At 43.5% G+C, this 144179-nt stretch overlaps 11 protein-coding genes and 1 pseudogene across 11 annotated transcripts; 6 read left to right on the top strand and 6 right to left on the bottom strand.

Annotated features, from left to right (window-relative positions):
• Nucleotides 1-4351: 4351 nt before the first annotated feature.
• Nucleotides 4352-5287, bottom strand: LOC142851007 (olfactory receptor 13A1-like). Its single transcript, XM_075974898.1, has one exon. It carries the CDS (start codon nucleotides 5285-5287, stop codon nucleotides 4352-4354), a length of 936 nt encoding a protein of 311 aa, XP_075831013.1.
• An 11112-nt stretch (nucleotides 5288-16399) lies between these two features.
• LOC142851005 (olfactory receptor 13G1-like) lies at nucleotides 16400-17323 on the bottom strand. Its single transcript, XM_075974897.1, has one exon. The coding sequence runs from the start codon at nucleotides 17321-17323 to the stop codon at nucleotides 16400-16402; it is 924 nt and encodes a 307-aa protein (XP_075831012.1).
• A 14136-nt stretch (nucleotides 17324-31459) lies between these two features.
• On the top strand, nucleotides 31460-32380 carry LOC142851004 (olfactory receptor 13A1-like). The gene has a single exon (XM_075974896.1). It carries the CDS (start codon nucleotides 31460-31462, stop codon nucleotides 32378-32380), a length of 921 nt encoding a protein of 306 aa, XP_075831011.1.
• A 3194-nt stretch (nucleotides 32381-35574) lies between these two features.
• Nucleotides 35575-40330, top strand: LOC142851355 (olfactory receptor 13A1-like). Its single transcript, XM_075975215.1, has 2 exons — nucleotides 35575-35673; nucleotides 39395-40330. Exons 1-2 carry the CDS (start codon nucleotides 35575-35577, stop codon nucleotides 40328-40330), a joined length of 1035 nt encoding a protein of 344 aa, XP_075831330.1.
• A 4073-nt stretch (nucleotides 40331-44403) lies between these two features.
• On the bottom strand, nucleotides 44404-45327 carry LOC142851003 (olfactory receptor 13G1-like). Its single transcript, XM_075974895.1, has one exon. The coding sequence runs from the start codon at nucleotides 45325-45327 to the stop codon at nucleotides 44404-44406; it is 924 nt and encodes a 307-aa protein (XP_075831010.1).
• Nucleotides 45328-60281: 14954 nt separating this feature from the next.
• On the top strand, nucleotides 60282-61199 carry LOC142851002 (olfactory receptor 13G1-like). The gene has a single exon (XM_075974894.1). The coding sequence runs from the start codon at nucleotides 60282-60284 to the stop codon at nucleotides 61197-61199; it is 918 nt and encodes a 305-aa protein (XP_075831009.1).
• A 22956-nt stretch (nucleotides 61200-84155) lies between these two features.
• LOC142851001 (olfactory receptor 13A1-like) lies at nucleotides 84156-85106 on the top strand. Its single transcript, XM_075974893.1, has one exon. It carries the CDS (start codon nucleotides 84171-84173, stop codon nucleotides 85104-85106), a length of 936 nt encoding a protein of 311 aa, XP_075831008.1. The 5' UTR covers nucleotides 84156-84170.
• Nucleotides 85107-92377: 7271 nt separating this feature from the next.
• LOC142851000 (olfactory receptor 13G1-like) lies at nucleotides 92378-93295 on the bottom strand. The gene has a single exon (XM_075974892.1). It carries the CDS (start codon nucleotides 93293-93295, stop codon nucleotides 92378-92380), a length of 918 nt encoding a protein of 305 aa, XP_075831007.1.
• Nucleotides 93296-100746: 7451 nt separating this feature from the next.
• On the top strand, nucleotides 100747-101912 carry LOC142849881 (nucleophosmin pseudogene; annotated as a pseudogene).
• Nucleotides 101913-104193: 2281 nt separating this feature from the next.
• On the bottom strand, nucleotides 104194-105117 carry LOC142851354 (olfactory receptor 13A1-like). The gene has a single exon (XM_075975214.1). The coding sequence runs from the start codon at nucleotides 105115-105117 to the stop codon at nucleotides 104194-104196; it is 924 nt and encodes a 307-aa protein (XP_075831329.1).
• A 10187-nt stretch (nucleotides 105118-115304) lies between these two features.
• Nucleotides 115305-130104, bottom strand: Scart1 (scavenger receptor family member expressed on T cells 1). The gene is made up of 13 exons (XM_075974891.1): nucleotides 130044-130104; nucleotides 129393-129719; nucleotides 128474-128785; nucleotides 123094-123408; nucleotides 120142-120447; nucleotides 119683-120000; nucleotides 119265-119579; nucleotides 118873-119187; nucleotides 118535-118600; nucleotides 118143-118457; nucleotides 117866-117889; nucleotides 116061-116201; nucleotides 115305-115563 (listed from the first exon to the last, which is right to left on the bottom strand). Exons 1-13 carry the CDS (start codon nucleotides 130102-130104, stop codon nucleotides 115382-115384), a joined length of 2997 nt encoding a protein of 998 aa, XP_075831006.1. The 3' UTR covers nucleotides 115305-115381.
• Nucleotides 130105-139086: 8982 nt separating this feature from the next.
• LOC142851353 (olfactory receptor 13A1-like) lies at nucleotides 139087-141883 on the top strand. Its single transcript, XM_075975213.1, has 2 exons — nucleotides 139087-139123; nucleotides 140940-141883. Exons 1-2 carry the CDS (start codon nucleotides 139087-139089, stop codon nucleotides 141881-141883), a joined length of 981 nt encoding a protein of 326 aa, XP_075831328.1.
• Nucleotides 141884-144179: the final 2296 nt, after the last annotated feature.

Genomic DNA, 144179 nt, shown 5'->3' with positions numbered 1-144179 from the left:
GGTTGGTAGCTGGAGGGCCAGGAAGAGCCTTAGTGGGGGCTCAGCATTGATCATGAGGTGGAGACCAGAGGCCTTGAATTAGACTCTTTGCGATACACGCTTGGAACAGAGATATATGAAGAAAAGGCATACAGTGTGATTGCACAGTCTTATTGGAGTGTCCATGATGAGGCCTTTAAATTTTATCCCTATTTCTAATGACAGAGTAATGGCGTGCTCCAAGGCTAGTCGTAGGAGACCAACATTCCTGCATCTCTGAAGTTAGCTCATGTTCCTTCTAATACCCCTAAGGCTTTCTCAAGATTGGATCATACTTTATTCTAATAGACAAGACTGAGCTTGAGTTGAATAGCGATTGGTGGCTGATGTGAGGCCAGTCTGGAGGCCAACACTCTAGGGAACTTCAGCATTAATTTTCATAGGAGAGGGTCAGCCTCTCTCATTCCTCAGTACTCTTCCCTGCCATTTTCTTTTCTTCTGAAAAGAGCAAGTCACAGTGTGGCTGGGTGTGAACTCCTTAGGTTCATAGGGGCTTTTTTCTTACTGAATGTGTTAGTGACACCAAGTTTTCCCAACAGGGCTCTACCAGCACAACAAGAAAAAATGATTCAGTACCGTGTCCAAGGTTTCCTTCCCAAGTGGTGTTCCAAGAGTAGGGCCTGGGGGTGTGTTTCCAGTGCCCCTGACCTTGGTCAGGAATGGGATCCCAGCTTGGTAAAGTTGAGTGAGCATTCATTTGGCTCTTCTTTCTGTGTCTACCCTGCTTACCCTCGGACCTGTTGCAGACTTCTCGCCTTTAGCCATGGTTTGATCTCTCTCCTCAGTGGTAAAAAGGGCACCCAGTGGCTGCGTACAATCATCCCGTGTGGCTTGATGAGTAAAGAAAACAGTTCCAGGAGATTGATGAGGGCCTGAAGTGTCTCTGAGAATGGAATAATCTGGGTCTTCCAGTTATGTAAGTCACTGGTTGGAAAAGGAAGATGAACTAGAAAAGGATCTCTGGGCCTTAACTCCCTCCCAGCTCCTTGTTCTGCTGGGAGAGATAAACCATTGGCGATGCCTTTCTTAGGAGAACAGCTTGTATCTGGCTTACATTGTTTAGAGAAATTCCAGCACACTTTGATTCTGTGAAGGTGAGGTAGACAGGTCAAGATAGATTCTTGGGACAGCAGTTACATGGTCAACTTCAGACACAGTTGGGTTCTGGATTGACTGGAGGCAGGGCATATCTACATCTTCCTCCACAGGGGCCAGAACAGAGAGTGCAGACATTTTATTTGGGTTTTTGACTCATTGTTTTGGCAACTAAACAGAGACACTTGTTTAAAGCACAACATTTCAGCCAAGGAGAGAGCTCTAGGAGGAGGGAGAGCCTATTATCAATCTTAGGGAACTGGTCAGAGTGGCCAGGGTTCCCTGAAAGCACTTGACAGACTCTCTTGGCAGTTTGAGTGTTGATTGACCCTGCATCTGGTCATTCTAGTTCACATAGAGTACAATTTCGGTCACATCTCAACTCTGTCGTCCACTCCCTGGAACTCCTGGGAGATTTGCAGCATGAAATTCAAAGGAGACTTGGCTGTACTCAGTGTGATCTCCATTTTAAGAACAAATATTACAAGCACACCAGAAAACACAAATCTATCAGACAAAAACACATGACTTAAAAAGACAGACTGTCCACACAGACTGAAGAGACCAGACAAACACAGGATGTCACAACAAGGGTACAGGAGGATGTCTCTGTTCTATCACTGAAGACTGGGTCTCTGATCACTACCGATCTCTCATCATTCTGTAAATATTCTGACTCCTTGATCAACTTACTGATTAATTCTACTTCAAGTGCCTATTTGCCGGAAATGTTGGTTTTCATTTTGTTATCAATTTGCAAAGGTGTGGAGGTCACAGTCCTGTTTTCCCTGGGTGCCCAGTTCCACAAACATGCTCCCCCTGACATAAGGTTGCTCTCCCTCAGCCTCTGAGTGCCAGTACTTGCCCTCTTCCAGGGCTTGTCCCAGACTAGTGACTCTAATTCATGCAGGTTGAGCTTCTCTGGGCCTCCAAGTCTGTCTCACACTTGCCTCTGTATTCTCCATCCCTGAGTCTGCCATCTTCAGGATCTCTCTGTCGTCTCCAAATATTATAGAGTTCAAGACCACTGGTAAAAAATCCACAGACTCAGTTCAGATTATGATCAGTTTATTAAAACTAACAGACTTGAGACAGTCTCAATCAGAGGCATGTGATGAGGAACTGAGTGAGGAAGGGCTTTAAAAGGTGAAAACGAGAACAAATCTTGGCATATCTGCACAAGCAAACTACAGGAGCCATAGAGCTGTTCTGCTCTGCCAAGATTGAGCAGTCAAGGAAACCTCAAAATAGTTTTTGAATACCGGCATTAGCAAGTTACAGGAGCCAAGTTTTAGCAATTAGGCATATGATAACAAGCAGATGGTTTTACCTGCACAGTTCTTGATGGGGGTCAAGGAGTCAGGGTTACTGGGAACATCATTTAGGAACTTGAGTCAGAGACAAACGGCTCTTAGGTACCAGAATGAAGTTTTTCTAGCCATCACACCACCATGATAAGAATGGCCAAATAGAGTATCTAAGAGATGTATGCATGTATGTGTGTTACTGAACATGTGTGTACTGGGTGTTTGATTGGTTGTCAGTTGTTCTGCAGCTTACACAGCAGTCGTGAGACCAGCAACAGATGGAAAGGTACAGAAGGTGACGTGAAGCAAACAGTGCCAGAGACACCAACAGGTGAGACAGGCGAAGACCAGTGATGCCCCAGAGTTACTCTTTATTGACACCATGGCTGGATTAAAATGACCTAGGAAATCACTGAGGGACACTTCCGTCCACGCAGCTGAGAGTGTTTCCAGGAAAGAATTATTGAAGCAGGGGATCCACTCTCCATGTGGGCAACATCATCCCAGGGACTGGGGACTAGAAAGCCTGAACTAAAGAGAAAGGAGAAAGTCAGTTGAGCACAGTTGTTCCTCTAATATGTGTTCTGGCCACTATGAAGGGAGGAAACTTCTTCACTACATTTGCCCACTACCATGAGGCCCCCAAAGCAAATAACCAAGTGTCTATTGAATGGTTCCTCTGAAAACATGAGACAGGATAAATGTTTTTGAGAAGGTATTTTGCCCACAAGGATGAAGAACTAATTAATACAACATTTCTGATTTGCATCATAAGCCCTGGTGTGGTGTAGCGTTTAAGAATAGGGAAGTAAGCTGATGAAGAATGTGTTTAGTCTGAAATGGTTACAGCATCATTTTAGCAACAATTTCTGCAGATGCTGCCCACTGAGTAGTTGACCCACAGTATCTTACCAGGGGTCACAGACACACTTCCCCTTCCTCTTTCTGCTTTCTCTTCCTCTATTCTGTTGTCAAAGAATTTAATTTATCTGGGAGCAATTGGTCCTCTCTCTCTCTCTCTCCGTATGTATGTATGTGTGCGTGCTTTTTGATGTGTTTTTGGTACTGTTTTGTTTTATTGGTTTGAATTTGTTTTGGTTATGTTTTGTACTTTGTTTGAGAGTCAGAGACGGAGAGAGATTAGGTGAGTAGGAAAGTGGGTAAGCAGGCTCTGGAAGGAGTTGTGGGGGAGGGAAAAGAATATGATGCAAAATTGTATTCTAGCATTTTTGTCTGTGATCTATATTTGATGATTTGTATTTATCCTGTGATACAAGACTTTTCCATTGCCCTTGGCATGTAGACATTCATCTAGTTTCCCCAAAGCATCATCTTGGGAATAATTAATCTTTCTCATGCATCATTGTCAACAATATCCTTGACTGACATATGTGAGTTCATTTTTGAAACTTAAACTCAATCTCTGCTCCATAGATGACCTCTTTCTCCATCCCAGCTTTGATTTCCACAGCTCACTAGGAAGTTGTGAAATAGAGAACCCAAGTTACTCAACTTTGTTTTCCCAAGACCCTGTGGCTATGCTTGTCCCTCAAATTTCCTTATGAAGTTTAGATTCTTAGTCGTAGTTCTGAACAAAGCCCTGGGATGTTTGCAGGGTGACACTGGAGAAAAAGGCTTTGTTTTATGACTATAACCTTTGTCACCTACAGAAATCTTTGAGTCCAGGAACATAGAATCTCCATTTAGATAAACTTTAATTATTTTTGAAATTGGTTGTTTTTATCAGGACATAAAGCTTAATTTTTTTCATTGCCTCTAAAATTTGTAATTCTTGCATCAGAGAATGGTTTTCTAAAACAGAAATAGGTACACCCATGCTCCATGAGGCTGATCTCAGGAAAGCATATTTAGGAACAGCCCAGGCAGGAGAACAGCCTGCACATCTCCACTTAATGTGAGAAAGAGGGCAGGAGCCTCCCCAGGGCCAGCTTGACATCCTTGTTCCTCAGCGTATAGATGAGGGGGTTCAGGGTTGGGCTGAGGACCGAGTACAGCACTGAGGTCACTTTGCTTCTTTCTGGGCTGTAGCTGGAAGCAGGACTGATGTAGGCACAGAACACAGATGAGTAGTACACACAGACCACGATGAGGTGGGAGGAGCAGGTAGAAAAGGCCTTCCTCTTGCCCTCAGCAGAGCGCATGCGCAGGATGCTGGCGATGATGCAGCCATAGGAGAGCAAGGTAAGAATGAAGTTGATGCCTCCATAAAAGGCATCTGCCATAAGAGTCATGATGTTATTCACATATGTGGAGCTGCAGGAGAGGAGGAGGAGTGGAGGGATCTCACAGAAGAAGTGAGTGATGACGTTGGGGCCGCAGAATGACAGCCGTGCCGTCAGACCAGTGTTTATAGATGAATTCAGAGCACAGATGGACCACACAGCCATGGCCAGGACCCCACACAGCTGTGGGCTCATCCTAGAGCTGTAGTGCAGGGGGTGGCAGATGGCCACATAGCGGTCATAGGCCATGACCGTGAGCAGCAGCAGCTCGGAGGATGCAGACCAGGCAAGGAAGAAGAGTTGAGTCATGCACCCCTTGAAGGAGATGATGTTTTCCTTAGATACTAGTCCAAGTAGTGCCTTGGGCATCACAGAGGAGGTGCACATAATATCCATGGTGGCCAGGTTGCACAGGAAAAAGTACATGGGACTGTGGAGTCCAGTGCTGGAAGTGACCAAAGCAATGATTACAATGTTTCCTAGTAGAGCCATTGTGTAGAGGGTCAGGAAGCAGCCAATTAGGAGCAGTCTTAGACTAGGGTGCTCAGAGAACCCTTCCAGCACAAACTCTGTCACCATTGTCTGGTTGGGACTCAACATCATGATGGAGAATATCTGTCCACTGCTGTGTCTGCTGTGTTCTGAAGAAGTACCAGTTTACCACTTCAAAGTAGGCTTTCCAGACTTGGTTAATTCAAAATTCTTGCTGTCAGAAAGGGGAGGAGTGAATGTATTTCCTTCATCGAAGCCTCTTACCTTTTATTGTCTGTACCGCACCATTTGAAACCAAAGATATTTTATTTACGTTGCATTTTCCACCTAGAAATTTTCCCTGTGTACATTTGGGTCAAGAGGGAATCTGTTCCTGCTTCATCTTGAGCATGTGGGTGGAGTGAAGCATGCTCACTCAGGACCTGCCTGTGCTCTACTTCTCTGTACATGAGCACTGTGCTGTGTTAAGAGTGCTGGAAACACAGCTGTACCCCTCTCTGCTACAACAGGTATATTCAATCTGATGCAACTTTTAAATGGACGCACACTCTTGTACCTTAGTATCCAAGCTACTGGCCCCTCACTCCCTTTTCCTCTCTGATATTAGGAATGGGGGCTCTCTTACTCATCTCTAGGTGATAATTTTAATTCCTCATGGCCAAATAACATGTATGTTTGAATTTTACTTACTGTGATTTCCCCTGTGTTTGAAAATGTCCTGATTCTCAACCACTGAAAGTATATCACCCCGAGATCATTTCTCAATATCTGAACCTAGAAACCCCAAAATACTTCTGAAGTTTTCTGTCTCAAAAAAAAAACCCACAGGGACATCAACACCAACACACCCACAGCTGAGGTCATTGCATGGTCTACAGACATTCCTGTATGTTTACAGTGGCCTTATATTGAAAGTTTATCATCATCTTTCCAGTGGTTTAAGATACTTCATTTTATAGTGCAGCTCCATCTCTCTGACTCTTGGTTTTACCTTTAGTCTATGCCCTCGATAGGTCCTCAGTAGATCCCTATTCCATGAGCCTAGAATGGTGTTCTGTATCTTCTTACCTCCCTTACCCAACTGACCCTGAAGCCTGGAGGTATAGTTTTCAAAACATTGTAATTATTTTTTGTGCTACTTCTCTAGAAATATTCTTTGCTTTGCACCCCCTGCAGTGCCCAAGATCAAAGAACGTTATCCTTCCTGACTGAGCAATTCACGGTATATCAGTCTGTGAAGTGTGTAGTGCTTACTAAATCCAGTTCCTCTCATGCTCACATCCCCACTTAGTCTCTGCCAGTCTTTAACACTTTACTTTTTAAAGTCACATTTTATCTCATACATCTTTTCTATAATGTGTCTTCCAACCATTTTTACTTCCATCTAAGGAGGAAATGTTGAAGTTTAAAAATGACATCAGTCTCCATATCACATCAGAGATATCAAAATATTGTATTTACCCTCTGCAACCATGTAGTCAGTGTTATGTCTGACCATGTTTCCGTTGACTTTCAAATTCATTGCACCGGTGAATACCAGTGCATAGTTTGGTATTGTAATTGGTTCAGCAGAAACACAATTCCAAAAACAGTTTCTCAAACGGTCTTGTCAGTTTCTGCATCTGGGTACCTAGTTCAACCATATTTTAAATTTTGAAATACTCTTCTGAGAGTACTAACAATCTATTGATTATATTAAATCCCAACCCCAGGGTTTGCCTCTCTCAGAGTACAGGGAGAGGTAGTTGATAAGACTGACTCAAAACTGAGCTAGAGGAAAAGATTTAAAAATAACTGAACCCTGTAAGAAACATTTGCTGTTAGATTGAGTTCCCCAATTTCCTATATCACATCAAAATCTTATTACATGGACAATAACTCATTTCTAAATGGCACACATGAGAAGAAATGACAGATTAATGTAAATAATAAGACGATTTGGGGACCCAGACCTATGTCCATACATCTATAGACTCACGATTTATTTCCACAAGGGGGTTGATCAAACTGGAAGTTACACATAAAACAAGATCCTTATTTCTCATCCTGTATAAAACTAAACTCCAAGTAGGTGAAGAACCTCAGCATAAGACTCACCATTAAAATGACAAAGGCGAAAGTATGGAATATCCTTGAACTCATTGTCACAAGAAAGATCTCTCTGAGTAGGACGGTGGTAGCACAGGCATTATATCAATGATTGACAAATGGGGGGCATGAGGCCATAAAGCCCTGCACAGCAATGAACACCATCACAGCAAAAGTTTCTTTAGGTGACTGCCGGTCATGCCATTTCTAATCTGTAGCAGACAGGGAAAGACTACAGGGCTTTTCTGGTGTTTTTAACTCTATGGAGGGTGAAAGTCCACTGTATCTCAACAGTGGACTCTTGACAACAGGGCATCAAAATCTCTTTGTGACATTTTCTCACCATGCTCTGTGAATATCATGGTCAAGCAAGGCAGCATTCAAGCCCTACCTAATCATCAATATAGATCTTAGATTCAAAATTAGTGTTTGTAAAAGTCAGGTTTTTGATGTAAGAAAGAAAATGGACATTATAAACTCTCTATTGTCATTAGAAGATAAATATTATGTTGTTTGTACAATGGAGCATGAAGCCAAATCTTTCTACCATAACCTGTTCTCTGACCCAGCCCTCCTTTCTCAAACTCAGGACTCATTGAGAACATGAGTTCATGTCCCTCTGTACTGACTGACATCCAAACTCTGAGACAATTGTCACTTTTATAGTGAGAAATTTGTTTGGAGTTCCATTGCTAGCTGGTAGATTCACATAGTGGAAGATTAGCTGTCACTCACCTCCCATGTCAGAGTGAATTCAGGGGACAGATGGCTCCCACAAAAGTGCACCCTGTTCTGTGCACAGACTCTCTTTTTTCCGCAAGCACCAAGTCTTTAGTGGCCCTCTGAAGCTCTGTCTTCTGTTGTGTAGAGGTCATTGGCCTTCAGATATATCTATGTTTTTGTGAGACCAGGGATAAATGTTTGTCCTGGTGCCTCCTGGGATAGAAACTGAAGGAGAAAGCTCTTAGGATCAATTAAGGGGACTCCTGGCTTCATGACTCAAGTTCCCTGCAGACTGGTGTGGAGGAGAGGGGTCAGGGAAGTCATATCCTATGGGCAGGAGCAGTTCCCATCAATGCCCTCCCTCCACCAATACTCTGCATCCATGTCCTAGAGTGTCATTGGGATTTTCATGTACTGTATAGAAGGTCTCATCCTGATATAATTCAACTCCTCTGTATTCTGCTAAGTGTACTTTCTTTGAATCAGACACACATGCAATAATTTTATTCGAAATATGTGTTATTGTCTAAGCCACACTTCCTCTTCCTATATTTAACCTTTTCAATTATATTGTTAAGAATTGATGTTCCCCTTAGTACTTCCATTTTGTTTGCTATATTTTTAAGCATTTAAGATATTTATTCATCTTTGCTACATATATACTGGTATCATTATAAACTTAACAGGTTGCACTTAGGAATATATTTATATTCATATACTCATATGCATACAATAACAGTAACAAAATGGGGTCACACTTTTGGAAGAGACTATGTAGGATTATAGAGAAGGGTTTGGGAGGAGGAATGGGAGGGGTGTAATCCAAATCAAATTATAACGCTAAAAATTTTAAAAATAAAATTTTACTCAAAGTCTTAAGTGATTCAAGATTCTCCATAAATGAATACCTAAATAAAGCCATTATTATTAAAAGTTTAAATTGTAAAAAAATTTATATAATAAATCCTAATCACTGTTTTCCTTCCCTCAACTACTTTCAGATACTCCTCACGTCTCCACTGACCCAATACCAATGCCTTTTCTTTCTCTTTTGAAAATCAGCAAGCAAGCAAACAAATAAATCCAAACAAGGCATAATAATAATAAAAAACAAAAGAAACACACAAATATGCACATACACACTCTCAAGATGAACAAAAACACAAATCAGACCATAATATATAAGCAAAAGGTGACCAAGACAAGAACTGCCCCCTCCCATTATTATGAGACAAAACATCCCCCCAAATACAATTGAATTCATTTTCTGTTGATGGCCATGGGACCTGCTATTGAATATGGTTGATATACCCAGTAATATGCCAGTGTATAGAACTAACTAACTCATTTGTAAGCAGTTGTCAATTGGAAATACTTTCTTGGTTTGGCATCAGCATCTCTGTCCACTTTCTGTTCTTAGTGCTGGGACTCTGTCTAGCTTGAGCCTATGCGGTACCCATGCATGCTGGGACTCTGTCTGGCTTGAGCCTATGCGGTACCCATGCATGCTGGGACTCTGTCTGGCTTGAGCCTATGCAGTACCCATGCATGCTGGGACTCTGTCTGGCTTGAGCCTATGCAGTACCCATGCATGCTGGGACTCTGGCTTGAGCCTATACGGTACCCATGCATGCTGGGACTCTGTCTAGCTTGAGCCTATGTGGTACCCATGCATGCTGGGACTCTGTCTGGCTTGAGCCTATGCAGTACCCATGCATGCTGGGACTCTGGTTTGAGCCTATGCAGTACCCATGCATGCTGGGACTCTGTCTAGCTTGAGGCTATGCGGTACCCATGCATGCTGCCATAGTTTCTGTGAGTTCATGTCTACATCCGTCCTCTCCTGTCTGGAAGATACTGTTTCCTTGGAGCCATTCATCTCCACTGGCTTTTAAAATCTTTATGCCTTCTCTTCCTTATAGATCCATGAGTCCTGCAGGAAGAAGTTTGATGAAGGTATACCATCCAGGACTGAGTGTTCAAAATATCTTAATCTCAGCACAGTGTCAGAGTGTGGCTGTAGCTGGACCTGGTGAGCGCCATGCCTGTTAGACACAGGGACATCTCAGGTAGACTTGCATGTCAGCAGCAGAGTATCTCATTTTCTTGAGGACTCAATAGAGTTTTAGTGTTCCTGGAGTAGGTGGTGAGTGCCAAGCACCAAGGCTACTTTTTAGAATACTCAACCTGGTCTACATGGGCAATACAAGTCAGCATGAAAGGATAAAACTGGCCATCTAAAGCATGGTTAGAAGCCTGAAATACCTGAGGATGTAATGTTAGAGCATGCGTGAGTGATAATTGAAAGTTTATACCATAGGCTTCAATGACTATTTGGATAACACAGGTAAGATGAAATGGGATAATTTCTTGATTCATGAAACAGGAATGTCCCAAGAGCCTATTATAGGAAGAGTGTTAAATCATGGGAAATGCTATCATCATTGCTTTGGCCAACTCCAGAGTGAGTCTTTATAGACCAATATAATGTTTTTCTGTGCGGTTTGGCTACCATAGACACTGTCTGCATCTCCTCTGTGCTGCACATGGTTTAATTGGTCTAATTTCCTAGAAAAAATACCACCTATTTTCATGGATCACCTCTAATTCCTGGTGTGGGTTATATTTTCTGAACTGTTGTTCATGGTCATAGCCTATGATCACTACTTGGCCATTTGCTTTCCTCTACGCTATAGCTCCTGTATGAACCAGCACATATGTGGGCACCTAAGATGGTATATGGTCCATCTGTGCCCTAAATTCTTCCATTAATGCTGCTCTGATGACATGGCTAGCATCCTGTGGATGTAAGGACCCCCACTTATATGAGACCTCCCAGTTCCTACTGCTCTCCTGCAATGCCTCAAGTATGAAAACTATCATGGCTCTTTCCTGCCTTCTTGCTTCCAATGGCTATTATCACCAGCAACCAACACATGTGCTAAGCTGAGGGAAAGCAGAAGTCCTTGTCTACCTTCTCATTCCATCTGCCTTAGTTAATGTTTCTATTTCTGTGAAGAGACACGATCACCATGGCAACTCTTATATGGAAAACATTTCATTGGGCTTGGCTTACAGTTTAGAGGTTATCATCAGGGTATGGAGCATGGCAGACATGATGCTGGCTACATCTTGATCAGATGGCAACTGGAAGTTGACTGAAACATTGGGCAGTATTCTGAGCCCACCCAATAGTGACACACTTCCTCCAACCCACCCTAACAAAGCCATACCTTCTCATAGTACCACTCCTAATGAAAGTGTGGGGGCCAATTAGATGCAAACTACCATACCACTTTACTGTGCTCTCTATTACTCATACAAGTTCTGGGTCTGCTTCCAACTACTATCTAGATAGAAGTTAATTGCGTGCAGTGATGTATGAGATCCTGAGCTGATGTGAGACACCCCTCTGTATGATGTGAATATGTTTTGTTACCATTGGTTAATAAAGAAACTTCTTTGGGCCTATAGAAGAACACAATATATCCAGGCAGGAAATCTAATATAGAAAGAGTAGGTGGAGTCAGGGAGATGCCATGTAGCAGCTGAAGGAGACAGACAACTACAAAAGGTTCTGGTAAACCCTGAGCCTTGTTGTAAAATATAAAAGAATAAAAGTGGGTAAATTCAAGAGGTAAGAGCTAGCTAGAAATATGCTAGAGTCATTGGTCAAGCAGTGTTTTAATTGATACAGTTTCTGTGTGATTATTCTGGGTCTGGGTGGCTGGGAACAAACAAGCAGCTTCAGCCCACACGGAACTACAGACTGGACCCCTAAACCTATACACTGAAGAACAAGAATGTCAAGGATGCTCTGAAGAGACTCTTATACCCTCTTTAAATCAGCAGAGGAAGTTCAAATGGCCAAAAGACACTTAAGGTCATGCTCAACCTCCTTAGCGATCAGGGAAATGCAAATCAAAACAACTTTGAGATATCATCTTACACCTGTCAGAATGGCTAAAATAACAAACTCCAATGATAGCCTTTGCTGGAGAGGCTGTGGAGGAAGGGGTACCCTCATCCATTGCTGGTGGGAATGCAATCTTGTGCAACCACTTTGGAAATCAGTGTTTCGGTTTCTCAGGAAATTTGGGATCAACCTACCCCTGGACCCAGCAATACCACTCCTGGGAATATACCCAAGAGATGCCCTATCATATGACAAGAGCATTTGTTCAACCATGTTCATAGCAGTATTATTTGTAATAGCCAGAACCTGGAAACAACCTAGATGCCCCTCAATGGAAAAATGGATGAAGAAAGTGTGGAATATATACACATTAGAGTACTACGCTGCGGTAAAAAACAATGACTTCTTGAATTTTGCATACAAATGGATGGAAATAGAAAACACTATTCTGAGTGAGGTAACCCAGACCCAAAAAGATGAAAATGGGATGTACTCACTCATAATTGGTTTCTAGCCATAAATAAGGGTCACGGAGTCTACAATTGGTGATCCTAAAGAAGCTAAGTAAGAAGGTGAACCAAAGGAAAAACATATAGTTATCCTCTTAGCTATGGGAAGTAGACAAAATTGGTGGGGAGAAAATTGGGATCTTGGGGGTGGGGTGGGATGAGGGTAAGGGGAGATGGGGAGAGAAAAGGGAGAAGGGGAGGATGGGGGGAACTAGGGGGAAAAGGAGGATTGAGATAAAGGAAGGTTGGATAGGGGAGCACGGAAGCACAATTCTTAGTTAAGGGAGCCACCTTAGGGTTGGCAAGAGACTTGAACCTAGAGTGGCTCCCAGGTGCCCAAGGCGATGTCCCCAGTTAGTTCCTTGGGCAGCTGAGGCTAGGGAACCTGAAATGACCCTAGCCTATAGCAATACTGACAAATATCTTGCATATCATTATAGAACCTTCATCTGGTGATGGATGGAGATAGAGACAGAGACCCACACTGGAGCACTGGACTGAGCTCCCAAGGTCCCAATAAGGAGCAGAAGGAGGGAGAACATGAGCAAAGAAGTTGGGACCACGAGGGGTGCACCCACCCACTAAGACAGTGGAGCTGATCTACTGGGAGCTCACCAAGGCCAGCTGGACTGTGACTGAAAAAGCATGGGTTAAAACTGGACTCTCTGAACATGGCGAACAATGAGGGCTGATGAGAAGCCAAGGACAATGGCACGGGGTTTTGATCCTATGTAATGTGCTGGCTTTGTGGGAGCCTAGCCAGTTTGGATGCTCACCTTCCTAGATATGGACAGAGGGGGGAGGACCTAGGACTTACCACAGGGCAGGGAACCCTGACTGCTCTTTGGACTGGAGAGGGAGGAGAAGAGGAGTGGGAGGAGGGGGAGAGGAGTGGGAGGAGGGGGAGAGGAGTGGGAGGAGGGGGAGAGGAGTGGGAGGAGGGGGAGAGGAGTGGGAGGAGGGGGAGAGGAGTGGGAGGAGGGGGAGAGGAGTGGGAGGAGGGGGAGAGGAGTGGGAGGAGGGGGAGAGGAGTGGGAGGAGGGGGAGGGAAATGGGAGGCTGGAAGGAGGTGGAAACTTGTTTTTTTTCTTCCTTTTCTCAATAAAAAATAAATAAATAAAATAAAGACAAAAAAGTGAAAAAAAAAAAGAAAATATGTACATTGCCGTTCTGACAGGGTAAGCCTGTCTCCAACTTGTCTTGCTAAATGTCTTTGTGCTTTGTCTTGTCTTTATGCTTTGGCTATGGCCATTATAGAAAATTGCCTTCATACTAAATATCTGTATATGTGCTTTTTGTTCTGTGTTGGTAGTTTTGATTAGTTGATACTTATCTATGTATGCCAAATAAAAATTAACCCACTCAACGCCACCCCAAGTCCTGACAGGTACTCTTCTTTTATATAGAAAGTCATGTTGTCTTCCCAAAGAGACACAAGACAGCCTTGCTTCTCTGAGTTAAGTTCTTGTTTATTAGCTACTGCATGTATGTGTAAATGACTATAACAATCTGAACATTGGTAAATAAATTATCTGTTCTCAATATCTTCTCCATACTTTATATGTGATCAAGCACTGTTGTTCAGTGGTTCACATGCTACCCCTCAGTCTTCCTTTACTAGGCAAAAGTGTCACGTCACTATGGAATCATTGAGTGCAGAGCCTTGTGGCAGTACAAGGTGTAGTGGAGATGATTCCTTACCTTGTAGCAGCTAAGAACAGAAGATTAAAAACTGGTTTCTACTTTTTCCCTTGTCCCATGCCTCCCTGTCCCAGTGCCTGTTTAGGTACTGCACACATTGAAGATGATGCACAGGTGTGCAGTGAGTCTTTTTTGGAAATAGTTTGCAGATAATCACGGAGGTGTCCCTCAGCAATATTTTTGGAGATCAATCCAGTCAAATTAACAATGACTATATTAACCATCACAACCATAAACCATTGACACGGTCCTGTTTTACCTGCTATTTTCCTCCACACTGCTTGATTCATCTGTTAATCATGTTTTTTAACCATCTGCTCTGTATTAGTCATGTGACTCTCTAGGATATAGACAAATACCACAATGTATGAAAGGCTCAAGATATACATGCTCACACTTCTCACTGTCAAGAAAAGTCCTCTTAAAACATTTTAAATGCCATATTCCATAGGTCTTTGAAGTGTATAAGATTATCTATCTAACTGTAATATATTTCTGTATATTTAGAAAACCTAACCACATGCTAAGAGTTTGATTATTATAAATGACTCATCTATTAATCTATATCTCTTAATTATATGTTACAGTTTTAAGTGAGCTGCACAAACACAATTCCTTAAACAAGAGCAGGAGTATATATACACAGTATAACAAAATCGACCTTAAATTTGTATCAGTATACCAAGACCCATACCAATGTAAAAAGTATTCATTTCTATATAATATCCCTCTCTAAATCAAAACAAACATTTATAAACAATCATTTTGGAATTTGGATGTTGTTTTCTCCAAACTGCTTCCTGCTGTTTCTGCAGGTGGAGTATTTTTAGGGTTCACAGAGACCTTTCAGGGAATTTGTTCCATCAAACCATATTAGCCTGGTAGGAATCCATAGGTTCTCATCGTCAGTGAAAACAAAAGTAGAACCTCTTTTACAACGTAACATACCTTAGACTCAAATTTTGAAGTCAAGATAACTTTAAAATCCATATGTTGGTTTAGCTTAGCAGCCCCTGGGATTAAATGTCTCTCTGCAGTCAAAAAAAATTAAAGAAAATCTAATAGTATACATAATCCAGGGTCTCTGCATATTTTCCATCTTTACGTGGCTTTTCTCTATAAATTTTTAATATTTATTGTCTTTACTCTTTCAATCTATGTACTGTCTCTTTAAAAACTTTGTTTTATTTTTTTTAAACTATTTACTTCTTTTTGTAACTGTTGATACTCTTTGTTTTCTCTCTCTCTCCCAAGCCTATGTATATTTTTAAATACACTGTGACTTATTCAGAGGTTTATTTTTGTCTGAGGAAAGATAGTCAGTTACTAGCTAGATGCAGAGGAAGCAAGATAAGAATGCCTCACTGATGAAAGGAACCAAGATACGTGGTTAAACATAGATAAGAATTATAACAATGATAATTTAAGTGGCAAAAGCTAGTTAATAATGAGCCTGAGCTAAGAGGACAAACAGTTTATAATAAATATAAACCTCTGTGTGTTTCTTTGGGACTGAAAGACCGGGTGGGACTGAAGCTTCCATCTTCAAAGGCTCATAACTTCAAAGTCAGCCCATAACTCAGATGCTCTGTGAGGATTTTCTTCCCTCAAACTGGGGATGAACCAAGCACCAGGGAAAGCTGTGATATAAAAGTAAGAAGGATGAAAACTAGCCGGGCGGTGGTGGCGCACACTTTTAATCCCAGCACTCGGGAGGCAGAGGCAGGGGGATCTCTGTGAGTTCGAGGTCAGCCTGGTCTACAAGAGCTAGTTCCAGGACAGGAACCAAAAACTATGGAGAAACCCTGTCTCCAAAAAAAAATCCAAAAAAAAGAAAGAAAGAAAGAAAGAAAGAAAGATGAAAACTATAAAAATAAAACAGGCAAATGCCAAGAACAAGTGTGGGCAGGGTTCGTTATTCTCTGTCTCTTTAGCCATTCACTCTTGGCCCTACAGAGTATCAAAAATTATCAAGTGGGGTTCATGAAAAGACTCAAGATTTACCTAGATTTGATTCAGTGAATTATAGAAATACTTTAACATTTAATAAATTGAACTTATAAGCCTATTTTTCTACAAAAAAAAAACCCAGAAATGGTTAAAGTTATCTAAAACATTTGAAAGACTAGAAATCAGTATTATCTGGTAGAAAGTATTGTATTTCTTAGCTCAGGTCATAACTTGACCTGTATTCCCCAGAATCAGGAGATGCCTAAATAAAGGCTTACATGAGCTTTCATACTCCTTGACCACATCTTCCAGAGTTCCTTTTGAAGCTCAAAGTAGTCAATGTCGAAACTGAAGTTTTTTAAAGGATGTTTTGAATTCCTTGTTTCTCAGGGTATAAATCAGGGGGTTCAAAGTTGGAGTCACAGTGGTGTACAGAGCAGTAATAGCCTTGTCCAACACACCAGCAGTTCCTAGGGCTGGCCGGACGTAAGTATATAGTACAGTGGAGTAATAAAGGGTGACCACAATCAGGTGGGCAGAGCAGGTAGAAAAGGCACGCTTCTTGCCTTCAGCTGAGCGGATGCGCAGGATGCTGGTGATGATGAAGCCATAGGACGTCATGGTCAAGAGGAAGTTCAAGCCAGACAAAAACATGTCTGCAATGACAGTCATGATGTCGTTGATAAAGGTGGGGCTGCAGGACAGTACTAGCACAGAAGGGATCTCACAGAAGAAGTGTTTGATGAGATTGGGGCCACAGAAGGACAATGGCAACACTAGACAAGTGAGCACCAAGGCATTGAGAGCCCCTGTAAACCACACAAAGGTTGCAAGGGCCACACAGACGCTGTTACTCATGAGGGTTCCATAGTGCAATGGCCGGCAGATTGCAAGATAGCGGTCATAGGCCATAGCAGAGAAGAGCAGAAGCTCAGAGCTCAGGACCCAAGTGAAGATGAACATCTGTATGAGACATCCCCCATAAGATATGGTGTTCTCGGTCACCAGGCTCTGCAGGACCTTGGGTAGGACAGTCACAGTGCAGATCACATCCATCAGGGCAAGGTTAACTAGGAAGAAATACATGGGTGTGTGGAGGCTGGGACTTCTGTGGATGGTTGTGATAATCAGTCCATTGCCAACTATGGCCACCATGAACAAGGTAAAGAAGAAGCAGAAGAGGGCATCCTGGATCCAGGGGTCATCCATGAAGCTTTGTAGGATGAACATAGTCACAACTGACTGGTTCTTAGGAGCCATGGATAACACTGTGTATGCCCAGGATGGGAGTTGTAGCTTGGGGCTCTGACAAAAGAAGAATGAGCTTTATTCCAGTTAACTGAAAACTATTTAAATCTCAGTTAACAATCAATTCTGTGTAATAAGGAACCTATTCTTATAAGAAAGCAATATTTAAATTTCATTCTCATGGATCACACGTTAAAGTAATGAGCAGGTCAAGAACACACCACACATGGGCTCTGCTATGAATATGGGTGGACCCTGAATGCAAGGTCCCTGAACAAATCGTTCTATATATGCTGTATCTCATCCCACAAGGATTAAGAAATGGCCATGGTCACATGAATCACTAAGCCCACAGTGACTGGAGATTGTGGTGTGGGTTCTGGGAAGACATGAGTTATCATCATCAGTGGGGCTGTGAAAGGGTGCAGTGGCAGTGAGAACAGTTTCCTCTGGTGCTGGGTGCTTGTCTGAGAGTGTGGGGGAATAACACACAGAAGATTCACTGAGTGGCTGATTCTCTGGAGACAGAACCAATGTGGCCTTTGTGACAATGTGAGCTCTCATGCAGCGGACAACAATGACCTTAGAACTTCCTGTCTTGGAACTCTATTCCACTAGAATACTAAAGAACACTAATCTAGGGCATAGCATTCAAGACTCATATTCAAGTTGATGCAAAAAAAAAAAATAGGGTCTCCTAAGGATTCTAGGATGTCTCTCAACTTTAGGCCATAGGAACTCAATTGGTCCCAGACGCAGTTCTTGCAAGGCAGCTCAGAGAGCCATCTGAAGGAACCAAACCATCCCTGTAGGACTTCATATTGCCAGTCACTGTCCAGAACACACAGACCCTGGATGATGAGAACGCAGGCATCTGTTGAGAAGACATGGAGTTGTGGCAACCCAGACTGGGTCCTGCTGGACTGTGTGTGTACTGGTCACTTGACACTTCCTACTACCGGACTCTGCCAATTAGGGCATCGTGAAGGGAACATCCCTGAGTGTGAGTTATGAATCACAAGCTAAGGTCAGACGGACAGTGACAGGGGACAGGACATTGCCCTGTGGTCTGCTACATGGAACGCACACAGTATGGCAGGCTGCTCTCGTCCAGCAATCACATCTAGTGTGAAAACACAAGTCAAGTTTCACAGCAGAGCATTCCACACGTTTCCAGAGTAGAGTGCTCTGAAACACAACAGTCCTGGGCGTTCATTCACTGGCATTCCCCACCACTAAGCACCACCCCCGTTTCTCCATCTCACAGTGCTCCAGAGGGGATTGCAAGGAGAGGGGAGTGAGAGACCATGCTGTCTGTGCTGGCGTTGGCCCCATCTTAAACCCAGCACATCACGCTCAATGTGATGATGGCGTAGTCTGGGCAGGGAAGCTTGCCAAACTTCAACCAGGGCCAATCTTTATTCTGTTCTCACAGGGCATCAGATCAGGCTGCACACAAAGAGTGGACCTTCTGTTTCACAAAGAGCTCTAGTAATCACTGGGCAGTGGCTGGCGTGTGTACATGGTGTCACTGAACACTGAGAGGAACAGACCCGGCTGCCACGATTAGCAGATGAAATACAGGAGGCTAAGATTTAGAAGACAAAATACCGGAAGCTAAGATCTACAAGAACACACTTTCTAAAACATGTCTCAAATACTGCCCAGGAAATCCCAATTCTAAGTAGTATTTGTTACTAATATAAAATGCAATGTGATCTGGACTTACTCTTTTATTTATTTGTTTGTTTTTCACCACCAACATATTATTTTTTTTTTATTTTTCACCCCTCTAGTCCATACATCCCCTACTGTATGTGTCTGTGGGTCTGGCAGCAGTTGAAGATGCCTCTGCGTCAGCATTTACACCTCTGAGAGATGAAACACCATGTCAAACATGTGAGAATATGCTCCCTGCCCCACACTGACCTCCTACATCTGCACTATAGTACAAAGGAGGCAGGAGCAGCTTGCTGTCTGTGTTGCCCAGGTAGCCTGAGATGATAAGAAAACAGTGAATCCAGAGTCAGTCCTCCTCCTGGGGGAAAGTGAAGTGATTCTGCAGGTCATCCCGACTGGGATGAGGGTGCGGTGTCCATGGGTCACAGGTGCCCCAGAGAGGCTAAAGAGATTGATGCAGGAACTCCTGCTGGAGTCTACCCACAAACATCCCAATCACCCCCCATCCTCTCTCTACTTCCCATTTGAGGTATTGAGACTTACTTACTCCAAAATTTCAACTCGCATGTTCCTACTGTGTCTCTGTGTAGTTGTGAGCAACACACATGAAATCTACATGGAAAGAAAATATCTCTGTTTTCAAAAGTCTGGCAAAGCACATGAGTATGAAACCTACCTGTATGTTCACAGGCATGGGGCTGGGTATCCAGCCAAGTGTGTGGAAAGAAAACTGCAAAGAGGAGAGAGAGAGAGAGAGAGAGAGAGAGAGAGAGAGAGAGAGAGAGAGAGAGAGCGCAAATGTACTATTAGCCATTATCCAGTCCTTTATCTCACTTCTCTGTGATAGTTGTTTCTGAACCTGTTGATTTTCCTCTGTGGATGTCAGAAACATCCATAGGTACACATTTATGTTCTTCTGACATCAGAGACCCTGTGGCTCCAAGCCCACCCCTGGACTGTATACATACATCTCCTGGTGAACAGCTGACAGGAAAGAAAGGACATAGCTGACTTAAGTGGCCATACACATTAGGAGTTGTTGAAATGAAGGATATTTTTCAGATGAGTCCTAAGACTTTGCCATAGTGTTGGTGACTCCTGCCTATAGAGATGCCCCTGGACCCTACAGAAAATTATCGACTAGGTCACGTACTCACCAGAACATTCGGGCTTCAGGGATGCTTTGGTCCCGAGAAGTACAGTGGTGTCTGTTAGTTTCAGGTAATCCGGGCTTAAATCTAGGTAGCTTTGGCTGTGTGATGCAATCCATGGCAGTCTTGGCCCCATGGGAAGCCTACCCAAAGGCCCTGGCTGAAGTGGCCTTGCAACTATCTGTCAGGTCAACAGTGGAAAGTGTCAGCAGAGAGGAGCTTAGCCCCAAGGGCAGAAGGAAAAGTCACAGGTTCTGTTTGCCATGGCAAGAACTCAGATGCTTTCCCAGTTGGAGCTCACTTCTTCACACCCAAGTCTCAGCTGAAAACATAGCAGAAAAGCTCTCAGGGTTAGATGTTCACTGGTTTAAGTTCACCAGGAAAGAATATCAGATTTCTCTAGCTTCATGGACCACCACTGCCTACATTGAAGTTGTGATGATCAATTTTGTGTGGAAAGGGACAATCTAGACATTGTATCCTGACTTTGACTGACAGAGATTGAGTATCCACGTGAACTAGGCAAGACAGGAATCCAAGATCCAAGAGCGTTCTGTAGCATGCCTCAGCTCCCCTGGAGCTGTGGGGAGTTTTATACTCATCAGACTGCTTATTTGAAAGTCTAGTTCCTCAAAAAAAGTGCCAGCCATGTGTCCTCAAATGAATTCATGTCTCCAATGTATATTCTCACACTTGCTCCCAAGTCAAAGGTTTTGGGATGTCAGTTGTCTTCAGTTTCACTATGTACAGAAACATGATACAGTTAAAAATGGCATGCTTAGTCTGGGAAGGTTTTTATGTATATTTAAAATTCAGAAGTAGTGTAAACATTTTTATTTTAATTTGTAATGTCGATGCTCCTCCATGTTTATCACAAACACACACACACACACACACACACAAAATCACAGATACACATTTTAGGACAGCAATTTAACCTTTTTTTCATTCTTAGTTCCTCCTGTTGGATGTTGCCAAAGAATTATTATAGTCTATAATGTTTGCTATCAGTAATAGCATTTCAAAACAAGTCTAGACTTAAGCTGACAAAGAACTACACCTTTTATCTAGTGTCTTTTCATCCCTTTATGTCCTCCACAGACACCTATAAAATCCTCTATCTGGGACCCACAGAACCACAACAGGCTAGGAATAGGTCAGTACATCTCACTCTTCTTCCTAACCCCCAATCCAAACTCTCCAGTCACATTCCAGCACTATAGCAGCCTGGGTGAAGGGGCCTCTCCTCCCACTCCACACCCAACCTTAGGGGACTTCACCAAGCCTTGGATTGAACCCAGTTGTTCTACTTGTAAACCCTCTCTTCTGCCTTCCTCTGCACCCAGCCCATCTCCATTCCTCCCTGTCAAATTCTTTCAGAAATGCTTTCAACTGGACCCCCAGTAGTCACACCTGGTAGGGATGATGGTAGGTGAGCCACACTATCCTTCCTGCCCTCCATTATGATCTTTCCATTCTTGTAGGGCATTTTATTTGTATTTTAATAAATAATGTTTGCCTGAAGACCAGAGAGTAAAAGAGCAGCTCTGGTCAAGCTGACAGATCAAACAGTGGCAACACACACCTTTAATCCCAGGAGCCACACTAGATGCCATAGAAACAAGGCAGTGGATGTCTTTAATCCCAGTGGTGAATGCCTTTAATCCTAGAACTAGAGAGGAGTTTAAGATGGGAGGAGACAACTCTTAGACTCAGCCATTCTGAGATTACTTGGAGGCAGGATCACCATTTTGGAGTGAATTTGAGGCAAGAGCCAGAGGCTGCTTTCTTTGCTTTTGGATCTTTATGTTGAACCCCAATTTCTCTCTCTGAAATTTTATTAATCATGCTTCACATTCTCACGCACACCCAGTAACAACCTGCTTACAGTGCCTGTACTCTGACTTCAGTTATGTTCACTGGAGACTTGAACTCTTGCTTCAGATACAGGGTCCCCTAATGTCTCTGTCTTTCCAGATAATTTTTTAACACTAGCCTAGTTCAAGAATACCCCCTTTCTACCATATTTCCAACTCCATATGGATGCCAATTATAGGTGTGAACAGGATCCCCTTTAGTTTTGAAACCCAGTTCGGCCTTTTCTCCATGGCCACATCTATCCCACTCTGACATGCAGTCACATAAACAAGAGCTCAGTACTGGGAAACCCACATTCACCAGACTTTTACAAGATCCAGAGGGAACAACAGAAACTGGGGAATAGAACACCCACCCAACAAAGACAAGATCAGATACCAACACCTTTCACTTCAGTCATCCCATTCCAGATGCCTAGACACCAGCACAAAACCACAAATACCTGAAGTCAAGACAAGGATGCTTCCACAAGAACTAGTATCCCAACTACATCAGACCCCAAGATACGTAATATAGTTGAAGTGCAAAAAAGGATTCAAAAATGATTGTGAATATGTTCAAGAACCTTAAACAGTATTTGAGTATATTCTTTATTGGAGTCTGAAAACACAAATGGTAGAATTAATATATTTACAACAATTCATGACATGAAAGAGGGATTTAACAAAGCAAAACAAACAAACAACAGAATCTCTAAAGAAAACCCAAACTAGCCATGAAGTGGTGGTGCATCCCTTAATCCCAGCACTCCATAAGCAGAGGAAGGAGAATCTACATCAGTTCAAGGTCAGTCTCGTCTATAAGAGCTAGTTTGAGGAGAAGCTCCAAAGCTACAGTGAAACCCTGTCTAAAAAACAAAAAAAAAAAAACAGACAAACAAAAACAAGAAAGAAAAAAGAAAAACAAAACCCAAACTGAGATAAAACTGGAAATAAAATGTTTAAGAAGTGAAACATCAAAACCTCAGAAGACAAACTCACCAATATAGTACTAGACTTGGAAGAGAGAATTTCAAAAGTTGAAGATATGATACAAGAATGGATATTAAAGATAAAGAAAATGTGAAATCTGGAAAATTCCTGAAACAAACCATCCAGGAAATCTGAGACACTATGAAAAGACTAAATATATGAACACTTGGGATATAAAGAGAAGAGCCTCAGGCAAAAATCAGAGAAAATATTTTCAACAAAAATTCCCTAACCTAAAGAAGGAGGTGCCTTTCAAAGTATAACAAACACACAGAATATCAAATAGACAGGAAAAAAAAGAAATTCTCCGTGACACATGATAATCAAATGCTAAATGTACAGAACAAAGGAAGAATATTAAAAGCTATAAAGGGAGAGAGTAAGTAACATATAAAGGCATGACCATTAGAATAACACCTAACAAGTAAAGTCATGCCCATTAGAATAACACCTGACTTCTTTTTTTTTGTTTTTTTTGAGACAGAGTTACTCTGTGGAACTTTGGCTGTCCTGGAACTCAGTCTCTAGAACAGGCTGGAGTCTACCTCCCAAGTGCTGGGATTATAGATCTGTGTCACTACTTCCCGGCAGCACCAGACCTCTTAATGGAGACTCTAATAGCCAGAAGGATCTGGACATATGTTCTACAAACTCTAAGAGATCACTTATGCCCATCCAGATTAGTAAAAAGTGGGGATGATGTAGGTGGGTTTACAACAGAGTGGCGCTAATGTGGCCAATTAAATCCAATTAAAAACCTGAGAGGGCTTTAAAAAAAGGGAAAGGGAGTTTAACACAGCTTTTTGCTGTTTGCTAGGACGTGCCGTACAGAGATTTCCTGTTTCAGCAGTAGTGGCAGAAAAAAAAAGCTGCGCCATTTTAAAACGCAGCTTCCTGGGCTGTGCCGCCTGTACAAACTCCAGCTATGGAGCATTTGTGGGCTGGATGTTGGTGTGGCCGCTCGGGATCAGGAAGAAAGTACTGAGACCATGCCAATGGTTCGCCGCTCCCTGCCTGCACCTGGGCAGGCGGCGGGATCAGGTTTACTAGGCGTGCACAAGCGGGAGAGCATGGCGGATTTCTGCCGCCATACAGAGGGATATTTCCAGGCTGCACAGTGCTCTGCCTGGCAGATTTGGATGTAACTTAGACAAAATGCTCATTCTCAAGAGTTAAAGTGCTGAATGTGACTCCTACCTGGAGGCAAAAAAAGCTGTGCAGTTTTAAAACGCTGGCTTTCTAGGCTATGCTCCTAGTGCAACCTCTGTCTCTTGAGGGAGACAGAGAATTGGATGGGGTTTTATGAGTAAAATGCTTGCTTGCTTGATGGCAATGTGGACTTGCTGTGTGCCTGGAACCGTGTGCTGCTCAGGGGCACCAAATGGATCTGAGGCAGGAGGGGCTCTGGCTCTGCTTTGCCATGCTAAACTGTGCTGAACTCAGGCAGAAACTATGATAATTATCATAATAACAGTGCAGTTAAGGTTTAGACTGGGTAGAAAACAGGCGGTACCATACCGTATTACCCTTACATGGTGCAAGTTACGTTTTTAAGAAGTGCTTAGCATTTTAAATAGATCTCCTGGACAGTAAAATAGTTACAGGCAACGCAATAGGACAGATTCAGACATAAAAGACCTCTAAATGGGTCAATGTTGGATGAGTGTTATGTAGGCTTGGGAGAGAGAGGAAAAAGAATATAGAGAATAAAGTTAATGCCTTAAAAAAAGGGTAAAGTCTTTAAAGAGACAGAGTACAGATAGTTATAGATTAAAAGAAATAAAGAAAAATACGCCACATAAAAATGGAAAATTCACAGAAAGTTTGGATTCTGTATTTTCTTTCAATTTTTTGACTGTGAAGGAGCTAAATACAGAGAGACATTTCATTGTGTGGTCTGATAAGCTGATCCAACATGTATGTTCTAAAGGTATCATGACTTTCAAATTTGGGTCTAAGGATATAACGTTTTGGAGAGGGTCTTCTTTTGTTTTCACAGAGGATGAGACCCTGTGGATTGTTTCTATCCCAATATGGTATGATAAACCATGCTCTCCTGAAAGATCACCATGAACACCTTCAGAAAATTACTTCACTCAACTGCCAACTGAAATGAACCTAGCAGACAGGTTATACCATGAAAGACCTAAATAACAGCGCCCCCCCAGTCAGCATGAAGCAGTTTGGAGAGAAATAACTGTGCCCATATTCCCAAATATTGTTTATAATGTTCTTTTACAGTTAGGGGGATATGATATAAATATGAATTATTTGCCTTGGTATAGATTTTGCTTTATTGATAGAGATTTAAGGTCAAATTTGTTATGTGTATATGTATTTCTGATAGTGATTAAGGTATCGTGATTGTACAGTTCATTTAAAAATGTACTGTATATGGGTGCGCCCCTCGCGGTCCTGAGTTCCTTGCTCGTGCTCTCTCTCCTTCTGCTCCTGATTTGGACCTTGAGATTTCAGTCCTGTGCTCCAATGTGGGTCTCTGTCTGTCTCCTTTCATCGCTTGCTGAAGGTTAATATTGAGGAGGATGCCTATATGTTTTTCTTTGGGTTCTCCTTATTTAGCTTCTCTAGGATCACTAATTATAGGCTCAATGTCCTTGGTTTATGGCTAGAAACCAAATATGAGTGAGTACATCCCATGTTCCTCTTTTTGGGTCTGGCTTACCTCACAATGGGGATATTCTATCGGGAACTCACCAAGACCAGCTGGCCTGGGTCTGGAAAAGCCTGGGATAAAACTGGACTCTGAACATAGCGGACAATGAGGACTACTGACAACTCAAGAACAATGGCAATGGGTTTCTGATCCTACTGCACGCACTGGCTTTGTGGGAGCCTAAGCAGTTTGGATGCTCAACTTACTAGACCTGGATGGAGGTGGGGGTTCCTTGGACTTCCCACAGGACAGGGAACCCTGATTGCTTTTCGGGATGGGGGGGGGACTTAGTTGGGGGAGGGGGAGGGAAATGGGAGGCAGTGGCGGGGAAGAGACAGAAATCTTTAATAAATAAATTTAAAAAAAAAGAATTAAAAAAAAACAAAAACAAAATAAAAAATAAAAAAATGTACTGTATAATTAGGAAATATAGGTGTTAATGGATAATCATCAATAATAGTTAGGCTTGTAGTCATGTTAGATTTTCTAGATATATAGAGATATATTTCAGTTAGATAGACATTCTTCATATCTTTCAAAGACTGCAGAATATGGCATTTAATGTTTTAATAACTTAGGACTTTTCATGACAATGAGACAAGTCTGCTCCTGGCAACACCAATCTACTTCAAGAGGAAGATGGGCATTGAAGAGGCTCCTTATGGAGCTGGTTAGCCATTTGGGCAAGAAACTGCTCTTACCTGGACTGTTGCATAAACTGGACACAGAGAACCCACAGACAGAAGACTGCTGAACTTGCCTAAAGGTGAGATGATCTTTCGGGGTTCCTGACTCATGAAAGAGTCTGTGAGACATTCTTCAGGACACAGAAAAAAGTGACTGAACTGTCTTTGAATTTTCCTGCTTCATGGAAATGTCTGCTGGATTCTATGGGTCTGTAGGCTAAGATGGATGCCCCAATGGTACAAAAGAACTTTGGGTGACTGTCCAGACAGCGAGATGTCTCTGTCATTTCTAGAGTTTTGGAATTGCTTACTTCTTTGATGGAGTTGAAAAATGGATAGTCATAGTTTTAGTTTTCCTTAATTATGATAAAAGATAAAATAGATATAAATATTGTAACTGTAATTCTTGCTTGATAACTGTTTTGTTATATGTAATTTTACTATGTTAAAGTGAAAGCCTTTCTTTTTTGTTTAAACAGAAAAAGGGGAAATGATGTAGGTGGGTCTTCCATCTATGTGTTAATTTCATTGGTTAATAAAGAAACTGCCTTGGCTTTTTGATAGGGCAGAACTGAGATAGGTGGAGTAGACTGGACAGAATTCTGGGAGAAAAAAAGCAGAGTCAGGCAGACGCCATGCTTCTTCTTCCCAAGATGGACAGTGGTTAGAATCTTCCCAGCAAGCCACCACTTCATGGTGGTACACAGGTTATTAGAAATGGGTTAGCCAAAATGTGAGAGTTAGCCAATAAGAGGCTAGAGCTAATGGACCAGGCAGTGTTTAAATGAATATAATTTGTGTGTTGTTATTTCGGGTGTAAAGCTAGCCATCCGGGAGCTGGGCAGGACAAAAAGCAGGCCTGCCAAAAGCTCCCATTACATGGAGAAATGCCACACTAGAGACTTAACAGCACATCTGGAAGCTCTAGAAAAAAAGAAGCAAACTCAGCCATGAGGAGCAGATGACAGAAAATAATTAGATTGAGGACTGAAATCAATAAAATAGAAACAAAGAAAACAATACAAAGAATCCATGAAACAAATACCTGGTTCTTTGAGAAAATCAACAAGATAGACAAACCTTTACCCAAAATAATCAAAAGGCAAAGAGAGAACATTCAAATTAACAAAATCAGAAATAAAAAGTGGGACATTACAACAAACACTGAGGAAATCCAGAGAATCATTAGGCTATATTACAAAAACCTGTGCACTGCAAAACAGGAAAATGTAAACGAACCGGACAATTTTCTGGATAGGTACCACATACCAAAATAAAGTCAAGACTAGGTGAACAATTTAAATCTACCTATAACCTGTAAGGAAATAGGAACAGTCATCAAAAGCCTCCCAACCAAAAAAAGTCTAGAAAAGATAGTTTCAGTGAAGAATTCTACCATATAGCTAATACCTATATTCCTCAAAGTGTTCCATATAATAGAAACAGAAGAAACTTTGCCAACCTTTTTTTATTAGGCTACAAAGATTCTGATACTAAAAACACACAAAGACCCAACCAAGAAGGAGAACTATAGACTAATCTTATCTAATGAATATAGATGCAAAAATACTCTATAAAATACTGACAAACCGAATCCAAGAACACATCAAAAGAATTATTCACCATGATCAAGTCAGCTCATTCCAGGGATGCAGGGATGGTTCAACATACAAAAATTTATCAGTAAAATAAAATAAATAAAACTTTATTTATAAAGTTTTATAAAATAAATAAAACATATAAATAAACTTAAAGAAAAGAACACTTATGATCATCTCATTAGATGCTGAAAAGGCATTCGACAAAATCCAACACCCCTTCATGATAAAGATCTTGGAGATATCCATGATAAAAGGGACATATATAAAGATAATAAAAGAAATATACAGCAAGCTGTCAGCCAACATCAAATTAAATGGAGAGAAACTCAAAGTAATTCCACCAAAATCAGGAACAAGACAAGGTTGACCATTCTTTCCATATCTATTCGACATAGTTATTGAAGTTCTGGCTAGAGAAAATTGGAAAGAAAAACATTGAACTTTCGCTATTTGTAGATGATATGATAGTATACATAAGTGACACCAAATATTCCACTAGGAACCTCCTACATTTGCTAAATACCCTCAGTAATGTGGCATTTGACTGATTCTTGTGCCTCTTCTTGGGTCTTTGTGAGCCCCTAAGAGCACAGCTCAGTTGATTCTGTGGGTCATGTTCTCCTGGTGTTCTTGATCCCTCTGGTTCCTACAATTCTTCCTCCCCTCTCTTTCTTGGGGTTCCCTGAGCTACAAAGGGAAGGACCTGATGGAGATCTCCAAGTTGGGCTCTCTCTCTCTCTCTCCCTCTCTCTCCAATGTTCAGCTGTGGATCTCTGCATCTGTTCCCATCAACTGCCAATGGAAGCCTCTCTGATGACATCATATCACATCTTGATGTCCTCTAGGAATTGCTTAAATCTTGAGTACTGCTAAGACTGTTGAATTTGCTGTTATGCTAAGTGGGCGAGGTTTTGTGAGGGATTTAGAATGTGTATATTGACAGAGATCAAAAGCTTTAAAGGATTTGTAACTAAAGGTAGCCAGTGGTCATTTGGTTTGTGAACATTTTAGCTCCTTTGGATTTTTTGTAAAGGAAGATTCTGAATAGGTTACTTTATGCACTGTTCTATGACTGCAAGAGATGATTTGCCCACCTGCTGTGGGACTTCTGGCTCTACAGGGAAGCCAATCTGCTGTAAAGAACTCAGGTGCCTTGTTATCTATACCCAGTGCCACAGAACATGGTGGAACTGAAGTCCTGTTTACCGATGCTGATCTTCATCTCCAGACTTCACACACTCTGTCCTCATAAGAGGGTTTGAACACTGCAATGAAAAGTTTCATACACTCATGACCAACCTCAACTGTGATGTCTCATATTGACCACACTCCCCATACAATGAATGAGAGTGGCCCTTGCTCAGTCTCCCTATATGATGATAAACCAATCAGTGTTGGTTTATTGATAGAACTATGTCACATCAAGATTATATGGTTAGGAGAGGTTCCACAGTCTACTCTCAGGATTTGTATATTAATGTGAAATCCATCTTTCTTTGTGGATCAAATGGACATGACTTTAGCCAAGCTATCTTGAGGGCATCCCCAGGGTGGAACACACAGCAGAGGTCAGTGTCCTAGACCTGTGCATATGGCCTCGGGTGCCTCCTTTCTCTGTGCCTTAGTGTCCTGGTGCCTCAGCTTTGGAACTATGGCCACCGTAGGGACTCCTGTTTACTTCAAAGTGGGTAATTGCTCTCTGAGGGCCACTTCCTAGCAATCTCAGTGTCCACGCCAAGGGGCAGACCCTGCTTTAAGGTCAACAGCAAACAAAAGAGACAGAGGACTCTCATCCTGTGGCCACATTGAATGTTCTCCATGACATGCAGACATCTTGGACTTAGATGGACACTCAGTGACAACTTCTCTTTCCATGTGAGCTGATCCTTCCTCTACTTACATCTTTCCTTAGGCATTTACCTTACCTGCTTTTCCGTGTGTGTGTGTGTGTGTGTGTGTGTGTGTGTGTGTGTGTGTGGTTAGTCTCAAAACTGTTACCAGAGTCACTTTCCTTCACAGTTTCAGTTTGAAACTATGAACTTGGCCTCTGTGGGTCAGCTTTGGGACCTGTCTGAGCCGTTGCTCATTGCTGAACAGAAAGCTTGGCCTTTGACTTGGTTCTGGGGCAGATCAGAATCTCTGAGATAGGCATGGTAGTTTCCCATGAATCTGGTGCAGAGTTCAGGGCTCAAAGCCACCTGTGACCCAGAGCTGCAGGCAGACAGATTGAGATGCAGACAGAGGGGATTTGGGGGCTCAACTGAGAAGCCCTGAGTGCTGTATGAGGCCATGGGGCATCTGAAAGGAATGATGACAGACAAACCTGTTTTGATTTTGCAGGGACAGTTATTGGCCTAGAGATTTTATGGGTTTCTTGGTTCTTCAGTGGGAGGAGGTAGAAGGGAGGTATCAAAATCTTAAGTCCAGTTCTCAAGCTAACCCTGCAGGAGAAAGGCCTTGTTCTGTGCATTTGCAGGGGAGAAGATATGCTTCCTTGTTCAGGACATACCCTGGTGTGAGTCCTTAGTTTCCATGTAGCCAACAACCTACTCCTGCATCTCCAGAAAGGGTCTGGGACCACTCACTCCCATGGAGACACTAGAGAAGACAGAACGTTTTTTTTTTTTACCACTTGCTGATCAGTCCATGTGCTCCTCGGCCTGAGAGGTCCATATATTTGAAGAGTCATTGGTGATTGGAGACAGATGGGTTTATTAGATATAGTGAAGAAAGACTTGAGACGGGGCAAGGGTGAAAACCTAGAAATTTGAGCCCTGGGTTGAAACTGTGTCCATGCCTTTCATGATGTGTTTCCAGCCTAGACACCTTCTCTGGTAGGTACAAGCCTCCACCAGGCCCAGGGAAGGGAAGATGCCTCTCTACCTCACTAGGTATATTATCCACAAAGAAGGCCTAGGGTGGCCAGGGAGAAATAGACAGTTGTGCTGTTCACAGTGATATGATCATTTCCTTCCCAAGAGCCAGGACCGTCTGTGCCGACTGCATGTTATACTGCCACTGCTCCATGCTCCAGTCCCCAATCACGCTTCCCCAGAACTGCTTGGCAGCCTGCATCTGAGAAGCCTGACCAACCCCTTCATGAGGCTGCTCATCTCTAGGTCCAGAAACACCTGTGCTGGAGACCAGATTGGCCCTTGGCATGTTTTAGCAGTCTTGATTATATGTTTATAGGAGTTCCAGGTCTCAGGATATCATAGCACATGATCAATATCAAAGCTAAAAGATGTTACAAAGGGATACTGCCCACCACAGGCAGGGTTTTCTTTTATTCTGGGTCTTTTGTATGCAGAGTGCAGAGCTCAGACTAGTGCGCTAGGTTGAGAGATGATGTCATCATGTTACTTATGTGCTTTCTATACCAACAGCACCCATGACAAGCATTCCGGCTGCACCCTTAGTGAGATGATGGATGCTCTACACCCTGTGTCTCCTTGACCATACCCACCTGTGTCACAGTAACTCCCAGGGGCTCATTCTAAAATCACAATGAACAACTATACGGCTGTGGTAGAGTTTGTCCTGCAGGGATTCTCTAAGAATCATGCATTCCATGCTTTTTTCTTGGTATTTTTTCCCATTTCCTATCTAATGGCTCTTGCAGGAAACACCCTCATTTTCATGGCCATCAGCCTGAACCCAAGTCTTCACACCCCCATGTACTTCTTCCTTGCAAACCTGGCTCTGATGGACATTGTCTGCACATCCACTGTTCTTCCCAAGCTGTTGGAGGGTCTGGTGGGGAAGGGCAGCCACATCTCTTATAAGGGATGCTTGACCCAGATTTTCTTCCTAACCTGGGTTCTGGGGGCTGAGCTGCTGCTGCTCACAGCCATGGCCTATGACCGCTATGTGGCCATCTGTCGCCCACTGCACTACAGCATGCTGATGAGTCGGCCCGTCTGTGTCCTGCTGGCGGGCAGTGTGTGGGTCATCAGTGCAATCAACTCATCCCTGAATACTTACCTGATGGCACGGCTCCATTTCTGTGGCCCCAACCAAATCCGCCACTTCTTTTGTGAAATTCCAGCAGTGCTACTGCTGTCTTGCAGCCCAACCACCCTCAACGACATTATGACTGTCATCGCAGATGTTTATTTTGGTGTGATCAACTTCCTGTTTACCATGGTATCCTACAGCTTCATCATTGCCAGTATCCTACGCATCCGCTCTGCCGAGGGTAAGAGGCGTGCTTTCTCCACGTGCTCTGCCCATCTGGTGGTGGTCATCTTATACTATTCTACTGTCATCTATACCTATGTACAGCCTGGCTCTGGATCCTCCGGAAATAGCAAGGTGGCTGCCTTAATATACACAGCAGTCAGCCCTACCCTGAATCCCCTCATTTACTCTCTGAGGAATAAGGATGTCAAAGTAGCTCTCAGGAAGGTGTTTCCCTCTGTCTGTTGAGGAGGTAGAAAGCAGTGGTATGGCTTGATCCAGCTGTTGGTGTCACTGGAACCTATGACTAAGAATCTGATGTCATGACAAGGAACAGAAGAGCAATTTATGTTACAGATGTACACACAATGTGCTTCTCTTGAAGGAGACACTGGCCATTTCTTTCTGTCTGTGTGAGGGTCCGTGTTTGGGACAGGCTGCATGTCTGTAGCCTGGTGTCACCGATGTCGGCGTTTTTGGAATCCTTTGTTGTTGAAAATCATCCAGACCCCTATATTTGACTTCAGAAGAACTGTGTCTGGTGGGAACAGAAGGTAGGGGGAGGGGGAGGTGGTGAGACAGGGAGGGGGGAGGAGAACTTGAGGAAATGGTATGGTCCAGATGGAGGGAGGAACATGGAAAGAGATGTTTTGATTGAGGGAGCCATTATGGGTCTGGCAAGAGACCTGGCACTGGAGAGATTCCCAGAAGGCCAGAGGATGACCCTGGCTAAGACTCTAAACAATAGAGGAGAGAGTGCCCAAACTGGCCTTGCCTTGTAATCAGACTGATGAATATGTTAAATGCTACAATAGAACCTTCATTTAGCGGCTGCCAGAAACAGAGGCAGAGACCTACAGCAGAGCAAAGGGCTGAGCTCCCAAAGTCCAGTTGAAGAGTGGGAGGCATGAGAATATGAGCAGAGGTCAAGACCGTGATATGGACAGAGTTCCCCAACTCCAGCTGAACAGGATCAGAATCAGCATGGGTCCAAACTAGTCTCCTGTATGTGGGTGACAGTTGTGTGCCTGGGGTTGACACCAGGATTTGTCCCTTCTGTTTGTCCGGGCTTTTGGGGAACATATTCTCTTTGGATGGATGCCTTGCTCAGCCTGGATATAGTGTGGAAGGTCTTGGACCTTCCCCAAAGCAATGTACCTCGCCCTCTGAGAGGAGTGGCTGGTGGGTGTTGTGGGAGGATAAGTGGAGGGAATGAGAGGGTGGGAGGGAGTGGAACCTGGGATTGCTATGTAAAATGAAAAAAAGATAGTTTGTTTTAATTTTAAAAAGAAATAAAATGAAAGAAATTACAAAAAGCATTTAGTAAATTCAAAGGAAAAATATTCATAACCTACACTCTGCATTTTTCAATCTTTATATGTCTTTTTTATTCTAGTATATCTTTAAAGACTTTGTTGTATTTTTTAAAACTAATTGTTTTTTAGTTGTCTATACTGTTTTTCCTCTCTCTCCCATCATATGGACCTTTGTAAAGACACTTTGTCTTTCTTAGAGGTCTATTATGTCTGAATTTGTCCTATTGTGTATCTGAAATACTTATCTGAGAAAATCAACAAGAAAGACAACCCTTATCCAAACTAATCAATAAGTAGAGAGGAGAACATCCAAATTAACAAAATCAGAAATGAAAAGCAGGACAGAACAACATACACCGAGGAAATCCAGAGAATCATTGGGTCATACTACAAAAACCTGTTCTCCACAAAACTGGAAAATGTAAAAGAAATGGACAGTTTTCTGGATAGGTACCACATATCAAAATTAAATCAAGACCAGGTAATCAATTTAAATATACCAATAAACTGCAAGGATATAAAACCTCACCAAAAAAGTGGCATCAGCTGGCAAACGTGTTCAAATACCTAAGCTTATAGAGTAATTTGTCATCCAAATCAATACATCATCTGCCCCTAACTGATCCCCATGGCAGGAATGAACTGCTTCCTCTAGGTCTGAGATTGTAATTGTCACATGAGGGAAGGTTGGTTTTGTTCTGATATAGGCCAGAGGCTCTTGCTGGATACTCAGGCCAGAGAAGGCAGGATGCTGAGGCGAGCACAGTTCACAGGTTGGAAAGCCAGAACAGGAGTGAAGTACTTAGGAACAGAAGATGGTGTGGAGGGGACAAACACTTGCACTGGAGTTTGTGATTTTGTAACATATTTACTCTTGTGATGTGTTTGTTAATGTTTTTCTTAGCTTTCTTAGCAAATACAAACTTTGGATAGTCAGGTACAATCGTATCAGAGGCTCAGGTAAGAAGATCTGATGTTAAATGCAAACCTGAGCTACACAAAAGACTCTGCCTTGGAAAAAAAAAGACAAACACAAAAACAAGTCCACTACAAGAATCACAGAGAGCATCTGGGGCTGAGTTGAGATTGTCTAGACCCAGAGGTAGAAACAGAGACTTCTCTAGAGAAAGATCTTGTGAGAGGAAGTTCAGGATTTTTTTCCAGATGGGCTAGCCTCCCAGCCCAATGCAATGAGACAGGTAGACACGCTAGACAAGATTGGCACACAAGGTCTATCCCTATGAAGGATTCCAAGCTTTAGAAATACCAGTAAAGCTGTAAAACAGGACGAGCTCTAGAAACATCCATGCATGGATGGGGTTGTGTTTCTACTTTTCATGAGTGAGTGTGATCAAGAACTGATGCCTCCCTCTCTGAAGCTATGGAGTGAGTTTAGTACATGTAACTGGATTTATATAGGTGTGTTAAAATATTAACACATTTGTCTTCAGAGATCATAACTAAATGGGGTCCCAGCAGTTCTTTATGGCCAAACTGATGGATAGGAAAGAATCAAATGTAAAGGGAAGAAATTGGTCCCCAGTAACTGAAACCTGGAATTAAATAGCCCCATGTGCAACATCCTCTAGGCAGCTCCAGGACATTAACAAGAGGAACTCCTGTATAGACAAGCAAAAAGAAGAGTCAACAATCGTCCTATGAAGCAAGGTGGGTCCAAGGTTATATTCAGATCAGTTCTCATTTAGTCTATGCAAGAGGGAGCCACCAAGGTATCCTAAGTACAGCTCTTCTTAGATGTAGCCCAGACAGACCCACCTGACTCCATGATGAATGTTCATTTTACAGCGTCCCAGAGGGTTGACCAACAGGGGTTCCTACACATGTATTATGTGTAATGTCAGTCTTTTTAATATACTGGGAGTACTATTGCTAAGGACATGGTGCTCTGTGTGTTCTGCAGGAGCCCATCGAATGCCTTCAGAACTTGCTTGCCTAGAGCTTCAGTGAGCAGCTTCCCCTCAGTTTTCTTCTGAGCCCTCTCTCATGTTTGGGGTGGGATAGGAGATAATTCTGCAACTGCCTCTGAAATAGAAATTTAAACATTGGCCCATTGTGCCTTCTGACCTTCAGGAATCAAAGCCTCCTGTATTCTGTGCCATACCAGAGATGGAGCAGGGTGGCCAGCTACAAGGGGCAGAGAACAGACCAGATACAGGGCTGTCCACCCCACTCAAGCCTGTCCCTATAGCTCGTGCTGGTTTTCTGGTAAGTGACTGAGTGTGATCAGTACAGCACTGATCCACCAAGTGTAATTCCACAGATGGAACAGAGTCCCCACCAGCCGCACCATCAGTTACTAGGTTCACGGTAACACTGGCACACCTCATCACTGGAATAATCGGGTGCCCTGCTCTGTGGATAATTACTGCTCCAGGTCAATGAGGGTCAAATGAGTATCAGTTACTCAATAACCAATTAGCCCCAAATTTGAGGCTTATATGCTACAAACATAGTCACTTGCTTTGAACCATGAGATTTCCCTATGCCAGTGTTGCAGAGGGATAGATTGCTTATTAGTTTTGTATGATTGTATTATCCTTTTATGGAAAATTGACTAGAAAATCAGATGTAGTTGAAGCTCATATCGTATCTTATTTTATTTATTTTTATTTTCTTAATGTTTTTTAATACATCTAAACTGCAGTTTTCCCTCCCTTCACTCTTCTTAATACCTCCCTCACCTCACACCAACATCCACTTCAGAGCAGTTTATAAAAAATCAGGCTTCCAAGAGATATCAGTCCAACATGGCTAACAAGATATATTAAGACTAGACACCAACCCTCATATCAGAGCTGGGCCAGCCAATTCAGTAGAAAATAAAGGGTCTCAGGAGCCCGCAGAAGAGTCAGAGACAGCCCCAGCTCCTGCTGTTAGAAGTCCCACAAAACCGCCAAGTTAACAACTATAACATACATGCAGAGGACCCAGTGCAGGCTCATGCTGTCCCTATGATTGTCTCTTCAGTCTTTGAGAGCCCGAAGAGCCCTGGTCAGTTGATTCTGTGGGTCATGTTCTCCTGGTGTTCTTCATGCCTCTGGTTCCTACAATTCTTTCTTCCTCTCTTCCTTGGGGTTCTCTGAGAAACAAAGGGAAGGACCTGATGGAAATCTGCCCCTTGGGCTCTCTCTCATGTTCAGCTGTGGATCTCTGCATCTCTTCTCATCAACTGCCAATGGAGGCCTCTCTGAAGACATCATATCACATCTTGATGTCCTCTAGGAGTTGCTCAAATCTTGAGTTGTGCCGAGACTTGAATTTGCTGTCATGCTAAGTGGGTGAAGTTTGTGAGGGATTGAGAATGTGTATATTGATAGAGTTCAAGGACTTTGGAGGATTTGGAACTTAAGGTGGAAAATGATCATTTCATTTGTAAGGTGTGTATTATTTTAGCTCCTTTGGATTCTTTTAATGGCTAATTATAAAGGGATTACTTTCTTAACTGTTCTATGACTGCAAGAGATGATTTGCCCACCTGCTGTGGGACTTCTGGCTCTGCAGGGAAGCCAATATGCTGCTAAGAACTCAGGTGCCTTGTTATCTATACCCAGTGCACAGAACATGGTGGAACTTAAGTCCCGCTTACCGATTCTGGTCTTGATAACCACAGACTTCACACACTGTGTCCTCATGAGAGGATTTGAAAACTGAAATGAAAAGATGTGTACACTCATGACCAACCTCAACTGTGATGTCTCATATTGACCACACTCCCCATGCAATGAATGAGAGTGGCCCTTGCTCAATCTCCCTATACAATGAGGGAGCAATCGGTGTTGGTTTATTGATAGAACTATGTCACACCAAGATTGTATGGTTAGGAGGGGTAAGCCCATAGACTGTGCTCAGTGATTGTGTGTTAATGTGAAGTCCATCTTCCTACAGGGATCAAATGGACATGACTCTCAGCCAAGCTGTCTTGAGGGCATCCCCAGGGTAGAAGTCACCATAGGGGTCAGTGTCCTAGGCCTATGCATATGGCCTCAGGTGCCTACTTTCTCTATGCCTAAAAGTTCTGGTGTCTCAGCTTGGGGACTATGGACACCATAGGGATTCCTGTTTACCTCAAAGTGGGTAATTACTCTCTGAGGGCCACTCCCTAGTAAGCTCAGTGTCCACGCCAAGGGGCAGACCCTACTTTAAGGTTAACAGCAAACAAAAGAGAAACAGGACTCTCATTCTGTGGCCACACTGGATGTTCTCCATGACATGCAGACATCTTGGACTTGGATGCACTCAGGGACATCTTCACTCTCCATGTGAGCTGATCCTCCTCACATCTTTCCTATGGACTTCTTTCTGCCTTCCCTGCTTTTTTTTCTTTGTGTGTGTGTGTGTGTGTGTGTGTGTGTGTGTGTGTGTGTGTGTGTGTGCAAGTTTGATTATTCTCAAAAGATATTTGGTTTTGTTCTAACCTATTCCAATATTTTAAAAAATTGTTACCAGAGTCACTTTCCCTCACAGTTTCAGATTGAAACTATGAACTTGGCCTCTGTGGGTCTGCTTTGGGACCCATCTGAGCTGTTGATCAGTGACGATCAGAAAGCTTACATTCCAATTTGGCTCTGAGGCAGCTCTGAATCTCTGATAGAGGCATGGTGGTTTCCTGTGAATCTGGTGCAGAGTTCAGGGCTCAAAGCCACTTGTGTCCCAGAGCTTTTGACAGATAGGTACTGGGCTGAGAGGCCAACAGAGGGGATTTGGGGGCTCAACTGAGAAACCCTGAGTGCTGTATGAGGCCATGGGGCATCTGCAGGGAATGCTGACAGACCAGATTTGCTTTTGCAGGGACAGGTACTAGCCCCGGAGGGTATATGGGTTTCATGATTCTTCAGTGGGAGGAGGTCGGGGAGGTATCAAAAGCTCAGGACTAGTTCTCAGGCTCACCCTACAGGAGAGAGGCCTTGATCTGTGCATTTGCAGGGGAGGAGAAATGCTTCCTTGTAAAGGACATACACTAGAGTAGGTTCTTTGTTGCCATATAGCCAAAAGCCCATTCCTGAATCTCCAGAAAGGGTCTGGGATAACTAACTCCCATGGAGACACTAGAGAGGTCAGAACTTTTTTTTTAACCACATGCTGATCAGTCTATGTTCTCCTCGGCCAGAGATCCATATGTATGAAGAGGCCTGGGTGATTAGATATTCATAGGTGTATGAGATGTATGGAAAACAGACTTGAGACTGAGCAAGGATGCTAGCCTAGAAATTTGGTGCCTGGGTTGAAGCTATGTCCATGCCTTTAATGCTGTTTTTCCAGCCCCAGCACAGCCTGACACCTTCCCTGAAAGGCATAAGACTCCACAAGGTCCTATCTGCCTCACTGGGTTTACTATCCACAATGAGTACTTAGGGTATCCAGGAAGAAATAGACAGTTGTGCTGTTCACAAGAGATATGTGGATTTCATTCCCAAGGGCCAAGACCGTCTGTTCCAACTGCATGTTATACTGCCACTGTTCCTTGCTCCAGTCCCCCAAGCATGCTTCCCCAGAACTGTTTTGCAGCCTGCATCTGAGAAGCCTAGCCAACCCCTTGATAAGTACAAAAAAAAAAAAACCTGTGCTGGGGACCAGATTGGCCCTTGGTATGTTTTAAAAGAATGACACATATGTTTATAGGAGTTCCAGGTCTTAGGATATCATAGGACATAATAAATACCAAAGATAACAGTTGTTATAGAGGGATACTGCTTACCACAGGCAGGGTTTCCTTTTGTTCTGGGTCTTTTGTGTGCAGAGTTCAGACTAGCACACACTATGTTGAAGATGATGTCATCATGTTAATTATGTGCTTTCTACAGCAACAGCATCCATGACAAGCATTCCTAGTCACACCTGAAAGACCCCATGAGAGATGATGGATGCTCTACACCCTGTGTCTTCTTGACCATACCCAGCTGTGTCACAGTAACTCCCAGGGGCTCAGTTTCAAATTGCAATGAACAACTATACGGATGTGGCAGAGTTTATCCTGCAGGGATTTTCTATGGATCCTGGGTTCCAGGCTTTCTTCTTGACCTTTTCCTCCACTTTCTATATCCTGGCTCTTGCAGGAAACACCCTCATTTTCATGGCCATCAGCCTGAACCCAAGTCTTCACACCCCCATGTACTTCTTCCTTGCAAACCTGGCTCTGTTGGACATTGCCTGCATATCCACTGTTCTTCCCAAGATGTTGGAGGGTCTGGTGGGGAAGGGCAACCTCATCTCTTATAAGGGATGCTTGACCCAGATTTTCTTCCTAATCTGGGTTCTGGGGGCTGAGCTGCTGCTACTCTCGGCCATGGCCTATGACCGCTATGTGGCCATCTGTCGCCCACTGCACTACAGCATGCTGATGAGTCGGCCCGTCTGTGTCCTGCTGGCGGGCAGTGTGTGGGTCATCAGTGCAATCAACACATCTGTGCACACTGGCCTGATGGCACGGCTCCATTTCTGTGGCCCCAACCAAATTCGTCACTTTTTATGTGAAATCCCAGCACTGCTACTGCTGTCTTGCAGCCCGACTACCCTCAACAAGATCATGGCTGTCATTGCTGATGTTTATTTTGGTGTGGTCAACTTCCTGTTTACCATGGTATCCTACAGCTTCATCATTGCCAGCATCCTACGCATCCGCTCTGCCGAGGGTAAGAGGCGTGCTTTCTCCACCTGCTCTGCCCATCTGGTAGTGGTCACCTTGTATTACTCCACTATCATCTATGCCTATGTGCAGCCTGGTTCTGGATCCTCCTTGGAAAATAGCAAGGTGGTGACCTTATTGTACACAGCAGTCAGCCCAACTCTGAATCCCCTCATTTACTCTCTGAGGAATAAGGATGTCAAAGTGGCCCTCAGGAAGGTGTTTTCCTGTGTCTGTTGAGGAGATAGAAAACACTGGTGTGGCTTGATCCAGCTGCTGATGAACTAGTTGGAACCTATGACTAAGAATCTGATGTCATGTCAAGGAACAGAAGTAACAGAAGTGCATTTTATGTGACAGACAAACATACAATGTGCCTCTCTTGGTGGCTACCGGGCATTTCTTCCTGTCAGTGAGGGCATCCATGGTTGCGGCAGGCTGCACTTTGAGATGGAGGAAGGACAGAGATGAGAGAGCCATTATGGGGCTGGAAAGAGACCTCACACTGGAGAGATTCCCAGAAGGCCATAAGAATGACCATGAGAGGGTGCCCGAACTGGCCTTGCCCTGTAATCAGACTGATGGATATCTTAAATGCTACAATAGAACCTTCATTTAGTGGCTGGCAGAAGCAGAGGCAGAGACCCAGAGTAGAGCAAAGGGCTGAGCTCCCAAAGTCCAGTTGAAGAGTGGGAGGAGTGAGAACATGAGGAGAGGTCAAGACCATGATGGGGACACGCACTGAAACAGTTTACCTGAGCTAATGGGAGCTCACCAACTCCAGCCGGACAAGGACAAAATCAAAATAGTCCCTCTGAATATGGGTGACAGTTGTATGGCTGAGGCAGCCTGCGGGGGACCACAGGTAGTGGCACAAAGATTTCTCCTTCATGCTTGCACTGACTTTTGGAAACCTATTCTTTTTGGATGGAAGTCTTGCTTGGCCTGGATATAGTGTGAGGCCCTTGGACTTTACCCAAGGTAATGTGCCTTACTCTCTCTGAGGAGTGGATGGGGGTGGTGGAAGGTATTGGTGAAGGGAAAAGAAGGAAGAGAGGGAGTGGTAACTGGGATGGGTATGTAAAATGAAAAAAGACAGCTTGTTTTCTGTTTAAAAAACTAAAACAAAATAAATTACAAAATATTCAATAAATTAAAGGAAAACGCATCAATATACATCATTCAGACACTCTGCATATTTTTCATCTTTGTGTGCCTTTTTATATTATTTTTACTCTATCTTTAAAGACTTTCTTTTATTGTTTAAAGCTATTTCTTTTTATTACTATCTATACTGTTTTTCCTCTCTCTCCCAAGCCTATGTACATTGTTTTTAAAACATGCTGTGTCTTGCTTAGAGGTCTATTATGTCTCAATTTATCCTATTGTGTATCTGATATCTTTTACTGACAAGGAGCATTTTTAAGAAATGCTAAGCTTTGTGGTTGCTGCAAGCCTGGAGGCTGGCTCCACCCCTCAGCCTTTCAATATAGCGGAGGTATGTTTCCTCTGTGAGCCCCATGTTCACCACCCCATCCAAGGATACAGTCGGTCTAAGCAACTTGCCATGTGCGCCCAATGCCTCATCATCACCAGCATCCAGCACATGTGCTCAGCTGGGGAGAAGCAGAAGGCATTACCTACCTACTCATCTCATCTGTCTTGGTTAATGTCTCTTTTGCTGTGAAGAGACACCATCACCATGACAACTCTTATAAGGAAAACATTTCATTGGGGTTGGTATTCAGTTCAGAGGTTAACATCATGGTGGGGAGGATGGCGGATGTGATGCTGGCTACATCTTGATCAGAAGGCAAACGGAAGTTGACTGAAACATTGGGCGGTATCCTGAGCTTAGGAAACCTCAAAAGCCTACCCCTACAGTGACACACTTCCTCCAGCCTTCTCAAACAAAGTCACATCTCCTAAAACTGCCACTCCGTATGTGATTATGGGGTCCAACTACATGCAAACTACCAGGCCACATTGATATGGAATTCCCTTCTATATGCTATGGATATGTTTTATTACAATTGGTTAATAAAGAATCTGCTTTGTCCTATGTAAGGGCAGAATACTGATGGGCAGGAAAACTAAACTAAATGCAGGGAGAAAGAATGCGGAGTCAGGCAGGTGCCATGTAACCACCCTAGAAGCAAGAAGAAACAAACCACAAGTCTCATAATAGAAATGGGTTAATTTAAGATTTAAGAGATATCTAGGAATACTTCTGAGTCATTGGACAAAGAGTATTCTAATTAATATCGATTCTGTGTGATTACTCGGGGCAGGGGCAGTCAGGAAATGAAGAATCAGTCTCCATTTACACCACATCATTATGCTCTCTATTAATCATCCAAGTTCAGTGTCGCCTTCCAACTTGCCCAGAGAGAAATTAATTGCCTGCAGGAATGTACGAGTTCCTGAGCTGCACACTGAGCCCCTTCACCTGTGCACTGAAGAACAAGAATGTCAAGGATGCTTTGAAGAGACTTTTGCACTCCCTTCGATGTTAGTTGGAAATATGTACATTGCCGTTCTGACACTGTAAGCCTGTCTCTCACCTGCCTTACTAAGAGTATCTTCCTGTCTTTGTGCTTTGTGTTCTGTCTTTGTGTTTGACTGTGGATGTTATAGAAAATTGCCTTCAAATTCAGAACCTGGATGTGTGTTTTTGTCCCATGTTGGTAGTTTTGATTAGTTGAAACATGTCTATGTACACCAAATAAATATTGATACACGTCACCCCAAGACCTGACAGTTGCTCTTCTTTTATATAGAAAGTCATGTTGCCTGCCCAAAGGGACACAGAGAGCCTTGCTTTTCTGAGCTAAGTACTTGCTTATCAGCTATACTTCCGGTATGCGTACATCACTATATCAATATGAACGTTGGTAAATAAATGATCTGATCTCAGTGTCTTCTCCCTATTTTACGTATAGTCAAGTGCTCTTCTTCAGCGGTTCACACGCTACCCCTCAGTCTTCCTTTACGAGTCAAAAGTGTCACATCACTTTGGAATCATTGAATGCAAAGCCTTGTAGCAGTGGAAGGTGAGGTGGAGCTGTTTCCTTACCATGTAGCAGCAGGGAACAGAGGAATTTAAACTGGTTTCTTCTCCCCCACCCCTTATCCCATGCTTCCCTGTCCAAGTGCAACTTGTACTATGCACTTTGAAGATGATACACAGCTGTGCAGTGAATTGTCTTTAGAAATAATTGAGAGATAATCATGGAGGAGTCTCTCAGGAAAATTTTTGGAAATCAATCCAGCCAAATTAACAATGAATATATTAAGTTAACCATCACAATCATAAACCACTGGCACGCTTCTGCTTTACCTGCTATTTTTCTCCACACTCCTTACTTTCATCTGTTTATCATGTTTTGTAAACCATCTGTTCTGTATTAGTCACGTGACTCTCTAGGATATAGACAAACCCCACGGTGTGTGAAAGGCTCAAGGTATACATGCTCACACCAACACAAATGCATCTGATAAGCTTTTTATTTCTAAGTTCCTGTCACAGTGGAACAGAGCTCACTGTGTTAACACTACATACAAGAAGCATTGTTGAATAGTAGCAACCTTGATGGATGGTTAGTTTATACAAAACTCATCCAGGCAGGAGAAATGCTGAGGTCCACATCAGAGTTATGATTTAACAAACCTCTGCAATGACGTGATGTCTGACAAGAGAACATCATGTCAGTATCAGGTTCTGGTCTCACATCTTTGGATGCTGAAATCAGGGAAGGTTCCATGGGGATCCTAGGCTCTAAGACTCAGCCTGTAACTCAGGGCATCTATGAGGATTTTCTTCCCTCAACCTGGGGAATGAACCAAGCACCAGGGAAAACTGTGAGGTAAGAGTGAGAAAGATGAACACAGAAAAATTAGGTCAGCAAATGACTAGAACAAGTGTGGGCAGGATTCATTATTCGCTAACTCCTTAGCCATTCACTCTTGGTCTTTTCTGCAGGGGTTCAGATATTATCAAATGGGTTTCACTAAAAGGACTGCACTCGAGATTTAACTAGATTTGATTTAGTAAGTCATAGAAATAGCTTAATATTTAATAGCTTTGAACATATTTGAACACATTTCTAAGTACAAGGTATAAATAGTTAAACTTATCTAAAACATTTGAATGAGTAGAAATCAGTGTTATCAGGTAAAAAGTATGTATTTCTTAGCTCAGGTCATGACTTAGCCTGTGGCCGCCAGAATCAGGAGATGCCTAAATAAAGGCTTAAGTGATTTGTTATACTCCTTGCCCAATTCTTCCAGAGTTCCACTCAAAGATCATGTCATCATTGTGGAAATAAAAGTTTTTTAAAGGATGCTTTGAATTCCTTATTTCTCAGGGTATAAATCAGGGGATTCAGAGATGGGGTCACAGTGGTGTACAGAACAGCAATGACCTTGTCCAGCATACCAGCAGTTCCTAGGGCTGGCCTAACATAAGTATATAGCACAGTGGAATAATAAAGGGTGACCACAATCAGGTGGGCAGAGCAGGTGGAAAAGGCACGCTTCTTGCCTTCAGCTGAGCGGATGCGCAGGATGCTGGCGATGATGAAGCCATAGGATGTCATGGTCAAGAGGAAGTTCAAACCAGTCAAGAACATGTCTGCAATGACAGTCATGATGTCGTTGATAAAGGTGGGGCTGCAGGACAGCATGAGCACAGAAGGGATTTCACAAAAGAAGTGTGTGATGAGATTGGGACCACAGAAGGACAATGGCAACACTAGACAAGTGAGTACCAAGGAATTGAGAGCCCCTGTAAACCACACAAAGGTTGCAAGGGCCACACAGACCCTGCCACTCATGAGGGTTCCATAGTGCAATGGCCGGCAGATTGCAAGATAACGGTCATAGGCCATAGCAGAGAAGAGCAGAAGCTCAGAGCCCAGGACCCAGGAGAAGATGAACATCTGTAGGAGACATCCCCCATAAGATATGGTGTTCTCGGTCACCAGGCTCTGCAGGACCTTGGGTAGGACAGTCACAGTGCATATCACATCCATCAGGGCAAGGTTAACTAGGAAGAAATACATGGGTGTGTGGAGGCTGGGACTTCTGTGGATGGTTGTGATAATCAGGCCATTGCCAACTATGGCCACCATGAACAAGATAAAGAAGAAGCAGAAGAGGGCATCCTGGATCCAGGGGTCATCTACAAAGCTTTGTAGGATGAACATGGTCACAACTGACTGGTTTTCAGGAGCCATGGATAACACTGTGTACACTTAGGATGGGAATCGTAGCTTGAGATTCTGGCAAAAAAAAAAGAATGACCTTTATTCTAATTAACAAAAAATATATTAAATCTCAGTTAATATTCAATGTTGTGTAATGAAGAACCTATTCTGGTAAGAAAACAAAGTTTAAATTTTATTCTCATGGATCACATGATAAAGGAATGATCAGATCAAGGACACACCCCACATGGGCTCTGCTATGAATATGGGTGGACCCTGAGTACAAGTTCCTGAACAAACAATTCCATACATGCTGTACATCATCACACATGGAGGAGAGTTGGCCATGGTCACATGAGCCATCCATGAGGACACAGTGACTGGTGATTGTGGTCTGGATGCTACAAAGACATGGTCACTCATGCTCATCAGTGGGACTGTGGAAAGGCACAGGGGCAGGGAGAACAGTTTCCTCTGGTGCTGGCTGCTTGCCTGAGATTGTGGGGAATAACATACAGAACATTCACTGAGTGACCGATTCTCTGGAGACATAACCAATGTGGTCTTTGTGACAGCGTGACATCTCATGCAGGTGACAACAATGACCCCAGAACTTCCTGTCTTGGAACTCTATTCCACTAGGACACTAATCTAGAACATAACATTCAACACTCATACCCAAGCTAAGGGGGAAAAAGGGGTCTCCTAAGGAATCTAGGGTGTCTCTCAAGACCTTGAGCCATAGGAACTCAGCTGATCGCAGCCCCAGTTCCTGCAAGGCAGCTCAGAGAGCCATCTGAAGGAACCAAGCCATCCCTGTAGGATTTCACATTGCCAGTCACTATTCAGAAAACACACACCCTAAATTATGAGAATGCAGGCATCTGTTGAGAAGACATGGAGTTGTGGCAACCCAGACTGGGTCCTGCTGGACTGTGTGTGTACTGGGCACTTGACACTTCCTACTACCAGACTCTGCCAATTAGGGCATCGTGAAGGGAACATTACTGAATGTGAGTTATGAATCACAAGCTAAGAGTGACAGGTGACAGGACGTTCCTCTGTTGTTGATTGCCTTGGCAGGCTACTTAGTCTAGGGTTAGTAGCCCGCCTGGCAGTTCAGTTATTCCAGGGTCACGGAGAGGCACTACCTGGAAGATAATGGGCTAAGAAAGAGGAAGAAGGCTATGCAAAGTTTGTCAAAGCCTCCGTTTATTAGGGACGAGATACAACCTTTTATAGGGTAAGGAGTTGGGGGATGGGCACAGGGTTCTGGGCTCTTGCCGCGTGGTTCACGTTGGTCACATGGTCCTCGTTGGTCACGTAGGCAGCAGGTTATCTTCAGTCAGGTCACTGTAGGCCTGGAAGTTGACACACCTAGCTCCCTAGATAGTTTGGAATGCGAGGTGGGTTCCGCTAACAGATAGCTCTCATTAACAGCCAATTTGGGTGTGGGGTAGGCTTTGTCAATAGAACCATTCTTAACACAATTATGGGTGTGGGGTTCTCTGCAGACTCCCCAGGGTGATGGTTCCTGTAATGATTTTAGGAGGAAATTGGCTCCTGACACTCTGTAGTCTGCTACATGGAATGCACACAGTATGGCAGGCTGCTCTCGTCCAACAATCACAGTAGAGCATTTCACATGTTCCCAGTGTAGAGTGCTCTATAACACAACAGTCCTGGAAGCTCAGTTACAGGCATTCCCCACACATGATGCCAAGCCCCATTTCTCCATCCCTGCTTTAGAGGGGTTTGCAAGGAGAGTAGTGTTGGTGACACCCAGCTGTGCTTGCCTTAGTTCCATCTTAAACCCAGCAAATCAAGATCAATGTGACAATGGCATGAACTGGACCGGCACGCCTGCAAACTTCCTCCTGGGGACATTCATAATTCTGTTATCATACAACCTCAGATCAGTCTACACACAACCAGTAGACCTTCTATTTCACAAAGAGCTCTAATGGTCATTGGGCGGTGGCTGGGACTTGTACATGGTGTCCCTGAGTACCAAGAGTAATAGACTAAGCTGCCAGATTTAGCAGACAAAATACAGGAAGCTAAGATAAACAAGAGCACACTTTCAGAAACATCTCAAATCCTGCCTAGGAAATCCCAATTCTAAATAGCATTTGTTACTGACATAAAATGCAATTTGATCTGGACTTCATCTATTTATTTTGCCACTGATGTCCCTTAAAGACCATACAACCTTTACCTTATGTGTCTGTGAGGCCAGAATCAATTGAAGATACCTCTTTGTCAGCATTCACACATCTAAGAGTTAATCACTATGTCAAACATGTGAGAATATGCTCCCTGTCCCACACTTACCTTTAATACCTGCACTTTAGTTGCCTGTACAAAGGAGGTAGGAGCAGCTTGGTGTCTGTGTTGTCCGGACAGCCTGAGAAAATAAGAAAAGAGTGAATCCAGGGTCATTCCTCCTCCTGGGGAAAGTGAAGTAGCTCTGCAGGTCATCCCCACAAGGATGCGGGTGAAATGTCACAGGTGACCCAGAGAGGCTAAGGAGCTCGATGCAGGAACTCCTGCTGGATTGTACCCACAAATATTTGAGTCACCCCCAATCATCACTCTACTTCCTAGTTGAAGAACTGAGACTTACTTATTCCAAAACCTCAACTAACGTGGTCCTACCATGTCTTTGTTTAGTTGTGAGAAAGACACATGAAATCTACATGGAGAAAAAATATCCCTGTTTTTCAAAACTCTGGAAAAGTACATGAGTATTAAGCTTACCTGTATGTCCATAGGCATGGGTCTGGATATCCAACAGAGTATGTGTAAAGGAACCTGGAGAGAGAGAGAGAGAGAGAGAGAGAGAGAGAGAGAGAGAGAGAGAGAGAGAGAGAGAGAGAGAGAGAGTACTATTAGCCATTATTCAGTCCTTTATCTCACTTCTCTGTGATAGGTGTTTCTGAACCTGTTGATTTTCCTCTCTAGATTTCAGAAACATCCATAGCAATATATTTATATTCTTCTGACATCAGAGACCCTGTGTCTCCAATCCCAACCCCAAGACTGTATAATTACATCTCCCGATTGAACAGCTGACAGGAAAGAAAGGATAGTGAAACTTAAGTAACAATACACTTTAAGGTTTTTGAAAGGAAGGATATTTTCCAGATATGTCCCTAAGACTTTGCCATAGGGTTGGTGACCCCGGCCCAGAGAGATGCCTCTGTATCCTACAGAAGATTATTGGCTAGGTCATGTCCTCACCACAACATTTGGGCTTCAGGGATGCTTTGGTCCTGAGAAGTACAGAGGTATCTGTTAGCTTCAGATAATCTGGGCTTAAATCTAGGTAGCTTTGGCTGTGTGATGCAATCCCTAGCAGTCTTGGCCCCATGGGAAGCCTACCCCAGGGCCCTGGCTGAGGTGGCTGGCCTTGCAACTATCTGTGATGTCAACATTAGAAAGTGGCAATAAAAAAGATCTTGGCCCCAAGGGCAGAATGAAAAGCCACAGGTTCTGTTTGCCATGGCAGGAACTCAGATGCTTTCCCAGTTGGAGCTCACTTCTTCACACCCAAGTCTCAGCTGAAAACATAGCAGAGAAGCTCTCAGGGTTAGATGTTCACTGGTTTAAGTTCACCAGGAAAGGATCTCAGATTTCTCTAGCTTCATGGGCCATCACTGCCTGTATTGATGTTGTAATGAACAATTTTGTGTGGAAAGGGACAATCTACACATTGTATCCTGACCTTGACTGGCAGAGATTGAGTATCCACGTGAGCTAGGCAAGACAGGAATCCAAGATCCAAGAGCCTTCTGTAGCATGCCTCAGCTCCCCTGGAGCTGTGGGGAATTTTATACTCATCAAACTGCTTCTTTGAAAGTCTAGTTCCTCAAAAAAGTGTCAGCCATGTGTCCTCAAATGAATTCACGTCTCCAATGTATATTCTCACACTTGCTCTCCAAGTCAAAGGTTTTGGGATGTCAGTTGTCTTCAGTTTCACTATGTACAGAAATATAATACAGTTAAAAAATGGCATCCTTAGTCTGGGAATTTTTTTGTATATTTAAAATTCAGAAGTAGTATAAACATTTTTATTTTAGTTTGTAATGTCTATGCTCCTTCATGTTTATCACAAACACACATACACACATACAAAAATCACACACACACACACACACACATACATCTTTTAGGATAGCAATTTGCCCTTTTATTTTGTTCTTAGTTCCTCCTTTTCAGTGTTGCCAAAGCATTATCATAGTCTAAAATCCTTATTGTCAGTAACGGTGTGGGAGGTCCTTCTGTCTGTGTTGCTTTTATTGATTAATGGATAAAAAACTGGCTTGGCACATAGCATCGGAGGGATAGGGCAGAGTCAGAGAGAAGCCATGGACCCGCCACCAGAGACAGATGTGCTGAAACTTTAGCCAGTAAGCCACAGCCACATGACAATACATAGATGAATAGAAATGGGTTAAATTGATATGCAAGAATTAGCCAATAAGAAGCTAAAGCTATTGGGCCAAGCAATGACTTAAATAATACAGTTTCTGTGTGGTTATTTCAGTTCTGGGCAACTGGGACAAACAAACAGCCTCCTGCTACAAATTGGTGCTCCAACATGTGCTGGTTACATCCATGTAAAACCTAAAAGTTTAAAAAGTAATTCTAAATAACCCAATTAAAAATGGGGTACTGAACTGAAGAGAGAATTCTCAACAGAAGAATTTCAAATGGCCAAAAGATACTTAAGGACATGTTCAACTTCCTTAGCTATCAGGAAAATGCAAATCAAAACAACTTTAAGATACCACCTTACACCTGTCAGAATGGCTAAAAATCAAAAACACCAATGATAGCTTATGCTGGAGAGGATGTGGAGTAAGGGGAACACTCATCCATTGCTGGTGGGAAAGCAAACTTGTGCAACCATTTTGGAAATCAGTGTGGCAGTTTCTCAAATAATTGAGAGTCAACCTACTTCAGGATCCAGCAATACCACTCTTGGGAATATACTCCAAAAGCATTTGTTCAACTATGTTCATAGTAACATTATTTGTAATAGCCAGAACCTGGAAACAACCTAGATATCCCTTAATGCAGAATGGATAAAGAAAGTGTGGAATATATACACATTAGAGTACTACTCAGCGGTAAAAAAACAATGATGTCTTGAATTTTGCATGCAAATGGATGGAAATAGAAAACACTATCCTGAGTGAGATAACCCAAATCCAAAAATATGAATATGGTATGTACTCACTCATTAGTGGATTCTAGCCATAAGCAAAGGACATTGAGCCTATAGTTCATGACCTGGAGAAGCTAAGTAATAAGGTGAACCCAAAGAAAAACATATATAGATCCTCCTGGAAATTGAAAGTAGATAAGATTGCAGGGAAAAAATTGGGGCGTGGGAGTGGTAGTGGGTGGGGGAAGGTGAGAGGGGAAGAAAGAGGAGAGAAGAGGAGGGTTGGGGAGAACTTGGGGGAGTGGGATGTTTGAGATGAAGGATGGATATGGGAGAAGAAAAGGAGATACCTTAATTGAGGGAGCCATTTTGGGGTTGGCAAGAGGCTTGGCTCTGGAGGGTTTTCCAGGAGTCTACAGGGATGGCCCCAGCTAGGACCCTGGGTAGTAGAGGAGAGGGTGCCTGAACTGGCCTTGTCCTTTAGTCAGACTGATGACTATCTTGAATATCACCACAGAACCTTTGTCCCATAACAGATGGAGATAGAGACAGAGACCCACATCAGAGCACCAAACTGAGCTCCCAAGGTCCAGTTGAAGAGCAGAAGGAGGGAGAATATGAGCAAGGAAGCCAGAATCACCAGGGGTTGATCCACCCACTGAGAAAGTGTGCCTGAGTTAATGGGAGCTCACCAAATCCAGCTGGATTGGGACTTAATGAGCATGAGATCAAACTGGACCCTCTGAAAGTGGCTGACAATTTGGGCAGATTGAGGAGCCAATGATAATGGCACTGGGATTTGTCTCTATTGCGTGTACTGACATTTAGGGATCCTATTCTATTTGGATGCATATCTTCCTAAGCCTGGATGTAGCGGGGAGGGCCTTGGACTTCCCACAGGGCAGGGTACCTTGCCCTCTCTCAAAGCTTGAGGGGGAGGGAGGGAAGGTGTGTGCGGGAGTGGGAGGGAAATGGGAAGAGGAGAGGAAGTGTAAATTTTGATTGGTGTTATTTATAAAGTAATAAAAAAATTTAATTAAAGAAGAACAATGAAAATAGAACTGGATTTTTAACTTGCATGAAACTCAACTCTACATGAAATAAGGACCTCAATGCTAGGCCAGATACATGAATCTGATAGAATGAAAGTGGAGATAGTCTAGAACTCCTTAGCACAAGAAAAGACTTTCTGGACAGGACACCAATAGAATAGTTAGTACAGCAATTAATAAATTGGTCCACATGAAACCTAAAATCCTCTTTAAGGCAAAGGCACCATCATTTGTGAAAATGGATGCTTTAAAGAAATCCCACACTAACTCAGAATTGAGAAATAGATGGTTATTTATTTAGGGGTAAACTCACAAATCAGAATTCTCTGCTTGAACAGAGAACAGAGATTGAATCTAGCAATCCAAAAGAGCAGCCATGGAATAAGGGGCAGACACGGGCTCTGCATCAGCATATATAATAAAAGAGGCCATGCCGAGGTCCCCAGTTAGTTCCTTGGGCAGCTGAGGATAGGGAACCTGAAATGACACTAGCCTATAGCAATACTGACGAATATCTTGCATATCATCATAGAACCTTCATCTGGTGATGGATGGAGATAGAGACAGAGACCCACACTGGAGCACTGGACTGAGCTCCCAAGGTCCCAATGAGGAGCAGAAGGAGGGAGAACACGAGCAAAGAAGTCAGGACCGCGAGGGGTGCACCCACCCTCTGAGACAGTGGAGCTGATCTACTGGGAGCTCACCAAGGCCAGCTGGACTGTGACTGAAAAAGCATGGGTTAAAACTGGACTCTCTGAACACGGCGAACAACGAGGGCTGATGAGAAGCCAAGGACAATGGCACAGGGTTTTGATCCTACTTAATGTGCTGGCTTTGTGGGAGCCTAGCCAGTTTGGATGTTCACCTTCCTAGATATGGATGGAGGGGGGAGGACCTAGGACTTACCACAGGGCAGAAAACCCTGACTGCTTTTTGGACTGGAGAGGGAGGGGGAGAGGAGTGGGAGGAGGGGGAGAAAGGTGGGAGGAGGGGGAGAAGGGTGGGAGGAGGGGGAGGGAAATGGGAGGCTGGGAGGAGGTGGAAACTTGTTTATTTTTCTTCCTTTTCTCAATAAAAAAAAAGATGGAAAAAAAAAGAGGCCATGCCCCAGTAGGCAGGTCACCACAAGCTGTACGACTTCCTACAGCAATCATTCAGACTAAGTGACAGGCTGCAGAATGGAAATAGATCTTTTCCAATTACACATCCAATAGAAGGATAATATCTAATACCACTGGACATCAAGAAAATAAAAACCTAGTCTAAAAATATGCAAAACTAAACAAAGAGTTCTCAAAAGATGAATCACAAATGGCTCAGAAGCATTTCAAGACATTTTCAACACCCTTAGTCTTCAAAAAATACAAATCTAAACTACTTGAATATTTCATGTTACACCAGTAAGAAGAGGCAAGATAAGTAAAAGAAATGATAGCTCATGCTGGAGAGTATATGAGTCAAGGGGAACAGCTTACCCATTGCTGGTGGGGCTGCAAACTTCATTGTACAACCACTATGAAATCAGTGTGGTGGTTCCTCAGGAATCTGGGAATAGATCTACTTAAGACCCAGTTACACCACTTCCTGGCATATCCTCAAAGGACACTAAATCTTACTACAGAGACACTTGCTAATCTATGTTAATTCCTGTCCTATTCATAATGTCAAAATTGGAAACAGCCTAGATGTCTGTCAACAGTTGAATGAGTACAGAAAACGTGGAATATTTACACAATGGAAAAATACTCACCTGTTAAAAATGAAATCATGATATTCACAGGTCAATGGAAGAAGTTATTAAAAAATCTTCCTAGGTAAGGTAATCCAGACCTCAAAGGACAACATGCTATTCACTTGCATGTGAGTCTTAGATGTTAAGTGTTTGATAAGAAGACTACAATCTATATAACCAGAGAGGTTAGGTATAGAGTAAGGTATTAGCGGGAGGAAAGGAAAGGGAAATAGAATAGAGTGATGAATGGAGGAGAGGGGGAAGACTGGAACGAGAGGATCAAATAGAAAAAGGAATGGAAGTCAGGTAAGGGAGGGAATACAAGGAGGGACAGATATTTTAAAAGACACTTGATGGGTCATATTGAAGCCTGCAACAATAGAAGTTTCTCAAAATATATACATATGAGATAGAAATCTAAAAGGAATCACCAAAAAAGTAGGAGAGACAAAGCACCAACTTGTCCTCTCTTGTCACCAAGTGAAGCCTCCAGTGCCAGGAATGTGTAACACCAATTGTGTTGCTGTCTGTAGGAACCCTGTGGAAACTCCAAAACAAGGCTATTATTTGCCTCCACAAATACAAGGGTATTATTTGCTCTCCACAAACTGATAGTATGCCGAAGACAATACCTACATAAATCTTTGTAAATTAAAAATTCAAACCTGTGCCTTCCTAGTGCCTCACCCCTACTGACTTGTGTTCAGGTACTAGAAGGTACACTGCATGCTACCAGAGGAGAAATGTAAACACCAACCAAGCTACAAATCCTTCCATTTATAATGGTGACCTATGTGAATGATAGGTTGGTACAATAGTGGGACAAACGTTGTGGGAGTAACCGATTACTATCTGAATGGACTTAAGGTTCACTCTGAGAACAAGAAGCCAAGAATCTGCTACTAGATAGATCAAGAATGTAAGGGAAGAAGGTGAACCCAAGGAAAAACATATAGTTATCCTCTTGGTTATGGGAAGAAGACAAAATTGCCGGGGAGAAAATTGGGATCTTGGGGGTGGGGTGGGATGGGGGTAAGGGGAGATGGGGAGAGAAAAAGGAGAAGGGGAGGATGGGGGGAACTTGGGGGAAAAGGATGATTGGGATAAAGGAAGGTTGGATAGGGGAGCACGGAAGCACAATTCTTAGTTAAGGGAGCCACCTTAGGGTTGGCAAGAGACTTGAACCTAGAGTGGCTCCCAGGAGCCCAAGGCAATGTCCCCAGTTAGTTCCTTGGGCAGCTGAGGATAGGGAACCTGAAATGACCCTATCCTAGAGCAATACTGACGAATATCTTGCATATCACCATAGAACCTTCATCTGGTGATGGATGGAGATAGAGACAGAGACCTACACTGGAGCACTGGACTGAGCTCCCAAGGTCCCAATGAGGAGCAGAAGGAGGGAGAACATGAGCAAAGAAGTTGGGACCACGAGGGGTGCACCCACCCGCTGAGACAGTGGGGCTGATCTATTGGGAGCTCACCAAGGCCAGCTGGACTGTGACTGAAAAAGCATGGGATAAAACTGGACTCTCTGAACATGGCGAACAATGAGGGCTGATGAGAAGCCAAGGACAATGGCACGGGGTTTTGATCCTACTTAATGTGCTGGCTTGGTGGGAGCCTAGCCAGTTTGGATGTTCACCTTCCTAGATATGGACGGAGGGGATGAAGACCTTGGACTTTCCACAGGGCAGGGAACCCTGACTGATCTTTGGACTGGAGAGGGAGGGGGAGAGGAATAGGGGGAGGGGGAGAAGGGTGGGAGGAGGGGGAGGGAAATGGGAGGCTGGGAGGAGGCGGAAACTTGTTTTTTTTTCCTTTTCTCAATAAAAAAAGAAAAAAAAGAATGTAAGGGAAATGCAAACACTACTGTTGTGCTAAAATTGACTCCTAATGGTGTTGTTATGCTCATATATTAGTGCATAGCTCAGCCATCAGCAGAGAAGCTTACTCCTGCTGGTGAGGGGAGTTAATAAAGACATCCATAACTGGAAAATATACAAAGAGGGAGAGACCTTGGAATAATTTGTCATAACTGCTATGTTTCCATGAACTCCCTTCCCTCAGGTTCAGGAAGCTATACCACAGAGAGAGCAGAAAGTTTGAAAGAGCAGGTAGAAATGGAACACACCAAGGAAATAAGGCCTTTTAGGCACCAGGGCTGATACATGTACATACTCATAGAGGGTGTAGCAGCATGTATGTACAAGTCTAAACATATTGGGGCCCACACTGAGAGGGGAAGTCCACACAAACCCCCATCATAGCATGGAAGCTATCTTCAAGTGACAACCTGTCATAATAGAAAGACTAGTTTTCTCCAATCAAGACTCACTCAGTTTACAAACCACACTTAAGGATAGAACTATGCCCAGCAGTAGATAGCCAAGACAAAACAAATTCAATGGTATTTTGGAGGCGTTTTTCACATGTTTCTCTTGCTATTCCTTAACCTTAAAATACTTTATATTTTCTAATTTTGTTGTTTTATGGATTTTCTGTGTGTGTGAATATGTGTGTTTCTGAGTTGTCTGTGTGTGTTTCTTGTGCATCTTTCTTTTCTAATGAGAGAGAAAAACAAAGAATATGGATTTGGGTTGAATTGGGAGGTGAGGAAAATCTGAAAGGATGGAAACTATGGAGAATATACTATAAGAAAGAAATCTGTTTTCAGTTATAAGGGGGAACTAAATAATAGTTTATGAGACCAATGACAAATTTTGAAAATGGTGAGTATTTAAAAAGAAAACAGTAAGTGTTACTGGAAATTTTCAGGGTCTGGGTGAAGCCATCATGCTATATAGGGAAAGTTGGGGTCCCTTCTTGAATTACAAGTCTTATTAATACCTTAACTTAAGAACCAACTCCCAAGGAAGTACATGGACAACTTAGAGCTGAAAAAACTAGGGTTCAGCAAGCTGTAAATTTTGCAGCTGCCCAGAAGAAAAGGATGGAAAAGGGAAGGTGGGATGGAACCATTCTGTTTGAAATAAAACAACCAGACAACCATGGACGTCAGCCATGTGACACGGCGAGAAGCTTTGAAAAACAGTTACAAAGCCTAAAGTGTTAGCAAATTCAACTACTACTACTATTACTACTACTACTACAACCAGGTCAATTAACTGCAAACCTGCAACTAACTACCTTGGAGTAAAATAAAGCAGAAAGGGAGGTCACAAACAACAACAACAAAATCCATGAAAGAAGGTAAGACTGAAGGAAGGTTTGTGCTGTGGCAGCAGACAGCCACATGGTGGGCAGCAGAGAGAGAGAGAGAGAGAGAGAGAGAGAGAGAGAGAGAGAGAGAGACTGAAAGTGTTGTCAGGGAGTTTAAGAATCTTCATGCTCTGTCCAGTACCTAAGAGAAGAAGACATAAGGAAAGCAAAAGGCATAGTTCTGACCCTCAGAGTCAGGACTCAGAAAAGCAGCAGACCTAGTCAAGCCTCAGGGCAGCTCCTATGGAATGTGCTAGGGGGACAAAGTCCAAGGACAACAAGTATATTATCTTAAGGTGAACCCACCTTTCTAACAGTGACCCACCCCCACCATCCCAAATCCAGGCTGGTCTCGACCTGTTGAAGTAGATTTACACTCAAGGGAGGCCACAAGGGCATGTCTCTATCTAGAGGTAGATTTCACTTTCACTATTATAGCAGACTTTGTTTGGACTGTGGATTTGAAACCAACTCCCAATCACTTCCTTGGGTGGTGGCGGTACATCCTGGGCACAGAGAGCTAGGGAGAAGAGGGCAGCCTGATTTCTGATTCATCTCCTTCTTACATGGATTAAAGTCAACTCTGAACACTTCATCTCCTGTCTTCTCTCTCATTAACACAACCATGTCATGAAAAGCCAGCGCCCAAATTGTTTCCTCCAAGTAGAATGGTCAGAGATTGTTCAATGAAAGGAGAAGGTTATGGCTTGAATATAAAAATTTCCCCATGGGCCTATGTACTGGGGTCTTGTAACCAGATGATGGGCTTTTGTGAGTGCTTAGATTCTGATAATCCCTCTTTGTCTCAACATACAATGACAAGGCATTGGGGATTGAAGTCCTAGCTTCGATCACAGCTACAGGAGGAGCTGAGAACTTGGAAGCAATGGCTAGAGCTCATGCAGCACCAATGCAGCCTTGCCCACACTGTGCTGGTCATGGCCCATGTTGGTTTGTAGAGTGTGGAGGACCCTGTTGAGGCAAGCTCAGCACTGTTCCCTGTGGTTGCTTTGGAAGCTGCTCAGGGTCATGACCAACAAATTGCAATTGAGCACATAAATGACTGGACACAGGCTGGAATTGTGAGTACTGGGGCACAGAGTTCAACATATTCATGTCTGTAATTGTTGGTAATGTGGAGAATGTGGAGGAGGTAGAAACAGCAAAGGGCTGGGGAAATAATGGACTAATTCACCAGTCAAACTACTATAAGCAGTTCAGTGAGATGTGATTGTGCCCATGAAACCAAAAAGAAGACAATGAAGGCATGAATTCTACTACTGATGGAAAATAAGTTTATGTCAACATCTAGTCCCAACCTGAAAAGGTGCCGTGGCCAAAACCGTAAGTAATGTCCACTCGAGGACGGTAGTTTGCTATGGTCAAAGAAGAACCAAATAGCCATGTTGCAACATAAAATGGTTTGGGTCCCTGAAAAGTCACAGAAGTCACATGACCTTTACGGGGATAGGGCAGTCTCCTAGACACTCAACACTAGTACTGCACAATTTGCTAAGGGCGGGATGACTTCAAGTCCAGGAAGAACTGTGCATGGGTGAAGTTTGTTCTTGTTCGCTGGGTGAAGAGCAGAATTGTGACAGCTGCACCTGCCTGAGGACATTATCCACTCAGAGCAGATAAAGCTGATTGTGACCAGTCACAGTCTGTGTCAGAGGACAGACAATAGAGCTGGGAAGGTGTCTGCCCTTGGGCTCTTCGGTGCTTCTACCTAGAATGAAGAATTCTTTGAGATGGAAGAGATTGTGGTTTGGGAAGAAAATTGGCTCAAGGCACAAACATCTCATCTGCCTGAGTGCTCCCTTTGGCCTCTGCTGTCACTGGTGATGTTGGCAGACAGCAATTCCCTGGGTAGCAGGGCTCAGAACCAGCTCTTGGGTCACGGGTCCTACCAAGTGTGTGCTGTATTGTCTGAGAGGCTTGGTCATCTCCCCAGCCAGTCCTGCTCAAGAAGCCCATGTGGTTCTGACTAATTGGTCCCTCAGGGTCTGATTTCTCCCTGTGAGCACTTGTCTGTTCTCTTATAGAAAATGCAAGGCTTCTGGTCCTCACACAGACATCCTAATGTCCTCTCTTTACTTAGAGTTGCACCATATACTCTTTAAAAGTTTTAAATTTAATCTGATTCTATTTACTAATGAATCTGGATAGTTAATGTCCCCTTTTGTGTGTGCATTTGTGGGTATGTGTGTGAGTTTGTATATGTCTATGTGTGTCTGTCTGTCTGCTGCTAAGAAGCAAGTTTCTGGAGAGGACGTCTGGGAAGATTCATGCTATAGGCTTACCACGTGAGTTTTATACTAATTGTTAGTGTGTTCAAATATTAATTGCAATGTTTTTGTTATATGGGTGGATTATTGAGTTTTCCTGTGTGATCCAGGATTATGAGATCTCACTTTAGCTCCCATTTTCAAGAAACTTCTGTAAGCAGCTGAAAAAAAAATGAACTTGGGCAAATCATAGCATAATTTCTTCTCAGAGCCTGTCTGTTTCTCTCTCATCTCTGTCTCTCTTTTCTGTTCTTTCTTTTCTTGTCTTGGTACCTCTATGCCTTTCCCCCATCTCTGTGTCTTTCTTTGCTTTTATATGTCTCAATCTCTTCCGCACATGTGTGTGTATGTGTGCATGCGTGTGTGTGTGTGTGTTTCTGTCTCTCCTCGTTGCCTCAGTGTCTTTATGCACTTGGACTTATATTGCCATCTTCCCATTTCTATCCTTTCTATCCCCACCTTTTTTTCTTTCTTTCCTGCACCCCTTTCTCAGAACTCGAGTTGAACTACATAGCATCTCCTGAGCCAGAAAGCATGTTCCACAGGTGATGTGGTCTGCTACCTTCTGGTCACCACTGCAGGAACACAGCCTTGTGAAATTAATTTAGCTCTCAGACACTGTCCAAGACACAGGAGAGTTGAGGTCTAAGTTCAAATCACTAAAATGTTTATTATAACTCTGAATGTATAAATGTGCATGAAAATAACAATGTCCTTTAAAAATGAATATAGTCTAGTTGATTATTTCCAAACATAAACTTTGTCTCAGTACACCTGCGATAGTTTATGAGAAGCTGTATAGCCTGCTCTTACCTCATCACTTGGAAGTTGGCCCTTATGCACGCAGGTGTACTCTCTTTATAGCTTCTCTAAATTCAGGGGCAGTTTTAACTCTGAGGCTACATGGGTATAGAGGTGAGACAGGGCTTAGTCATGCTTGGAGCCCTGTTTTAGTGCCATAATTTAAAGCCTTGATTCCCAGCTCCAATGACACACAGATAAATGTTTGCGTTTGTATAGGTGAGGGCACCAGTCACCCTTGAAGATCGCGGTTGATGGTGTTTTGTATGTCCAGGTGAGGGACACTTGCCATCTTCCTCATTCCTTCCCACTCTCACACATTCTCTAAGGCCTTGAATAGAAGGAACCCGCGGATATCCCTGTGGCCAGGACACGGATATTTCCACCCCTGGAGTGTTCCTGGCCATGATCCATGGTCCCTGAAGTCTGGGGAAAGATCTCTACCAATGGAGAAATACCCTGGGTCCCCGAGGTTCATGAGTGGTCACAGAGATCTCCCAGAAGTCCCACACCTAGAACCATGCGTACTACACCGGGTGGCACATTGCTCTGTTCTTACCATAAATAGTCTGCGATTTAGTGGATTTCAACAAACCTGGGGTGGGTCATTATAGAAAAAAAACTGAGACAAGAGCATGTATTTCCTCTTCAGACACGGTCAGAGCTGCCACAGAAAAGCCACTGCTCCTGGATCCTGAGGCCTCCCCAGCTTTATGATGAATGGGACACTGGTCACCGAGTTCCTCATCCTGGGATTCTCAGAGATGCCTCATCTTCAGGTACCACTTTTCCTCAGCTTCCTTTGTCTCTACATGGCTGCAGTCTCAGGAAACCTGCTCATTATGGTGACAATCAGTGCCAGCCCATCCCTACACACCCCCATGTACTTCTTCCTGGTCAACCTGGCTATGGTGGACATCCTCTGCACCTCTACGATCCTACCCAAGCTACTGGACAGCATGGTTGGGCAGAGGACCATCTCTTATGGGGGCTGCATGACCCAGCTCTTCTTCTTCACATGGTCACTAGGGGCAGAGCTTCTGCTCTTCTCAGCGATGGCTTATGACCGCTTTGTGGCCATCTGCTGCCCCTTGCACTATAGTGCCTGGATGGGCCCTAGGGTGTGTGTGTTCCTGGCTGGACTTGTCTGGACCATCAGCCTGACTAACACTAGTGTGAACTCAAGCCTGGTGCTGCGTCTACCCTTCTGCAGCTCCAATGTGATAGAGCACTTCTTCTGTGAGATTCCCCCACTGCTGAAGCTCTCCTGTGCTCCAACACAACTGAACGAAGCCATGGCCTTTGCTGCAGATGTATTTCTGGCTGTAGGGAACTTCTCTGTGATCATCCTCTCCTATGGCTGTATTGTGGCCAGCATCCTGAAGATTCGCTCTGCTGAGGGCAAGCAGCGTGCCTTTTCCACCTGCTCTGCCCACCTCATCGTGGTGAGCATGTACTACTCCACCGTCATCTACACGTACATCCGCCCTTCCTCCAGCTACTCACTGAACAAGGACAAGGTGGTGTCTGTCATCTACACCTCTGTGGCACCCACCTTGAACCCCCTCATCTACACTCTGAGGAACAAGGATGTCAAAGTTGCCCTTAGGAGACTTCTGTCCTGCTGCTGAGTCTTTGCTGGCCCTGCTGCCTTCCTCTCTGCCACATTGGGTGATCTCAGGTTTGGTAGAGGTCCCTTTTCCTTCTCCTGTGGACATACCCTGCCAAGCCATAAGGAACAAACTTCAACTGCTGTACTTGACAGAGGAGAAGACCTGGAACCTCCATGTGGCACCTGCAGGACCATACATTACCCCTGAGCCAGGAGCTCTGGGTAGACAGCGCTTTGTGTACCTGTTCTCTTTTAACCCCAAAGGCTACTCAGCCTTGGTTGTGGCTGGCATGTAAGTAGGGGACCCGAGAATGTAAAGGGGCTTGGAGATTTTAGGACGTTTTCATCATGTAAGTTAATTCTCTAAAACATTATTTCTACTTTTTAGTACCTTTGACAGAGACTTGGTGGGGCAGGCTTTTACCGTGCTGTGGGCATGCTGTGGCAGTGTGTGATGAGATGACACCTGCCTTTGCCTTCCATCCTGTCCGATGTGAACCACCAATGCTAGTCAGCAGCTTCCCTGCCAACGCTGGCTCTCACCTTGAGGGTGTCAGCAGCACACAGTGCTGGCAGCAGGAGGTTTCTTGAACCCAGAGCCTCATCATTTCCATTTCCACTGTGATGTAGCAGGGCTGGTGAATGCTTTGGGGTCTGTTGGTTTGGAGGCTGTAGGTAGAAAGGGAACTAGGAAAGGGAGCATAGTCAGGGCCTGCTGACTTCTTGGAATAAATCCAGAGATCTTTGATGCCTGACCCAAATCCTTACTTCTAGCTTGGGCTGTTACCATGGTCATGGACTAATTCTGGTGACATTTTGACCTCTCTGTTTCCTCCTGGTTGACCTGAAGTTCATGCAAATGGTTAGTTTCTATTTCTCCTTTAAATACCAGTTCAATTCAAAAGATAATTTTTGTATTTTTTTGAAAGTTTATTTAAAAGCTCATATATGTGTATAGTATTTTTTATCATTTCCCCTCATCCTCTCAATCCTTTCTATTCCTTCCTACTTCCTTTCAACTTTATGGCCTCTTTTTCTTTATTATTATCATTATCACACATATATAAATAAATATGTAAGTAAAACCTTTTGAGCACTCATGTTTCTGATATTTATACAAGTGTAGAGCTTACCAATTCATACTAGATAACCAATTATGGGCCTAGTCCATGGGGAAGACTGATTCTTGCTCCAAGCAGTCATTAATCGTCTATAACTCCACAGATCTCCACTATCGTTGTTAGCATGCCTACAAGTCCTGTCATTGTTCAGGTCTTGATTAAGTAATCATATTCTTGAGGTTTGGGAAATACATCTTCCCGATATAGATGACACAATGTTGCAGCAGATATCTTGATCCTGTGGGACATAATTCTTCCACTTTCTCTTCTTTGATGTTCTTCTAGACTTAGGTGTGTGGTTGTGTAATTAATGTATCCATTAGGACTAAGCAGTTATAGACAGTTGTAGATTTCTGAATTGGTCCCTGTCTGCTGCAAAAAGAAACTTTGATGAGAGATGGGAGCCACAGAAATCTGTGGGTATAGGGATAAGTATGAAGGATACAGTTAGAGGTTACACTGGTTTGGGAAAACAGTAATAAGGTCTACTCTAGTGTATCTGACCTGTCCAGCCACAGGCAGTTGTCTAGGTTCATAGTACCAGGCATGAACTGTGCCATACTGAGTGGATCTTACCTCCAATTAGACAGTTACTGCCAACGTAAGTACTTCTGTTTTACCATTAGGGAAAACTTGTCATGCTGCTCAATGCTGTGATTCGTAGGTACCACACTGGGAAAGATACTGATTGATTTTCTTTCTTGGAAGCCTATATCTCAATTCTGGTACTATGAAAGTTCATCCTCAGGGAGGAGGCTTCTGGGTGAAATGTAATTGGACCCCTCTAAATTCTGTGTCTGAAGTGTATGTCTTCAGCAATAAGGACTTACCCTTAAATTCTAGGAAGCCACCCAGGACATCAATAATACCTTATAGTTGTTTTGGGAGATACTTGGACTACTCTGCCAACAACCCAAAAGTAGGTTTCTCATGCATGGTACTGTGGTTTTTGTTACATAGTCATTTGTTTTGGGAGGACATTAACATCCCAAGTGGTGTAACCTCATTTCAACTATATATAAGACATATGGTTCCAAACATCCTAAGTGCTAATTATCCCTCCTTGCTGCCTTTAACTCTGTAATACTATCCATCCCTACTGCCCAGTTTTGTTTATTCTCTCATGAAGACTATGGACTTTTATTAGCAAAACAATGTCTTGTTCTTCTTATTTCTGCTCTTGGCACAAGATAGGCAACCAGCAAGCATCAAGGGACTGCCACAACAAGCAAAGAATATAATGATTATTTTCATCAGTTAGATCATTACACATAAATTTGGAAGAGCCATTCAGATAATTGATAATGCAGATATGTATTTTACCTTTTAAAGTTTATGTACTTTCAGAGCAAGGGGACCAGACACCAATGCAATGGATGGTCCAGGTGCTCCATCATCCAAAACAGCTTTAAGTCTACTAATTGAGATGATACAACATCATAGAATGCTCCAGTCAAGACTTCACAAGTATCCTGATTTTCTCAAGGTTCCCTCAAAGATTACGAGCATACCAATTAATAGGACGTAGTCTTAAAAACTATTTCCACAGTCCCCCAAAAGTGGGTTATGGATATTTATTATCATTTAAGGGGTTTTGGTACAAGTTGTTATTTGTAATGTCAGAAAAAAAAAGTTAAACAAAGGAGATTGGGTTCAAGGATCTCTTTCGGAAAGGAAAGTGGAGGGAAACATAAATAATAGGATAAAAAGAAGTAAACTATTGAATCTACTGTTAAGTCAAAAAAGCAACTACTAGGGCTGGAGAGATGGCTCAGTGGTTAAGAGCATTGCCTGCTCTTCCAAAGGTCCTGAGTTCAATTTCCAGCAACCACATGGTGGCTCACAACCATCTGTAATGAGGTCTAGCGCCCTCTTCTGACCTGCAGACATACACACAGACTATTGTATACATAATAAATAAATAAATATTTAAAAAAAAGCAACTACTAGTCTTAAATATTTTACATTGGTATGAATTTTTGAATATTTATACAAACGTAAAGTTAATTTTGTTATCCTGTATGTATGTTTCTACTCTTGTTTGGGTATGTTGTGCTTATGCATCTCATTTAAAAAGTGTGATGTATAATTAAGAAGCACAGATTAATAATCATCTATAATAGTCAAACTTATAGTCATGTTAAGTATGTATTCAAGGCCATATAATGATATACTTAGATAAATAGTCTTCAAACATTTCAAAGGCCTACAGAATATGGCATGTAATCTGCTTAATAATTTAAGGGTTTCAGTAAAAAACAAGGACTTCTTGAATTTTGCATACAAATGGATGAAAATAGAAAACACTATCCTGAGTGAGGTAAGCCAGACCCAAAAAGAAGAACATGGGATATACTCACTCATATTTGGTTTCTAGCCATAAATAAAGGACATTGAGCCTATAATTCGTGATCCTAGAGAAGCTAAATAAGAAGGTGAATCCAAAGACAAACATATACGCATCCTCCTGAATATTAACCTTCATCAGGTGATGAAAGGAGACAGAGACAGAGACCCACATTGGAGCACCAGACTGAAATCTCAAAGTCCAAATCAGGAGCAGAAGGAGAGAGAGCACTAGCAAGGAACTCAGGACCACGAAGGGTGCACCCACACACTGAGACAATGGGGATGTTCTATCAGGAACCCACTAAGGCCAGCTGGCCTAGGTCTGAAAAAGCATGGGATAAAACGAGACTTGCTGAACATAGCGGACAATGAGGACTACTGAGAAGTCAAGAACAACGGCAATGGGTTTTGATCCTACTGCACATACTGGCTTTGGGGGAGCCTAGGCAGTTTGGATGCTCACCTTACTAGACCTGGATGGAGGTGGGTGGTCCTTGGACTTCCCACACGTCAAGGAACCCTGATTGCTCTTCAAGCTGATGAGGGAGGGGGACTTGATCGGGGGAGGGGGAGAGAAATGGGAGGCAGTGGCAGGGAGGAGGCAGAAACCTTTAATAAATAAATTAATTAATTAAAAAAATAAATAAATAAAATAAAAATAAAAAAGAAAAAGAAAAAATAATAATTTAAGGGTTTTCTCTATAGTGAGACATGTCTGCTCCTGGCAACACCAATCTACTTCACAGAAGATGATGGTCATCAAAGCAAATCTATATGGAGTTTACTTTCTTTGAGGCAAAAGGTAGCTACTGGACAAGAACCTGCCATTGCCTTGACTGCTGACAATATGATGGCTGAATTACAAAAGAACACAAAAGAAAGAGACTGACACACTTTTCCAAGACAAAGTAGGACAGTCCTTCAAAATCCCCTGCTTCACGGGAAAATCTGTCAGATACTCTAGTCCTGTAGGCAAGAGTTGGATGCATCACTTCAGAGGAACTTTGGGTCACTGTCCAGACAGCCTGATGTCCCTATCATTAGTTAAATTTTCATACATCCGTGGTCTTTGATGGAGAGTTATAGTTATATATATATATATATATATATATATATATATATATATATATTTATATATATATATGGTTATAGTTTTCCTTAGTTATTTTAGATGGTAATTCTTACTTAATAACTGTTTTGTTGTATATAGTTTTACTATGTTAAAAAAAACTTAGACAAAAAGGTATAAATGCTATGGAATAATCTTTTACACTATGAATATGCATTACTCTTATTGGTTAATAAAAAGCTGACAGGCCAGTAGCCAGACAGGAAGTATATGTGGGACAGTCAGACACAAAGGAATCCCAGGAGAAGAGAGGATTCAGAGGAAATGCCAGCCAGCCTCCAAAGAAACAGGATATGTAGAAAATGAGATGACAGGCCATGAGCCACATGGCAAAGCATAGACAAAAAAAAATATGGGTTAATTTAAATTTAAGAGTTAGGTAATAACAAACCTGGGATATCAACAGGGCTCTTATTAGTAATCTTAAGTCTCTGTATTAGTTATTTAGGAAGAAGCAGTTGGGACAGGAAAATGCCACCTACATAGAGGTCTGTATGAGTGTGGTCCTTATAATGCCAAGTATGAGGGCACAGCTCAGGGTCCTAACATGCAGGAAGCAAAGTCCCCAAAGACACTGGCTTTAACTCAGCTAGCCAGACACTAATGCAAATCAAGCATGTTCACCTTCCTCTCGGGCCCACGGGTTACTTTGGTTACAAATGCTGTGTTTCCAGCCACCAGATAGGAAGCAAAAGTGTTTAGAAAATGTAACAGCACTGTTGCATTTTCTACAATTATTAATCACAAACTTCTAGCTTAACTAGTGGCACTTAAGGAATATAGTCAGTTCACAAAAACTTCTTAGAATTTTGTATTGATTTAAAGAATTTTGCATGCAAATGGACAGAAATAGAAAACACTATCCTGAGTGAGGTAAGCCAGACCCAAAAAGATGAACATGGGATGTACTCACTCATAATTGGTTTCTAGCCATAAATAAAGGACATTGAGCCTATAATTCGTGATCCTAGAGAAGCTAAATAAGAAGGTGAACCCAAAGAAAAACATATAGGCATCCTCCTGGATATTAACCTTCATCAGGCGATGAAGGGAGACAGAGACCCACATTGGAGCACAGGACTGAAATCCCAAGGTCCAAATCAGGAGCAGAAGGAGAGAGAGCACGAGCAAGGAACTCAGGACCGCCAGGGGTGCACCCACACACTGAGTCAATGGGGATGTTCTAACGGGAACTCAACAAGGCCACCTGGACTGGGTCTGAAAAAGCATGGGATAAAACCGGACTCGGTGAACATAGCGGACAATGAGGACTGCTAAGAAGTCAAGAACAATGGCACTGGGTTTTGATCCTACTGCACGTACTGTACTGGTTTTGTGGGAGCCTAGGCTGATTGGATGCTCACCTAACTAGACCTGGAAGGAGGTGGGGGGTCCTTGGACTTCCCACAGGGCAGGGAACCCTGATTGCTCTTTGGGCTGATGAGAGAGGGAGAGTTGTTTGGGGAAGGGGGCGGGAAATGGGGGGCAGTGGCAGGGAGGAGGCAGAAATCTTTAATTAATTAATTAAAAAAATAGTAGTTAATAAATAAATAAAGTCCCATTCTTAATTAGTCCTCCCAGTGTCTGCTGCAGGGCTTCACAGTCATGCCCCTTCTGAGACAAAAGGTGCCTCCCTTACCTGTTTCTGTGATTATATAAAATGAATGCTTGTAATTGTTAAATATCTGTGGGTACAGAAATTGGAAAGCATGTGGGATGGATGAAAACAGCGAGAAAGAATAGCAAGAGAACAATGAAAGAACAGTGAAGAGGAACAGCAAATTAGAGAGCATAGGAAGAATAAATGAGACCTGATAAAGGACTTATGTGAGCTAGTTTATTTACCCTCAGATATCTTCATCAGCTTTCACCTGCTATAACGATCCTTCTGAAACCTGACCCGTTTAGTGGGCTTAACCCCAACATCAACCTCAATGAAACATAAATGAAATTGTCCTGGAGAGTCAGGTGTGACCAGATCCTGCAGATAGCACAATCACTAGGCTATTAACTATATCTATTTTCAGCTTTCAGGGTGAAAAGCAAATATCCATCTCCCTCACTGAGGAGACTACTCTGTGTGTGTAACATTCCTGGTTTCCCTAGTGCTTCTCTGTGAGCACAAGGACCTCAGGCCATCTACAGCGAGCAAACAGCAAATCAGCAAAAGAGAACAGTGGTGAGGAAGGAGAGGACTTGCCTTCCTGCTTCAGTTCTGTGAACATCACTGAAAGCAGGGCCTTGGTTTGGTTCTGTTTATACTCTGAGAAAGTGTCTACAGCAGTCCTTTGCAGACCAGTGTGTCAACAAATTGTTACGAAGTTAGATTTTTCAGCTCTGTGTCTAGCACGTCATTGTGTCAGTCATTTTTTTATCATCATATCATATGGGAAGATTAGAACGCCTAACATTAGGTTGAAGACTGACTTGCCCTAAGCTTCAAACAGCTGCTGGATATCCCTTTATATTTTGGAACCCATGCTCACCCACAGAAGTGTAATTACCTACCTACCTACCAACTTCAAGGAGAAGGCTTTATATGAGACCCAAATGGGATAGCTTAGCATGTAGTGTTTTGTGAGCCATGGAGCTCTGAAAGATAAGGTCTGTCTCTTCCCATCCTTCCTTCCTTCCTTTCTTCCTTAATGGCTGGGACCCTGGCTTACTCCTGTACAGGTCCTGTGCATGCTACCCTGTCTCTATGAATTCATATGTGTACCAGTCCTGTTAGTCTAGAAGGCACTGTTTTCTTGATCTCTTCCATCCCCACTTGCTCTTATCTCCCCCCCCCCTTCCACATAGTTCCTTGAGTACTAGGGGAAAGTATTTGATGGAGATGTCCCATTTAGGACTGATTGACTCTTCCAAGGTCTCAAACACTGCCTGATTGTGGGTCTCTGTATTAGTTGCCATCTCATGTAGGAGGAAGCTTCTCTCTCTGATGTTGGCTAAACAAGACACTGACCTATAAGTATATCAGAATGTCATTAGGAGTCATTTTATTGCTATGCTGCTTTAGCAGAGCAGTAGTATTTGGTCTTCCCTAAATTCATGGTCTATCTAGTCTCATGTTCTTGTCCCCCTGAGCAATGTCAGGCATAGATTTCTTCTCATGGAATGGGATTAAAGATAATCCAAACAGAAGGCTCAGCCTTCTGGAGTATGCAGAAGGTGCAGCAAAGGCTGACATTTGACTAATGAACGCAGATCAACAAGGGGCAGATAACGCTTTGCCATTGGGAAATGCCTTAGGGGGTCTCTCACAGACCCCAATGTCAAATTTGGTTCCTGTCAGCATAGGAAATAAATTGCCACAGAGCAATTAAAAGGCCTAACGCTTGCTGTTAAAAATCATACTGCACTGGATGAGAGATCAGCTTCAGTAGATAAAAGAAAATTGTCAGGAGAGATCAGAAAACAAGTATTTTGACAAACTTCTATAAATGATCAAAGACCAAAGCTAAAAATATGGATACATTCCCTTATAATTGAAGGTTTGGTTGACATAGATATAGATATAACAATAATTTACCAAAATTGTTTTTTTGATTTTTCGAGACAGGGTTTCTCCGTAGTTTTTGGTTCCTGTCCTGGAACTAGCTCTTGTAGACCAGGCTGGCCTCAAACTCACAGAGATCTGCCTGCTTCTGCCTCCCGAGTGCTGGGATTAAAGGCGTGCGCCACCACCGCCCGGCAATTTCACCAAAATATTGGCATCCAGATTGGCCTTTTCAGGAGGTAAGTATTTAACTTCTAGGGGTTAGAGTTAATCTTAGGTAAAATAAATTATAAGTTGAATCAAATGAATATGGACAGAGGACAGAGAGAAAAATTAGAACCACTCGTGGCTAACATAGCAATGAATTTATGAGGACGTGGTTTGTTACAGAAATGGAAAACACAGGCTCAATCTCATAACAAACCAAAACATAAAGAATGCTTCTGAGAGACATATTAAGGTATTTTTAAGAACAGTCACTGGTTGTTCGGGTTGTGCATAAGCAGGGCACAACTGTTGGTCTTTCAAAGGAACGAATAACCCTACCTTTAAAATTGTTAGCTGATAAACCTATGTGAGTGGAGCTACGGTTCCACTTTTATATCAGAAAAATTACAGGCACTAAAACAACCTCTACAGAAGCAGCTAAACCTTCAACATATTGAAGAATTGATTAGTCCTAGAGTTCGCCTATATTTGTCATTAAAAAGAATTCTGTAAAATGGAGAATAGTAACAGATCTGGGAGCTGTAAATAAGATAATCCAAGCAGTGGGTTCTTTATGACCTGTAATTCCCTTGCCTTCCTTATTACTTAAGGGGTAGTCTATTATAGTGATTTATTTTAAAGACTGTTTCTTAACTATATATACCTTTATAAGAATAAGATAGAGAAAAAAATACCTTCACAGTTCCTACTTGTAATAATTCCCAGCCTGTTAAAAGGTTACATTGGAAAATTCTTCCACAATGGATGTATTTTATATAACGTCTATTGCAAATAACTTGTAAACAGTTTTCTCAAACTATCATTTACCATTATATGAATAATATTTTACCCTTATAATTCAGACTCAGATACATTCAAAAACTGTTTGAAGAGGTAATAAAAAATTGTCTTGTTGGGGATTATATATTGTTCCTGAAAAAAGTACAAAGACGAGATTCTGTTAATTACTTAGGATATAAGATAGGTTTATGAAAGCTTCAAAAGAGATCAATTACAAACTCATAATAATTTTCAGAAATTGCTGAGAGATATTAACTGGTTACGGCCCATAATTGAATTGACAACTCAAGAACGAAGTAATTTATTTCAAACCCTACATGATGAGAAGGACTTAAATAGTCCAAGAGAATTATCAGGTGAGGCTGAGAGAGAATTGGCTTCATAGAGAAGAAATTGCAGAATGCACAAGTGAATCACTTACATCCAGAGCTTAGTTGTTTTCTGGCTATTTTATCTTCTACACATTCTCCTACAGGAATTCCTATGAAGAGAGAAGATACTATCTTAGAATGGATTTTTTATCATAAAAACAGAGTAAAAATTAAAGATCTCTGTAGAAAAGGTTTCTAAATTTATTCTGAAAGGAAAATTGAGACTTCATTGAAAGGAGTAGACCCAGCAGAAATTTTGCCACCTTTTACTGTTCTGAAATTTCCTCATTATGGGCAGACAAAAAACATTGCCAATGAGCTTGCAGCTATGTCCTGGGAGAGATTAGCAACAAATATCCCAAAAGCAAGAGACTTTAGCTTATAAAAAGAACTAACTGGATCCTCTCTCACGTGGTATGAGGAATATCTATTTCTGGAGCCCCTATATTCCTTTTTTTAATTTTTCATTTTCTTTATTGGTTAGCACAATTCATGACAAATTGTACTTCATAAATTCTTCATCTTAATGATTTGCTCTGGCATTTTTTCTGATTCTTCCATCTGTTTTATACATTTGCTCATCAATAGCCCACAGATTATATCTTCATTCTCTCTTCTACTAAATGCCCTTAAACAGAGAAACATCAGTCAGAAAAATGAAAATGTGAGTGCAAAAGATTAATAGGTACCATCCAGAGTCAAGGATTCAGTATAGTGGTATTTGATGATAAATAATGGAAGCATATTATAAACGCAGAAAGAAAGAAAAACTTCACAGTGATGCACATGGTTGATTCCTTCTCTATGAAGCTTTCCAAATATCTTATTTGGAAAACATTGTATCTTACAATAGTCAATATACTTTCTTTTTTCTATTAAACTTTCTCTTTTTTATACTTTGTGTCTTTCACATTATGAACAACAAAATAACTTCCAGAATCTCTGATTTCAAGCTGTGCTACTGAGATACAGTAATAAAAATACTGTATGATATTGGCATAAAAACAGACAGGTTGATCCATGTAATTGAATCAAGGATCCAGGCAAAAATTCACCTACCTACAGACACCTGATTTTTTATAAAGAAGCCAGCCATACACGATGTTTAAAAAAAAAGCATTTTCAACAAATGGTGCTGGTCTAACTGAATGTATGTATGTAGAAGAATGTAAATAGAACCATATTTATCAAACTGCACAAAATTCAAGTGCAAGTGGATCAAAGATCTCAACATAAAAGACACTGAACCTGATAGAAAAGAAAGCTGGGAATGGCTCTGAACACATTGGCACAGGAAACAACTTCCTAAACATACACTGATAACACAGGAACTAAGACTAACAATTAATAAATGGAACCTCATAAAACTGAAAAGCTTCTATCAGGCAAAGGACATTGCCATTTGGACAAAAAGGCAACCTAGAGAATGGGGAAAGATTTTCAGCAACTTCACATCTAATAGAATATGACTATCCAAAATATATAAAGAACTCAAGAAACTAGATATCAACAAACCAAATAATTAATTTTAAAATTGAGTACAGATCTAAACAGAGAATTCTCAATAGAGGAATCTCAGATGGCAAACAAACACTTAGAACAACGTTGCTAGCCATTGGGGAAATACAAATCAAAACTATTTTGAGATTCTACCTGTCAGAATGGCTAATATCAAAAACACAGGTGATGGCTCATGCTGACAAGGATGTGGAGAAAGGGAAACACTCCTCCATTGCTGGTGAGAGTGCAAATTTATACAGTCATTATGGAACTCAATATGGTGGTTCCTCAGAAAACTGGGGATCAATTTGCCTCAAGATCCAGCTATACTATTCCTTGACATGAACCCAAACATGACATTTGTTCAACAATGTTCATAGAGCCTTTATCCATAATATCCAGAAACTGAAAACAACCCAGATGTCCTTCAACTAAAGAATGGATAAAGAAAATGTGATATATTTGCACAATGAAGTTTAACTCTGCTGTTAGAAAAAATGATGTCATGAAACTAGCAGGTAAGTAGATGGAACTTGAAAAAATAATCCTGAATGAGGCAACCCAGATCCAGAAAGACAAGCATGATATATGTACACCTATAAGCAGATATTAGCATAATCACACTATAATCCACAGACACAAAGAGGCTAAATAACAAAGAAGACTCTGGGGCGGGGGGGGGGGGGGTGGAGAATACGTGGATCTCCCTGGAAGGGGAAATAGAATAGATTTTGTGGGTGGACAGAGGGCTGATGGGGATAGGAACAGGAAGGATCAGGCGCAGGAGGGAAGCACAGAGGGACAGAACACTGAGGGAGATGACTAGAATTGGGGGACATTGGATGGGTGATGTGGAAACCTAGTGTAGTGTAAACTATGAGGGTGACCCTAGTGGAGACTCCTAGTAATGGAGGATAAAGATACTGGCCATTTTCTGCAACCAGGCATGGCTTCTAGTGGTGGGACTGGAATACCAACCCAGCCAAAAAAAAACTTTGACCTTCAAACTGTCATGCTGAGAGATGTGTTGGGGCAATAATGGCTCAGAGTTTGTGGGATTGGCCAACCAGTGACTGATATAACTTGAGGCCCATGTGCAAAAGTGTGTCCATGTCCAACACTGCCTTGATGTCCAGGAACCAGAAGGTGGGTGGCTTAGGTTAGAACATAACTGACCAAAAAAATGAAATTATTCCTAATGATATTCTTCAACACTCATAGATGGGTCCCTAGCCCATTCTCCTTCAGAGTGGTTCCTCCTATAGTCTATGGAAGCAGATGCAGAGAGATCAACAGCCAAACATTAGGTGAAGCTCTGAGAACCTGTGGAAGAGAAGGATTGTAGGATCCAGGTCTCCTACAGAATCAACAGAATTATAACCTACAGCCCACAGAATCAACTAAGTAGGGCCAATAGGGGCTCACAGAGACTGAAGGGGCAATCGTGGAGCCTGCATGGCTCTGCACTGGTTCTCTGCATATATGCTATGCTTGTTAGCTCGGTGTTTTTGTGATACTCTTAACAGTGGGAGTGGGGTGTCTCTGACTCTTTTGCCTGCTCTTGGTATCTTTTTCCTGCGACCTGTGCTAGGAGGGTTTGTGCCTAGTCTTATTGTATCTTGGTATGCCTTGTTCAGCTGATATACCCTGGGAGGCCAGCTCTTTTCTGAAGAGAAAATGAGGGGATGGTAGGAGGGAAAACGTCAGTAAGGTTGTATTAAAAAATAAAAAAAGAAAAGAAAAGTAAGAAGGAAAGTATTTTACTTAGTTTTTCTATTATGAAGAATCTGGCATCACAAAGAAAGTATAAGATACTTAGAACACTCTCATTGTGTGTGTCCAGTTCAGATGAAGTACTCTCAGCAGAAGAGGGGGTCAATTTATATCATGGTGAGATCTTCCACACAGGGCATGAGTATTCCAATAATACTCTGGGAAATGCCCGCAGAAGGTTGGCGAATGGAGGATATGGATGGTGAACTGCTCCTGCCCACATTGTGGCTCCCCTGACCATTGTCCTCCACACAAGTCTGCAGGGAGCTTGGGTCATGAAGCTACGAGTTCCATTTAATTGATCCTAAGAGCTTTCTCCTTCAGTTTCTATCCCAGGAGGCATCAGGACAAACATTTGTCTCTGGTCTCAGAAAATCACGGGTATTTCTGAAGGTCAGTGACCTTTACACAAAGGAGGACAGCTTCAGAAGGACACTAAAGACTTGGTTCTTGCAGAAAAGGAGAGTCTGTGCTCAGAACAATGTGCACTTTTGGGGAAACCATCTGTCACTTCAATTCACTCTGACAAAGAAAGGTGAGTGAAGTCTAATCTTCCACCATGTGACTTCTGACTAAGAGTAGAGGCCCAAAGAAAAAGTCTCACTATAAAAGTGGTATTTGTTTCAGTGTCCAGATGTTAGCACAGACGGGCATCAACTCATGTTCTCAGTGAGGCCTGAGGCAGAGTGATAGGTCAGAGAACAGATTATGATAGAAAGCTTTGGTTTCGTGCTCCATTGTGTAAACAGCAGAATGTCTAACTTCTAACAATGCTCAGTTTATTATGCCTGTTTTTTCCTTATGTTCACTCTGACTTCCTCATTCATCACCCATAAGGCTCATATTAAATTTTAAATGAATTGTAGCTATCTGTGGTTGTTGGGAATTTGTTCCACACAACCCACCCCAACCTGGATACCAGATTCTCCTGTGTTCTCTTAGGCACAAATGGGAACACCAGCAATGAAAACTAAGTTCACAAAAGAACCAGAAGGAATTATGGGGAGAGGGCTTGGGTAATTGCAGCTCATCTCTCTGTTGCACATGTGTGGAGGTGAGCAGTTGGGAAACACTGATTAATTTTTCCCTCTGTATAACAGAATCACATCTGAATTAGATAATATTGTCTACTAGGCCTATAGGAATAACAAGCATCAAAATATTGCTTGCTAGACTCAGTGTGTATGAAAAAAGAATGACTATTGACCTATGGTCTTCCAGAAGTGCTTTTCTTTTCTCAGTCATGCATGAAAATTATCCCCAGAAAATCTGTACATTTGGCTGTTGGAGGCAAAATGGTAGTCTTTGGCCCTCAAAGTGATCCCCCACCAACCTCTTCTCTCTGGAGTAGGATTATTATCCTACAAACTCAGTACAGATACTGAGGCTCCTCCATGATACTCTGCAGGGGATGCCTGGTTTGATCCAGATGAGAAGCAGCAGCTTGTACCGCTTGGTGAGGAGGTGAGGAGCACAGGGTGAAGTTTGTACTTTTTCCTGTGAAGAGGACACATGCTCTGCGGGGAGCTGAGACTGTGAATGCCCTGTGTCTAATCCAGCCTTTGCCCATCAGAGACCCATAGTCATGATGATCTTCTAATCTTCTTCACACTCTTTGTTCTTTACGAGCAAAGCTCCCTCCAGTTTACTAGGCAGTCTCGGATGTGGGGAATCCCAGAATCGGGCACCTGTCTGATAGCATTAGACGTTCCTAGGTGCTTCCAGGTTCACAAACAGGAAACCTTCGTGGTGACAGCTGCTTCTTCATCACAGTTACTCCTTTCATCCCAGGCCTACAGGATCGTTCAGGTTTTCACCACATTGTCCATACCTTGGCCCTGACCAACCTTTATTCCCTTTGCTAAAAGGTCGTGTTTATCAGGCGTCAGATGTTCCTTGTAATTGTTCCGTTCTTACATCAAAGTGGTCTCAGTAGACTCAAAAGGAATAAGGCATTTTCCAACATGGTTGATATAGATTTGATGGAGAAAATTCAGCACACATGCTGTGCAATAATTGCTGTTTTCTTGTGTTCAGTTTAGACCGGTTTGCTGCTGTGCACACACCCACTGCTGCACACCCTCACTTTCTATTTCTCTCTGCTATAATGTGAATTCACAAGTGTAGGTGTTGCCATGGGATTACTCCAGTTGCAAAGACAGGGAGTTATGCTCTTCAAAAAGAAAAAAAAGACACACATCTGACTTCTCACATAATAATCTTACTCCACAGAGGTCACACTCTCTCCCCTTTCTCACTGGTATCTCTTCTCTCCACTTTAAGACATGCAGCTCCCATTACCCTTAATATAGTTTCCATTTGCTCTAACACACCTAAAACATTTTGAAGGCTTTGATTAAAGTAAACTGAACAAGTGAAACTAAACTTTATTATAGTTTTCAAGGTACACTTAAGGAAGAGGATTGCATTTTTAAAAAACCATTTGATGTGTTTTATAGGCTGCTTTCTTTCATGTAGCCCAGTTCCATGAAGATGCAAGACATTTCCATGATCCCAAAACTCTTCTCACACTGTCTTGTCAGGGTCACAAAAATTTGAGGTAATATAGATGTGTAATTTCTATAGATAGGGTTATGAGTGCATTTTCCTCTGCATGAACTCACATAAGTTTATTGTGAACAGTTACTGTGCTCATCTTAATCTTGGGGCTCCATCCATAGTGTTGTCTGCTTACATTTGTCTTTTCTGTGATGTGTTTTTATGGTCCAGTTTTATGAATAAAGCTACCATGCACGCTGTCAATCAATACTGTGATTTGTAGCAAGAAGTCATTGCAAGTGTTGATGGGACACAGGATGGTATGTCGATATGTTTACACATATTCTCAGTACGTGTTTACATTTCTGCGACTGTGTCATCTCTGTCTTCTCAAGCTTTGAGCTCCTCCCTTCTTGTTATTTGTAAATACATAAGGCATGACTGCGGCAGGTAGCCACTCCACAATGCAGAGTGCTAGAACTGATGTTTCTGTCTAAATGTGCTTGGTTCCCATTGTCCTGTCTCCCTTAGCACTTCCTCGCCTTTGCCATTTATCAGGTCTATCAATCAATATTCTGCTAAGATAGATAGGTATGAAAGATACATGTGGTATCTGTCTTTCTGTGCCTGATTTAAGCTTATTTATCTCATCTTATTATTCTTCACTTGTATCCACTTTGCTGTACCTGAACAGAGGTCATACTTTTGTGTTTGAATAATGTTACATTGCACACGTGTGTGTGTTACCTTTTATTTGTCCCCCCTCGTGCCCTCATTAATACTTAAGCTTGCTCTGTTTATTTGCTTTTGTGACCACTTCTCCACAAAGGAGTGTCGGTGTCTCTCCGACATGCTGACCTCATTTCCTTGGAATATATTTTGTAATGGAGTTCTGGCCTATATGAAAGTTTCAATTCTAGTTTACTGGGGGACCTTTATACAGTTTCCCTAATGGCTATACTCATTTATATCATCGTAGGAATTCCTTTTTCTCTGACTTTTTGCTAGTATTTTTTGTCTTTGTATTTTGCTAATGGTCATGGTGTTTGGAGAGATATCTTATTGTTGTTTGATTGGCATTTCCGTGATGGCTGATGAATGTGACCATTTATTTTTTTAAAGGTTTGTACTTTTTAGAAATCTAAAATCAGATTATTTGTTCACTTATTAAGTTAGACTGTTTGTCATTTTTTACTTTGAAGTTCTTATTGTGGATAATAATCTCTGGCCAGATGATTACTCTGAAAGTATTTGTTACTTCCCATTTGCTGTGATAACATTTCTCAGTGTGATATTATCTTACTTATTCAGTTTTGGGTTTGGTGTGTGTGCTTTGGGAGACTTATCTGAAAGACTCCCAGATAATTTGAAATGTTCCTTCTCTTTTAGGCATTAGATTTGATCTTTGGTCCATTTTGGATTCATTTTTGTATGGAGCAAGAAGAAGATCTTGTTTCATTCTTTGGCATGTGGACATCCAGTTTTACCAGCACACAGACTGAAGAGCTTGTCCTTTCCTCTATGTTCTTAGTGCCTATGCAAAAACTGCCTGGTAGCAGGTGTCTGTGTTTGTTTCTTAGATATTTGGTCTTTACCACGGTCTGCAGTCTCTTTTATGCTGAGATCATGTTGTCTTGGTTAGGAAAACATGGTGTGTGTCTTGATACCATACGAACAGTTGATCACACATTGTTCTTTTGCTCAAGACCACCATGTTAAGTCCTGACTTCCTGGTCTTTATGAATTTGGGGATTGTTTGTTTTCTAGTGTTATAAAGAATATTATTGCATTGAGTCTGAAAATGATTTTAGATAACACATAAGTTTCAATGATATTAACTCTTGTCGGGTGGTGGTGGCACACACCTTTAATCCCAGCACTCGGGAGATAGAGGCAGGTGAATCTCTATGAGTTCAAGACCAGCCTGGTCTACAAGAGCTAGTTCCAGGGCAGGAACCAAAAAGCTACGGAGAAACCCTGTCTCTAAAATTCAAAAAAAAAAATGATATTAACTCTTCCTACTCATGGTCACGGAGGTCATGCTAGTGTGGGGGAAGACTCAACTACTCGCTGATTTGCAATTCTTTCTTTCTTTTACATACCAAACCTAGTTCCCTCTCCCTCCCCTTTTCCCATTCCCCAAAATTCTCCCTACCCCACTTCTCATCCATTCCTCAGAGAGGGTGAGGCCTCCCATGGGGAGTCAACAAAATCTGTTGCATCACTTGAGGCAGGACTAAGACCCTCTTCCCTGTATCTTGACTAAGCAAGATCTTCCTCCACAGGAATGGGATCCAAAAATTCAGTTCATGTACTAGGGGGGATAAATTCTGGTCCCACTGCCAGTGGCACCACAAACTGCCCAAGCCACACAACTGTCATCCACTTTGAGAGGATTTAGTTCAGTCCTATGCAGGTTCCCTAGCTGTCATTCCAAATTCAAAGAGCTCTTGTTAGCTCAGGTCAGTTGTTTCTGTGGATATCCTCATCATGATCTTGACCCCTTTGCTCATATTATTGCTTCTCCCTCTCTTGGACTGGTCTCTGGAAGCTTGGCCCAGTGCTTAGCTGTCGATCTCTGCATCTGCTTCCATAAGTTTCTGGATGAAGGTTCTAGGATGACAATTCTTATCTTGGATCAGCCTTGTAGATTTCTGGGAATTTCCCTAGTTCTAGGTTTCTTACTAACCCCATAATGGCTCCTTGTATCAAGATATCTCCTTCCTTACTGTCCCTCTCTGTCCTTCCCCTAACTCGACCTTCTCAATCCCTCATGTACTCATCCCCCTATTCCCTTCTCCCATCCCCACTTCCTTTCTCCTTCCTCCACTGCCACTTTACTCAGGAGAACTTGTCTATTTCCCTTTTCCTAGATCCATGTAGTCTTTCTTAGAGTCCTCCTTGTTTCCTGGCTTCTTTAGGGTTGTGGGTTGTAAGCTGGTTATCCTTTGCCTTATGTCTTGTAGCCACTTCTGTGTGAGTACATACTATGTTTGTCTTTCTGGGTCTGGGTTACCTTACTCAGGATATGTTTTTTCTAGTTCCACCCATTTCCTGACAAATTTAAAGATGTCATTGTTTTGTTTGTTTGTTTGTTTGTTTTTTACCACAGAGTAGTACTCAATTGTGTAAATAAATATACCACATTTTCTTTTCCATTCTTCAGTTGAGGGACATCTAGGTTGTTTCAAATTCTAGTTATTACTAACAATGAACATAGTTGAATAAATATCTTTGTGGTTTGGGTGTGCATCCTTTGGGTATATGACCAAGAGTGGTATTGCTAGGTCTTAAGATAGATTGATTCCCAATTTTCTGAGAAACTGCCATACTGATTTCCAAAGTGGTTGTACAAGTTTACACTCCCATCGGCAATACAGGAGTGTTCCCTTTACTCCACATTCTTTCCAACATAATCTGTCATTAGTGCTTTTTGATCTTAGCCATCTGACAGGTGAATCTCAGGTATATCATATGTAAGATGGTATCTCAGAGTTGTTTTTATTTCCCTGATGACTAAGGATATCGAGCAATTCTTTAAGTGCCTTTAAGACATTTGAGATTCCTCTGTTGAGATTTTTCTGTTCAGATCTGTACTCCATTTTTAAATTGGATTATTAGGTATTTTGATATCTAGTTTCTTGAGTTCTTTGCATGTTTTGGAGACCAGCCTTATGACAGATTTAGGATTGGTGAAGATCTTTTCCCATTCAGTAGGCTGCCTTTTTGTCTTATTGACTGTATCCTTTGCTTTACAGAAGCTTCTCAGTTTCAGGAGGTCCCATTTATTTATTGTTGCTCTCAGTGTCTGTGCTACTGGGGTTATATTTAAGAAGTGATCTCCTGTGTCTTGCATTCAAGGTTACTTCCCACTTTCTCTTCTATCAGGTTCAGTGTGGTCAGATTTATATTGAGGTCTTTAATCCATTTGGACTTGAGTTTTGTGCATGCAGATATGCCGGGGACCAGCCTCAACAAAAATATCTCTCACCAGGGTAGGGAAGTAGGGATTTAGAAATATAATAAAGAATATGAAGACTCAAATGAAAATAATAAAAATAAGAAATATATAGGATAGTATCTGGTGAAAATTTTTAAGTGGGTACTAAAAACTTGCCCACCTTTAATTTCCAACTGCTTAAAATATCCCTGACCCCAAAGACAAAAGACTGCATTAGCATGATAAAAGGAAATGAACATACTAACTGAAAGTTGCAGGTTACATTCATTGTTAAACATTCTATTGCTAGAACAAAACAAGTCACATTTACACCAAGACCAAAACATTCTCTAGGCAAACCGCTCCCTGGGTGGAATCTAATGTTATCTCCTTAAGGGAACTGAAACTTAGTTGGATCCTTAGACTCTTGTTTGAATTTGGAACAATCTTCTTCTCTATTCCTGGAGCACAAGGTCTGGCCATCAGCCACACCTGTAGACAATAACCTTGAGAGAGCAGAACTCTCTGACTGGTCTGGGTGGGACCTTTGTTTGAGGTAGAAGCACAATAACCTTGATGGAACTAAAGGAAAGTGTCAACTCTCCGACCTTTGGTCAATGTGGAAATAGGCTCATATTTTCAGACCTCCACAGTGATAGATATAGATCTATTTTCATTCTTCTACATGTTGACATTCAGTTATATCAACACCATTTGTTGATGCTTTCTTTTTTTCCACTGTATAATTTTAGCTTCTTTGTCAAAAATCAGGAATTCATAGTTGTATGGATTAATATCTGGGTCTTCAATTTGATTCCATTGGTCAATCTATCTGTTTTTATGCCAACACCAGGCTGTTTTCAGTACTGTAGCTCTGTAATAGAGCTTGTCAGAGATTGTGATGCCTTCTGAAGTTCCTTTATTGTACAGGATTGTTTTGGCTATCCTGGGTTTTTTGTTTTTTGTTTTCATATGAAGTTGAGTATTGTTCTTTCAAAATCTGTGAAGAATTTTGTTGGGACTTTGATGAGGATTGCATTGAATCTGTGGATTGCTTTTGGTAAGATTGCCATTTTTATTGTGTTGATCCTATCTATTCAAGAGCATGGGAGATCTTTCCATTTCTGTTATCTCTGGATGTTTAGATGCCAAATAATGAAACAAGATCGTTTTCATGCCCCATGCAAAAATCAATACAAAATGGATCAAAGATTAAATCTAATGCCTGAAAGAGAAGAAGAAACATTTCTAATCATCTGGGTGTTTTTCAGATAAGACTCCCAAAGCAAAAACAGCAAAACCAAAAATAGACAAGTAAGATCATATCACACTGAGAAATGTTATCATAGCAAATGGAAATTAACAAATACTTTCAAAGTAGTCGTCTGACCAGAGATTATTATCCAGAGTAAAGACTCTCCCAGCGTCAAGGCTTTATAGCTATTATTTCATTTATTGAGTTTTCTGTGACTTTACCCTTATTTTATTCCCTTAACATTTTAAAATAGCATGATACAGGTGCGTATCATGTCCTCCTCACATATATTATGGCTTCCAATTTAGTATTTTTATCAGATTCCCATGTGTTCTAATGGGTGGGTCTCTGATTCTTGTGCCTTCTCTTAGGCACTTTTCCTTCTGTTCATTGGTCTCGTCCAATTCTGGTACGTTAGTTTTGTTTTATCTTACTTTATTTTATCATTATCCTTGAGAACTCTGTTTGTTGTCTATTGAGATACAAAAAGGGAATGGATCTGGATGGGAGGGGAGGTAGAGAGGAACTGGGAGGGGTAGAGAGGAGGTAAACTGTAATCAGGTTATGTAATGTGAGAAAAATTCTATTTCCAGCAAATGGACAAAAATGTCAATTTGTGGTCCCACTGTTTAGTTTTTAGTACTGGCTGAGTACAGGAGACATATGGCTCTAATCTGTACTGGATTTTGGTGGTGCAGTCTGGTACTGAGCACAAGTTTAAGAGCTGGGCTTGATTCCTTTCTATCTCTCAAATAGGAATCCTTTCACTGATCTTGGGGAGCACTTCCTTCTATTATGTCATATTCAGTCTATAATGTCTTCTATGGTACTAAAATCTATGACATCCCTCCAGTTTCCTTTCTTTTTGTGAAGTAAGTTTGTTTTTTTTTTTGGTACAAATTACAGTTTTTGCAATTTGTACATGTGTGGTAGTTTATCACCAGTGAATCTTAACTTTGCCCAATTCATGAAAAGATATTTGAAGGCTGAATAGGATTTGAACTCCAGGAATAAGACCTTTATGATCAAAAAGGCTTATTGTTTCATATAGTTTGGTGTTTTAGTCTGTCTAAAGTATTTATATAATTGTTCTTAAATTACACTTTCCTGCTACATGTTTTTTTCTCATGTTTTTAGCAAGTTGTACTGGTCTCATAAAATGAGAAGTGGGTTTTCTGCTGTTCAAACCTCAGAGAAACATGGAGTTGAGCAGAACTGTGACCCCCAAGTTTGTTCATCACTGAATAGTTCTCCATTAAATGTTTCCTAAATCTCCCCAGTGTAATCTCTGGCTGTATTCCTAAAATAATAGTTGATTTCTTACAGATAAAGATGGTTTTGATTTACTGTTGTTTTCCTGGGGTGATTGTTTTCAATTAATTTGTACCATTTTTGTGTTTTCAAATAAAATTGACACATTTTTTAAAACCTTCACTTATATCTCATGAAACCCTACTGGATATTTAAACTCTTACCTCCAGACTTGTTTATGATTATTTCTCTTATTCTATTTTTGATTGATTTTTCAGACTACTATAAGTATTGAAAACTTTCTAATGGAGCAGTATTTAGCATTTTCCTTTTTGTTGTTTTTATTGAGCTATATTTTTCTCCTCTCCCCTCCATTCCTCTCTCCTTCCTTTCTACCCTATCCCATGGTCCTCATGATCCTAATTTACTCAAGAGATCTTGACTTCTTCTATTTCCCATGTACATTAAATCCAGTATGTCTCTCTTAGGGTCCTCATTGTTGCCTAGATTCTCTGGGATTGTGACTTGTAGGCTGGTTTTTCTTTGATTTATGTCTAAAAGCCACTTATGAGCAAGTACATATGATATTTGTCTTTCTGGGTCTGGGTTCCCTCACTCAATATAAAGTTTTCTAGATCCATCCATTTGCTCACAAATTTTAAGATGTCATTTTTTTTGCTGTGTAGTACTCCATTGTGCAAATGTACCACATTTTCCTTATCCATTTTTCAGTTGAGGGTCATTTAGGTTGTTTCCAGGTTCTGGCTATGTAAGTGAGAAGTTGGGAGACCAGGTGATAGAGTAAGGTATAAGAACCATCTCAGTGTGTATCCACCCAAAAGATGTCATCATGTGTAGAATACCTGCTGTGGAGATGAGGGGAATAGCTGGGGTCAGGGGTACAGCTGTGTCTCCAAGCACCATCAGAAAAGCACAGTTTTTGGTGCTGATGGAAAAAGTAAAGCATAGAAATGTCCTGAATGAAGGATGCTCTACTTAATCCACATGTTCAAGAAGACAAGGAAAGAAAATATGTCTCTCTTGATCCAAATTAGTAGGGCAAGAGTTTCTAGGCAGAAAATTAAGAGCAATGGAAATATATGTGGTTTCCAAATGGTGTGGTACAGAAGACAAGGAACAAAAACTAATCCATGACAAAAATACATTCACTCCTCCTTTTTCTGACAGCAGAGAATTTTGAGATGATCAAGTTTGAAAATCAGATGTTGAAGTGGTAAATTGTGATATTTTCTCAGAAGCCAACAGACACAGCAGTGGAGTTAATACTCTCCATTATGATGTTGAATCCCAACCAGACAATAGTGACAGAGTTTGTGCTGGAAGGGTTCTCAGAGAACCCTAATCTAAGACTTCTCCTGATAATCTGCTTCCTGATTCTCTACACAATGGCTCTCATAGGCAACATTGTCATCATTGTTTTGGTCACCTCTAGCACTGGGCTCCACAGTCCCATGTACTTTTTTCTGTGCAACCTGGCCACCATGGATATTGTCTGCACCTCCTCTGTGCTTCCCAAGGCACTGCTTGGCCTAGTGTCTGAGGAAAACACCATCTCCTTCAAGGGGTGCATGGCCCAGCTCTTCTTCCTTGTGTGGTCCTTGTCTTCTGAGCTGCTGCTGCTCACGGTCATGGCCTATGACCGCTACGTGGCCATCTGTCATCCCCTGCACTACAGCTCTAGGATGAGCCCACAGCTGTGTGGGGTCCTTGCCATGAGTGTGTGGTCCATCTGTGCTCTGAATTCATCCATCAACACTGGTCTGATGACACGACTGTCATTCTGTGGCCCCAACGTCATCACCCACTTCTTCTGTGAGATCCCCCCACTCCTCCTCCTCTCCTGCAGCTCCACATATGTGAATAGCATCATGACTCTCATGGCAGATGCCTTTTATGGAGGCATCAACTTCTTCCTCACCTTACTCTCTTATGGCTGCATCATTGCCAGCATCCTGCGCATGCGCTCTGCTGAGGGCAAGAGGAAGGCCTTTTCTACCTGCTCCTCCCACCTCATCGTGGTCTGTGTGTACTACTCATCTGTATTCTGTGCCTACATCAGTCCTGCTTCCAGCTACAGCCCAGAGAGAAGCAAAGTGACCTCAGTGCTGTACTCGGTCCTCAGCCCAACCCTGAACCCCCTCATCTATACGCTGAGGAACAAGGATGTCAAGCTGGCCCTGGGGAGGCTCCTGCCCTCTTTCTCACATTAAGTGGACATGTGCAGGCTGTTCTCCTGGCCTGGCATGTTCTTACACATGCTTTCCTCAGAGCAGCTTCATGGAGTAGGGGAGTACTTGTTGCTGTTTTAGAAAACTATTCTCCAATGCAAGGACTAGACAATTCTACTTACTGTAACCCCCAAAACAACAAAATTCTTAGAGACAGTGAAAAAATGCAAGCTTTATTCCCTGACAAGTACAAACATTTTCAAAAGTAATTAAAGTTTATGTAAATGGAGATTCCACATTCCTGGTCTGGAAGATTTAAGTGGGTGACAACGGTGATAGTCACAAAACAAAGCCCTTTCCTCCAGTGCCACCATGCAAACATCACAGGACTTTGTTCAGAACTACAGCTAAGAATCTAAACTTCGTAAGGAAACTTGAGGGACAGAATGGCCATCTTGTCCTGGGAAAACCAATGTTGAATGGCACAGATTTCCATTTCACAGCCTCCTTCTGAACTGTGGTTGTCAAGGCTGTTGACACTGGCATGAAGGGGCAATTGGTGGAGCAGAGATGAAGTTTAAGTTTCAAAAATGGACTCACATTTGTTAGACTGCCTTTATGTCACATTGATGAGACAATTGAACTGATGGGAAAGATGAATTATTTCCAACAGTTTTGGGAGAATTAGATGAATGTCTATGCACAAAGGGTGAAGTTGAGTACTTCTTGCACACCATAAATAAAAATCAACAAAAATGAATCATAGACAAAAATTCAAAGGCTAAACTCTTATTTTCATTCATTATATGTTGATCACAGTCATTCCCTTCTTGTTACCCTTCCAAGAGCCTCCCTACCTCCCTACCCATCCAATATCATAGTCTCTCCTACCCAGTCTGTCTGCCTCTCAAACAAACAAAAAATAAAAATAAACCAATGTCAATAAGATAAAAAAGCAAAACAAAAGTCACAGACATAAAAAATTTTTGTTGACCACTTTCTCTTGGCTAAATCTCTTAAAACTCATTGAGAATAGAAAGGAGGAGGAGGACAGGAGAAGGGAGAGGAAGTACATCTGAGACTACTTCTAAGATATGGTAGAAAGACGACTCGGTGGAGAAAGAGCAGCATCTACAGCAACAGCTGCCAACACAGTTCTGCATCGTTTTCAGATTAAACACATTCTTCCTCTGTGGGCCCATATTTCGATATGGCACAAAAGCCATTAGCCCGGTCCTAGCTGATCACGTAGCTCTGCAGACAAGCTGTCTCTGCCCTTAACAAAGACCAGGATGCCTGCTCCTAGCTTTTTTTGTTAAAATGTGGATTACCTGAGAAGAGATGTTTGACTGAAGCTGATGACTTAAGAGTTCAGATATTTGGTGCTTCCTTCCTTTTGTAATTTGGAAGGATGTCTTATAGAGATGCTAATTCAGGGCCTACCTGACTGCTAGATGCGGATGTGACTTGAGCCAAGGCACCTGGTTGCCTAGGTGATGGCGTAATTGGTTTTCCCCCTCCCTGCTCAATTTGGTGTGGGTATATAAAATGTTTGGAGAATAAACGGCGATCTGGCCTTTTCCATGATGATGGTGTAAGCTGTGTCGGTTCTTTTCCTCACGACTCCGTTCCAGCCGGTTTGAGGAATTAGGGAATTTATGTTGGACCCTCACGGGCCACGACATTCCTCATCCTGCTTCCTTGACCCTTCTTATACATTCTACCATACTAGGACTTGTGATGTAAATCAAATATGTTTATATTAATTAGCTTTTCATCCTTGTGACCAAAATATTTCTTCCAAAACATTTATTCTGTCTCATGGCTTTAGAAGCTTCAGTCCATGGGCGCTTGGCTCTTTGCTTTGCCCTAATGTGAAGCAGGACCTCATGGCAGTGGGATAATGTGGTGGAGAAACTTCCTCACCCTGTGATAGCCCAGGACACATATTAGAGGAACACCTGTGCTCAACTGGCTTTCTCCTTTCTAGAAAGCCCGAGATTTCTAGTATCCAGTCTCTGGGATGGTATTGCCCACATTGAGAGTGGATGCCTTGCTTCAGTGAATCCTTTCTGGAAACACTCTCACCTGCATGGACAGAAGGTCCATAAGTGATCTCCTAAGTAATTCTGGATCCAGTTGTGGTGAGAAAAAAGATTAACATATGTGTCATTGAGCTCAGCCCATTTCACCTGTTGGTTCCTTTCACACTGTTTGCTTCACCATCAAGTCACATTTTGTACTACTCCTTCTGTTATTAGTCACATGACTGCTGTTTAAGCTGTAGAACATCTGGTAATGACCCAAACACTAAGTATTCAAATGGCCACAAGCATATATACATGAATACATCTCATAAATACATTATTTGGTATAGCTAGAAATTTCTTTCTTGCCCTACAGTTCCCAAATAACCACTCAGAGGCTTAATATTAATTACAAATTATTTGAACTATTAGCTCAGGCTTATTATTAACCCATTTCTATTAGTCCATATTTTACCACAAGGCCCGTGGCCTGTTACCATGCCATCATACTTCTCCAGTGGCTGCTGGCATCTCCCAAACCCTGCCTTCCTTTTTTCTCTGTATCTTTGCTTGGATTTTCAGCCTGGCTCTTGGCCAAATCAGCTTCTTTATTAACCAATGATAATAAAACATATTCACAGCATACAGAAGGGTATTCCACATCAATTTGGGAATTCTTATCACAGTGAGACATGCCAACATTACCTACATGGAACACAGTATAACAGTGATCTTCCAAGAAAAGTCAGTTCACACAAAATACACCAGGCACTGGGTCCTAAGTCAGAATTGTGACTAAGGAAAACTATGAAGTGTCACTGTGTCTAGAAAAGGATTACTGTGCCAGTGACTGCCTCTGGTCTGACCTGAGTGTGTATTGAAATTAGGGGAAGCTCGGCAGGCATCAGAGGCTGTCCAGCTCAATGTCATAATCTTTTTTTATTACTTCTATAATGGGTGTCCTTCCCTTAACCTGAGATACAGACTATGCTCTAAGGAATCTTATGAAATAATGATGAGAAAGACATAAAATGTCAAACCAGGGCTATAGAGTCTACAGGAGGTGTGGACTGAGAACAGGGATTCCTCATCCTTATAACGTTGTAGTGGCTGTTGCACAGAAGTTCAAGGAATTTAATTAGGACTCACTAAAGACTTACACTCCATTATTAATTAGTAGTGAGGTTTGGTTCAGTGAGTCACAGAAGTAGCTTAATGTTTAAGAGCAGTGTTCTTACACCTAAATACATTAGAATGTATTAGATGTGGGGAAATATATAAGAGTTGCTTTAAAAATTGAAATGATCAGCAAATCCAGTACAAAATAAAATATTTCCTATATACGGACTTGAATATGCTGTCTGAGGTGACAGCTTAGCCTACATCTCAATAATCAGGAGATGCATACATACATGAAGCCTTTTTCCTGCTGCTTTCAGAGTTCCTCTCTAATCTTGGAGTCCTTGAGGAAGAAAATAAGATTTTTTGAGGATTGTTTTGAATTCCTTTTTTCTCAGGGTATAAATGAGGGGTTTGAGAGATGAGGTCACAGTGGTATATAAAGTATTCATGGCCTGTACAGGAGCCCAGAAGATCCCACAGTGGGCTGGATGTAGGTGTAGAACACTGTGGAGTGGTACAGGGTACCGGCACTGGTGGGTAGAACAAGTGGAGAAGGTACTCTTCTTGCTTTCTGCAGAGAAAAATAAGAGCAAATCAGAGCTAATAAGTAGGATGCTGGTGATGATGAAGCCATAGGACAACTAGCTAACAACAGAAATAAAATCAGCACCTTTACCTGGGAACCCTTTGGAAGAGCCTGTCCACTCTCCTGCCTCCATTTCCTGAAGACTCTGAAGATCCATGAGGGAGACCCAACCCTTGTTTTGGGCACCATTCCTTTGTATCAGACTCTGATACCCAGAGGTGCTCTGCACCTGCAAGTCCACTGGCCACACTGGCTTGAGAACTGGGTAATTGATCTTCCATTCCTCTGCCTTCTATTACAAATTCCCCAGTCTCAGCCCCAGTCCCATAGCAAACCACTTGCACAAGAGTCCCGTCTTCCCTCTCAGACTCAACTCCATGGCAACTGCACCAAATATCACAGCAGATCAAGCTTTACTCCTCCCTGTGGACCCTTTCAGCACTCTCCCTTTTTATAATTTCTTCTATTTTATTTTTTTAAAGAAAACAAACTAGCTTTTTTCATTATACATACCAATCCCAGTTTCCACTCCCTCCCCTCCTCCCATGCCCTTCACCTTCCCCCCACCCTAACCCCATCCACTCCTCAGAGAGGGTAAGGCACGTTGCTTTGGGGGAAGGTCCAAGGCCCTCCCTACTGTATCTAGGCTGAGCAAGGTATCCATCCAAAGAGACTAGGTTCCCAAAATGCCAGAACAAGCAGTAGGAATAAATCCTGGTGCCACTGCCATTGGCCCTGCATTCTTCCCCAGCCATACATCTATCACCCACATTCAGAGGGACTAGTTTGGACCTGTTCTGGCTCCTTCCCAGCTGGTTGGAGTTGGTGAGCTCCCATTGGCTCAGGAAAGCTGTTTCGGTGTGTCCCCATCATGGTCTTGACCACTTTGCTCATATTCTCACTCCTCCCACTCTTCAACTGGACTTTGGGAGTTCAGCCCAGTGCTCTGTTACAGGTCTCTACCTCTGTTTCCATCAGTTGCTGGATGACGGTTCTGTGGTGACATTTCCGATAGTCATCCATCTGACTACAGGACAAGGCCAGTTTGGGCCCCTCTCCATTATTGTTTAGGGTCTTAGCTGTGGTCATCCTTTTGGATTCCTGGGACTTTCTCTAGTGCCAGGTTTCTTGCTAGCCCCATAATGGCTTCCTCGGCTATCCCACTCTCTCAAGTTAACTTCAGCACTCTCTTTTAGTCCATCCTAACCCTTCCTTGCAGCCTCCAATACCTATGAACATGCTCTACCCCGACCCCCAATGGGAGAGGATAAGTGGACAGGGCAGAGGAAGGGTATTAGAGAGGGAGAGACAGGGAGGAGGAATAAGTAGAATTTAGGACATTTGAAGCTATAGATTTGATATATGGTTTAAATGAAGTTATACCACTTAGGGTGTTAATATCTTCCCAAGAGCCGGTGACTATCTAACAAACAACAGTTCCATGCTTTGGAAAATTTTTAAGTTGACAGCATGGGAGTTCAATCATCCCCCAAAACACTGTAGGCTATTGCTGTTGCCCTGGGTGGCCTCCTAGAATTTGAGGGTAGTCCTTATTGCTGAAGACATCATACACTTCAGATGTAGGATTTGGAGGAATCCAATTGTATTTCACCCAGAAGCCTCCTCCCTGAGGATGAACTTTTATAATACCAGAAGGTGATATATAGGCTGCCAAAGAAGGAAGACAATTGGTATCTTTCCCTCTGTGTTACCTATGAACTACGACAACAAGCAGCATGGCAAGATTTCCCTAAAGGTATAACAGCAACATTTATGTCTTGGCAGTAGCCAAAATCTGTCTAATTGGACTCAGAGCCCCTCAGTAGGACAGAATTCTTGCCTAGTACTGTAAACCCATCCAACTACAGTGGTTGGACAGGTCACAGACGTATAGAAGAACCTTCTACTGCCACGTTCCCAAACCAATACAAACTCTACCAGTATACCCACAGATAGGTGCAGCTCTCTCTCTTCATCAAAGCTTCTTAATGTATAGGAATCCAAAACTGATCAGAATGCATGGAGGAACTGACTGTGCGCTGCCCAGCCCTAATGTGTATTGTAGACCTAATGTATGTTAAAAATACAAAACAACCTCCACACCTAAGTCTCAAGGAACATCAGGGAGGAGGGGGTGACAAAACTATGAGCCAGAGGATTGAGATATATACTGCAACATTGTGTCATCTACACAGGACAGGAGCTGTATTGACAAACCCTCAAGAAAGTGGTTATTTAAACAAGACCTGAACAATGACAACCCCAGCTGACATGCTGATGTGGGTAGTGGAGATCTGAAGAGCCCTCTGCAACTAACCACTGCTCAGAGTGAGGGTCAGTCTTCCCCGTGGACTAGCCCCGTAATTAGTTATCCAGGACCAAGTGGTCAGCTCTAAATGCAAATGAATATGACAACTCCAAATGAATTTAGCAGGTTTTATTTGAATATTTATTCCTGCCTGGGTAAAAACAGAATGAATAAATAAAAAGGAAGCCATGAAGCTGAGAGAAAGAGGAGCACAGAAAATAGATTGAAAGGAGAGGAAATGATAAAAACACTATACACACATATGAGCTATAAGACAAACCTCAAAAATATGAAAATTAGCTAATTAATTGAATCTGTATTGAAAGGAGCAATAAAAAGCAGCCATTGGAAGGTACACAGGTCAACCAGAAGAAGACAGAGAGATCAAAAGGCCACCAGAATTAGCCCATGACCTTGATACAGTACAAGCCAGAAGTGAGGGTTGGGTTTGGCATCAAAGGTCTTTGGATTTATTCCAAGAAGTCAGCAGACCATGAAGGACAATAGCTATAGTCACCCTCATAGCTCCCTTTCTACCTACAACCTCCAAACTGACAGGCTCCCAATCATACGCCATACCTGCTACATCACTCCATAGTGGACATGATGAGGCCCTGGGTTCAAGAAACCTCTTGCTGCTAACACTGTGTGCTACTGACACCCTCAGGGTGAGAGCCAGCTTTGGCAGGCCTTATCTCATCACACAGGGCCACAACATGCCCACAGAATACCCACAACATACCCGCAGCATGGCAAGAATCTCCATGAAAATTCTTTCAGATGTATACTTAAAAGTGGAAGGAAATCAAATTTTCAGATATTTTACTAACAGGAAAGACCAATTGTCCTCAAATGACAAAGCCCGTTTTTATTCTCAGGTCCCCTGTCTACATGCAAGCCACAACCAAGGCTATACTCAGCCTTTGTTTTTAACCCTTTGTGGGTTAAAAGAGAAGAGGTGCACACAGCACTGTCTACTCAGAGCTCCTGGCTCACGTGACAGCAGCAGAGAGGGCTAGGAATAAGCCACACCCACTTTTGTTGTTTTGGGGGATTCACTTAACTGTTGAATATCATAGCTTTATGGATGCCCCTCTGATCCTACAGAGTATCAAGCAGAGGTCCTACGGCTTCTCGGTGAAGTGAAGCAGTCAGATAGTTGTCTCTTGTGGGTCAACAAATTGTGCCTCCAAGAAAAGTAATATGGACCACTAACAAACCTGAGATCCCCCAGTGCAGCAGAGAGGAAGGCAGCAGGGCCAGCAAAGACTCAGCAGCAGGACAGAAGTCTCCTAAGGGCAACTTTGACATCCTTGTTCCTCAGAGTGTAGATGAGGGGGTTCAAGGTGGGTGCCACAGAGGTGTAGATGACAGACACCACCTTGTCCTTGTTCAGTGAGTAGCTGGAGGAAGGGCGGATGTACGTGTAGATGACGGTGGAGTAGTACATGCTCACCACGATGAGGTGGGCAGAGCAGGTGGAAAAGGCACGCTGCTTGCCCTCAGCAGAGCGAATCCTCAGGATGCTGGCCACAATACAGCCATAGGAGAGGATGATCACAGAGAAGTTCCCTACAGCCAGAAATACATCTGCAGCAAAGGCCATGGCTTCGTTCAGTTGTGTTGGAGCACAGGAGAGCTTCAGCAGTGGGGGAATCTCACAGAAGAAGTGCTCTATCACGTTGGAGCTGCAGAAGGGTAGACGCAGCATCAGGCTTGTGTGCACGCTGGTGTTAGTGAGGCTGATGGCCCAGACAAGTCCAGCCAGGAACACACACACCCTAGGGCCCATCCAGGCACTATAGTGCAGGGGGCAGCAGATGGCCACAAAGCGGTCATAAGCCATCGCTGAGAAGAGCAGAAGCTCTGCCCCCAGTGACCATGTGAAGAAGAAGAGCTGGGTCATGCAGCCCCCATAAGAGATGGTCCTCTGCCCGACCATGCTGTCCAGTAGCTTGGGTAGGATCGTAGAGGTGCAGAGGATGTCCACCATAGCCAGGTTGACCAGGAAGAAGTACATGGGGGTGTGTAGGGATGGGCTGGCACTGATTGTCACCATAATGAGCAGGTTTCCTGAGACTGCAGCCATGTAGAGACAAAGGAAGCTGAGGAAAAGTGGTACCTGAAGATGAGGCATCTCTGAGAATCCCAGGATGAGGAACTCGGAGACCAGTGTCTCATTCATCATAAAACTGGGGAGGCCTCAGGATCCAGGAGCTGTGGCTTTTCTGTGGCAGCTCTGACAGGGTCTGAAGAGGAAACGCATACTCTAGTCCAAGTCTGTGTTAATCACCTCCCCCATGTGTGTTGAAATCCACCTAAATCTCAGACTGCCTCGGGTAAGAACAGAGCAATGTGCCACCCAGTGCTGCATGTATGTTTCTTGGTGTGGGACTTCTAGGAGACTTCTGTGACCACTCATGAGCCTTGGAGACTCAGGGTATTTCTCCATTGGGAGGGTTCTTTCCCCAGACTTCAGGGACCATGGAGAATGGCCAGGAAGACTCCAGGGGTGGAAGTCTGTGTGTCCTGCTAACAGGGATAGCTGCAGGTCCTTTCTATTCAAGGGCTCAGAGAGTGGATGAGAATGGAAAGGAATGATAAGATGGGAAGTGTCCCTCTCCTGGACATACAAAACACCGTCAACCATGGTCTTCAAGGGTGACTGGTGCCCTCACCTATGTAAATCACATCCATCCATCTGTGTGTCACTGGAACTGAAGATCAAAGGCTTTAAAGTAGGGCGCTGGGCAGTACTGAGCCCTGTCTCACCCTTACACCCATGTAGCCACACATTGGCCTCAAACTTAAAACTACAGCTGAGTTTAGAAAAGCCTTATACAGAGTGTGTCTGGATGCCTAAGGGCCACATTCCAGGGCTGAGGTGACTTCTCATATAAACTATTGCAGGAATACTGGAGCTTGAAGTTGACATTTGCAAATAATCCACTATATTATATTCCTTTTTAAGGATCGTTGTTATTTTCATGTGCCTGTATGCAGCCGGTGTCATAAGAAACTATTTCTTGATTTGGACCTCAACTCTCCTAACTGTCTCAGGTATTGTCTGCAAGGTGGATGACCTTATCTGAATATTACAAGGTTGTGTCCCTGTAGGGGTGACCAGAAGGTCGTGAACCACATCACCTGTGGAGTGTGCTCCCTGGTTCTGGAGATGCTGTAGAGTTCAACTCAACATCTGTGAAGGGAGTAGAAGGAAAAGAAGAAGAAGAGGTGGGAATAGGAACAGAAAGACAGAGAAAGGAAGACGGAGACATAAGTACAGGGACAGAAAAACAGGGAGGCAAAGATAGGGAGAGACAATACACACACACACACACACAGAGAGAGAGAGAGAGAGAGAGACAGAGACAGAGACAGAGACAGAGAGAGAGGCAGAGATGGGGGAGATAGAGGCAGGTTCTGAGAGGGGGATTACACTATGGTTTGACCAAGTAGTCCATTTTTTCATAAGCTTGCAGAAATTTCTCAAAAATAACAGCTTAAATGGTCTCTTGAACCTTGGTCACATAGGAAGAGCAATATACTCCCACTACCAAAACATTGTCATTAACATTCAAACACATGTATAGCTACAAGTACAATCAATACAAAACTCACATGGTAAGTCTATAAATCTTCCCAGGTGTCCTCTCCAGACATTTTTTTTCCTAACACCTCTCTTTCTTTCTCCAACTTTATTAGAACCAAATTAAGTTTAAAATATTTAAAGAGCATATGGTGACATCTCTAAGTTAAGAGAGGGCATTAGAATGTCTATGTGAGGACCAGAGTCCCTGCATCCTCTATAATGGAACAGCTATAAAGCTCACAGGGAGAAATCAGGCCCTGAGGGACCAATTAGGCAGAACCACATGAGCTTCTTGAGCAGGACTGGCTGGGGAGATGACCAAGCCTCTCCTCAGACAATACAGCACACATTTGGTAGGACCCATGGCCCAAGGGCTGGTCTCTGCCCTCTACCCAGGGACTTGCTGTCTGCCAACATCACCAGTGACAGCAGAGGCCAAAGGGAGCACTCAGGCAGATGAGATGTTTGTGCCTTGAGCCAATTTTCTTCCCAAACCACAATCTCTTCCATCTCAAAGAGTTCTTCATTCTAGGTAGAAGCACTGAAGAGCCCAAGGGCAGACACGTTCCCAGCTCTACTGGCTGTCCTCTGACACAGACTGTGACTGGTCACAATCAGCTTTATCTGCTCTGAGTGGATAATGTCCTCAGGCAGGTGCAGCTGTCACAATCCTGCTCTTCACCCAGCGAACAAGAACAAACTTCACCCATGCACAATAACATCTCTTCCTGGACTTGAAGCCATCCCGCCCTTAGCAAATCGTGCAGTACTAGTGTTGATCTATGTCTAGGAGACTGCCCTATCCCCGTAAAGGTCATGTGACTTCTGTGACTTTTCAGGGACCTAAACTATTTTATGTTGTAATATGGTTAGCTGGTTCTTGTATTGTCATGGCAAGCTACTGGCCTCAAGTTGACATCTGGGCTCTGGCCAGGGCACCTCTCCATACTGGGGATGGATCTTGACATAAACTCATCTTGCCTCAGTAATTGAATTCATGCCTTAATTGTTGTCTTCTTCTTGGATTCAAGGGCACATTCATATCTCACTGAGCTGCTTATAGTAATAAGGACTGGTACATTAGTTCATTATTTCCTCCATCACTTCCCTGTTTCTGCCCCCTGTAACATTGAGGTCCTGCTAGTTGGGGTTTCTGTTCCACCCGGTACCCCACAGCCAGCAAGCCCCAAAGAAAATCACACAGAGATCTCTATAAATTATAAAGCTGATTGGCCCATTAGCTCAGGCTACATATTAGCTCTTGTAGCTTATATTAACCCATTGTTCTTATCTATGCTAGTCATATGGTTCAGTACCTTTCTCAGCAGGGTAGCTCACATGTTGCTTCTTCAGAGTCTGGGCAGGAGTGGGAGGAATCAACTTACTCTTTCCCAGAATTCTCCTGTTCTCATTGCATCATTTCTACTTCCTGTCTGGTTTTCCCACCTATTCTTCCTGCCTGGCCAATCAGCATTTATTTAAAACATGATTGACAGAATACAGACAATTCTCCCACACCACTTCCCCCTCTTTAAAAAAAAAAAAGGAAAATACCCATAGTCCATTTTTGGGGAATGTGGGCATAGTATTCCAGGCTTCTTCCAGCTGGTTGGGGGTGCTGATAATCTTATGCGGACCTAAAGAAAATTTAGAGTTATGATCAAGTCCTGACTGAAGTATTCTGTGAGCCTTGATCATCTCAGGTAGCAGTCTTGAACCTGTTCTGGATGAAGAACTCAGACATCTGGGCCATCTATTCCTGCCGGAGATTTGTCAGGTGGTCTTCCTTGATCAAAGCTGATTTTTCTTAACTCTAAATAAACCCAGAGCCTCTTGTTTTCTGTGGAAACAAAAGCAAAATCTCTTCTCCAAAGTAACATACTTTTTTTAAAATTTATTTATTTATTAAGGATTTCTGCCTCCTCCCCGCAACCGCCTCCCATTTCCCTCCCCCTCCCCCGATCAAGTCCCCCTCCCTCACATACTTTTGACTTCAGTTTTGAAGTCAAGATCTTTTCAGAATACCTATCTTGGATTAATTCTGAAACATTTATAAGCAAATATATTTTAGCAGCTGTTGCTCCTTCATCAGCATTCAAACAATTTAAAGAGAGCATAATGGCATACAGGATCAAGATTCTCTGTGTATTTTCCATCTTTATGTGGCTTTATTTTAATCTCTATTTCTTTTATTTTTATTTTTACTTTTTGAGACAGGTTCTCTGTATATCTTTGTCCTGGAATAACTCTGTAGACCAGGCTGTCCTTGAACTCACAGAGATCCGTCTGTCTTTGCCTCCCAGGCAAATCCTACCGGCGTGGGCCACCACAACTGGCTACTCTCTTTCTTTCTTTTTTTTTAACTCTGAGAACTTTAACCTTTAGCCTGTATATATTTTTTACACACTGTAAACCATTTAGAGGTTTTCTTCCTCTTTGAGCCCCCTCCACATTCTCCACATCGCCAACAATTACTGATATAGATACTTTGAGTTCTGTTTCCCAGTACACACTTCCAGCCTGTGCCTGGTCATTTATGCGCTCAGTTACAATTTGTTGGTCACAGCTCTGAAGCAGGTCTCAAAACAAACTCAGGCAACAGTGCTGGCTTGCCTCAGAAGGGCCCTCCCTCACCCTACAAACCAACACACAGGACTGCACTGGTGCTGCAAGAGCTCTATCCATTGCTTCTAAATGCTCAGCTCCTCCTGTAGCTGTGATCTAGGCTAGGACTTCAACCCCAAATACCACGTCATTGTATGTTGAGACAAAGAGGGATTATCAGAATCTAACCACTTCACAAAAGCCCATCATCTGTTTACAAGACTCAGTGCATAAGCCCATGGGGAAATTTTTATATTCAAGCCATAACCTTCTCCTTTCATTGAACAATCTCTGACCATTCTACTTGGAGGAAACTATTTGGGCACTGGCTTTTCAAGACATTGGTTGTGTTAATGAGAGAGAAAACAAAAATTGAAGTGTTCAGAGTTGGCTTTAATCAATGTAAGAAGGAGATAAATCAGAAATCAGACTTCTTGCTTTTTCCCAGCTCTCTGTTCCCAGAATGCACCACCACCACCCAAGGAAGTGACCGGGAGTTAGTTTCAAACCCACAGCTATAGTAAAAATGAAATCCACCTCTAGGTGGAGACACACCCTTGTTGCCTCCCTCCGGTGTTAGACCACTTCAACAAGTCAAAGACCGGCTGTGGGGTGGGGTTCCCCCTAGAAAAGAGAGTTCTCCTTAAGATAGTATATACTTTCTGTCCTAGGACTCTCTCCCCCTAGCACAGGAGCTGCCATGAGACTTGCCTGGGTCTGCTGCCTTTCTGAGTCCTGACTCAGGGACAGAACTGTGCCTTTTGCTTTCCTCTGTCTTTTTCTTTCAGGTGCAGGACAGAGTGTGAAAATGCCTGAAACTCCCTAACACTTTCAGGCTTCTCTCTCTCTCTCTCTCTCTCTCTCTCTCTCTCTCTCTCTCTCTCTCTCTCTCTCTGCTACCCACCTGTGACTGTCTGCTACCACATGACAGTCCTTCCTTCAGGCTGGTTTTCATACATGGATAATTTTCCCCTTCTTTTCGCCATTCTTTTCTTCCAGGGCAGTCACAAGATTTAGAGTGCTTGCCATGGATTTTTTTTATTTTAATTCCCTAACCCTTCGGGCCTTCTTCCTTTCTTCCTAAACAATCCCCCTAGCCATGTGGCTTACTGCCATGTCTATTTAACTGTTTTACTTCCAACAGAATGCCTCCACCCCACCTCCCCTTCTCCATTCTTTTCCTCTGGACAGGTGCAACATTTACAGTTTGTCTGAACCCGAGGTTTTCCTTTTCAGCTCTAATAAGCTGTCCTTGCACTTCCCTGTGAGTTGGTCCTTAAGGTAACGTATTACTAAGACTTGAAACTCAGCAAGGGACCCGACTTTCCTGATAGGACATGATGGCTCCACTCAGACTCTCCACGATTGCACTCCTTTCCTGTCCTTTAAGTAGTTTGTCAGCTAAGAAAATGAACTCATTCCTAACCCCCAGAAGCTTTCAGACACTTCAAACCCCGAAAAATAATAACACCCCAAAACTCACAATATCTTCTGTGGGAACATTTTATTTATCCAGAATATACTTTGCTTCTTGAATAAAACCGCTCACCTAACCCAAATGAGATGGTAAAGGTCATTACTGAGACTCCTACCCACATCACAATTGCTGTAGCTGGAGATACAATGTGAGAGACAGCAAGTATGCCCTCCTGCAGGATAGCTTGACACACCCATGGCCACCCTGAATCAAGGTGGCTTTGGTGGCCCTGGGAGAGCTTGGTTTACAGCAATGGCAATGAAATAAGCAGAACAATAGAGCACGGAGTGAGATCTGTGGTCATGGGGTTGTTGGCATTCTCCACTGGAGAAGAGAGGTCACAAGCACCACTCTTTCCTGTCTACCTGTACAAAAATCTTAGAAATGCTAAGGTATACAGATATTAAACTTGATAAGGGCAGGACTATTAATTAATGCAGCTGTCCATCAAATCATTCATTCACCAAGCTTAACTTGACAGAGTCTTTCTTTGGTCTGTCCACCCTTTGAGTATTCGGAATACATAGATGATGCTTTAACAGGCTGTCCAGGAAAGTCACACCACATCTCCTGTAGCACACATTAAGCCAATCTACCACCACACTGCCCACAATACATTCAAACTTGTCTGGTCTCAGAAGCTAAGGAGAGTTAGGCCTGGTTAGTACTCACTCACGTGGAAGAGCCTACTATACAGAGCAATGACTTATAGACTTGTCTTAAGGTTATTATATTACATGTCACAGAAGAACAAAGATGAAGTAAGGTTTCTTATAAGGAGATCCTTATGAGGGGAGGGGAGAGGCGAACTTGAAGGAATGGGATAGTCGAGAAGGGAGAAGGACAGAGATGGAGAGCAAGGAAAGAGATTATCTTGGTGAGGGAGCCACTATGGGGCTTGCAAGAAACTGAGCACAAGAGAAATTTCCAGGAATCCACAAGGATGACCCCAGCCAAGACCCTAAGCAATAGAGGAGAGGGTGCCTGAATTGGCCTTGCCCTGTAGTCGGGTTGATGTCACCATAGAACCTTCATCCAGTAACTGATGGAAGCAGAGGCAGAGATCCACAGCAGAGCACTGGACTGGTCTCCCAAAGTCCAGTTGAAGAGTGTGAGGAGTGGGGGCTGGAGAGATGGCTCAGAGGTTAAGAGCATTGCCTGCTCTTCCAAAAGTCCTGAGTTCAATTCCCAGCAACCGCGTGGTGGCTTACAACCATCTGTAATGGGGTCTGGTGCCCTCTTCTGGCCTGCAGGCATACACACAGACAGAATATTGTATACATAATAAATAAATAAATAAATAAATAAATAAATAAATAAATAAATAAATATTTTTAAACAGAGTGGGAGGAGTGAGAAAATGAACAAAGAGATTAAGACCGTGATGGGGATATCCACTGGAACAGCTTACCTGAACTAATGGGAACTCACCAACTCTTGCCTGGCAGGGAAGGAACCAGCATAGGACCAAACTAGGCCTTCGGAATGTGGGTGGCAATTGTATGACTGGGGCAGACTGTGAAGCCACTGGTAGTGGCACCAGGATTTATCCCTACTGCTTTTACTGGCTTTTTGGAACCCATTCTCTTTGGAGGGATACCTTGCTCAGCCTAGGTATAGTAAGGATGGTCTTCGTCCTTCCTCAAAGCAATGTGCTAGACTTTATTGACTCCCCATGGGAAGACTTACCCCTCTGAGGAGTGGATGGGGGTAGGGAGAGAAAGTGGTGGGGATAGGAGGAAGGTAGGGAATAGAAACTGGGATTGGTATGTAAAATGAGAAAAGATAGTTTTTTAAAAATAAATAAATAAATAAATGATTAGGCTTCAAATTCTGTGCCTCTTTCTATCAATGTATGTATGATGTGATAAAAGAGTTAGAGATCCCATTCAGTGTTGCTGAGAGTGGGAAGGGTAAAATCTGCATGAAAACTTCATTATAAAACTCAGCAGAGCCCTGGCGTGATTCCGTCCTGCGTGCCTGTTCTGAGGAGCAGCAGGCAGAACCCTCCGTCCGACTTCTCTGCCACTGAAGAACGCGCCTTCACCTCATGGAAGACTCCATGGACATGGACATGAGCCCTCTAAGGCCTCAGAGCTACCTTTTTGGCTGTGAACTAAAAGCCTACAAAGATTATCACTTTAAGGTGGATAATGATGAGAATGAGCACCAGTTATCACTAAGAACGGTTAGTTTAGGTGCTGGGGCAAAAGACGAATTACACATCGTAGAGGCAGAAGCAATGAACTATGAAGGCAGTCCAATTAAAGTAACACTGGCAGCTTTGAAAATGTCTGTACAGCCAACAGTTTCTCTTGGGGGATTTGAAATAACACCCCCTGTGGTCTTAAGACTTAAGTGTGGTTCTGGGCCTGTGCACATTAGTGGACAGCATCTAGTAGCTGTAGAGGAAGATGCAGAGTCAGAAGATGAAGATGAGGAGGATGTAAAGCTGTTGAGTATGTCTGGAAAGCGATCCGCTCCTGGAGGTGGCAACAAGGTTCCACAGAAAAAAGTAAAACTTGATGAGGATGATGATGAAGATGATGAGGATGATGAGGATGATGAAGATGATGACGACAATGGTTTTGATGATGAGGAAGCTGAAGAAAAAGTTCCAGTGAAGAAATCTGTATGAGATACCCCAGCCAAAAATGCACAAAAATCAAACCAAAATGGAAAAGACTTAAAACCATCAACACCAAGATCAAAGGGTCAAGAGTCCTTCAAAAAACAGGAAAAAAACCCTAAAAACACCAAAAGGACCTAGTTCTGTAGAAGACATTAAGGCAAAAATGCAAGCAAGTATAGAAAAAGCGCATTGAACATTCCTGGGCACTGCTGGTAAATTAAGCCCAAAGATGGGGAAAGAGGAAAAGGAGAAACAAATATAGTCCGTACTGCGTACCATCAACAATCCAGACTGAAGTCTTCTATTTAATCTCAATTCCCTTTCCTGATTGGCCATCCATTCACCCTTGCACGCTGGAAGCAATCTCTTGTTTTCCTAAAGCATTTTTCTTTCACTCTTGTGATGCATAGAACTTTACTGCTTTCTACACTTGTGCATATGCCTCATCTCTTACCATGTTTTAATACCTTTGTATCCTTAGCTGTTCAATAAATTTTTTGAATAAACCAAAAAAAAAAAAAACTCAGCAGATCCACACCCTGAAGCCTCTCCCATGCCGGTCACAGTCTCCAGAGAGGACGGAAATCATGGAAGAGGACTTATGCACAGTAATTTATGGAAGCTGCATAATAAAATGTGTTCTAATCACAGAACTTAGTGTGCATCAAAATTAGAAAGGAACAAAGTACTAGTCACCCATGAGAACAGGAATGAATCTTTAAAATACTGCTGCGGGGTTGCAGAGATGGATGGAGATAGAGGCAGAGACCCACACTGGAGCACTGGACTGAGCTCCCAAGGTCCAGATGAAGAGCAGAAGGAGGGAGAACATGAGCAAGGAAGTCAGGACCGTGAGGGGTGCGCCCACCCACTAAGACAGTGGGGCTGATCTAATGGGAGCTCACCAAGGCCAGCTGGACTGGGTCTGATGGAGCATCTGATCAAACCGTACTCTCTGAATGTGGCTGACAATGGGGGTTGACTGAGAAGCCAATGATAATGGCACTGGGTTTTGAATTTACTGCATGTACTGGCTTTTGGGGAGCCTAGTCTGTTTGGATGCACACCTTCCTAGACCTGGATGGAGCGGGGAGGGCCTTGGACTTTCCACAGGGCAGGACACCCTGACTTCTCTTAGGACTGGAGAGGGGGAGGAGGATGGGGAAGAGGAGGGAAATGGGATGAGGGGAGGAGGTGGAAACTTAATAAATAAAAAAATAAAATAAAGAAAAAGAAAAAATACTCTTAGGACTGGAGAGCGAGGGGTAGGGGGAGTAGGGGGAGTGGGAGGGAAATGGGAGGATAGGAGGAGGTGGAAATTTTAAATAAATAAATAAATATAAAAATAAATTTAAAAAAAGAAAAAAGGAAATAAAATTAATAAAACAGAAACAAGCACTGTGCTATGAAAAAAGACACTGGCAAAAGAATGTGGGCTGTGTGATTTCATTTGTACCAAGTTCTACAACACACAAAACTCACCTATAGCTGAAACAACAGAACAGAGACGACCTCAGGCCTTACAGGCTGAGCAGCCCTGGGTGGAGCATCCTAGATTGAAGGTTACCATCTCCAGTCTTCACAGAGACTTAGCCTGCGCAGCTGTATGTGTGTGCCAAACCTCAGTAAATGACACCCAACTCATGCATTTCATGGCCTGAAAATTTTACTGAAAGAGCTATAAGCTAGAAAAACCCATACACAAATGACGGTCTCTACTATGCATACGAATGCATTTAAGGAGGAGTGGAAGTGCAGCGTGCTTTGAAAGGAGTAAAACAGAGGGTCACACGAGTAAAGCAAGGAAGCAGATCTCAAGCAACGGCCCAGCAGGAGAGCAGTGGGGACAAATTCCCAGGTATCCTGCTCAATCCTGTCCCGTTCACTATGCTTGAACTCTTTCAGTAAGGTGCTGTGGGCATTCAAACCCTACACACAGGGTAGAAAGCACATCTCAAGAACAAAGGAGTAGGGCCAACGGCATGGCTCGGCAGGTAAGGGTGCTGGCTGCCAAACCTGATAACCTGAGTTCGAGTCGGAGAGCCCATATGGCAGAAGGAAAGAGTGGGTTCCTATAGCCTGGTCTCTGATCTCTACATGAACAAGCAGCTAACAAACAGTTCAAGGTCTTCAAACACCAGTTCCACCAATGGATTCAGAGGACAGGGGCAGAAGCAGCTGTTCATTTGGATGTTGCTACCAACAGCACCAAATACTACAGGGCTCATCACAGCCTAGAGAAAATGGCCTGGAGGAGAAAGGAGAGTCCAGGACTGCAGAACTGAGAGACTAAAGGTAGAATGAACTCCTAGTCACGCTGAAGACACTTTTGTCCAAACAAACAAAAAAGACTGGTACCCTCTGTAACGATGACAGAACTTCCCAACAGAAGAGGAAGAGATAAGTCAACCCACCCCTTCCTGGGCATCACTGGTATGGGAGGCATACTTGTACCTTCTCCTCTCACTGGTGTGGAGATCATGAAACCATGAGACAGTTCTTCTCAAGTCTAATATCAGGTTCTGGATGATTTTCACCAACACAGGATTCCAAAAGATCCTACATCAGAGACAGCAGGCTATAGACATGCAGCCTTCCCCGAACCTGGATGCCCACTGACAGAAAGAAATGACAAGTAGCTCCTCCAAGAGAGGCACATTGCATGTACATCTGCCACATAAATTACACGTCTGTTCCTTGCCATGGCATCAAATTCTTAGTCATAGGTTCCAACTAGTTCATCAGCAGCTGGATTGAGCTGCACCACTGCTTTCTGCCTCCTCAACAGACACAGGGAAACACCTTCCTGAGGGCCACCTTGACATCCTTATTCCTCAGAGAGTAAATGAGGGGGTTCAGGGTCGGGCTGACTGCTGTGTACAATAAGGCAACCACCTTGCCATTTTCCAAGGAGGATCCAGAGCCAGGCTGCACATAGGTATAGATGACAGTAGAGTAATACAAGGTGACCACCACCAGATGGGCAGAGCAGGTGGAGAAAGCACGCTTCTTGCCCTCTGCAGAGCGGATGCGTAGGATGCTGGCAATGATGAAGCTGTAGGATACCATGGTAAACAGGAAGTTGACCACGCCAAAATAAACGTCTGCGATGACAATCATGATGTTGTTGAGGGTGGTCGGGCTGCAAGACAGCAGTAGCAGTGTTGGGATTTCACATAAAAAGTGACGAATTTGGTTGGGGCCACAGAAATGGAGCCTTGCCATCAGGCCAGTGTGCACGGATGTGCTAACTGCACTGATGACCCACACACTGCCCGCCAGCAGGACACAGACGGGCCAATTCATCAGCATGCTGTAGTGCAGTGGGCGACAGATGGCCACATAGCGGTCATAGGCCATGGCTGTGAGAAGCAGCAGCTCGGCCCCCAGAAACCAGGTTAGGAAGAAAAGCTGGGTCAAGCATCCCTTATAAGAGATGTGGCTGCCCTTCCCCACCAGACCCTCCAACAGCTTGGGAAGAACAGTGGATGTGCAGACAATGTCAAGCAGAGCCAGGTTTGCAAGGAAGAAGTACATGGGGGTGTGAAGACTTGGGTTCAGGCTGATGGCCATGATAATGAGGGTGTTTCCTGCAAGAGCCAGGATATAGAAAATTGAGAAAAAGGCCAAGAAGAAAGCCTGGAACCCAGGATCCCCAGAAAATCCCTGCAGGACAAACTCTACCACTGCTGTGTAGTTGTTCATTGCAATTTGAGACTGAGCCCTTGGGAGTTACTGTGACACAGCTGGGTATGGTCAAGGAGACACAGGGTGTAGAGCATCCATCATCTCTCATGGGGTCTTTCAGGTGTGACTAGGAATGCTTGTCATGGGTGCTGTTGCTGTAGAAAACACATAAGTAACATGATGACATCATCTCTCAACATAGTCCGCTAATCTGAACTCTCCAGTCTGTACACAACAGACCCAGAACAAAAGAAAACCCTACCTATGGTGGGCAATATCCTTCTGTAGTATCTGTTTGCTTTGATATTGATCATGTCCTATGATATCCTGAGACCTGGAATTTCTATAAGCCTATATGCCAGACAGCTAAAGCTTACCAAGGGCCAATCTGGTCTCCAGCACAGGTTTTTTTAGGACCTAGATATGAGCAGCCTCATCAGGGAGTAGACCAGGCTTCTCAGATGTAGGCTGCAAAACAGTTCTGGGGAAGCATGCTTGGGGGTCTGGAGCATGGAGCAGTGACAGCATTCCATGCAATTGGCACAGATGGTCCTGGCCCTTGGAAGATGAAATCTACTTCTCTTGTGAACACCACAACTGTCTATTTCTTCCTGGTCACCCTAAGCACTCCTTGTGAATAGTAAACACAGAGATAGGCATCACCTGCCTTTCCTGGGCCTGGTGAAGACTAGTGTCTGTCAGAGAAGGTGTCAGGCTGTGCCAGGGCTGGAAACACAGCATGAAAGGCATGGACACAGCTTCACCCAGTTCCCAAATTTCTAGGCTATCACCCTTGCCCTGTGTCAAACATGTCTTCCCTACACATCATGCACCCGTCTATCTCTAATCAGGCCTCTTCAAACATATGCATTTCTTAGGCCTAGAAGCAGGTAGACTTATGTGGTAAACAAAGTTCTGCACTCTCTAGTGTCTCCATGGGACTGAGTGGTCACAGACCCTTGCTAGAGATTCAGGAATGGGCTGTTGGCTCCATGGAAACAAATAGCCCATACCAGGGTATGTCCTGAACAAGAAAGCATATCTTCTCCTCTGAAAATGCACAGATCAAGGCCTTTTTCCTGCAGGGTGATCTTGAAACTCCCACTGAAGAACCAAGAAACCCATAAAGCCTCCAGGGCCAATACTTGTCCCTGCAAAAGCAAACGTTGGTCTGTCAGCATCCCTGCAGATGTCCGTTGGCCTCATAAAGTATACAGGGCTTCTCAGTGAGCCCCTAAATCCTCTCTGTCTGCCTGCAGCTCTGGATCACAGGTGGCTTTGAGCCCTGAACTCTGCACCAGATTCACAGGAAACCACCATGCCTCTCTCAGAGATTCAGATCTGCCTCAGAGCCAAGTTACAAGGCAAGCTTTCTGTTCTGCACTGATCAATGGCTCAGATAGTTCCCAAAGCAGACTCACAGAGGCCAAGCTCTTAGTTTCAAACTGAAACTGTGAAGGAAAATGACTCTGGGAACAAATATTTTAAAATATTTATATAGGTCAGGACAAAATCAAGTATCTTTTGAGAATAATCACACACACACACAAAGAAAAAAAGCAGGGACGGTAGATACCCATAGGAAAGATGTGAGAAGAGGAAGGATCAACTCACATGGAAAGAGTGTCCCTGAGTGCCCATCTAAGTCCAAGATGTCTGCATGTCATGGAGAACATGCAGTGTGGCCACAGGGTGAGAGTCCTCTGTCTCTTTTGTTTGCTATTGACCTTAAAGCAGAGTTTGCCCCTTGGGGTGGACACTGAGATTTCTGAGGAATGTCCCTCAGAGAGCAATTACCCACTTTGAGGTAAACAGGAGTCCCTGCTGGGGCCATAGTCCCCAAGCTGAGGCACCAGGACGCTAAGACACAGAGAAAGAAGGCACCTGAGGTCATATGCACAGGTCTAGGACACTGAACTCTATAGTGACTTCTACCCTGGGGATGCCCTCAAGACAGCTTGGCTGAGAGTCATGGCCATTTGATCCATGTAAGAAGACAGATTTCACATTAACATACAATTCCTGAGCATAGTCTATGGGTTTACCTCACCTAACTATATCATCTTGGTGTCACATAGTTCTATCAATAAACCAACACTGATTGGTCCATTATTGTATAGGGAGATTGAGCAAGGACCATTCTCATTGCATTGCTTGGGGAGTGTGGTCAATAAGGGACATCACAGTTGAGGTTGGTCATGAGTGTATGCAACTTTTCATTGCAGTGTTCAAATCCTCTCATGAGGACAGAGTTTGTGAAGTCTGTGGTTATCAAGACCAGAATCAGTAAACAGGACTTCAGTTCCACCATGTTCTGTGCACTGGGTATAGATAACAAGGGCACCTGAGTTCTTAGCTGTAGATTGGCTTCCCTGCAGAGGAAGAAGGCCCACAGAAGGTGGGAGGATCATCTTCTGAAGTTCTAGAACAGTTAAGAAAGCAACCTATTCAGAATCAGCTATTATAAAAAAAAATCCAAAGGAACTAAAATGATCACACTTCACAAACCAAATGATCATTGTCCACCTTAAGTTCCAAATCTTCCCAAGTGTCCTCAAACTCTGTCAATACACACATTCTCAGTCTGTCACAAAACTTCTCCCTCTTAGCATAACAGCAAATGCAACAGTCTCAGCACAACTCAAGATTTGAGCAATTCCTAGAAGACATCAAGATGTGATATGATGTCATCAGAGAGGCTTCCATTGGCAGTTGATGGGAACACATGCAGAGATCCACAGCTGAACATTAGGCAAAGAGATAGCCCAACTTGAAGATCTCCATCAGGTCCTTCCCTTTGTAGGTCAGGGAACACAAAGGAAGAGGGAGAGGAATAATTGTAGGAACCAAGGGGGTCAAGAACACCAGGAGAACATGACCCACAGAATCAACTGAGCAGGGCTCTTAGGGGCTCACAAAGACTGAAGAGACAATAATGGGGACTGCGTGAGTCTGCACTGGTCCTCTGCATGTATGTTATAGTTGTTAACTTGGTGGTTTTGTGGGACTCCTAACAACAGGGGTTGGGGCTGTCTCTGACTCTTCTACCTGCTCTTCAGACCCTTTATCTCCTACTGGATTGGCTGGCCCAGCTCTGATATGAGGGTTGGTGTCTAGTCTTACTGTATCTTGTTAGCTATGTTCAGATGCTGTTTCTGGGAGGCCTGCTCTTTTATAAACAGAAGAGTGGATCTGTGGGAGAGTTGAGGGAGGTATTGAGAGGAATGAAGGGAGGCAAAACTGCAGTTTGGATGTATTAACAAACAATACAAAAATATAAATAAAAATATTTAAGCTGTGATATGAACTTCAACTACATCTGTTTTTTCTAGTCAATTTTCCATAAAGGGATAATACTGTGTTATAAAACTAATAACCAATCAATGGCTTCTGCAACACTGGCATAAGAAAATCTCATGTTTCAAATCAAGTGACCATGTTTGTAGCATATAAGCCTCAATGATGGAGCTAACTGGTTAATGAGGAACTGATGCTCATCCACCACTCACTGACCTGGAGCAGCAATCATCCACAGAGAAGGGGAGCCAGTTATCCCAGTGATGAGGTGTGCCAGTGTGACCATGAACCTAACAACTGATGATGCAGCTGGTGGGAACTCTGTTCTGTCTGTGGCAAAACACTTGGTGGTTAGGCTGGTGTAATGGTTGCACTCAGTCATTAACTAGTAAAAGAAAACCAGCAGGAGCTATAGGGTCAATAACTTGAGTGGCGTGGACAGCCTTGCATCTGGCTTTTCCTCTGCCCCTTGAAGCTGGCCAGCCCACTCCATCTCTGGTATGGCACAGAATACAGGTTTTGATTCCTGAAGATCAGAAGGCACAATGGGCCATTTTTTTAATTTTTATTTATTAATTTTTATTTCAGAGGTAACTGTAGGGCTGTCTCCTACTCCTCCCCAAACAGGAGAGAGGGCTCAGAAGATGACTGAGGGGAAGCTGCTCATAGAAGCTCTAGGCAAGCAAGTTCTCAAGACATTCTATGGGCTCTTGCAGAACACACACAACAATATGTCCTTAGCAATAGTACGCCCAGTACATTAAAAAAAAAAAAAGATTGACAGTACACGTAATACGTGTGTAGGAACCCCTGCTCGTCACTCCTCTGGGATGTGGTAGAATGAACATTCATCATGGAGTCAGGTGGGTCTGTCTGGGATACATCTAAGGAGAACTGTACTTGGAATACCTTGGTGTCTCCCTTCTCACATAAACTAAATGAGAACTGATCTGAAGGCAGTCTTGGACCTCCCTTGCTCAGTAGGACAGGATAGCCAAGTGTTGGCTCTTCCCTTTGCTTATCTATACAGGAGTTCCCCTTGTTGACATCCTGGAGCTTCCTAGGGGATGTTGCACATGGGGCTATTCAATGCCAGGTTTCAGTCACTGGGGACCAATTTGTTCCCTTTACATTTGATTCTTTCCTATCCATCAGTTTGGCCATAAATAACTCCTGGGACCCCATTTAGTTATGATCTCTTAAAACAAATGTGTTAATATTTTAACACACCTATATAAATCCAGTTACATGTACTAAACTCACTCCATAGCTTCAGAGAGGCAGGCATCAGATCTTGACCACACTCACTCATGAAAAGTAGAAACACAACCCCACATCCATGCTTGGCTGTCTCCAAAGACCATCCTATTTTATAGCTTTACTGGAATTTTCAATCCTTGGAATCCTTCACAGGGATACCCCTTGTGTGCCATTCAAATAGCGTGTCTACCTGTTTCATTTCATTGGGCTGGAAAGCTAGCCCACTTAGATAAAATCCTGAACTCCCTTCCACCAGATCCCTCTCCAGAGTAGTCCTTGTTCTTCCCTCTGGGTCTCGTCAACCTCCACTCAGCCCCAGATGCTCTCTGGGATTCTAGTTTTGGGCTTGTTTTTGTGTTTGTCTTGTTTTTTTTTTCAAGACAGAGTCTTATTGTGTAGTTCAGGTTGTCTTTAGCACCAGAACTTCTTAGCTTAGCCTCTGATGTGCTGGGATTATAGGTGGGTTCCACTGTACCAGACTATCCATATGGTGTGGGACAATGGTTTATATTTGTCAATTATATTTTAAATAAACACTGATTTGCCAGTAGTCAGACAGGAAGTATAGGCTGGACAACCAGACAAGAAGTAGAGGGGGGGTCAAGGAGAACAGGAGAATTCTGGGAAGAAGAGAGTCCTAGTCTGGAGTCCTTTCCCAGACACAGAAGAAGGAAGATGTGACTGCCCCGCTGAATAAGGTACTGAGCCACGTGGCTAACTCAGATAAGAATAATGGGCTAATATAAGAGTTAATAAGAAGGCTGAGCTAATGGGCCAATCAGTTTATGATTAATGTAGACCTCTGTGTGATTTCATTGGGACTTAACAATTGTGGAAACCAGGCAGGACAGAAATCTCAGACAACATCCATAAGTTTGTATTTGCTAAGGAAGCTGAGGAAAACAAGAACAAAGACATCAAAAGAGTAAGTGTGTTACGAAATCAGCAACTCCAGTGCAAGCGCTTGCCTGGTCCATGCTATTGTCGGTCTTCCCCCCACAATGTAGGGAACTCATCCTGCCATCCCCGGGACCATCACTGACCCCTAACTGTGAAGGAGCGCTCTCAGAGTCACCAGTCCCTACATTAACAGAAGTAATTCCTACTCAGAGCGATAGTTGGCTGATGGGTAGCAGTCTCATCCTAAATTGAAACATTCCATCTTGCAGGAAACTACTTAAGCCACAAGGTTAAAAAAAATCAAAATAGAGTCAGTAAGTCCCTGCAACTCATCAGATTTACAGGTCCCTCCCATCCAAGAATAAGCAAAGGCTGAAAAGAGTCATGCTGAGACAAGCCCTGCTGCAGAGAAGACTAAGACCAGACTAGCTGCCTGGAAAAAGCAAAAACTAACCCAGGTGCCCTGAAGAGGTTTAGAGCGACTGAGTCACTTGGAAAGGACAATCTCCAGCTGCTGAGGTGTCTGCAGGCTGTGCAGTGTGTTCCAAGTTCCCAAATTTCATAAGCTGACACCCATGTTGGGGTGGGCTTTGCTGTCTTTGAAAAACTTCTGCTCCTCTAACTAACCCTTCTCCCATATTCCTTTCAGTAACCCCAATAAAACCCATTTACTCAATAAGTTGGACTTTGGTGGTATCCATGTTTTTGTCTATCCTTGGCTCCCTGATGAGTGCCTATGTTGTAAAAACAATTCCTCTGAGATTACAACTGATCAAGATCAAGCATTATCAGTCAGCCCAGAAAGGAATGTCTGTTGAGACAGCCTGTCTCCCAGGGAAGTCTGTCTCACAATGGGCAATTTTAGGAAGGAGAGATTGCAGACTCCTGTACAGTCCCCCATAGCTGCTACAACTTCCTCATTCCCAGGCACCCTCACTCACCCCTATTAAAGGTTCCAACCAGCTTTTTTCCCTTGGCAGAATCCTCCATTTCCCAGGGAAGAGAAGATGTCTGTGGTGGCTTTAATGAAAATGTCCCTGAAGGCCTATAAGGAGTGGCATTTTTGGATTTTGTTCTTGTAGGAGGAAGTGTGTCACAGGGGGCAGGCTTTGAGGTTTCAGAAGCTCAAGCCAGGCCCAGTGTCACTCTCTTCCTGCTGTCTGCTGATCCAGATGTAAAACTCTTGGCTACATCTCCAGCACAATGTCTGTCTGCACGCCTCCATGCTTCCCACCATGATGATAGTGGACTAAACCTCTGAACCTATAAGCCAGCCCCAATTAATGTTTCCTTTATAAGAGTTGTCCCATGGGAAGTACACTTGAACTCATTGGCACAGGAGACCACTTCCTAAATATAACCGCAGTAGCACAGACACTAAGAGAAACAATTAATAAATGGGACCTCCTGAAACTGAAAAGCTTCTGTAAAACAAAGGACATGGTTAACGAGACAAAATGACAGCCCACAGAATGAGAAAAGATCTTCATCAACCCCACATCAGACAAAGGACTAATCTCCAAAATATACAACGAACTAAAGAAATTGGTCATTAAAAGAACACATAATCCAATTTTTAAAAAATGGGGTACATACCTAAACAGAGAACTCTCAACAGAGGAATCTAAAATGGCTGAAAGACACTTCAGGAAATGCTCAACATCCTTAGTCATCAGAGAAATGCAAATCAAAACAACTCTGAGATTCTATCTTACACCTGTAAGAATGGGCAAGATCAAAAACACTGTTGACAACTTATGCTGGAGAGGTTGTGGGGTAAAGGGAACACTTCTGCATTGCTGGTGGGAGTGAAAACTGGTACAGCCCCTTTGAATATTAGTAGAGCTATTTCTCAGAAAATTAGGAAACAACCTTCCTCAAGACCCAGTAATACCACTTTTGGGTATATACCCAAAAGATAATCAATCATACCACAAGGACATGTGTTCAACCATGTGCACAGCAGCTTTGTTTGTCATAGTCAGAACCTGGAAACAACCTAAATTTCCCTCGACCAAAGAATGAATGAGGAAAATGTGGCACATTTACACAATGGAGTACTACATAGCAGAATAATGAAATCTTGAAATTTGCAGACAAATGGATGGATCTAGAAAACATCATATTGAGTGAAGTAACCCAGACCCAGAAAGACAATTATCATATGTACTCACTCATAAGTGGTTTTTAAACCACTTTAAAGGAAACCAGCCTAAAAAATCATAATCCCAGAAAACCTAGACAACAATGAAGACTCTAAGAGAGACATACATGGATCCGGTCTACATAGGAAGTAGAAAAAGACAAGATCTCCTGAGTAAATTGGGAGCATGGGAGCATGGGGAATGTTCCGTTTCTGTAGACATTTGCAGTTGCTGTTGTATGGTTCCCACAGAAACCATCACCCTGTGCAACAGGCTCTCCCAGCCAGGATATTATCCTGCAGAACCACACTAGGCTTTATGGTTCATTTCTTAAGGATGTGTAGAGACTCTAGGGAAAAGACGGATGGGGGTTAATTAAGAATGGGGTCTGGGTGGGACTGTGAGTAGGAGGAATCTGAGTAACAGGGATGAGACCAGTTAGGGTGACCTGGGGGAGTTATATGGGGAAGGCACCTCAGACCATTTTTTGTTCTATCTTGTAAAGTTATCTAAATCAATTTAGATAATAAAATTGAAAGTTTTGAATTTAAGTCAGCCGTGGTCATTGTCCAGTGTTTATTAAGGTCAGATTTGGACCAAGGGCTGAACAAATGTGGCCTTTCTGAGTCTCCTACAAGGGGTTCTTTGTGGTTAGCCTGCAAACAGGTTAAAGGTGTGTGATTTTTTTTTTTTGGCAGGGATAATTTGGAAACCACAGTGGATGAGGGGTCAAGGTAAAACCAGAGGTCAAATCCAGTCATTGGAGGCATCCTTTGGGTTTCAGATTAACCAAACAGTCCTGGAGACTAGAATGGGTATCCCCAGACTCATAACTTTTAGAATTTGATGCCTCAGGGACCAGGGAAAGTTCCTGGAACTTTTGACGAAGTGAGTCTCCAGGTGAGATGAGGAGCATTTCTGGGATCCCTAACCAGGTGGCCTTCACAGTAGGTCCCATGAGTTAGCTTGTCCCAGTGTTTGACTGTGTTTCATGTGTGCTCTGGTTGGATGGAGTCGTTCTTCTGCAGGCCAGACTATATCAGAATGAAAGAAAGCAAAGTGAGAGAAGAGAAAGGTGGGGGCAGAGAGTGAAAGCAGAGGCTGCCTGAGAGTGACAGATGGTCTTGCCAGGCCTACTTGGGGCCTGGAGCCAGTGAGCAGAGGAGAACAAGGTAGTCATTCCAAATTTTAAAATTTCTTGTGAGATCATTATTTTTTTATTGAACAAACCTCTTTTAGACAATATATTCTGATCACACTTTCTCCCCTCCCCACTGACCCAACTCCACACCCTCTCTCTCTTTAAAAAATGAACAAGCAAAGCAAAATCAGAAACACCCCACACAAAAAAAATAGCAACCAAAATATATAAGCGAAAGATCAATAAGATAAAAAAAATGCCCAAGAAAAACATTATGAGACAAAAAGTCTCTAACAATACTATTGAGTTCATTTTGTGTTGTCTAACAACTCCTAGGTGTGGGACCTACCATAAAGTATGACTAACACACCAGTGAGAGCCCATGGGAGAAGGCTCCAGAGAATAGTGATTGCAGGCAGCCCTGGTCCGCTTCCCTGTCTCAGCCCTGGGAACCTGACTTGAGCGTGTGTGTGCTGCCACGCTCTCTGAGCTCATTCGCGGGTCAGTCCTGCTGTGTCTGGAAGATGCCGTTTTCTTGGAGTCATTCATCGCCTCTTGCTCTTACAAACTGTGGCTGTAAGTTGACTGTGCTAACTCCATTTTGGTATCTAGGTTAAATTTTGCCTTGCTGAGAAAAGTGTCAGTAAAAATGAACTTAAGGGAAACAGTTCCAGGGAGGAAACAACTCAAGGATCTGGGCTCTTGACAAAGATAGGCCTGAGCTATGTTTTCCAATTGCATATGGCTTTTGCAACTATCTACTTAGATTGTTGTGGTGAAGAAGGAATCCTGGGACTCTCCAGCCAGGATGTGGTTTTCTCGTTTATTTATAGACCCTGAGAAAGGCACTGGACTACACTTGGGCCCCTGATACCCAGGGGCAGTCACCAGCTGACTGGAATAAAGACTTTCAGTTGGCTCTTCACTATGTCTGTGTGGTCTTCTCAATAGGAGCCTCAAAATAAAACTTTCCACCTCCTCCTCAGCAAAGCTTCCTGTGCCCAGAGGGGAGGGGTTTGATGAAGACATCCCATAGGACTGAGTGTTCCAAGGTCTCTCACTCTCTGCACAAGCCAGTGGTGGATCTCTGTGTTAGTTTCCATCTATGGTAAGAGGATATTTCATTCGTGATAGCTGTGCAAGATACTTACCCATGATTATAGTAGAATGTACCACCTGAGGCTCAGAAGACAACAAGTTTTATGGTTGACTGTGAAAATAGTTCTAGGGGGGACAGACAATTAGTTCTAAGTAGAAAGAAGTTTAATGACATCAGTTTGGTAAATGGGGACGGGGAAGGCTACAGTCTCTGAGGAGGATACTACACTTTGGACAGGTTTATGGCCAGATCATCTGTTGACGATAGGGACCATCACAGTTTTCTATTTCAGCTTCAGCATCAGCGTCAGCATTCAGGCAGCAAACAGCTCTATCTATATTTAAAGGGAGAGACACCCATTTGATCCTCAGGCTACAGTAGAACCGCTTTATGAGGAAGGGTGCACTGGAACTCAGGGAACAGAGGTACACACTAGTCCACTCAATGGTACCCAGCCTCCACATCTTCCACAGGGCTGTTCTCGGGCTCCTCTGCATCATCGTAATCCTCATCCTGCACCAGGCTCTGGGATGCTGCCGACTCCTCTGCTCCTTCCTCCATAGGGACTGTTTCAATGTATTCATAGACAGCATCTGAGGACAGCTGCCCCATTGCTCCCGAACCTGCAGAGATCATACCAGAACTTTCCAAAAGAAGCACAGATAAAAGCTCAGCCACCCTCTCTGATTCCTGTGACTCTTGTGCATGATGAGAACCCAGATACAGGGAGACACCCCTGACTGCAGGTGCCCTCAATGAGATCTCTATTGCTCAGGATACACAATGCTCAAAGGTCTGGTGTAGGACGTGTAAGTGTAAGGTCCATAGCTCATCTGTGAAAGATCTCAGTCAGGACAGCACAAGCAATGGTGGGTGAGGCAATGGAGTCCATTGTGTACCTGCAGGATGTCCTCAGCACCGTGGACAAACCCAGAATCCTCCAGATCATAATAATCCAGGAATCTCCCGATATTAACTCAGCATTGGCTATCATGGAGACTTTCCAGCATTCAGGACAATAATTAGAACAGAGAGGGTGTGTGATAGCTGGAATCTCACAACGCTTCCCCTACAATTCTGTTCCACTGCCTTTGGGACACATTACCAGCTTGTTCCTTACCCATGCTGATGGCTCTGCTGTGACACCACCGAGCAGCTAGAGCCAGAAAAACTATGCCCAGGAGGCAGCTGAGGACCAGGCTGGCAATCTCAGGCAGGGTCCAGACCTCAGGAACAGGTGGTAGAGAAGCCGAAGAATTGCCTATGTAGCACAGAGACAGGTAATGAGTAAAAGTGTGTACTATGTACCTGGGCCCCCTGGGACAAGCTGATGCTCGGGCTGGAGGACATCAACCTCCCCATGAGCAACCCAGGACAGCTTGATGTCAGTGTTACATTAGCAGGTAACTGCTCATGTAAAATCATCATGTATAACCACTTCTTAAATAGAACCCCAGTAGCACAGACACTTAGAGAAACAAATAATAAATGGGACCTCTTGAAACTGAGAAGCTTCTGTAAAGCAAAGGACATGGTCAACAGGACATAACGGCTGCCTACAGAATGGGAAAAGAGCTTCACCAACCCCACATCAGACAGAGGGCTGATCTTCAGAATATACCAAGAACTCAGGAGATTAGACATCAAAAGAATAGATAATCCAATGAAAAATGGGGTCCAGACTTAAACAGAGAACTCTCAACAGAATAATCTAAAATGGATGAAAGACACTTAAGGAAATACTCAACATTTTTAGCCATCAGGGAAATGCAAAGCAAAATAACTCTGATATTCCATCTTACACCTGTAAGAATGGTCAAGATCAAAAACACTGATGACAGCTTATGCTGGAGAGGATGTGGGGTAAGGGGAACACTTCTCCATTGCTGGTGGGAGTACAAACCGGTTCAGTCAATTTGAAAATCAGTATGGCAATTTCTCAGAAAATTAGGAAACAACCTACCTTAAGACCCAGCAATACCACTTTTGAGTATATACCCAATGTCCTCAGCTATGTTCATAACAGCATTATTTGTCATAGCCAGAACCTGGAAACAACCTAAATGTCCCTCGACCCAAGTATGAATAAAGAAAATGTGGTACGTTTACACAATGGAGTACTACACCGCAGGAAAAAAAAAATAGTGACATCTTGAATTTTGCAGGCAAATGGATGCATCTAGAAAACATCATATTGAGTGAGGTAACCCAGACCCAGAAAGATAAATGATTACATTTATTATGTACTCACTCATAAGTGGCTTTTAGGCATAAAACAAAGAAAACAGCCTGCAGTTCACAAACCCAGAGAACCTAGACAACATAGAGGACCCAAAGACATACATGGACCTAATCTACACACAAAATAGAAAAAGACAAGATCTCCTGAGTAAATTGGGAGTGTGAGGATCATAGGAGAGGATAGAAGGAGGTAGGGGAGGAAGGGAGGGAGTGGAGAAAAATATATAGCTCAGTAAAGAATAAAAAGAAAAGATCATCTGTGTTAACAGGGCAAGATGCCCCAGGAAAGAGGACCCAAGTGCTCAGTCCTAGGTTGAGGAAAGGAGAAAGTCCATGTGGGGGGTTCTCATTGTCTTTCCCTCTGCTCTGGTATGGACATGCTGTCCAGTAGGATACAGCCTCCTCTGACAAAACCACATAGTCTGTAAGTTAAAGGCTCCTAGAAGGGGCTGCTTATGACCAGGAGTTTGTTCCCCCATGTTTTCCCATCCAGCAGGCACAGGAGAGATGGGCAGTCTCCATCACAGACTGGGAGATCATCCCCACGGATTTATATCTGACACAAAGTGTGCCCATGGCATGTGGTCTCGGCGGTTCTCAAGAAAGGTCAGGAAAGGGTGCCTTTGCAGGCTGTCCAGGTAATGATGGATGAGCAGAGGGAAGGATTAACAAAGAGTCACTTACCTGAAGCCACGGTCCCAGAGATGTCTGCAAAAGAAATGCAGGTTGGGGAATTACCAACCACCTTCAACGACACAGATGGACCCATACTTTGTGGGTGGCAGCCACCAGGTGAGCATGAGCTATATAGGACGGAGGGTGGCAATCTGTCCCTGGAGCACTAATGGTACCCTAAATGTTGGGGTCCTGTGCTCAAGGATTTGTCTGAGCAGAATAAGGGTAGAAAATAGCCAGAAATATCAATCTTTCTCTTCCCACCATTGTGTGCTGCCTCACTCACCTAGGCAGCGTACGCCAGCATCCTCCTTGTGGGAGCAGTCTCCATAGCCCCATGGTTCCGCCTGGCAGGCTCCCAGAGATGTCTCAGTGCCTCGGCATCTCACTTCATCTAGCCATACAGGCCCTGAACCAGGCCCAAAGGCAGCATTGTGCAAGGTAGCTATGGCCGGGCCACAGCCCAGCTGCCGGCACACAACTTCTGCATCTGCCAGGTCCCAGGAGTCATCGCACACTGTGCCCCAAGAATCTGCATGCCAGAATTCTACTCGTCCAGAGCAGCCATCCTCACCCCCAAACACGCGAAGCGCACCTTCCTCTGGAAAGGGGTCAACAATCAGTGCATGATGCTTTCCGGCTGATGAGTTCTTGGGAGACTTGTGGAGGAAGAGTTACCTGGGCAGTTAAGTGTTGATGAGCAATTGGGAACCTGCCCCATATCCTGAGAAACTTCAGTCTTTTCTGTGTGGAAATTAAGAATGTCATAAGTTCAGGAACCTAAAATCTAGGAACTACTTTCTTTCCCTCATGCTGTCTCCCCATAACTAGAGGGAGAAAAAAACTCTCTAGGTCTCAAAGGAGAGCCACAAAGCCTGAGAATTCCACACACTATTCCCCCTCTGAACCGTCTTTACGAGAAACAGGAAGCAACAGGATCCTGAGCTGAGTCTCTACGATCCACACCCCACCCAGAGCCCCAGTGAGCCCCCTTGGAAATGCACAACACAGCTCACCTGTACACACCAGCCAGGCCTCCTCTCCGCTGAGGCAAGAATGCCTGTTCCAGGGCTCCGAGGGGCATTGCCACAAGGATCTGTCATGCTTGTCTCTGCACTGAATGGACTTCAGCCAGACAGTCTCAAGTGTAGACGAGCTCCTTGGCCTGGCCAGCAGCTGCCCTTGGGACCCACAGCCCATTTGTCCACACAGAACCCTCAGGGAGGCAGCATTCAAGGACTGGCACACGCCACCCCAGGTCCCATTGTAGAAAACTTCCAGGCGTCCTGTGCATGCCTGGCTGTGTCCTTTCAGCCTTATATCAGTGAATTCTGCAGACAGAGGGCTCAGTCAGCCAGGCAGAATTGGGGAGGACTGGGGTGCGTCAAGCTGGACCTGTAGCACCCACCTGAACAGACCACGCCTGCGTCCTCCTTGTGCCCACAGTCCTGTTGGCCCCAGCCTCCTGACGGGCACTCCCAGAGAGCAGCCTCCTCACCCAGGCAGCCCAGTTCGTCCATCCAGATGCGCCCAGTACCTGCTCCAAAATGGGCAGCCCCGGGGGCACTGAGGGCATAGCCACAGCCCAGCTGCCTGCAGACGACGTGGGCATCGCGCAGGTCCCAAGCATCATCGCATACAGTGCCCCATGTGCCCTGATAGAACACTTCAACACGCCCAGCACAGCGGCCCTTACCCTCTGCCAACCGTATGCGCAAGCTCCCTGCAGAGAGGAGAGACCCAGTCAGGGCACACTGGACTACATGAGCAAACCAGGAACCCAGGGTGGGGGAGGGAGGGAGATGACACCCCACACTCACACTCACCTGAGCATACCACGCCCGCATCCTGCAAAGTCCCCGCAGTCACCAGCTGAGACACGGACACATTGCACCGGGTCAGGTGGGTCTCAGAGCCCAAGCACCGCACCAGGCTCAGCCCCACAGGGACTGTCTTGTGGCCTGGTGCTGGAGCGTCATAGGCTCGCTGTGCCTCACCGCATCCCAGCTGTCGGCACACCACAGCAGCATCACGCAGGTCCCAGGCGCTGTCCAGCACACGCCCCCACACACCATCCAGGAAGATTTCCACTCGTCCATCGCAATGGCTCTGTCCATCCCTCAGCCGCAGGGCATCCTGGAGACCTGACAGAGAGAAACTCTGAAGGGCAGAGGACCAGTGCATCGAAGAGTCTCGCCTATCCTCATCCTCCCAACCCTTTCCCGCCTCTCTCCATCAGTCCTGCTTACCTTCTCCTTCACAGTCTCATGACTGCCTGAACTCACCTGAGCAGATAACGGAGGCTGGGTTTTCCACGGTGCATGCCTGGGCCCCTAGCGTGCTTGCTGGGCAGCTCAGCAAGTGGGGCTCTGTCCCTGAACAGCGAAACACATCTGTCCAGATAGGTTCCCTCACATTTCCAAAGTGGCCTCCGTGGGGTATGGCCACTGCACGGCCACAGTTGAGCTGTTGGCAGAGCACCATGGCGTCTGCTAAATCCCAGTGGGCAGCACAGAGGGGCAACCAGTTCTCCTTTACCCGAAGCTCCACACGGCCCTCACAGCGGCCGCTGCCATTGACCAGCCGGAACTCTAAGGGAGAGTTGGAATCAGTGAAATTCCACATCCCAGAGCTGCGGACACCCATGTTCAGTGTGCACAGGACACGTGCAAACTGGGCACACACAGACTAAGCAGGAGAGTATCTTTGCAGAGTGCTGCTATTCAAGGTAGGCTAAGTAGCTCCTGAGCCCCGGCCCTACACAACTCCATCCCCTCCTCCTCAAACCCCCACATCCCCAATACCTCTACCCTTCCTATCTCAGGGATCATGCTAGGGAAACTAGAAGCATCAAATTTCTTGAAATTGAATATGGGACATCTCTAGTGTGATGATGCCTTCAACGTTGGCTACACACAGCAAGTATGAACACTAGGCAATTAAGTGGCCTGGATACAGTGTAACACAACAGAGAACTAACCTACAGAATAAGAGAAGAATAGTTTTTTCTGATCACTAAAGGAAATCTCTCTGTGTTGCCTCAATAACCACTTTACCTATGAAAAGACGTTCAGAAGCAACATACCACACAATCCTAAGCACGCGGTCTTTAATCTGCTCCATGAAACCATGAAAAGAACTGTAAAATGTGAGGACTATGGGCAATGTCTCTGTAAACTGAATCTCAACAACCTGTAGGAATGATGAAATGGACCAAAAAGAAAAATGTGTGGCCCAAGGATATTTCTGCAGGATTTAAGGGTGGACATGAGCAGAACAGAAGAAGCAAGGAACATAATGATAGACCCACTGATATTATCCCAAATGAACAGTGCCCTGGAGATCTATGGGGTACCCCTAAGCAGATAAGCATGTCTACAAAGAATGTACTGAAAAGAAAAGGATAGAACCAATCTCAGTTTTTTTTTTAAAAAAAAAATCCTGAATTTCATTCAGTATCTAAAGCTACACATGCAATAAGAGGCTTCCTAGGAAAACCAAGAATAGAATGGCCACACAGGTCAATAATTCCACTTCCAGTCATCTAGCCAAAGACACTCAAAAGAGCATGTGGAAGAGACAAAGGCACTTATGTGTTTATTTCAGCACTATCCACAGTGGGACATGGAGTTGACCTAGGTATCCCTTAAAGAGTGACTTGGGGGGGGGGGGCTGGAGAGATGGCTCAGAGGTTAAGAGCATTGCCTGCTCTTCCAAAGGTCCTGAGTTCAATTCCCGGCAACCACACGGTGGCTCACAGCCATCTGTAATGAGGTCTGGTGCCCTCTTCCGACCTGCACACAGACAGAATATTGTATACATAATAAATAAATAAATATAAAAGAAAGAGTGACTCGGTAAGGAAAGCATAGTGTGTGATAATGTGAATAGCTTTGGGCCCCATAGACACATGCCTTTGAATGCTTGCCCATAGGAAGTGGCACTATTCAGAGGTGTGGCCTTGTTGATGTAGCTATGACCTTGTTGGAGGAAGTGTGTCACTGTGGGGGTAGGTTTTGAGGTCTCCTATGCTCAAGCTACTCCCAACGACACAGTTGACTTCCTGTTGCCTGGGGATCAAGATATAGAACTCTCAGCTCCTTCTCCAGCACCATGTCTGCCTGCATGCTGCCATGTCCCACCATAATAATGGACTAAACTTTGAAGCTGTAAGCCACCCCCAGTTAAATATTTTCCTCTATAGGAGTTACCATAGCCATGCCGTCATAGCAATAGAAACTCTAAGACAGTGTTATGAACAAGATGATAGGTATCTCCGCCACTGAAAAGACTGAACTCTGCCATTTGGAGGAATATACACAGGAAAGAAGACATTAAGCAAAATAAATCAGTCACCAGGTGACACAAAACACAAGTTCTCATCTTCATGAGGAAGATGCTGATAGAACAACAGGACAGAATCACATATGGTTACCAGAGCCAAGAAGGGAGGGTTGGGGAGTTGAGGGAGAACGGTTAAATGTGTCATGGAACAACCAGACTTATAATGCTCTCTAATGTGGCTGACCACAACTTGTGGAATATTTCAAAATAGTTAGAGGATAAGGTGTTGAATGTTCTCAACAAAAAAAGTCACGTCTGAGATGACAGATATGCCAGTTACCCAGACCTGACCAGTGCACATTATAACATGAATTTCCATGTCAGACTGCACCCCTTAAATACAGACACTAAGTACATGTTAATTAAACACAGGAAATATTTTACACATAGTACACACAGAATACACATCTTAAAAGATAAATTGCACAAGACCTACATTGAGGATAGCAGACCTCCTTGGACTTGTAAAGCTTTAGATGTGACACCAAAGAACAAGACAGGCAGAAAACTGGTTGGAATGAAGCAAAGCTGAGTTGTGTATACAAACGGGCCTCATCACCAGGGAAACAACACACATGGCTGGGCTGAGAGCCATGTATTACTAAGGCCTGCCACAGAGAATATGCGGAACCATCAGTACTACCCCCAAACTACCCCCTGTTCTGAGATCTGTGACAGAGCTGTGCAGTCATTTCCCCAAAGGTGAAAAAGGAAAGCAGACACATGAGAGGAGAGAAACGTGGAAAAGAGACCATGGAAATTCTAGGACAGGAGAGAACACAAGCCCTGAGCACCCGCCCACAGCTATCCATCCACGGTCATCAAGTCCATCACTCAGACTACTGATCCTGCTAACACAACCCAACACCCTTCTAGGTTGTGAACAGACTCACTTTCCCCTGAGCAGGTTAATGCAGCATCTCGATCATGGCCACACTGGTGTCCAGGCTCCCTCTGGCAATGGAACAGCAGTGATTCATTGCCCACACAGCGAAAGGCCTCTGTCCACACTGGCCCTGATCCATGGCCAAATTGGGAACTCTCGAGTATGGATACAGCAGTGCCACACCCCAGCTCCTGACAAACCACCTGGGCCATGGGCAGGTCCAGGTCATCATAGCAGACAGAGCCCCAGGTAAGTCCTCGAAGAACCTCCAGGCGTCCTTCACAGGGGTGTGTGCCACCCAGCAGCCGAGCCTCCACGTGACCTGAAGACAAACACTAAATGAAGCAAATGAGGTCAAGGCAGGGTTCCTGCAGGTCACTGGAGTGAAGTGATGCCTGCCACCCAGTCCCCCAGTGAGGAATGGTAGAGGAGGACAGGGACAGTGGCCCACAAGGCAACTTCTGAGGGTCTACACAAGGATGTTGAAACTGCCCCTCATACCTCACTTGGAAACTGGAACCCACACAGATTTTGACCATAAATATTCTCTTAGTATTTTTGCTTCTAGAGAGACATGGGCCCCATGTCATCACAAGCAAGACAAATAAATGGGCTCTACCCCAATAGCTCCTCAAACCCAGAGTGCAGACTAGACATGAGCTATGGGCAGAACACACGGTGCAACGACACTATCCAAGGACATCCCTGGACCACCCTGAATCATCTCAGTAGTAATGGTGACAAACTCTTCAATGGAGAGAATTCTATTGACTCTGTGCTTGGAGACAGATAGATAAATCTCCTTTGTTCATCTCGTGATATCCAACATCTAGACTAAAATGCTCAGGGTGAAGCATCCCTACCTCTGCACACTACCTGTTACATTGGTTGGAAGATACCAGTGTCTCTGCCTCCTATTTAGAGTCATATCACTCTAATTTAGAGTGGTAGTGCCCTGGGGCCTGAGACCATAAGCACCCTGAGTGTCTGCCCTACATCAGGGCATTCATCCATCACTCATAGCAGGAACTCATCCACTGTGCCAGGGCCCAGAGAGCACCATCAGTCTGATGCCTCCAGCAGTCAGAGCAAAACAGCTCCAGATATGAGAAGGTCAAGGATCCTCCACCTAACAAGGTCACAGAGGCTGCAGCTATTAAGTCCAGAACCACGCAGGACAGCAAGAACCTTTCTCTACCTCAAACAGAAACTCTGTCTGAACACCTGAGCACTTCTAAGATCAGTATAGCATTAACAGACAGACTTAGCAATTTCATCTCCAAACCTGAATACTTGTCCTATGTATAGCCATCAGGGATGCATAACTCCCTATGGAAACATCCCTGCCTACCAGGTAGCCACACAAGAAAGTCCATACAATGAGGTTGGTATAAAAACTAATGACCAAATGAGTAAGTAGATATGACGCCACCATTTCCAACATGGCACATATGTCTACTTAATGGTGAGGCATTATGAACAATTGAATGTCAGGAGGAAACACAATACACCCTGATGAACTTTGCCCTGTGAGTTTGCGTCTGGTTTTCTGCAAAGAAATCTCTCAATAAATCCACACCATTTGGTTTCACACATTTGATTCTAACAGGTGGAGTATGCAATGATCTCCATTTCCTTCTTTTGAACTGATTCATTTGTGTACAAGGAATAGATAATGAACTTCAATGGTGCTGACAGGTCTCAGCAAATAAAAAGGTGTATCCAGAACTTTCTGCATAAGTTGCAGCAGAAACTAATAAAAATTTAAGTCAAAAAAATTTAAGGTTTCTTAGTAAAACTATTAAGAAGACCAGGATAGAGCTGCAAGATAGTGTCTTCTATAAATGACATAGAAGCTGTACCCAAGAGATCACAAAAATAAGACTACCGAAAGAATACCTAAAAATGACAACACCAACTGACATGCCAACATGGATGGGGAAATTCTCTTGGGCTTCACCCATAGAACAAGAACTACAGGCACTTGTTGGTTGATGGGAGAGAGAGAATCAGTTCTCAACAGAAACTAGACTCCTGCTAGGCCAGCCAGTCCCAAGAATCAGCCCTGAACACATGAGCAACACTAATGATCTCAACGGGGTGTGGTTATAAACTGATATGCATATATTTAACAATTATAATTAGGAAATAGGAAATCAGGAGTTTGAGAAGGAGTGGAAGGGACATGATGAATAGAAAGGAAGGGAAAGAATTATATAAATACAGAACTCATACATAAAATTCTCAAAAAAAATTACAAAGAATACTAGGGTGTGTGCCAATAAAATAATTAGCCTTAGTGTCAGGCAGGCAATTCCCACCTCTCTTCTTGTTCTCCGTTACCATCTCTTCATTCTCACTGTGCTCGCTAGTTTTACATCAACTTGACACAAGCTAGAGTCCTCAAAGAGAAAGGTTTCAGCTGAGGAAATGCCCCCATAAGATTTGGCTGTGGCAAGCCTGGTGAGCATTTTCTTAATTATTGATTGATGTGGGAGGGCCCAGGTCATTGTGGGTGGGGCCATCCCTGGGCTGATAGCCCTGGTTTCTATAATAAAGCAGGCTGAGCCAGCCACTGGGAGCAAGCCAGTAAGCAACACCTCTCCACAGCCTCTGTATCAATTCCTGCTTCCAGGTTCCTGACCCTGCTTGAATAGGAACTGCTATTGATAATAAACTGTTATATGGAACTGTGAGTGAAAGAACGCCTTCTCTTCCCAAGTTACTTTTGATCGTGATGTTTTATCACAGCGATAGCAACCCTAAGACACTTTGGCATCTGGCTCTCAGGTTCCCATCCTCGCAACTGAACTCCGTTCAGTAGAAACTCCAACTCTTGGTAGAGTCCCTAGGTCCTCTAATTCTACAGTCACTGTCTTTCCAGATACATCCATTGTCCTACTGCAGCCCACCTGCAGGATCCACTCCTCTAACCACACTACCAACCCCCTGGGGTCCTCACAGCTTGTGTGGGCAGGATCCCCCTCGCTCTTCCCAAATCATCTCTAGTCCTCTCAGCACCACCTGACCTGAAGAAGCACTCTCTACCAAGGGACCTGCAGTCACTACACTTTCCTAAGATCCAGAAGGAACAGCAAAAACCAATGAATGGAGCACACACCAATGAAGACAAAATCAGAAAACAAACCCTAGAATCAACTCATTCATCAACTCCAGATGCCTATACCCCAGCACAGAAATTCAAACATGAACAAGAAACTTCATGCTTCCAAGGAGGCCAGTTACTGCATTAAAGTAAGCCAACAAAAATACAATATAGCTGAAGCATATGACAGGAACTTCAAGTAGCAACTGCAAATATGTCCAAGGACCTTCAAGAAGTTATGAATAAATTCCTGAATGAAGGCCATGAAAACACACACAAAAAAACAGTTGAGTGAAATAATGAAAAGAGTTCAAGACAAGGAAGTAAAAATAAACTCACTAAAGAAACCCCAAACTTAAATAAAATTGGGACTTAAAAATTTAGGAAACCAAACAAAAACTTCAAAGGGAAGCCTCACCAATGGAGTTCAAGATGTGAAAAGAGAATTTCAGGTCTCAAAGATAGATAGATATGGACACCTCGGTCAAAGAAAGTGTTAAATCTTTTTTTTAAAAAATGAAAACTAAATAGAAGAGCTGGGGAAGAACATAAAGCACTCATTAAAGAAAAAAATCCACCCAGAGAACATTACAACTCTAAATATTTATATACACAAAATAAAAAAGGAACCCAAGTTCACAAAAGAAACAGTACCACAACTAAAATCACATATTGATGCCCACACATTGAAACGGGGTGATTTCAATAACCTACTATCACCAATAGGCAGGTCATCCAAACGAATCCTGAACAGAGAAATGTTAGAGTTAAACAATTTCATAAAAATGTACCTCATAGACATCTGGGTAAACTAGTGATGCAACCACTCCATGGTATGGGAAGGCTTTATTGCAGATGTGAGAGAGAGAACAGTCAGAAGAATCCGGGAGAGTCCACAGCAGAGAGAGAAGGTAGACTGGACATGGCCAGGGCTATTCTCAAGAGGAGGGAGAGTCGCAGGGGTTAGACAACAGAGAAAACAGTGACAATGGCAGGGGCAGAGCACAGAGAGACGAGTCAGAAGAGGTGGGCTGTAAGAAAGAGTGACTGCGGAAAGAAACTGGCCAGAGGCTGACGTGGGAGCTTTGAAATGTATAGCAAACACTTGTGAGTAGGGACTGAGGGGGCCTGGAGACCAGCATGGACCTTGATTACCTGATGGGTACCTCGGTATATGTTAACTGGAGAGCCATATGCCCATTTTGCCTGAGGAAAGGAGAATGACTTCTTTTGGTAGACAGAATACAACTTTGTAAGTTCCAGAGGAATGCTGGCTTTTATCTAACCACCAGAAATCCTCCAATAGTTCAAGTTGAGCCCATTTCTGGATATTTGGGCTGCCTTTTGGAGTTCGGGAGATTGGAGTTTTCTTTGGGCCTGACAACATATACAGAACATTTCGCCCCAGCACAAAAGAATATATTTTCTTTTCAGCAGCTCATTGGCCTTTCTCCAAAACTTACTACATACTAGGGCACAAAGCAAGTCTCAACAGATATTAAAAAAATTGAAATAAAACTTTGTATCCTATCTGACCATTATGAATCATGACTTAAATATCAGCAACAATAGAAGCAAAAAAGTACACAAATTCATGGAAATTGAGCAACTCACTGCTGAATGAAAAAAAATGGGTCAAGATAAAAATCAATAAGAGAATTTTAGAATTGAATAAAAGCAAAAACACAACATACTCAAACCTATAGGATACAATGAAGGCAAGTTCATAGCACTTAGTGTCCACACTAAAAAACTGGAGAGATAGCATGTTGTAACTCAGTGACACACCTACAAGCTGTAGAAAACAACAAGAAATAACACACAAAAAAGAAATAGCCAAACTTAGGGTTGAAATTAACAAAATAGAAACAAACAAGCAAACAAAAAACATCAGAAATAATCAATATGAAAAGTTGATTCTTTGAGAAAAAAAGTAAAATTAACAAACCTTGGGCAAAATTAACTATATGAAATAAAAGAAAATCCAAATTAATAAAATTAGAGATGAAAAAGAGAACATTACAATAGATACCAAGGAGATTCAGAGTCCATCAGCTCCAAGGTCCAAACTGGAAAGAAATTCTGGGCAGAGTAGCACCAACAACAGATTTGCTCCCAGATGGATCTCCCAACAGCTCCTGGTAGCGGTGTGGAATGGTGTCGACCATGACGTAACTAAGATTCCGTTGACCTTGTACTGTGGGACAGATGCCTGATCCTATTTCCTCATATGGAGACACCCACTTTCCACACTGACACACTCATCATAGGGCATTCCTACCTGTGCACACCACCTGGGTGTAAGATACAAGGTCACACTGCTCCGCAAAGTTCACATTGATCTTGCAGAAGGAAGTGTTAGGCTCTGTGCCTTGGCAAGACACGAACTTCTGGTCTTGACTTCCAGCCCCTGCTCCTTGGTGAGCTCTGGACCACTGCAGAGCGGTGCCGCACGCCAGGTCTCTGCACAGGACACTTGCCTCTTCCTTCTGCAGGTCACACTTCAGGATGGGGACAGACCCACTCAACAACTCGGGAGACCCAGCACATGGACTGGCACCTCCGGCCAGTATGACTTGCTGAACGCTTGCACCTGGTGGCACAGGAGAAAAACCCACTCCTAGAAGCCACTGCCAAGAGAGCATGATCAGGGTCTGCAGGCTGGCATTTTTAGTTTGAAGCAAGTGCACAGGAGCCCTGGTGGTGTTGCTAACTTTTACTGCTACCGCAGAAGAACAGGCAAACAGAGCCCATCCTCCCAGAATACTATCGCAGACAGGGCGTGCACGGGAGAGGCGGTAACTCACAGGAGAGCTTGAGACAGGGCTCGTTCCTCACAACCTGTCCTGTCTCCCTGACTTAAGTTGTGTCTGCTGCAGTAACAGTGTACAGGGACCCAGAGGTGTTCCCTGAGGTAATCTAGGCACATCCGTGATATTCAGAGCCAATGGCTGACTTAAAAAAAAATACAGGAAAAAAATTATTGAGAAGGGGAACAAGGAGAGTGAAAACTGGTTTTCTTTAGAACAGAGAAGGTAAGCTTCACTCATGATCTCTCACCATGGGACTCTCTGGGGGCAAGAGGCTCCCACCTGACCACACCCCTCCTCGCCTGGACACTTACCTCAGTGCCTCTAGCTCCAAGGCAGGAAAGGAGCCCAGGGGAGACTAGGAATTTGAGTAGCCCCTGTCTGACTCACCTGCGCAGTTAATTGACACCACACACTGGCACTTGCAGTCACTGAGGGGCCCCCAGGTCCCTAGAGAACAATTCCAGAGGGTGGCCTCCTCACCGCTACAGTTGGTACCATACAGCCAGGGTGCCTTCATCTCTTCAGGCCTCAGGATATACTGGTAGGTAGAGCGTGCGTGACTGCAGCCAAGCTGTCTGCAGGTCGCAGAAGCTTCCTGCATGCCCCAGTGGTCAGCACACACGAGGCCTTGATGCCCGCCATGCTCCACTTGCAGACGGCCATCACATTGGTCTGTACCATCTATGAGATTCAGGGCATCCTCCCCAGTCAGTCCTTCCGGGATAAGACGTGAGTCAGATGGAGAAAACACTGGGTGGGGATTTCATTCCAAGTTCTCCTTGACTAGAAAACTCACTCATCATCACTGTCTACCAGTGACTCCCTCCTTTTTTAGATTCCCTCACTATGAATATTCTGAATTATCACAGAATCATCACAGAATCAAGATGGTTGTTTTAGCAAAACAGAAACTAGCAGAAACTAACGCAAAGAAATAAGGCATCAGGCATCACCAGCACTACGCTACCGCTGACCTCCGTTGCCAATATTTTACACACCTGCGTCCCTGACAAGTGGTAAACAGCAGTGTCCACTCACCAGTAGGGAGGGTCCAGCAGGTCAGCAATAGGGGAAACAGAGCCAGAGAGGATCCTGCCATTCTGGACCTCAGGCAGGGTCAGCTCCCCAAACTGATAGAGGTGCTTGTTCTGCCTCCGGGCAAAAGGTGGGCTCTAATCTCCAGGGGTGCTGTTCTAGAGCCAGAGCCTGTAATCACCCTGGGAGCCTCCCCTACATCAGAGCTGCCATCTGTAAGCCAACGAAGGCTTTCTCTCACTGTGCCACACCAGTAGTGTGCTTCCTGCAGCTGGAACCCAGCGTAACCCCAGGTGGAAGGGGGGCAAAAAGCCTCCCAGCAAGTTCTCAATGGCTGTGCCTCATGAAACTGGAGTCAAGCAAGACAGTAAGTATCTTTCCCTCCCTCAAATAGAAGATCTGGACAAGGACTGGGATCTTTCCAAGATTGGTTAATTATTAGTAAATAGACTTAAAAATTTCATCATGTCACATTTTTCTCCCTCTCTGGGAGCTTCTCTTAGGGCCCCTGCGAGTTCACCCCACCAGAGGTCACAGAAATGCCTACATATCCAGCTAACAAAAAAAGGTTATTTGTAAACTTGCCAACTGCATGAAAGAAGCTGGAGCCACCGCCAACAAGGTGCTCAGGAGGTTTGTGGAGCTTCTGGGTGGGAAAGATTGAGAAGTATGAGGAGGGAGACAGGCAAGAGAAGTAAAGTGGATGTCCACTCCCAGGAAGGAGACAGGACCCAGCCATGTGGAGACAGACAAGAGGCCAACCCTCTTCTAACCGGGAATCCTCAGCAAAACCTCAGGCTTTTGTCTGAGCTATCATATCCTGGTCACCAACTCCCATCCTACATGCCATTGTCCTAACGTCACATTTAACAATGCTTAATAGCCCAGGAAAATTGGGACCAACACTCTTGGAAGAACCTCTGTGAACCAGGCAGTTCATTCGCCCACAACACGAAAGGTTCTGTTCTCTGCTGTAACACCATCTGAGGGTCAATGTTATAACTGAATGCCAGAAGAAGCCAAGCTCTGCCAGGACTTCATGTGGGCCCATGCTTATAAGACAACAGATACTAACACAAACGTGCAAGCTGGTCCACAGGGCACAGGGAGAGGACACCAGGAAACACACTTCCCAGACAGGTTGTGTGGGAGAGGAGAGGAGATGTCTTTTCCATAGAGTTCTCATTCAGTGAGAAGATCGCACACAGGGGTCATTAGTGGGAAGATACAGACAGAGTGTGACCATGGATTGGTCTCAGGAGAATTGTAGTCCAAGAATACTCTGGCCATGGAGGATGGGATTCTGAATAAATATGACCACAAGTGATCTGAAAATATTGGATTGCGTTGGCCACCATTCATATTCCAGTGTGTGCTGGACAAAAGACATGGTAGACAGACAAATTCTAAAGCCTCGGATGTATCAACAGGCCACTGAGCTTGGAAAGGCCATGCCTAGAGGCTGCAAGAAGGTCAACACCAGGCCATATTAGGAGTCAGCCTCTCCTCCAAAGAAAAAGAAGGGTGAGTGGGAAACCCAAAACCCTTGGCTTCAAATGCAAACGAATGTTCCAGGTTAGGAAGAGAAGAAAGGCCTAGAACAAAAGCCATGGCAGAATCACAGAAGTTTCTGGAAAGGACTAGCAATGATTCCCATAGGAATCAGCTGCCAAAGGATTGTGGGCACACGTCATAAGAACCCCGAGAAAGAGCAAGGACCACTTACTCTGAGGCTTTGCCTACTTAGTAGAGGACCCCAGTCTGAGGACCAACCTTGAAAGAAATGATATATGAGCTAGCATCCCAGCCTAGATATGTAAGCACTGATCGGGGACACAGGGAAGTGACATTTGGGTCTGTAAATAATGTAGGTGCTGGTCATCATGAAAGCCCTTCTGGGAGCAGTACAGCAGAAATAGTGAATGGACCTGGGAAAACAAAGGCACACTTTCCAGAATGAGGAATGCCCAGTCTCTTTCATATCCTTCCCAGGCTGTCTTTGGGCTCTTCCACATGGCCATCATCTTCTTTATGCACAAGGCTCTTGGATTTTAGAGGCCCTTCCTCTCCTTCTATGAAGACAACTTCAACGTGCTCATAGACACCCTCTGAGGGATGCTAGCCTGACATTCTACACCTGTGCTCAGGAGTACAAGACCGAAAGCCTCTGGGCTAAGATCAGGGACATGAGAAGGATGCTCATGTTCAGAACAACTCTCTGAACACTGGGAAGAAACCAAAGAACCCAAAGAGGGAAACAGGCAAGAAAAAGGAGAAGGGTTGCTCAGGATAGACAGAACAAAGCTCTATTCAGCATACCTCGTATATAGAAAATGCTGAGGTCTTCACAAAGAACGTAACAGAGATAAAACACTATCCCACCAAGTTGCAGAGTACATACCAACACAGACATGTAAATTATTTAGATAACAATTATTTTGCACACTAGCACTGAGCAGTTAAAATAATTAAAACCCCTATTATTATTTTTAAAAAATCTAGCAACATGTTTAGCCCCAAATATGAAGGAATTATAAAAATATATCAAACTTTCTTTACAAAATTAAACAAATCTAAAGTCTAGTCAGGAAATTTATCTTCAGAAGCCCTGCCCAATATACTCAAGGAAGAGAGAAAGGGGCAAACCACGAGCCACCTGTGCCGCTGGAAGGTGCTTACACAACAGCCTTTCTAGCTGTCTTAGGCCACAGGTTCTGGGAAGGAAGCGTGTGATAAGCAGCTGAGGCCCCGTTTTCAGAATCCTTTCATACAGAGCCTGAGAAGCAAACATTCAGCACTGGGAACCGTTGAGGAAGCTCTAAGACTATTCATCATTTCACTTGTTGCTGTGGCCAAGGATCTGACATGAAGGTAAAGGGAGAAAGGATTTATTTGTGCATAAGTCAAGGAGACACAGTCTACCACAGAGCAGAAGGCATGGCTGCAGGAAAGGGATGCAGGTGATCTCATTGCATCCTAACGTAGAAGGAAGCAGAGAGGAGACAGGGAGTGGACCTGGGCTATAAAACCTCAAGCTCCATCTTCCCCCCTAGTAATCTTTTTTATCCAGCCAAGCTTTACCTTCTAAATAATCTACAACAGCACCACTAGTTGGATGCTAAGTATTCACTGGGGGCACTTCATACACACAATTGATGGGCAGGTGCCGGCCTCAGCCTGTAACAGATGCCCACTCACGTCGACAGAGACTTCCTTCCGCTACTCGATGTGTTATGACAAAACCCACCAGCTCATTGAGATGTCCATGTCCTCAAAGACTTTCAGAAAGTCTGAAGATTTTATAGACACAGAAAGATGCACCACATCCAGAGTTTCCTCAGAACCAGTCCCACCTGCGTGAGTCACATGCTGGCACTGATATAATTCCCAAGCATGGCCACCTCACACCAATCAGACATTTGAAGACATCACCAACAGTGGACATGAATGCTGAATTAAAAGTACCCACCTGTAGCAAAGACAGTACACCCTAGCCAACTGTAACAAGAAACTCTGCCAGGACAACATCTTACTCACTGTGAAAACACCCAACAGAGATGAATAAGCCACCAGACAGAGAAATATCATCAGAGGGGCAGAGAGTTAGCCTACAGATATGACCTCAATATAAATCTGACCACACTGAACCTGATAGAAGAGAAAGTGGAAAGAAGCCTTCAATGCATGGGCACAGGAGACCACTTCCTAAATAGAACCTCAGTAGCACAGACACGCAGAGCAACAATAAATAAATGGGACGTCTTGAAACTGAAAAGTGTCTGTAAAACAAAGAACACAGTTAATAAGACAAAAAAAAAAGTAGCCTACTGAATGGGAAAAGATCTTCACCAACCTCACATCAGACAGAGGACTGATCTCCAATATATATATATATATATATATATATATATATATATATATATATATATATAAAGAAATTAGACATCAAATTTCTAAATAATCCAATTAAAAATGGGGTGCAGTACTAAACAGATATTTCTCACCAGAAGGAACTCAAATGGCCGAAAGACACTTAAGGAAATGTTCAGCATCCTTAGCAATCAGTGAAATGCAAATCAAAATTACTCTGAGATTCCATCTTACACCAGTCAGAACTGCTAAAATCAAAAACACCAATGATATCTTATGCTGAAGAGGATGTGGAGTGAGGGGAACAATCCTCCATTGTTAGTGGAAATCAGGATGGCGGTTTCTCAAAAAATTGGGTCTCAAACTACCTCAGAACCCAGCAATACCACTCTTGATCATGTACCCAAAAGATGTTCAATCATACTACAAGGACATCAGTTCAACTATGTTCATAGCAGCATTATTTGTAATAGCAAGAAACTGGAAACAACCTTGATGCCCCTAAAGCAAAGAAAGGATAAGGAAAATGTGGCACATTTACACATTGGAGTAGTACTCAATGATAAAACAAACAAACAAACAAAACCAACATTTTGAAATTTGCCTGCAAATGGATGGAACTAGAAAACACCATCCTAAGTGAAGTAACCCAGACCCAGAAAGATGAACATGGTATGGACTATCTCATAAGTGGATACTAGCTGTAAAGCAAAGAATATTGAGCTTATACTTCATGATCCTAGAGAAGTTAAGCAACAAGTTGAACCCAAAGAAAAGCATACATAGATCTACCTGGAAGGGGAAATATATAAGATCTCCTGACAAAATTGGTAGCTTGGGGGTAGGGATAGAAGAAAAGGTAGAAGGAGATGAGGCAGGGAGAAGGGCAGGGGGGAAACAACTTAAGAAATGGCATAGCCGAGATGGAGGAAGGACAGAGATGAGAGCAAGGAAAGAGATATTTTGATCTTGAGGGCCTTTATGGGGCTAGCAAGACACCCGGCACTAGAGAAATTCTCAGGAATCTACAGAATGATTCCAGCTAAGATACTAAGTAATGGAAGAGAGGGGCCCTAACTGGCTTTGCCCTATAGTCAGATTAATGACTATCTTAAATGTCACCATAGAACTTTCATCCAACAATTGATGGAAACATAGGCAGAGAGCCACAGCAGAGCACTGGGCTGAGCTCGCAAAGTCCAGTTGAAGAGTTGGAGGGGTGAGAATATAAGCAAAGATCTCATGACCATGATGGGGACACCCACTGAAACAGTCTACTTGAGCTAATGAGAGCTCACCAACTCCAGCCAGACAGGAAAGAAACCAGTATAGGTCCAAACTAGTCCCTCTGAATGAGGGTGACAGTTGTATGGCTGGGGAAGATTGCAGGACCACTGGCAGTGACACCAGAATTTATCCCTATTGCTTGTACTGGCTTTTAGGGAACCTGATTTCTTTCGATGGATACCTTGCTCAGCCTAGATATAATATGGAAGGCATTGGATCTTCCCCCAAAGCAATGTGCCTTACCGTCTCTCAGAAATGGATGGGGGTGGTGTGGAGGGATAAGTAGAGAGAATGGAAGGAGGGGGGGAGGGAGAAGGAACTGGGATTGGTATGTAAAATGGAAAAAGATAGTTTGTTTTCTTTTAAAAAATAAAATAATTTTTTAAAAAAGCAGTGAGGGTAGGAACTCAAGCAGAGCAGGAACCTGAAGGCTGGAGCTGATGTAGGAGCCATGGAAGAATGCCTTATACTAGCTTGCTCTTTCTGGTTTGTTTAGCCTGCTTCCTTAGAGAAGCCAGCACCGCCTGCTCATGGATGGCAACAAGAAAATGGGCTGGGTCTTCCCCATGGATCACCAGTTAAGAAAATGCCCTAAAGTCTTGTCTACAGTTTGATATTATGGAGACATCTTTTAAAATTAAGGTTCCCTCATCTCAGAGGTTGTTAGCCTGTATGAAGCTGACATAAAACTATCCAGCACATTTAGCGATATTACATTCCATTGTATAACTGGCTGAGCTGTATGCTAGAGTTCTGTAGCAGGATATGATAATTATAATTATCTATGGCTTGCATCAGATTCCTGCATAAGAAACAAGCATCTGGAAACTTTGTAAAAGGAGTCAGTTAAATTTCCGTATCTGACAATTGAAAAGGACACCAAGAGAGAAAGACCTTCTGAATCAACTGAGCAAAGCTCATATGAACTTCCAGAGACTGAAGGGAGCTGAGTGACAGGGATGAGACTGGTTAGGGTGATCTGGTAGGGGGGGCAGGGGTTATATGAGGGAAGGCAACTCGGACAATTCTTTGTTCTGTCTTTTAAAGTTATCTAAATCAATTTAGATACTAACATCGAAAGTTTTGAATTCAACCCAGCAGTAGTCATTGTTAAGTATATATTGACAATAGATTTGGACTAAGAGCTAAACAAGACTGGCCTTTCTAAATCACCTACAAGGAGCTCTTTGAAGTTAGCCTGCAAACAGGCTAAAGGTGTGTATTGTTTTGGCATGGATAATTTAGAGCTCATAGTGGGTGTCCAAGGTAGAACCAGAGGTCAAATCCAGTCACTGGAGGCATTCCTTTGTTTTCAGATGACCCAACAGTCCTGGAGACTAGAATGGGTATCCCCAGACTCATAACTTTTAGAATTTGATGCCTCGTGGCCCAGGGAAAGTTCCTGGAACTTTTGACAAAGTGAGTCTCCAGGTGAGATGAGGGGCATTCCTGGGATCCCTGAGACCTAACCAGGTGTCCTTTACAGTAGGTCTCATGAGTTAGCTTGTCCCAGTGTTTGACTGTGTTTCATGTGTGCTCTGGTTGGATGGAGTCGTCCTTCTGCAGGCCAGACTATATCAGAATAAAACAAAGCAAAGTGAGAGAAGAGAAAGGTGGGGGCAGAGAGTGAAAGCAGAGGCTGCCTGAGAGTGACAGATGGTCTTGCCAGGCCTACTTGGGGCCTGGAGCCAGTGAGCAGAGGAGAACAAGGGAGGTCCATCCATTGGATGCCTAGGTCACGGGGAATCCCAGTTTCAATATCAGAGGTTAGATTTAGGAGCACAGAGTAGAGACAGAAGGCAGAAAAGAAACCAGACCCCAGCAGAAGAGAATGTTTATTGACATACACAGCCAGGGGCACTGACTTAATTAGGGTTTCCAGTTCTTTGAAGGGACATCATAACTGCAGGACAACTATTTTTTTTAAATATTTATTATTTATTCTGTATGTAATATTCTGTCTACATGTATGCCTGCAGGCCAGAAGAGGGCACCAGACCTCATTACAGATGGTTGTGAGCCACCACGTGGTTGCTGGGAATTGAACTCAGGACCTTTGGAAGAGCAGGCAATGCTCTTAACAGCTGAGCCATCTCTCCAGCCCAGGACAACTCTTATAAAGGAAAACATTTGATTGGGCAGGACCATGGATACAGAGTTAGTCCATGATCATCATGGTGCGGAGCATGGGGACATGCAGCTAGACATGGTGCTGGAGAAGGAGCCAAGAGTTCTACATCTGGACCTGCAGACAGCAGGAAGAGAGTGACACTGGGCCTGGCTTGAGCTTCTGAAACCTCAAAGCCTGCCCCCTGTGACACACTTCCTCCTACAAGACCAAAATTAACAAAAATGCCACCGCTTATAAGCCTACAGGGCCATTTTCATTCAAATCACTACAGTTATCCTCTCCCCCTTGGGAAATGGAGGGTTCTGCCAAGGAAAGAAAACTGGTTGGGACCCTTTTATAGGGGTGAGGGAGGGAGCCTGGAAATGAGGAAGTTGTTGCAGCTATGGGGGACTATATAGGAGTCTGCAGTCTCTCCTTCCTGAAATTGTTTGCCCATTGTGAGACAGATATCCCTGGGAGACAGGTGGTCTCGGAGATTTTCCTTTCTGGGATGATGCATAAAGGTTGACCAAGGTTAGTTGTAATCTCAGAGGAAGTGGTTTTTAAAACATAGGCACTCATCAGGGAGTCTAGGTTAGACCAAAGCACAGATACCACCAAAGTCCAACTTATTGAGTAAATGGGTAGTATAGGAGAGAGGTTACTTAAAGGAGAAAATTGTCTCTTCAGTCTTTGTGAGCCCCTAAGAGCTCTGCTCAGTTGATTCTGTGGGCCATGTTCTCCTGGTGTTCTTGATTCCTCTGGTTCCTACAATTCTTCATCCCCCCTCTTCCTTTGTGTTCCCTGAGCTACAAAAGGAAAGGACCTGATGGAAATCTCCAAGTTGGGCTTTCTCTCGGCCTAACGTTTGGCTGGGGTTCTCTGTATTTGTTCCCATCAACTGTCAATGAAGACCTCTCTGATGACGTCATATCACATCTTGAGGTACTCTAGGAATTCCTCAAATCTTGAGTGTTGCTGAGACTGTTGCATTTGCTGTTATGCTAAGTGGCCCATCCATTGAAGTTTTATGCGTGACTGAGAATGCCTATATCCACAGATATCAAGGACTTTGGAGGATGTGGAACTTAAGGTGGCCAGTGGTCATTTGGCTTGTGAAGTATGGACATTTTAGCTCTTTTGGATTTTTATAAAGGATGATTTTAAAAGTTATAATGTCTGCACTGTTCTATGACTGCAAGAGATATTAGCCCACCTGTTGTGGGACTTCTGGCTCTTCAGGGAAGCCAATCTGCTGCTAAGAACTCAGGTGCCTTGTTATCTATCCCCAGTGTACAGAACATGGTGGAACTGAAGTCCTGTTTACTGATGCTGATCTTCATCTCCACAGACTTCACACACTCTTTTTTCATGAGAGGGTTTGAACACTGCAATGAAAAGATGCATACACTCATGACGAACCTCAACTGTGATGTCCCATATTGACCACACTCTCCACGCAATGCAATGAGAGTGACCCTTACTCAATCTCCCTATACAATAATGGACCAATCAGTGTTGGTTTATTAATAGAACTATGACACACTAAGACGATATAGTTAGGTGAGGTAAACCCATAGACTATGCTCAGGAATTGTATGTTAATGTGAAAACCATCTTCCTACATGGATTAAATGGTCATGACTCTCAGCCAAATTATCTTGAGGGCATCCCCAGGGTAGAAGTCACCAGAGGGGTCAGTGCCCTAGACCTGTGCATATGGCCTCAGGTGCCTACTTTTCTTGTGCCATAGGGTTTTGGTGTCTCAACTTGAGGACTATGGCCACCATAGGGATTCCTGTTTACCTCAAAGTGGGTAATTGCTCTCTGAGGGCCATTCCCTAGCAATCTCAGTGTCCATGCCAAGGGGCAGACCCTACTTTAAGGTCAACAGCAAACAAGAAAGACACAGGACTCTCATTCTGTGGCCACACTGGATGTTCTCCATGACATGCAGACATCTCAGACTTAGATGGAGACTCAGGGACAACTTCTCTTTCCATATGAGCTGATCCTTCCTCTACACACATCTTTCCTATGGGCATTTACCTTACCTGCTTTTCCGTGGGGGGGGGGGTGATTATTCTCAAGAGATATTTGGTTTTATCCTAACCTATTCCAATATTTTAAAAATCTGTTACCAGAGTCACTTTCCTTTACAGTTTCAGTTTGGAACTAAGAGCTTGGCCTCTGTGGGTCTGCTTTGGGATGTATCTGAGCCATTGACCCATGCAGAAAAGGAAACTTGCCCTGTGACTTGGTTCTGAGGCATCCCTGGATCTCTGAGAGAGGCAGGGTCATTTCCTGTGAATCTAGCTTAGAGTACAGGGCTCAAAGCCACCTGTGATCCAGAGCTGCAGGCAGACAGGTACTGGGCTGAGATGCAGACGAAGGGATTTTAGGGCCTAAACTGAGAAGCTCTGCATGCTGTCTGAGGCCATCAGACAACTGCAGGGAGTGCTGGCAGACCAACCCTTGCTTTTGCATGGACAAGTATTGGCCCTGGAGATTCTATGAATTTCTTGGTTCTTCAGTGGGAAAAGGTGGAGGAAGTATCAAAAGCTCAGGTCCTGCTCTCAAGCTCACCCTGCAGGAGAAAGGCCTTGATCTGTGCATTGGCAGGGGAGAAGATATGCTTCTTGTTCAGGATATACCCTGGTGTGAGTTCTTTGTTTCCATGTAGCCAACAGCCCACTCCTGAATCTCCAGGAAGGGTCTAGGAACACTCAGTCCCATGGAGACACTAGAGAGGGCAGAACTTACTTTTACCACATGCTAATCAATCCACCTGCTTCTAGGCCTGAGAGGTCCATATGTTTGAAGAGGCCTGGGTGATTAGAGATAAATGGGTGTATGAGGAGTAGTGAAGACAGACTTGAGACTGGGCATGGGTGATAGCCTAGAAATTTGGGGCCCGGGTTAAAGCTGTGTCCATACCATTCATGTTCTGTTTCCAGCTTTTCTGGCAGGCACAAGCCTCCACAAGGCCCAGGGAAGTGGGGGTGATGCCTCCCTACCTCACTAAGTTTATTGTCCACAAGGAGTTCTTAGGGTGGCCAGGAGAAATAGACAGTTGTGGTGTTCACAAGAGATTGCAGATTTCATTACCCAAGAGCCAGGACCGTCTGTGCCAACTGCATGGAATGCGGTCACTGCTCCATGCTCCAGACCCCTAAGCATGCTTCCTCAGAACTGTTTTGCAGCCTGCATCTGAGAAGCCTGGTCCACCCCTTGATAAACCTGGGTATCTCTAGGTACAAAAAAACCTGTGCTGGGGACCAGCTTGGCCCTTGGTATAGTTTAGTAGTCAGGCACACATACTTATACGAGTTCCAGTTCTAAATATATCACAGGGAATGATCAATATCAAAGTTAACAGATGTTACAAAGGGATACTGCCCACCACAGGCAGCATTTTCTTCTGTTCTGGGTCTGTTGCGTACAGACTGGAGAGCTAGATTAGCAGACTATGTTGAAAGATGATGTCATCATGTTAATTATGTGTTTTCTACAGCAACAGCACAGATGGCAAGAATTTCAAGTAACACCTGGTTGCATCCTTAGTGAGATGATGGATGCTCTACACCCTGTGTCTCCTTGACCATACCCACCTGTGTCACAGTAACTCCCAGGGGCTCAGTCTCAAATCACAATGAACAACTATACGGATGTGGTAGACTTTGTCCTGCAGGGAGTCTCTGGGGATCCTGGGTTTCAGGTTTTCTTCCTGGCCTTTTTCTCCATTTTCTATACTATGGCTGTTACAGGAAACACCCTCATATTCATGGCCATCAGCCTAAACCCAAGTCTTCACACCCCCATGTACTTCTTCCTTGCAAACCTGGCTCTGATGGACATTGCCTGCACATCCACTGTTCTTCCCAAGCTGTTGGAGGGTCTGGTGGGGAAGGGCAGCCACATCTCTTACAAAGGATGCTTGACCCAGATTTTTTTCATATCCTGGTTTCTGGGGGCCGAGCTGCTGCTTCTCACAGCCATGGCCTATGACCGCTATGTGGCCATCTGCCGCCCACTGCACTACAGCATGCTGATGAGTCGGCCCGTCTGTGTCCTGCTGGCAGCCAGTGTGTGGGCTATCAGTGCAATCAACTCCTCTGTGAACACTGGCCTCTTGGTACGACTCCATTTCTGTGGCCACAATCAAATCCACCACTTTTTTTGTGAACTCCCAGCACTGCTACTGCTGTCTTGCAGCCCGACCACCCTCAACAACATCATGACTGTATTGGCAGACGTTTTTATTGGCGTGGTCAACTTCCTGTTCACCATGGTATCCTACAGCTTCATCATTGCCAGCATCCTACGCATCCGCTCTGCAGAGGGTAAGAGGCGTGCTTTCTCCACCTGCTCTGCCCACCTGATGGTGGTCACCTTCTATTATTCCACTATCATCTATACCTATGTGCAGCCTGGCTCTGGATCCTCCATGGAAAATGGAAAGGTGGTTTCCTTATTGTACACAACAGTCGGTCCTATCCTGAATCCCCTCATTTACTCTCTGAGGAATAAGGATGTCAAAGTGGCCCTCGGGAAGGTGTTTCCCTGTGTCTGTTGAGGAGGTAGAAAGCTTGATCCAGCTGCTGATGAACTAGTTGGAACCTATGACTGAGAATCTGATGCCATGGCAAGGAACAGACTGTGATCTATGTGGCAGATGTACATGTAATGTGCCTCTCTTGGAGGAGACACTGGCCATTTCTTTCTGTCAGTGGGCAAACAGGTTTGGGACAGGCTGCACGTCTGTAGCCTGGTGTCGCTGACGTAGGAGTTTTTGGTATCCTGTGTTGATGAAAATCATCCAGACCCCAATATTTGACTTGAGAAGAACTGTGTCTGGTGGGAGCAGAAGGTAGGGGGAGGTGGAGGAAGAGGGGAAATGGGGGGAGGAGAACTTGAGGGAATGGGATGGTGAAGCTAGAAGGAGAACAGAAATGGGAGCAAAGAAAGAGATGTTTTGATTGAGGGAGCTAATATGGAGCTGGCAAGAGACCTGGCACTGGAGAGATTCCCAGAAGACCAGAAGGATGACCCTGGCTAAGACTGTAAACAATAGAGAAGAGAGTGCCCAAACTGGCCTTGCCCTGTAGTCAGACTGATGAATATGTTAAATGCCACCATAGAAGCTTCATCCAGCAGCTGACAGTAGCAGAGGCAGAGACCCACAGTGGAGCACTGGACTGAGTCCCCAAAATCCAGTTGAAGAGTGGGAGGAGTGAGAAGATGAGCAAAGAGCTCAAGACCATGATGAGGACACACACTAAAACAGTTCACCTGACCTTATGGGAGTTTCCCAACTCCACCTGAACAGGAACAGAATCAGCATAGGTCCAAACTAGTCCCTCTGACTGTGGGTGACAGTTGTATGCCTGGGGCAGACTGCGGGCCACTGGCGATGGCACCAGGATTTGTCCCTATATAAACCTATTCTCTTTGGATAGATACCTTGTTCAGCCTGGATATAGTGAGGAGGGCCTTGGACCTTCCACAAACTAATGTACCTTGCCCTCTCTGAGGAGTGGATGGTGGGTGGTGTGGGCAAATAAGTGAAGGGAATGGGAGGGGAAGGGAGTGGGAATTGGGATTGCTATGTAAAATAAATATAGTTTGTTTTTTTAAAAAATAAAATGAAAGAAATTACTAATGCATTCAATAAATTCAAAGGGAACACAATAATATACATAATCCAGACTCAGTGAATTTTCCATCTTTATGTGCCTTCTGATATTATTTTAATGTATCTTTGAAGACTTTATTATAGACAATTATAAAAAGAAATAGGTTTTAAAAATACAACATTTTCCCTCTCTTTCAAGCCTATGTACATTTTTTAAACATACTGTGTCTTGCTTAGAGGTCTACTATGTTTGAATTTGTCCTATCTGAAATACTTATCTGATAAGGAGCATTATTTTATTTTTTTAAATATTTATTTATTTATCTATTATGTATACAATATTCTATCTGTGTGTATGCCTGAAGGCCAGAAGAGGGCACTGGACCTCATTACAGATGGTTGTGAGCCACCAAGTGGTTGCTGGGAATTGAACTCAGGACCTTTGGAAGAGCAGGCAATGCCAGCCAGGAGCATTATTTTAAAATGCTAAGGGTGTGGTTGCTGTGGCCTGGATGTTGGCTCCGCCCTTCAGCCTTTCAATATAGCAGAGGTATGTTTGCTCTGTGAGCCCCATGTTCACCACCCCAGCTCCATGGACTAAGTCACCACCACTAAACAACTTGCGCAAGCTGCTCACAAACCCCCTTTAATTGCTCTGTAACAGAGCACCCCGAAAGAGCCAGAGCCATTCCTGCCATTAGCTAGAACCAGGTAGGTGTCTCTTAAAGGAATAGTACCTGTGTTAGCTGCCAGAAAACAGAGCCTATCTCAAAAATATGCAACTACCAAGAAACTCCAGTTGATTCACATACTTGTGTGTGTGGAGGCCCTTTTTCTAAGTTCTCTGGAGCTTTATGTGGATGTACGTTGCCGAACTTTGGATGCCATTATGTAATCAGAGACTGATTCTTTTCGTTTCCTGGCCACTGATACCTGAATAATCACACAAAAATTAACCCATTTCTATTAATCTGTGTATCTCCACAAGGCTGTGGCTTTACTGGTACTGTTCTGGTGTCTTCCTCCTTTGGCAGCTACATGGCATCTCCCTGACTCCACCTTCTTTCCTCTTCTATCTCTGCTTGAAATTGCTTCCTAGCTATATTCTACCATGCCATAGACAAAAGAAAATTCTTTATTACCCAGTGGTAATAAAACATATTCACAGCATACAGAAGGGAATCGCGTATCACAATTCTTTACAGACCTCAAAAAAAAAAACAATATTCAACTTCAT

Source organism: Microtus pennsylvanicus, chromosome 5, assembly GCF_037038515.1.
Source record: "Microtus pennsylvanicus isolate mMicPen1 chromosome 5, mMicPen1.hap1, whole genome shotgun sequence".
Lineage (NCBI taxonomy): Eukaryota > Metazoa > Chordata > Mammalia > Rodentia > Cricetidae > Microtus > Microtus pennsylvanicus.
Note: the sequence above shows the minus strand (reverse complement) of the source record. Positions and strands in the feature narration are given on the sequence as shown.

Coding starts and splice junctions, on each gene's coding strand:
- LOC142851007 (XM_075974898.1), bottom strand. CDS start 5,287: ATGATGTTGAGTCCCAACCAGACAATGGTGACAGAGTTTGTGCTGGAA.
- LOC142851005 (XM_075974897.1), bottom strand. CDS start 17,323: ATGGCTCCTAAGAACCAGTCAGTTGTGACTATGTTCATCCTACAAAGC.
- LOC142851004 (XM_075974896.1), top strand. CDS start 31,460: ATGAACAACTATACGGCTGTGGTAGAGTTTGTCCTGCAGGGATTCTCT.
- LOC142851355 (XM_075975215.1), top strand. CDS start 35,575: ATGGAGCAGGGTGGCCAGCTACAAGGGGCAGAGAACAGACCAGATACA. Junction 35,674..39,394: donor TAGCTCGTGCTGGTTTTCTG/GTAAGTGACTGA, acceptor CCAGGGGCTCAG/TTTCAAATTGCAATGAACAA.
- LOC142851003 (XM_075974895.1), bottom strand. CDS start 45,327: ATGGCTCCTGAAAACCAGTCAGTTGTGACCATGTTCATCCTACAAAGC.
- LOC142851002 (XM_075974894.1), top strand. CDS start 60,282: ATGATGAATGGGACACTGGTCACCGAGTTCCTCATCCTGGGATTCTCA.
- LOC142851001 (XM_075974893.1), top strand. CDS start 84,171: ATGATGTTGAATCCCAACCAGACAATAGTGACAGAGTTTGTGCTGGAA.
- LOC142851000 (XM_075974892.1), bottom strand. CDS start 93,295: ATGATGAATGAGACACTGGTCTCCGAGTTCCTCATCCTGGGATTCTCA.
- LOC142851354 (XM_075975214.1), bottom strand. CDS start 105,117: ATGAACAACTACACAGCAGTGGTAGAGTTTGTCCTGCAGGGATTTTCT.
- Scart1 (XM_075974891.1), bottom strand. CDS start 130,104: ATGGCAGGATCCTCTCTGGCTCTGTTTCCCCTATTGCTGACCTGCTGG. Junction 119,580..119,682: donor TGCGGGCGTGGTATGCTCAG/GTGAGTGTGAGT, acceptor TCCTCTCTGCAG/GGAGCTTGCGCATACGGTTG. Junction 116,202..117,865: donor CTCTGGGACCGTGGCTTCAG/GTAAGTGACTCT, acceptor TGTGCTACATAG/GCAATTCTTCGGCTTCTCTA.
- LOC142851353 (XM_075975213.1), top strand. CDS start 139,087: ATGGCCACCATAGGGATTCCTGTTTACCTCAAAGTGG. Junction 139,124..140,939: donor TCCTGTTTACCTCAAAGTGG/GTAATTGCTCTC, acceptor AGTAACTCCCAG/GGGCTCAGTCTCAAATCACA.